The 141,325-nt window shown below is 38.4% G+C and overlaps 12 protein-coding genes, 3 long non-coding RNA genes and 5 pseudogenes across 23 annotated transcripts in view; 8 read left to right on the top strand and 12 right to left on the bottom strand.

Moving 5' to 3' along the window:
* The window catches only part of LOC149036535 (uncharacterized), a 57,078-nt gene extending 39,131 nt beyond the window's left edge, over positions 1 to 17,947 (top strand). Inside the window, exons 1-4 of one of the 3 annotated variants that reach the window (XR_016181677.1) lie at positions 1 to 1,866; positions 4,358 to 5,982; positions 16,324 to 16,424; positions 16,957 to 17,947. The exon at positions 1 to 1,866 is cut by the window's left edge and continues 2,351 nt beyond it. This is a non-coding gene — a long non-coding RNA (uncharacterized LOC149036535). Of the gene's footprint in view, positions 1,867 to 4,357; positions 6,588 to 10,193; positions 11,892 to 16,323; positions 16,425 to 16,956 lie in introns of those variants that run through there. The other 2 variants (XR_016181678.1, XR_016181679.1) reach the window with 2 other exon arrangements.
* A 5,460-nt stretch (positions 17,948 to 23,407) lies between these two features.
* LOC149036534 (uncharacterized) lies at positions 23,408 to 39,113 on the bottom strand. 2 transcript variants are annotated; one of them, XM_089189269.1, is made up of 4 exons: positions 38,468 to 39,113; positions 37,180 to 37,292; positions 25,058 to 31,152; positions 23,408 to 24,910 (listed from the first exon to the last, which is right to left on the bottom strand). In XM_089189269.1, the coding sequence occupies exons 3-4, from the start codon at positions 31,144 to 31,146 to the stop codon at positions 24,844 to 24,846; spliced, it is 6,156 nt and encodes a 2,051-aa protein (XP_089045395.1). In that variant the 5' UTR covers positions 31,147 to 31,152; positions 37,180 to 37,292; positions 38,468 to 39,113; the 3' UTR covers positions 23,408 to 24,843. The 2 variants fall into 2 exon arrangements, with proteins under 2 accessions (XP_089045395.1, XP_089045394.1); XM_089189268.1 differs by having other exon boundaries at positions 25,058 to 33,231; positions 38,468 to 39,112.
* Positions 39,114 to 40,655: 1,542 nt separating this feature from the next.
* LOC149036533 (uncharacterized) lies at positions 40,656 to 41,378 on the bottom strand. The gene is made up of 2 exons (XM_089188596.1): positions 41,060 to 41,378; positions 40,656 to 40,966 (listed from the first exon to the last, which is right to left on the bottom strand). Exons 1-2 carry the CDS (start codon positions 41,376 to 41,378, stop codon positions 40,656 to 40,658), a joined length of 630 nt encoding a protein of 209 aa, XP_089044722.1.
* A 656-nt stretch (positions 41,379 to 42,034) lies between these two features.
* Positions 42,035 to 42,433, bottom strand: LOC149036532 (uncharacterized). Its single transcript, XM_089188595.1, has one exon. It carries the CDS (start codon positions 42,431 to 42,433, stop codon positions 42,035 to 42,037), a length of 399 nt encoding a protein of 132 aa, XP_089044721.1.
* On the bottom strand, positions 42,180 to 43,400 carry LOC149036531 (uncharacterized; annotated as a pseudogene).
* A 6,674-nt stretch (positions 43,401 to 50,074) lies between these two features.
* On the bottom strand, positions 50,075 to 54,345 carry LOC149036530 (uncharacterized; annotated as a pseudogene).
* A 4,561-nt stretch (positions 54,346 to 58,906) lies between these two features.
* LOC149036529 (uncharacterized) lies at positions 58,907 to 61,918 on the top strand (annotated as a pseudogene). Its single transcript, XR_016181641.1, has one exon. The product of XR_016181641.1 is annotated as an uncharacterized LOC149036529 (transcript).
* A 1-nt stretch (position 61,919) lies between these two features.
* On the top strand, positions 61,920 to 70,253 carry LOC149036527 (uncharacterized; annotated as a pseudogene).
* LOC149036528 (uncharacterized) lies at positions 64,006 to 65,523 on the bottom strand (annotated as a pseudogene).
* A 22-nt stretch (positions 70,254 to 70,275) lies between the features above and the next one.
* LOC149036526 (uncharacterized) lies at positions 70,276 to 72,280 on the bottom strand. Its single transcript, XR_016181680.1, has 2 exons — positions 71,701 to 72,280; positions 70,276 to 70,774 (listed from the first exon to the last, which is right to left on the bottom strand). It is a non-coding gene; the product is annotated as an uncharacterized LOC149036526 (long non-coding RNA).
* Positions 72,281 to 73,804: 1,524 nt separating this feature from the next.
* LOC149036525 (uncharacterized) lies at positions 73,805 to 88,931 on the bottom strand. The gene is made up of 3 exons (XM_089189301.1): positions 88,803 to 88,931; positions 78,383 to 82,104; positions 73,805 to 78,082 (listed from the first exon to the last, which is right to left on the bottom strand). The coding sequence occupies exons 2-3, from the start codon at positions 82,096 to 82,098 to the stop codon at positions 78,052 to 78,054; spliced, it is 3,747 nt and encodes a 1,248-aa protein (XP_089045427.1). The 5' UTR covers positions 82,099 to 82,104; positions 88,803 to 88,931; the 3' UTR covers positions 73,805 to 78,051.
* Positions 88,932 to 96,238: 7,307 nt separating this feature from the next.
* On the bottom strand, positions 96,239 to 97,516 carry LOC149036524 (uncharacterized). Its single transcript, XM_089189400.1, has one exon. The coding sequence runs from the start codon at positions 97,437 to 97,439 to the stop codon at positions 96,603 to 96,605; it is 837 nt and encodes a 278-aa protein (XP_089045526.1). The 5' UTR covers positions 97,440 to 97,516; the 3' UTR covers positions 96,239 to 96,602.
* Positions 97,517 to 100,220: 2,704 nt separating this feature from the next.
* LOC113686433 (uncharacterized) lies at positions 100,221 to 114,498 on the bottom strand. 2 transcript variants are annotated; one of them, XR_016181619.1, is made up of 10 exons: positions 114,341 to 114,498; positions 110,891 to 111,508; positions 110,391 to 110,469; positions 108,470 to 109,697; positions 105,168 to 105,433; positions 103,508 to 103,637; positions 103,065 to 103,149; positions 102,618 to 102,769; positions 101,392 to 101,606; positions 100,221 to 101,273 (listed from the first exon to the last, which is right to left on the bottom strand). XR_016181619.1 is itself a non-coding variant. In XM_027204050.2 (9 exons), exons 1-9 carry the CDS (start codon positions 114,371 to 114,373, stop codon positions 101,468 to 101,470), a joined length of 2,730 nt encoding a protein of 909 aa, XP_027059851.2. In that variant the 5' UTR covers positions 114,374 to 114,498; the 3' UTR covers positions 100,221 to 101,467. The 2 variants fall into 2 exon arrangements, 1 of the variants encoding a protein (XP_027059851.2); XM_027204050.2 differs by having other exon boundaries at positions 100,221 to 101,606.
* A 3,597-nt stretch (positions 114,499 to 118,095) lies between these two features.
* Positions 118,096 to 121,196, bottom strand: LOC113686437 (UPF0390 protein zgc136864-like). The gene is made up of 3 exons (XM_027204055.2): positions 121,056 to 121,196; positions 120,664 to 120,719; positions 118,096 to 118,504 (listed from the first exon to the last, which is right to left on the bottom strand). Exons 1-3 carry the CDS (start codon positions 121,135 to 121,137, stop codon positions 118,358 to 118,360), a joined length of 285 nt encoding a protein of 94 aa, XP_027059856.1. The 5' UTR covers positions 121,138 to 121,196; the 3' UTR covers positions 118,096 to 118,357.
* LOC113686436 (DNA repair protein RAD51 homolog 3) lies at positions 121,136 to 130,655 on the top strand. 3 transcript variants are annotated; one of them, XR_016181624.1, is made up of 11 exons: positions 121,136 to 121,490; positions 125,237 to 125,519; positions 126,127 to 126,197; positions 126,287 to 126,388; positions 127,148 to 127,290; positions 127,980 to 128,111; positions 128,719 to 128,794; positions 128,885 to 128,945; positions 129,143 to 129,203; positions 129,299 to 129,423; positions 130,441 to 130,655. XR_016181624.1 is itself a non-coding variant. In XM_027204053.2 (10 exons), the coding sequence occupies exons 1-10, from the start codon at positions 121,136 to 121,138 to the stop codon at positions 130,591 to 130,593; spliced, it is 1,437 nt and encodes a 478-aa protein (XP_027059854.2). In that variant the 3' UTR covers positions 130,594 to 130,655. The 3 variants fall into 3 exon arrangements, 2 of the variants coding, with proteins under 2 accessions (XP_027059854.2, XP_027059855.2); XM_027204053.2 differs by lacking the exon at positions 129,299 to 129,423; XM_027204054.2 differs by lacking the exons at positions 129,143 to 129,203; positions 129,299 to 129,423.
* On the top strand, positions 122,652 to 124,208 carry LOC149036523 (52 kDa repressor of the inhibitor of the protein kinase-like). 2 transcript variants are annotated; one of them, XM_089189396.1, is made up of 2 exons: positions 122,652 to 122,874; positions 122,986 to 124,208. In XM_089189396.1, exon 2 carries the CDS (start codon positions 123,091 to 123,093, stop codon positions 123,934 to 123,936), a length of 846 nt encoding a protein of 281 aa, XP_089045522.1. In that variant the 5' UTR covers positions 122,652 to 122,874; positions 122,986 to 123,090; the 3' UTR covers positions 123,937 to 124,208. The 2 variants fall into 2 exon arrangements, with proteins under 2 accessions (XP_089045522.1, XP_089045521.1); XM_089189395.1 differs by having other exon boundaries at positions 122,660 to 122,874; positions 123,122 to 124,070.
* LOC149036512 (uncharacterized) overlaps positions 124,215 to 141,325 on the bottom strand; it is a 116,142-nt gene continuing 99,031 nt past the window's right edge. Inside the window, exon 2 of the long non-coding RNA XR_016181688.1 lies at positions 124,215 to 124,801. This is a non-coding gene — a long non-coding RNA (uncharacterized LOC149036512). The remainder of the gene's footprint in view (positions 124,802 to 141,325) is intronic.
* The window catches only part of LOC149036522 (uncharacterized), a 23,116-nt gene continuing 6,583 nt past the window's right edge, over positions 124,793 to 141,325 (top strand). Inside the window, exon 1 of the mRNA XM_089189401.1 lies at positions 124,793 to 124,924. The gene's annotated coding sequence lies outside the window, so the exon portion shown is untranslated. The remainder of the gene's footprint in view (positions 124,925 to 141,325) is intronic.
* On the top strand, positions 131,781 to 135,378 carry LOC113686438 (lysosome membrane protein 2). Its single transcript, XM_027204057.2, has one exon. The coding sequence runs from the start codon at positions 132,168 to 132,170 to the stop codon at positions 133,722 to 133,724; it is 1,557 nt and encodes a 518-aa protein (XP_027059858.2). The 5' UTR covers positions 131,781 to 132,167; the 3' UTR covers positions 133,725 to 135,378.
* The window catches only part of LOC113686435 (protein phosphatase PTC7 homolog), a 7,001-nt gene continuing 1,462 nt past the window's right edge, over positions 135,787 to 141,325 (top strand). The window contains exons 1-5 of the mRNA XM_027204052.2: positions 135,787 to 136,121; positions 138,266 to 138,445; positions 139,267 to 139,465; positions 140,079 to 140,202; positions 140,545 to 141,325. The exon at positions 140,545 to 141,325 is cut by the window's right edge and continues 1,462 nt beyond it. Of these exons, the coding sequence (XP_027059853.2) occupies positions 135,908 to 136,121; positions 138,266 to 138,445; positions 139,267 to 139,465; positions 140,079 to 140,202; positions 140,545 to 140,745 (918 nt within the window). The 5' untranslated portion in view covers positions 135,787 to 135,907 and the 3' untranslated portion in view covers positions 140,746 to 141,325. The remainder of the gene's footprint in view (positions 136,122 to 138,265; positions 138,446 to 139,266; positions 139,466 to 140,078; positions 140,203 to 140,544) is intronic.

Here is a 141,325-nt window from a genome sequence, read left to right as displayed (position 1 = left end):
AGATAATTTTAAATTAAACGTCGGAAATCTTTGCTACCGACTGTACGAAGAAGCTAGTAAATCTGAACTCCTTGAATTCGGGATCAGATTTCAACTTTCTATAAAATTGCTTGAAAAACATCAAGAGTCTTAATCTGAGACAAAAATCCTCTATACAGCGCCGTTATTAGGGATAGAATTGTTCATAAAATAGGTGGAAAATCGCAGAACAACGGCCTTATTATATCCTCTCAAGTTATATGGACTGTTGCGCCATTTAGCTAATTTGGAATAAATTGGGGTTTATTATCGCTAACTATGTTGTGCAATAGTTTAACAGGACTTAGTTTATACAGATCACAAATCGAGTTCCATTGAGTGAGTTTCATAATTGCTTCTGATGGTGTGTCCGGTGGCAAATTAAAAATTTTCCTTCCAGCGACCGTGTAGCTTGCAGGGATTTAATGTAATCTAGGTTGTCACAGTTTCCCCAGACAATGATGTCATCTGTCACAGAGGTGAGAATCACCTCAAAAGATGGATCAAGGAAAGATATCCTCTTTAGGAAAAAGCGATTTTGTAATAATTTCAATTTAGTGAGAAAGTTGTTCTTTAATTCCGTAAGATGTGTCGTTTAAGTAAGTTTTCGGTCTATAGTAATACCCAGCAGCCTTGTGTGACATACTCACGCAACGTCAACGTTACCAATGGTAATCAAAGAATATAGACCAAGGAAGGTTCTCCGGTGTAACAACATTACTTCGCATTTTGAAGAGTGTGGTGTTAACGAGTTAGTCATGCACCATTTTTTAAGCTCGTCAAGTGCCTTGTTTAATTGGTTGCATGCTTAATCAACAGTTGATGCGATGCAGCGAACTGTAGTATCGTCAGCATACAGGTAGAGATTGCCTGATGTCACAGCCTCTGGCATGACACTAGTGTACAAACTAAACAAACATAGGCCTAGCACTGTTCCTTGTGGGATGCCGCAAGTTACATTTAGCTCCTCTGACTGAGTAGCGTTCTTTACCGTAACCTGTGAGCCAAGAAAGAAGATTAGCCCCGATTCTAAATTTGATCTTCAACCTATGTAACTGTGTACTCTAGGAGGCGCAATAAAAGGCCTTACAACAATCAATAACAGCGGTAGCGGGTGAGATATTGAGTCAAATTTTAATTTAAAAATATCTTCAAACACAGTAGGCCTTAACTGTCAGGAAAGGTAGAATTTATTAATGAATCAAACAAAACAAAAAATCTACAATCCGAGAAAGGAAAGTCGTGAAGAGCGTGGGCGAAAGCACTCAAAATGAGAAACAGGCATACTACGCATGCAGTATAACAGAGTTATTTTTGAAAACAGTAGAACTCAGTTCCATTTGAATTTTTTTCAGGATTTTTTTTTTTTGTATTATGCGGGTAGAATACGTGATAAAATGCAGGTTGTTGACAAGGATATGACACGAGATAGAGCGCAGTGTCGAAGTGGAATTTGATTGGTGATCTGATCGGTGCGAACAACATACCACTATACACGCTAGCAAATGGGCTAGGTCGATTACATCTGGAAACTTTCTGTACCGAGCTCAGCCATGAGGCTCCCAGTTCCAATAAGTGAAGCCAGTACTTTCAGCGAAAAATGTCAAAATGCTTTTATTGCATTAGTGTGGAAATATAGACGGACATTTCTCAAGTTTCAACCTTTCAACAGTTCGACAGCTTTCGAATTTTTGAAAAAGGTCAACTTTCCCACTTGTTCAAAAACATTTTCATGGTAGCGATCAGAGCCGCTTGCAGACACGTTAAACGTTCATTGATATTTTTGCACTCATTTTCAGGAGAGGCTTCCGGTAGATTACATTGAGCGTTGGTTGGAAGTGATTCAAGGTGATGTTTTTGCTGTAGTATTCAAATCTTTGTGCATGTGTTGTGCAATACTGTTTGATCTCAAGAGGAGTGATGAAAATCCCGCTTTCACAAGTCATCAAATACTTTACTTTTTAATGTGGACTCAACAAAAGCTTGCGTTATGTTCACAATTCCACATCTTGCTTGAATATTAAGTCTTTCCGTTCTTAGTAAAAGTAATAAATAACGTTCAGATCTATTCAGTCTTTCGCTGACGAAAGGAAGTGATTCGTATTCAATGAGTTGCTGCTAATCGAATACTCGTGATTGTGCAAATTAAAGGTGTTAGAATTCTCTCTCATTCGACTGTTAGGTGAGTATCTCGCGCACTTATAAGATTCTCTTTCATTGGATTATTACGTTAGTATTCGCAGACTTTTAGGTTTATCTTTCATTGGATAGGATTGTCTTACATTGGACTCCTGCGTTAGTATCTTCCACACTTATAAGATTCTCTTTTTTCGGATTTTTACGTTAGTACCTCGCGCGCTTTTAGAATTCCCCTTTTGGATTGTTACGTTAGTACGTCTTTGGATCAGTTGTTACTTTAGTATCTTGCGCACTTTTAGGATTCTCTTTCATTGGATTTAAACCGTTGTATCTTGCGCACTATTAGGACTATTTTCCAATTGATTGTTATGTTATCTCGTGCTGTTCTATTTCTAGACTTAAGCGCACTCTAAGGATTTTTAAGCATAGATCATAGATAAGATCGTCGTTGATTCCGATGTTCAAAATGTCACCTTTGTTGGCTTAAATCAGTAAAAATGACGATAAACTAAGCATCTTTGGAAACCAAGAGACTAGTTTTCCTTTCTGCAGAGACCTCCAGATCTAAAAATGTTGATTAAGTGGGGAGATTCGACGGCTAATATTAAGTTGCAATTTTGACGAATGACGGTTAATATGTATGTTCGGGCTAAATTTTAACTTAGCTCAGGCACTCAGTTGGGGATCTCCGTTTAGAACCTTAGTCCAGGTTCTTGTTTTGTGCTCTCAGTCATTCTTCTTAGTTCATGCCCGCAGTTTCAACTCACAGTTCAGGCTCGCAGTTCAGGCTCTCAGTTCATGTTCGCAGTTCAGGCACGCAGTTCAGGCTCGCTTAGGCTCGCAGTTCAGGCTCGCAGTTCAGGCTCGCAGTTCAGGCTCGCAGTTAAAGCTCGCACTTCAGGCTCGCAGTTTATGTTCTCAGTTCAGGCTCGCAGTTCATGCTTCTATTTCAGGCTCGCAGTTCAGGCTCGCAGTTCGTGTTCCAAGATCATGCGCTGAGTTCATGCTCTGAGTTCATATTCTGAATTCATTTCTGAGTTCATGTTCTGAGTTCATGTTCCGAGTTCATGCTCTCAGTTCATGTTCTGAATTCATGTTCTGAGTTCATGTTCCGAGTTTATGCTCTGCGTTCATGTTATGAGGTTATGTTCTGCGTTCATGTTCTGCGTTTATTTTATGCGTTCATGTTCTGCGTTCATGTTCTGCGTTAAAATTCCATAAAAGGGAAAAACGGAGAGCAGATAGAAAAGTCACCCTTCCTTTATAACCACTGATAGTACTGCGACATGCCGATGCAATGTGTTACAACAAACTTTGGAGGGTTGGCAACAAAGCACTTGATACTCTGCACTATTAAAATACTAGTCAACCATTGAAAACACAGATGTAAATAGGAACTTTGTTGTTGGTCCAAACCAAGGCCACGAGCACGAACAGGAACTATGTTGTTCCCGTTGCTCATCGCAAATATACTAAATATTTTTAATGAATCTGGTGTAAAGGTATGTAAGTTCAAAGCTAGACAGCTGAGCATAACAGCTACCCAGGAAACACAACTTGAGGGACTAGGTTTAGCTCCTGGACATCTAACTTTACAGCAGTAGTAAAGCAAGCTGTGAAATGGGTATACACTCTCGCTTTTCTTTAATTTTTGGTAGCACATGAACGATGTCGACTTTGTAAATAACTGGGTAATTCAGTGTTATCAACTGAATTGTTAATGCAAACTGGCTACCATAAAGAGTTTCAGTGCAATACGGTGGCCAATTTACGTAATCAACTCAGTTGATAAGACGAAATTACCCTGTTACATTCTCCCACCGACGCAGCACCACAGTTTCTTTAGAAACTTACCCCCTTTATTCATTTGTAAATAGCTGGTTGCTCAGGATAGGTGCGATGAGAAAAAAAACCATATATATATATATATTTTTAATGTGGCACTCTCTGCGGTGCTTTTTCTCCTAAAGTAAGTTATTGGCTCTCGTGCTCCACGGACTCCAGCCGATGAACTTCGTCATTGAAAGCTTATGTGGTAGCCAAATTGAATTCCACGAGCTGAATTCCAACATAATTCTAAGAAGATAAATTCATGAAGGAAAACCTAAGAAAAACACTGTTTGGGGAAAACAATCAAAGCATGATATTCAAGTAACTCTAATGACCAGTGATATTTCTTTTCTTTTTTTTCCAATCATAGTTTAACAGTGATGATCAAACCACTTCGCCGGGCATGTGGCTATGGTCATTCTAGGATGACAGAAGTCTGTCATCCTGCCGGCAAATAATACCTCTGCAACAACAGCTCCTTTTTCTGTTTGTTTCTAACCTTGATTGTCAGTCTGGACATGCTTGCCGAGTATTTAGGAATGTACTGTTCTAACAAAGGCTGTCAATGGAAGGGTAGGCGGAACAGTGCAATTGCGTGTTGAAAAATGCCCTAATGTCGGATGCGACCCCTTAGCGATACGTTAGCAAATGCAAGCGCATCATCAAAAAATTGCGAGAAGCAATTAAGAAGTTACAAGATGACGTCTGATCCGCCAGAAGAGGGCACAGTACTTTTCTTTACACGTCAACTGTCCGTCGGGGCGCAACACAAAACTACCAAAAGTAAATTCTCACCGTTGTCAAATAACTGAGACAAATCTTTGATGGGGTTGTATGCTCCCGAAACCATAAAATCATACATTAATTTTGCCAAACCTAAAATCGGATCTCTAGTTGGTTAATTTTTTTCAGTCTTTCACTACTGAAATGAAAAATGAATTAAGAAACGACCATTTCAACTGGGGGAGGGGGGGGAGGGGAGATGAATTCCTTATTGTTTACTTTTTGGAATGCATTAAATTTCAAGAGAAAAGTAGCAATTACCAATTAGCTATTTTCCTAATGATATGCACTTGTGTGTATGTTCTAAATTTTAACTGCCATAATTGCAGAAACAAGAGGCTGTTTTAAACACAACAGTGGTCAAGATAAAACATTTCCTTTAAAAAGATATACCACCGATTCTATTTTTTGATTATTTTAGATTTATGATGTATGTGTTAAATGATTGATTCTTCCATTTCACATTCCCTGCAAGGGGGGCGACTTAAATGTATCACACCGCCCCTTTAACATTGGAAATTATGTCTGCGATAATCGAACGGAAGGAGAAATCTTGATATGGAGGAGTTGTTTGATCAATCAGGATGAATTCTCGTTGTTTCTGTTTGTTTTTTTACTATCTTCCATGCTTAAAAGGATGACAAAGGGTTTATACGAGACGTATGATTAAGGCCAAAATTAATATGTGACACGTGAATTTTACAGAAAGGCGAGCTTGATTCGTGAATTTATGAACCAGCTTGAGGTGTGATTTGCCTCCTAAAGTATACGTGACCCATGATTGTCTTTTCTAAACTCGTGAAAACCTCATGATTTCCCCGAAAACTTTCATACAAGAAGAAAGATTTGAACTTCCCCTTTCATTTACGTGACGCGTGAATTTTTCCAATTATCGTACTTGAAACGAAATCGGCATCCGCCCCTCCCCTCCCTCCCACCTCCCACTTTCCTTCCCTCTTAACATGGCTCATCAAAGCCTCGACATTTGGTAATGGACCTCAAAGGTAGGGATAAAAATCCCGCTTTCACAAGTCAACGAATACTTTTTTAATTTGGACCCAAAAAAACCTTGCATAATATTCACAATTCTATATCTATTTTTACTTGCATGGTTTCCATAGGTTTCTGAATTTGTTTCATTTTCATCTAATTTTCAACCGTGACCAGGGCTTCTTCGTGGTATACTTGTAACATTGGCTAATCAGTATGCAGGTATGTCAAATGTCATGAGTACATTTTATCCTGAAAATCTAAATTAGTAACGAGTGAACAGACCAGGATTAGCTGTAAACAAATGCTATGTAAGATCACTTCTTCATTGAGATTGTGTTTTTACGTAACCCCACATGTCAGTGTTTTGAATTTTTCACACTTTTATTTCGCGCCATATGCAAATCCGGCTTCTCAGGTCTGTTTTTTTGCCTTGTTGCTTTGCGAGTCTCGTTTTCTGCGTCGTTGAAGTGACGAGTTTCGTTCCCCGCGTCACTGCAGTGGTAAGTTCGTTTCCCGTCTTCGCGTACATATCGTTCAGTATTTTCGCTTTTCCTATGAGTGCTTGTATGAAGTAGTTTCCTATTTCTTCGTAAGTTAAGTACAATGCTTCAAAGACCTTACTTGAAGACCTTAGTTCCGTGCTTTGTTTGTCGATGAAACATGCTAACACAACAAATTATTGTTAAATTCCTAGCTCAATGATGATGAAGATAATTTCATGTTCTGAGATTATGCTCGCAATTCATGTTCCCAGTTTAGGCTCGCAGTTCAGGTTCAAAGTTTAGGACCTCTGTTCATTTTCAACGTCTAGGACCTCAGTTCAGGCTCGGCTTATACTATTTTGCGAAACGAAACGAAACGAAACGAAACGAAATCGGGTCAGATGAAATAAAACAAAAGGAATAATGCAGATATATTTTCTAATAAGGTTAAGATAACTTTCACAATGATTTTGGAGTAATCGTTCATTAACAAGAAGGTTTTTATTCATTTCGCAAAATAGTAATTTTAGGAGAGTTACTATTTTGCGAAATGGACTATTTTCACCCTGCGGTGACAACGTGACCTCTTTCATGTCGCGAAAATACATTTAAACATTACAAATTAGTATATCAACGAAGATTTTGGCCTCCTCTTATTTCTTAAACCGTATTAAAATATATTTCGCAAAATAGTAATTTTAGGAGAGTTACTATTTTGCGAAATGGACCATTTTCACCCCTGCGGTGACAACGTGACCTCTTTCATGTCACGAGAATACATCTAAACATTACAAATTAGTATATCAACGAAGATTTTGGCCTCCTCTTATTTCTTAAACCGTATTAAAATGTATTTCGCAAAATAGTAATTTTAGGAGAGTTACTATTTTGCGAAATGGACTATTTTCACCCAGCGGTGACAACGTGACCTCTTTCATGTCACGAGAATACATCTAAACATTACAAATTAGTATATCAACGAAGATTTTGGCCTCCTCTTATTTCTTAAACCGTATTAAAATGTATTTCGCAAAATAGTAATTTTAGGAGAGTTACTATTTTGCGAAATGGACTATTTTCACCCCGCGGTGACAACGTGACCTCTTTCACGTCACAAAATACATTTAATCATTACAAATTAGTATATCAACGAACATTTTGGCCTCCTCTTATTTCTTAAACCGTATTAAAATGTATTTCGCAACATAGTAATTTTAGGAGAGTTACTATTTTGCGAAATGGACTATTTTCACCCTGCGGTGACAAGGTGACCTCTTTTATGTCACAAAAATACATTTAAACATTACAAATTAGTATATCACCGAACATTTTGGCCTGCTGTTATTTCTTAAACCGTATCAAAATATATTTCGCAAAATAGTAATTTTAGGAGAGTTGCTATTTTGCGAAATGGACTATTTTTACCCCTGCGGTGACAACGTGACCTCTTTCATGTCACAAAAATACATTTAAACATTGCAAATTAGTATATCACCGAACATCTTGGCCGCCTCTTATTTCTTAAACCGTTTCAAAATTAATTTCGCAAAATAGTAATTTTAGGAGAGTTACTATTTTGCGAAATGGACTATTTTTACCCCTCAATAACTTTCTTTTCGGGTCACAAAAATACGCTTAAACATTTCATTATAGTATATTCTCGAAGGGTTCGGTCACCTCCTCTTTCTCTATCCAGATATAATTAATTTCTCAAAGTAGTAATGTCAGAAAAATTACTGTTTTACGGAATAGCTAAGCTAAGCTATTTTCACTCAGCGGTAACGATGTTGTTATTCTCGTGTCATACAATAGGTTTTCGGTAAGTTTCAATTTAACGCACTATCAAATCTCAAAAGGTCTAAGCTATCTTCACCTATATAAACGTCTTCTAAGTTTATTTCGTGAGGCAGTAATTTTGGAAGAATTACTGTTTTGCAAAATGGACCATAGATGATTTAAATGCCGCCTGAGAAAACTGACTCGTGACAGATGGGGTTTACAAGTCTCACCTTTCCTTGTACGTAAGTGTTTTAATTAGCTGTGGTCTGTACTTCTTCACTGCCAAGTAACAAGGCGGTGTTTTCCTTTCCTCAGCTTCAAATGATTAAGTAAGAGCCAATTAATAACGTCATCTCAATAAACATGCAACAAGAGGTTTGGGCTAACAGGTTCATTTAATCAAAATCGACAACTGTGTAGTACCGTATTGCGTGACGCCGAAACCAAGTCAAGAGAGCCCCGCTGAAGGCCCAAACCGAGGTTGTGTCCAATTAATGACATGGGAGGGAGCGGAAAGTAAGAGGTAAAAGCTGTTTTTACTAGCGACGGAGCTATTCTAGGGGGAAGTTGGCATGTTCTCCTGAGAGATTTGAAAGACTCAATTTCGTGCGTTTTGAAGGGTGTGCACTGTTTCGGTGCAAAACCAACATGACAGTTTTCCAGTGGCGGCTAAACACGTTTAGACTCTGTCTCGTATAGAGAACAGAAGCATATCCATGCCGAAATAGTCGTCCAGCAGTTTTATAATCACAAGTAATACAGTTACTTTGCTTCAAAATTTTTAATAAAAATAATATACATGGAAAAGTTACGCGCTTCTGATTACACCCCCGTCGCACACCTCTTCCTTACGAGCAAGAGATCGTGTTTCGCATTTGCGCAAGTTCCACGTGCTGCAAGAAGTTTGCTTTGTGCTCGCTTTGTGTGCTGCTAAATCAGGCAAGATTATGGCTTTTAAATTTCCTGTTCTTAAGCCCAAAACCATCGACTGTTCAGGTCTTCCAGTTCATGATTTCAAGTGTTTGACAAACAAGGAAATCATTGGTAAGGGCGCTTATGGTGCTGTGTTCACTGCTAACTGGCAGACTGTTCCTGATGCGGGTGGGAAATCGGCCGCTACGGAGAAAGTCGTCGTTAAGAAATTGCTCGGCGAGGACATATTGGATAAGAAAACGTTTGTAAAGGAAGCAAGAATCATTCAAGAGTTGAAACATCCAAACATTGTGAAGTTCAAGGGAATCTGCAACAATCCCTTCGCCCTTATTCTCGAGTTCCCGCCCGCCGAGTGTAAATAATCCATTTCGCAAAATAAACATTTTTCGGAATTACAACATTCAATTAGTTTAGAAATTACTACATTAAAGAGGAGGTGACCAAGATCTTTGAGAATATACTATAATGTAATGTTTAAATGTATTTTCGTGACATGAAAGAGGTCACGCAAAATAGCAACTCTCCTAAAATTACTATTTTGCGAAATATATTTTAGTACGGTTTAAGAAATGAGAGGAGGCCAAAATGTTCGGTGATATACTTATTTGTAATGTTTAAATGTATTTTCGTGACGTGAAAGAGGTCACGTTGTCACCGCAGGGTGAAAATAGTCCATTTCGCAAAATAGTAACTCTCCTAAAATTACTATTTTGCGAAATACATTTTAATACGGTTTAAGAAATAAGAAGAGGCCAAAATCTTCGTTGATATACTAATTTTTAATGTTTAAATGTACTTTTTTATGACATAAAAGAGGTTACGTTAGTCACCGCTGGGTAAAAATTGTCCATTTCGCAAAATAGTAACTCTCCTAAAATTACTATTTTGCGAAATACATTTTAATACGGTTTAAGAAATAAGAGGAGGCCAAAATCTTCGTTGATATATTAATTTGTAATGTTTAAATGTATTTTCGCGACATGAAAGAGATCACGTTGTCACCGCAGGGTGAAAACTTCCATTTCGCAAAATAGTAACGCTCCTAAAATTACTATTTTGCGAAATGAATAAAAATCCTTCTTGTTAATGAACGATTACTCCAAATTCCTTGTGAAAGTTTTCTTTACCTTGTTAGAATTATATCTGCATTTTTCTTTTAGTTTTGTTCTATCTCACCTGATTTCGTTTCGTTTCGTTTCTTTTCGTTTCGTTTCGCAAAATAGTATAAGCCTTCAGGCTCTCAATTTCGGGGGTTTTGACGGCTGACGATTATAAGGAAGATATATTTCTATGAGTTAAAATCAATATAAAGTTTTTCTATTCTCAATATGAAAACATGAATTGATTGTTAGGTTTGTGTTTTACACACTTTCAGGATACTCCCTCATTCAAATGTTACGTAAGTATCTTGTGCACTTTTAGGATTCTGTTTTATTGGATTATTACGTTAGATCTCACCACTTTTAGGATTATCTTTCATTGGATTGTTACGTTAGTATCTTGCGCAACTTCAGGCTTCTTTTTCAATCGATATTTACGTTGGTATCTTGGGAATCTTAAGGATTTCTTAGTGAGATAGTCACGGTAGAATCTCGCGCATTTTCTGCTTCTCCTTCATTTCAAAGTTACGCAATTGTATTGCGCAGTTTTAGAGTGTTTTTAGATTGGATTGCTATACTTCGGTATCTCGCACACTTTAAGATAAAACATATAATTTTTATTCTTTTTGGGCGTGTCTGCGATCCGATCGGATTTCTCATTATAGTTCCTAGGTTCCTTTCGATTTCATATCAGCATCGTTGTTATTTACCTTTTTCTCAAACATTTAATTAAAGAAGATCACGTTTTTCATTTTTGATAATAAGGATATGATTAGTCATTTCATTAAATAATATCAGACACGGAAAATAGCAGACAATGAAGAATTCAGAAATGGGCTAACAATAACGGACCTTGTTAACTGATTTCCGACATGAAAATTGATTTTTCGATAAGGAAAATGCCCTAATTAAGTTTTGAACCGTATGTTACGCCATGTATCACTATCAAACCATTTGAAGATTTCTGAAGATGGGTGCGGTCACACATCTGACATTCTTTTTTGCTTCAACTTAACGACTTCTACTTTCTTTTAGGCGAGAGCACTAATAAATGAATTAACAATGCTGAATTATTTCAGTTCGTGAACTTTGATGGTTTATAAACTTTAATGGTTTGACATTTTGACAACTCTAGTTTTAATTTACATTATCAACTGAGTTGATTAACCAAATTTTCTCAGTCTTATGCAACCAATCAAAACATTTGAAACATTTCAACCATTCTCACAAGAATTATGAATGGCTTATGCTTTATAATCGCACAGATGCACACTCAGGCCACCCCTGTTCATTTGGAAAATAAAGTTTGTTTTGAAAATTACGAAAGCGTGAGAAAATTATTACTTTCTTTATTGACTCCCCAATTGAACCACGAATTTTTTTGCAACCGGGGACTCTTATCAGAGCTTAGTGACCCCAGAATCGGCCAACAACCTGCTTGCAATCGGGAGTTCTTACCAGAGTTCATTGACTCCCTGCTCGACCAAAAAATGGTCTCAGGATGAGAAGGTCTTATCAGAAATAAAGTACACCCCGTTCAACGAACAAACTTCTTGCATGCGTTCTGGAGCTCTTACCAAAGCTCTTGCCAAGAGCTCTTTGACTCCGTAATCGATCAGCAAACGTCTGGCGATCAGAGCTCAGTGACTCACAGATTGACCAACAAACCTTTTGCGATCAGAGCTGTTATCCGAACTCATAGTCTACAACTCGATCTACCAACAAACGTCTTGTTATTGCACTAGACGAAAAATGGATTTGCGTGGGTAGCAAATGTTGAGTAACTTCTTTCACTTTGGCCTAATTTTGCTCAGTTTCATCTTTGCATTATATTTAACGCGTTCGTTTCACCCACGAGTCGTTTTGACACACCTTGCTAAATAGACGTTAGGTTTCGTGGTTGTCAAAGCCACTTAGCTATTTAGAGGACCTTGCTCAATTATATAACAAACAAAATCACCTGCTGTTGAAAGAAAACCGTCTAATAGTGAGATTGTTTATATCTGCAAAAATAAAGCTAACATCGAACATATATAATTTATGAAACGTTTTCGCTTCCGCACTGTCCTCAGTAAGTGTTTTATTTGTTGTTGAAACTCCAGCTACTTTGGCGAGTGACTTTATTGTGATCAGCTTACCGGTGGACCGAAGTCATGCGACTTTAGAATCATGTGAGTCTTTCGTCCTCCTCCTAATTTCTCGAAGAAGGTCACTCTACGACCGCCCTGTGAGTGTGGTGTTATGTAAACAAGCTGTAGAAATATAGAGAGATACTTCAAGGTAAATAGGAATCTGGATCAGTCACCAGATTATTAGAAATCTCACTAAAGTTACAGCAGCTGCTGATCGAGATAATTCTTCTCCCGATTTGGTAAGAGATTCGATCATCCAGTATCATCTTACTTCGGAAATCAATTTTGGTTAAAAATTTTGGCAGTTATCTAATTTACAAAAGTTTGTAAGATAACGTGACGAAAGTAAAAGATTATAATCCTCTTTTCTCACTTTCATGCAGGGATAAACTATGAGTTCGTTAGATAGCACCACGACAATCTCTAGATTTTTAACCAGAGTTGTTTAGGTTTATTGTATAGCCTAACAAAGCAACCGGAACAAATTAATGGTAGAGGTTCGAAGCCTACATCCATCTGAAAAGTAAGCTTACAGTATGACAAGATTGTATTAGATCAGTCACGCAACGTTCTGTACCTCACAGAAAATATCAAATCTTTCTTCGTGAGCTTTCAGCGTCATAGGCTGACTTATCTTCTTACGTAAGACTTTGGCCCTGGCGACACGACCTACCATACAAACTCAACAAAAGGAGAGGCAGAGCGAAGTGCTCTGTTTTTGAAGAGGTGTCTCATGAAGGATGAAGAATTGTTGAGGAAATATCGGACGACAATGAACGACTCCATAGAAAGAAGACATGCAGAAAGAGTGTCTGTAGAAGAGTTGAACACAACGAATAGACCAGTGTGGTACCTCCCTCACCATCCAGTAACGCATCCCTTGAAGCCCGGCAAGGTGAGGGTGGTGATCGTGCAAAAAAGTTTGGACAAACACCATTAGTAGTTGCTGACATAGAAGCAATGTTTTACCAATTCCTGGTGGACCCAAAAGATTGTGACACTTTTTAAATATGAAAGTATTTTTATGGTGGCCGAATGGTGACCTAACAAAGGAAATGGAAGAGTATCGATTAGTGAAACATCTATTTGGTGCTACATCTTGACCAAGCGTTGCTAATTTCTGTCTTAGGAAGACAGCACAGTTGAATCAGGAGAGGTTTGATGCAAAAGTAGAAGCGACAGTGAAGTGTAACATATATGTTGATATCATGATGAAGCAGGCAAGTGCCAGTGAGAAAGTAGTAAGTTTAGCAAGTCAACTGCGCAGGCTGCTCGAGAAGGGCGTTTTTCGCATGGAAAAGTGGTAAAGTAATGATACAGAAGTGCTGGCTGCAATCCCAGAGTCTGAAAGAGCCAAATCTGTAATTAATCTAGAGCTTGAATGACTTCCTACAGAGAGTACTCCTGGCCTCAAGTGGAATACAGAGGAAGACAATTTTGCATGGGAGGTCTTAGAGAAGATATTGCACCTAGCGAACCATAGACCAATGACACGAAGAGGGATTGTGTCAGCTGTTTATTCCACCTTCGATCTTTTGGAATTCATCGCACTACATTTCATGAAGGCTAAGTTGCTTTTGCAAACTCAGTAGAAAGAGCTTAGGTACGGATGACCCATTAGAGGTAGATGTCAAAAACCTTTCGTCATCCTTCTCTAATTGCCGTAATAGAAACGCTGGTTAGACGATCTCCCGAAGCTGCAAGGAATGCAAGTAGACCACTGTCTCAAGCCCGAGGATTTTGGTGAAGTTAGAGAAGTAAAATTACACCTCTTCTCAGACGCTTCTCATCAATGATATACAGCCGTCGCTCTCCTCCGTTTAACAGATGTGACCTACCAAGTTCACTGTGCGTTTGTCATGGGTAAGGCAAGATTAGCGTAAAAAATTTCAATTCCAGATTGGAACTGTCAGCCAGCGTTATCTTTAGCCCTCCGAGATAATGGGAGAAGAATTGAACATGATAGTAGACCATGTTTACTACTGGACGGACCCAACATACGTGTTGAAGTGCATCAACCTTGTTAACTTGCAGCTAAGCGAAGCGTAGAAAGTGGTCTTAGTTGGGAATATAAAATGTAAATGTTAACTCACTTACTCACTAAGTCACTCAATGTAGACACTGTCTTAAATAAGTTACTTTGATCTAGTTTTTTTGGTTCGTCCATCTCGTCACGTGATGTAAAAGAAACGTTTTATTCTTAGGCTGAATCATATTCTCATTGATTACAATCTTTCATCTTTTTGAGAGTGAACATTAAAAGCGAAAATTATTTATGTACATCTTCTATGTTGGAGCGGTCTGAAAATTAGCGACAAGTCTTACAAACTCTAAAGCGAACATGAAGATTATCTGCAAATGGGCTAAAAGAAATGACTATGGAATTAATTGTAGTTTTAAAACAGTTACGATTGGAATATAAAATAAATTTTAAGAAAGCTTAGAAAGGTTATAAACAAATAAATACCAAATGGCAATGACGTAAAAGAAACCTCTTTTTAAAATTTCTAACAGTTTTGGTTTAAAAATTCAATTTTCCCCTTTTTCACATTTACTTAAGTGATAAACAGTTGTACCTGACCTAGACTACATTCATACTTGAAATCCATTTGATATCGAGCTCAGAAGTCGTTTCAAAGAGTGCAATTGCTATGAAGAATTTGTGTTAGGACTTTTTGATCGATCTAGAACTTCAGGTCTTTCTAATCGCGTGAGGAAACTCAGAAAGTTTCTCTCCCAAGTCTCTTAACTTTCTTAAGGCAGTTAGTTAAGCCGTAAACAGCAAAGAAATGGGAAAAGAGAGCCCCCTCTTAATTGATAATGAAGCTCATTGATTTTTAGAGAAGAAGCCTGGTTATATCATGTATGTGATGATTTGTTTTTGGGGTATAATTCGCTTCGATTAAAAAAAAAAAAAGACGAGAAAAAATGCAAATTTAGCCACTGAAAAATCCACAAAAATCAAAAGAAATCAAAAAGAAGTAGTCTGCAGTATAAGTTCTGATTTCACCATTCTTAGTTTTTTTAATTATTTTTACCGGCTGTCAAAATGTATTTGCAATGAAGACCCTTAGGATCACACATTTTATTTCTTATTTATGAATAATACAAGAATAATTCACGAGAAATTCACTTTAGTTCTCTTGAGAACTATTAGACAGTTTAAATAATCTACCGTCCACAGTACTAGTGTGGGTCAGGACAAATACGCACTCTATCTCTTTTTTTTTCTACTGGAAGTTCCTTTGCTTGGTTTTTATCGAATCATCGTTCTTTTGGTTCGTTACCGTTTTGTTAAAGCGCAAAAGATGATCACAGATTGAAAACTGCTTAGAAGTGTTATTGTTTCAGTTTACGATTGATTGATTGTGAGATTGATCGTGATTTTGCTCGTTGATTGTGGTTCGTGGTCGATTGCTTTCAAGAATAAAGATATCTTGTAAACAGTCAACTTTGGTTTGTTATTCTTCAATCTCGATCCGTAAAATAGTTCCCAAATACCTCGTAAACCGTGTCTTGAAGCGACACCCCTTGGAGTCTTAGGAATTAGATTTGCCTTGGTCGCCGCAAGCGCTACACTCTCAACCAATCAGATGAAGGCAAAAACCAGTCGTGACTCGGTCAATAGTGTTGCTCACACCGTAGCTTTTACTTTTCGTTCTCATCGGGTTTTGGTTATATTTTCCAGCGTTCTCAATGGACATTTGCCGGTGACTATTATGTTTTTGGTATTGCGGCACATAATCGAAATGATCTTTAAGACATGACTCAAACAAAATCAAGTCCTTCTCCCATCTAAATATGAGTTTCTTTCACTGATGCAATAAACTTTGGGAGAGGCAGCAAATTTAAATTTAGATTCTCTAGAGTTTTTCCGATGTAATGTGTCGACTATTTTCGACTACGTAGTGGAATCCCTATTTTTTGGCATCCTCATTTAAAGGTTTTCTCTATTTGAGTGACACAAACTTTAATTCAAATGAGAAAAGTGCCTCTAAAACCCTCGTATTCGTTGCAATCATTTAGGGGATACCCCTAGTTCAGAGATATTTTTTTCGTGATCGTTATTATTCATATTATTATCATCATAAAGCAGATTTCATTAATCCTTTCATCTTTTATTTTTTTCTGCAGAATTTAGAACAGCGATTCAGCAAGGCGGGCCTGGAATATGTAATTAAGCTCATGTCTGAAATATTTCCGGCTAAACTTGGATTGTTCGAGGACGTGGGAGTGTAAGTTACTTTTCTTGTTAAAATGTTAAATTGCTTTCCGCCGATAAGAACCGTCGTCACGTAAACTCCGTTTTCTCAAGTTTATCCTTAACAAAAAAAATCTCATGTGAGAGTCTTCTTCAATGTGCCCCCCACCCCCTCCTCCCAGAAAGAGATACGCTCCATAGGGGCTTATCAGAGCGTTCATCGCATCAAGTACGTCTGCCTGAAAGCGAAACCGGGCGAAGAAAGAGCTCACTTTTTTAATTTTGCGCGACTTCTTGTTTGCACGCATCGCTTCAAATCACGCGCCAGCGCAAGTGTGTTTTTCGGTGGTAAGATAACTATAATTGCAAACATTTACAACCTCAGGGACCGTAAGTTAGGCTCGGCGACAATGAAATCAATTGAAAAACAGTGCTTCTTCAATTTTCGTAAATTTAGAAGTTTCGTTGAGGAATGAGCCAACTTCCTTCTCCCGTCGATGACGTTGTAAAATTCCGCCGTATGGTAAACTTTGCCAGCATGCAACTAACATTCGTTAAAATTGTAGATTTCATAGCTGTGTTCAGTCTTGGATATGAGTGTGACTCCCACCCATCTGCACAAGCCTCGTACGAGTCCTGGAAAACCTGAAAAGTCCTGGAATTTTATTTTGCCTTTTTCCAGGAATGGAAGAAGTAGTCAATGTTTACAAGTGACGTAATTAACTTAACCTCAGCATGAATTCATTTTAAGTGATTTAAAATACGGCATTTTCGTAAATTTTGATTTTGTTTTGATCGTTTCATCACTAAAATTAGATTTTATTATTTCTCGTAATTTATTTGAAAATTTTTTGTGGTGTAGCCAATAGCACAACTCCTTTTTTTGCAATATTTTGTCATCCTAGCACTATTTTTTTAAGTTTTTTTTATTTTATGCTTATTTTGTTAAGCTGTTTTAAATGCAAGAATATTGATGATTATGATCAGATTGTTCAAACTTTTGTACTCTAAGTCTTTGGAGGACATGACCCAAAACACTATCATCACCGAGCACAAAGCAATTTCGTTTGCAAGTGTTCGTTTTAGATCTGACTATCGAGTTACGGCATCGACGCGGCAAAATATTTCCTTGAAATTACACGTCCTCAAGACAAAGACAGGTTTGGCATCGATGGACAAGGCGTTAACGCAAGCATTACAATTTTCGACATTCAAGAGCTAAAGACTATGAGCAATCTATTTTAGACATTCCCTTAGATTTAAACCTCAGATATGCGTCCGCAGATTTTGGAACAGATTTTTACAGCGAGTAATTTATTGATGTAATATCTAGATGCGCCCTCGCAGCGTTCACCGCCATGAGGTCTTTCCAAGGAATAAGACGTAGGAATTATGATGCAATGACTCGATAAATAGATAGATAGTTATTGATAACCGCTTTGCAACCAAAAATTGATTGATACGATTATTAATAATTACATTAAAAAGGACTAACAGTAGTTTTGAAACAATTTTCTTTTTAAAATGTATGTAAATATATTATGTTAGTAAATGAAATATGTCGAAGAAATATTAGGGTCCAGAAAAATCGTTCAGGCCTTAAGGGCATTAACAGTGATAAAACTGTTACGAAATCTGGCGTTGTTTCACTCGTTTCTTCCTTTTATGAATCGCCTCATGTGACTTCTAAGTGTGACCATAAGGCGATTGCAAACATCTTTGCCGGCTTGGAGAGAGTACGCTCTGGAAGGCTTGGACTTGTTTAGAAAACGCGAAAAGAGATGCTGTTTTTTCCAATCTAATGGTGAGCATAATTTTTTTCCGATTAGCGGAGTTCCTTCACAGCTTTTACTACGGTTTTCTATGAGATTTCGCACGCAAGGCGGTACGGTCATATGGTAGAGGTACTTCAGCCACCTTGCCAGCCATTTAAGGATTTTGGAAGGTTTCATGTGGCAGTATCTCTGCCCCAAGTCGCCATAACTGGTTAGCAAGTGACGTTAAACAACCAACGCACTCTTTGTAAATAAGGCCGATCGTGACCTATGGAATTATTGGCTTCAGTGGCGTTTGACGTTTATGCTGTTCAAAGGGACTAATAATGAAAAATGGACCAATTAAGACCCTTCATTTTTAAAAACAACACTTTAAGAAAGCTCTTCTTGCCTTATTCTACGGAAACCAGAATCTTGATAGATCTTTTACATCTTAGAAACCAGCCTCACTCGTTAGAGCTTAGTTCTTTTTCTTTTTTTCTGTAAACGTAGAAGTGATTTAGAAAAACATTTAACTATAAAAAGAATTGCGATAAAACATTTCTTAAAAACATTTTAAGATTGCTAAAAAACGACGACGTTTCGACGTTGGCTGAACGGCAAGTATGGAGTCCGTCTGGATATTTAAATTAGGCTTCAGATTCTTGATGAACAGCATTTCAAAGACTAAACAATCAAATTTTTCTTGGTACTTTCTTAAAACTCCAAATTGGTTTTCTTTCAGGAGGTGGTTTCTACCGTGAGCTTCCACGAAATGTCGACCGATTGCCGAATATTTATGCTCAGCAATGTGTTGATGAAGGTGTCGGGCTGTGTATCCGACATAATCTGCATCGCACAGATTACACGAGAAACGATAAACAACGCAATGCCGATTTCTTTGGGTTTAAGAATTTGCCCCGATTTCTTGCTCACAAAAACAAGCTGCAATGTAGGGAGAATCTCATGGCTAAGATCGCGCAACTGCTTCCGAGCCGCATGCTTTAGCAGCCACTTGATCTTTGAATGGAAGGTTAATTCTTACTTTGCTACTATCATCGGTGTTTCTTTCCGTTGTGCCTACCGGAGCATTTCAAGGCGACTGAAAATAGATCGCAATTTGACACATTCTGCATTAAAAGCTTCTGTGGTAGACGATAGGGCATAGGCTCGGTGTAAAGAGTCTTTACAGCGTTTATCGGTGTGACTGTGGAAGCGTAAAAAAAAGCGTGTTTGTTGGTTTTCGGTAAAATTGAGTTTCAAGTTTAGTTCCGTTCTTGACGATTTCAATGCCGACAAAAGAGATCTAATTACCAACGGGAAGCTCCATCGTAAAAGTTAGACTGGAGTGTAGGTTATTCAGAGTAGTAAGAAACACAACAGCAGTAGCAGCGCTAGGCATTCTGGTCATGGTATCGTCGACATACCTCGTGTACAGATGGGGTATCAAGCCATCGTGCGTAAGGGCCAGGAGGGGAGCCCATAGCCACACCATTTGTTTGTTCGTAAAGTTCACCATTAAAACTAAAAAGCTGATTGGTTGTAGCAGTTTTGAGTAGTTCAGCGAGCTGATCCTCTTGCAGAGTAAAGCCATCGGTTTTGGTAAACCAATCATCTGTGAAGGCTTTGTTGACCAAGATGTTGATAGTCTCATCTAAAGGCACGTTGGTGAAGAGAGTTGTGACGTCGTACAAGACCAATATGGCTTCATCATATGCATAGAATGGGTACGATTCTCATCAGCAACGGCAAAGGCGATCTGTGGCGAATTTGATCGCCACAGATCGCTGCGGACACATTTGGCGATTTTTTTTCGTCGATGGCGACAATGTGGCACTTAAGCCTTGATCCCAGGTTCCATCGGGTGACGTTTAAAAATTGCGCGAACCAATGTAGACACACAGAATGGCGACAGCGAAGCGAAAAAAAGTGTTGGCTGCTGCCATAATTTTGCAACGAAAACGCTGCAAAAAGCTTTTTGAAAGGCGGGACAATAGAAAATTATGGTGGAAGATATGGATTTATTAAAACAAAGTTCTTCTTGAGACGATGACTGTAGTCGCTCAACGTTACATCAAATAAGCATGGCTTTTCTGACCATAGTGTGATCAAATTGATTTCTTTTCTTCGGTTCAGAAACAATTTTCGGTGTCTTCCACCACTTTGAAAGTCATGTGATGATATATCTTCCCATTTGGTTGGTTAATTTTACTGGCGACTCGCAGTGGAAGGGGAGAAAATCGCAGGGACGAACAGACTTGGCGAATTCCGGCGGATTTGATCGCCGATATCTGACATGCCAGATATCGGCGATTTTATACGCCGACCGTGGCGATCGGTGTATAAAATCACCAGGTGTGTCGCCGGCTTTAGGTAGGCCATGAAGATGAGCGAGCCTAGAACTCTTTGGAGAAAGTGAATTGGCAATTCCTTCAGGCAAAATTCGATGTAAAGTTTCTTGCAACTCTTTCTCTTTCTGAAGGAGAGGATGAAAATGCTTAGGTGGTCGTTCACACATTTTTGCCGATCGCTTGTTATCAACGTGTGTATATTTAGAGGTGTTGTTTCATTTTTTTTTTCTGATCATGAATTCAAGTTGGGTTAAATGTAACAGGAACAACTGTCCCATAATGTACCCAAAAGAATCTTCTCCAAAGTTTCCTATAGAAAAAAAAAACTTACGGCGCATTGAATAAAATTATAATAGGTATGTAAAGTGTTTCATTTGTGTAAATTAAATTTGACAAACGTCGCTGTCAAGTGCCGTTGTCCATTATTCAATTCGGTAATGTTTAATGTATAATATATACATACATTTACGAATCATTTTTTCCAAAAGATTGTGTTCGCGTCACAGAATTTCAATGATAAGGGACCCCTTAGCTCGGCAGCTATACATCTGCTGTTTTTAGACATTAGTACCACAAAATCTAGCCTCGGCGATACCATTCTCAAATTAAAATTGAGTGAATAAACATCAGTTTATGACCAAAACTTGCATAAATTTACGTTGGAGGTCACTTATTTCAGAGGGACGTGATCACAAATCTGTTACAAAGGCCCACGTTTGCCTAAAAACTATTGTTAAGATAAGTCTGTGCTGTGACGGTATGTTTGTCGACATACATTGTTGTCCATTGGAGATATTTACAATTACAATTCTTTTTTGGAATAGATGCGTGACATAGTTAATGATTAACTGCTCTAAATTGGTAGAGGTTATTTCAAATTATCTCAGCTACGAGGAATTGTTACATTGAGATTCAAACAACCATTGGACATCACAAGATTAAAATCCATCCCGTTCTGTTTTTTTGCGAGAGAGATTCGTTGAAAGTGCATTTTTCAAGCTAATTTTAGCCTTTCACCCCAGGGATTTGATATGGGAGCTCTAATACCCCAGGGTTTAGCCACGAGTCCGAACTACTCTGGATTATTGAAAAACTTAAAGACCAGACATGGTTTGATGCTAATCTGGTTTAAAGATTTAATGAATGTAACGAAAAAGTTACAATTCATAGACCCAACGTTTCGACACTCTTGTCTTCATCAGGGGTGATCAAGAGCTCCTTATTTATATGCTTACTAATTAGCTGCACTTTTTTATGACGAGTTGTAAATAGGCGTCAGGTAAGAAGCCGCCATCATCATGATTTAAAAGAGCGTGGGCGCAGTTGATATACCAGGCTTCCAAACAAAGGCGCTTGTGGTAACGTTGATTAGTATCCCACCCAATTGTATGGTTAGTTAGGAATGTGCCCTCCGACAAAGCTGAAATTTTTTTGTTTTGGCAAAAGAAGACCGCTTTTTGATGCTATTTCAAACGTGTACCAAACTAACGTTTGGTCGGTCCGATACGCTCTTGATCGCAGTCATTGTATGGAATAGGATAAATAGCGCCGACTCCTTGTTCTTTCGGAACAGGATCCTTAGGTTTGGCAAAAATATGCCCTACAGTCTCAAAAAGTTTTTGAGCAACTTTGACGTTGTGGCTATTCAAAATTTACACCGCGTCAGAAAAAGGTGCAGTTAATTAATGAGCATATGTAAGGTCCTCTTGTTGTAGCGATTAGATTACCCTTGATGAAGGCACTAGTCTGAATGTCTGAATGTCCACCTGGTTGCCTTATGAACTTCAATATAACCTAGTGACCCTCACAAACTGTTAAAGTTTGAGAGAAATCTGCGAGATAGCATGTGTCACGCCGTCACGGTCATCTCGTGAACAGACTCATAAATACACTGGATAATAGAACGAGAATTTGAAACTAGATTTTTTCATCCCACACCTTTGTCGTCACGATTTTGTGATTGAGGTGATTCTTCAGTTTTGCACTGCGCATCCTGTACTGTGCATAAAAATCACATAGTCGGAGAAATGAGCGCCCGAGCATTCCGAGAACATGGTATTTTTTTCAATCCATGGACCGGGTAGAGGTACCATACTCTTTAGTTCTTGAACGAGCACAGTGACCCATATATACATATCTATTTTTTTTGCATAATTTTGGTGTACAGTTGATTCCCTTTAAATTGGGTAAATTCTTCGAAGCAAAAAAAAGATGAAGCTAAAAGCGTACACGAAGCCCGTTACTCGAGGATGCAAATCATGACCTTGAGAGGAACGACTCGTGGAACGATTTGAGTCAATATCGTTTCGGTTTGCGTGATTTTCCCACAAATTATATATCCAATTGTTCCTCAGCTCGAGACTTTCTACTTATCAAGTTGTCTCAAGTGTTACTTTCAAAAACCCTTGCATCCAGCCGCAGCAAAATGGACCGTGACCAATGGAATGACGCGCGTGATTAGTACAGGCATAAATTGGGTAAGTTTGGCCCATTAAATCTCGCAAACAAGCACGGTGACTATCTTTCTTATTGTATTTCTCGAAACAGACATTGGTAAGGAACATCAAAGGAAAGTTTGAAAACAATGGTTCGATAACCTATTTTTCTAGGGAATCACCTTAAAAGATGATATACATGAGCCGAGGTAAACAAACCGGAGAAATGCACGGCACAACTTCGGTTTCCCTTGGCAACGACTTCAGATACGGCCGTATCGTCAACGTACTTCCATACATTAGTTAAATTATAAACATCTGAATCATTTAAAAGTACAAGAAATAGCTATGGGCCTAATTTTGTTCCCTGTGGGACCCTGGGAGGCACTGAATCCCACTTGGAGTAACAGCCCTCAGATAGTTTGATTCTTTGGTTTAACAATGCAACCTCTTTAAGAGAAACACAGGAGACTTTCAAGGGTTTTCTCGAGATAAATTTTATTTTTGCTTGTTTGGAATGGCTACATAGCTGATAATCAGTTGCAAACATTCTTTCCCTTAAGAAAGACTTAACGTTGAGTGTATGAAAAGAAAAAAGACATTGCGTCTGTTTTTTCGATACAATAGTCCTTGAATGCAATTGTCCCAGTCCAAACTATTTTCGATCTCTCAAGTAACTGACCATAGATAGGGTTTCTGTTAAGGGTCCTAGTCAACCACAGGACATTGCGCGCTTAATCCGCCATTTTCTATGCCATTTAAATTCGAGGAATTTTCAAAACAAAAAACCATCGATGGTATCTCGCGTTCCTTCACATAGAAGGCCTAGAGCCTCGGAGCAGACTAAAAATTTCAACCTGTGGAATGACAGGAAAGATATTCCTAGCATCAGAGATCTAACTAATGGCCAATTTGCAGATATTTTTCTGTATCAAAGCGTGGACAAGCTTCGCGCAGGATGCATATCATAAGAAGCAAGTGACCAATTAAAAAATTAAAGTATTGACGAGCCTGTGTGACACTCCTGGCATCTGCAAGCGATTTTAAACTTCTATCGTCATAGATTAGTTTAGATCAGGATACATTTTGATGATCTTTTCCCAATGTAATTTTTAAATGAAGCGCCATCTCCCCATCAATATTTTCTTGAGGTTAGGTAAAGCCGGGTGATATTGAAATGCAAAAGACAACACTTCCTTCTGTGTGCTGTTTTCTTTGTTTTAAGTGACCCTTCTCTACTGTAGCAGACAACTCCAGACATGTATTTCTCCAGAACTTCGTCAGGTATCCTCTTTCCCTTCTTTAGTCGTATTTTTAAGCAATGTGCGTTATTTATTAAATGTGGAGCGCGTCGGATTTGTTTTTAGGATGCGTAACGCTTCTACTTCTGCGAATCCTTTCTTTACGCCACGTAAAAACTGTTTACGGGCCGGCACGACTTCTGCCAGGCGTTGAGTTAATATAAACGAATTTCTACGCAGTTGCACGTATGTTAACAAAAACAGAAGTGTGGTTGACAAGGATCCTTTAAGATACTACATCAAAATCTTTCCACAAATATTGAAGGTTGTGATAACTAAACCTTACAAAAGGCTTAGAAAAAAAATCAAACCAAATTTTAATGGTTCGTTTTATACCTAAACTACTGCTTTAACTTCACTGATTTCGCTTTACTTAAAAGCCTTACGTACGTTAACATTGTTTCTTGCCTATTATACCAGAAATATATATTTTGCGTTAAAAAAAACCACTCTGAGTACTTAACCAATTTATCCTTCTAAGAATATTGGAACAGAAAGCACGAAAAAAGTGAAATAGCTCTCGATCCCTTAATTTGGGATAGCTCTTTTTTTAGTTTCATTGAAATACCGGATAGAGTATTTTCTCTACTTGTTTCTATTCAATTTATGCATCTAAAAGTCTTTTTGCTCTGTTTCCTTGGAGCAATCCTCACTATTTACTCTGTCGAGGTCCTTTTTCCTGTAAAATAGTGAAAAACATTAGACTAGCCTTGATGTTGAAGGTAACAAAGGATCCCCGCCGACAGTCAGCGACCAGTAAGTCGTAGCCACCTTCACACGTAATTTAACTTTAATTTATGAAATACATGTTCTTACCGAGTCTTACCTCTGCTCGTCAAACTCGAGCCTCACATCATCTCCAATCAGCGTAAACGAAGCCCACTCAGGCACTTTGGTAAAGCTTTTTTTTCTCATCCACTTCATGGCCTGATGAAGGGATTCACTGGCACTTTCTCCTTCAACAAGGTGTTCGTAGAACCGACTCATCAGCTGCCCTGTTGCTGAGTCTGGAATGGCCCGCAGTGCAACCAACACCGAGCGAGCACCGGATCCTAAGAACGCACGGGCAATTCCTATAACTCCCTCGGCTCTTATCTCTCCACCTCCACTGTGACAGCAGCTAAGTACCACCAGTTTGGCTCTGACTTTCACTCGTGAGACATCAGCCATCGTCAACATGTAGGCTTCCCGTGGTGTGAGAGCGCTTCGACTGTTAAGAGTAGGAATGGGGGAAAGGGCAATTTCTCCCCTTTCGGCGCTACCGTGGGCAGCAAAATGTATCAGGCTCACTGAACTTATCCGCTCAAGTACCGCCTGCTTCGTTGCTTTCTCTTCTACCAGAGGCGGAACGCCCACCAGTCGTCCGACCATCTCCGCTTCCTTTCTTGCACCTGGCAATGGCTGCAGCCAATCAACCTTGGGATTTCCTATTATCAAGGCACCAGTGTTGCTGTGATAGTCCTCTGGACTATCTTGAATAATCCTGAGTGTCGTCAAAGAAGGAATGATACGGATCCTATGAGTCTCCGACAGGTATTCGGCTCCCACCTTTTCACTGAGGGCAGCGAAGGGAACTTTGTACAAATTGCGGTCAGGAACAATAATGACTTCAGGCTCCACAAGCAAATCATAAACGGGGGCGATAAACATTTTGTAGCACAAAGATAGACTTGAAATGACTCCGTCGTACTTGTCCTCGTACTTGTCCTCGTCCTCGTCCTCGTCCCCCTCTAAAGATCGCAATCCTGCTGAGTCATATTCACAATCTCCAATGGGCAAAGTACCAAGACTCCGGAAATCATCAGCCAAAAATTTACTCAAAGGCGAATCTTTGGGCAACCCAGCCCGAACTAGATTCTCTTCTACTGATATTCTTCTATAGTGAGGGACTCCACTTCTTTTCAAGACCCACAAATGCAGATGACTTTGAAAATAAGAAATGTACAGACAAGTACAGTTACTTTTCTTTCTAAAAATGTTTTCAATGCCAAACCAAGATTTTGGATCAGCAGAGATGTGCGTTTCAACAGAGTACTTCTCTACCATCAAGTCTGATAGGCCTCTAGCTCGACCCAACTCCTCAACATAAAGAGCATCCCGAACATTTCCGGTGTCACAAAGCGAACTACTTAGCAGCTTGTAGGGAAATATTCCTGAGTCCTCCAGAAATGATGTTTTGAACTCATCATTGGCGCCCAAGAAGTGTCTCAGCTCCTCATACTTTTCAATGCACAGATGAAGACACGAAACGGAGTCTTTGATTTTCTTCTGAAATAAATACAAAATGGCGTACTCTAGAAGAATTTGGAACGCTCTTCTTCTATGTCCAATATCTCTGGATATGAATAAAGCTTTCTCCAGGCATACTTCCGAAGATTCATAATCTCCAATAGTTCTAGACACAATTCCAAGGTTTTTAAGGTCTGCTGCTTCCCCTTCCTTATCGCCAATGTCAGTTCTGATAACCAGCGCTTTTTGAAGATACTCCTTAGCCTTGTCGTATTGCCCGAGCGAATGAAACACAGTACCTAGGTTTCCGTAGCTAGCCGCCTCTCCTCCTCTGTCGCCAATTTCAGTTCTTATAATAAGCGCTTTTGTGAGATACTCCTCAGCCTTGTCGTATTGCCCGAGCGAATGAAACACAGTACCTAGGTCTCCGTAGCTAGCCGCCTCTCCTCCTCTGTCGCCAATTTCAGTTCTTATGATAAGCGCTTTAGTGAGATACTCCTCAGCCTTGTCGTATTGCCCGAGCGAATGAAACACAGTACCTAGGTTTCCGTAGCTAGCCGCCTCTCCTCCTCTGTCGCCAATTTCAGTTCTTATGATAAGCGCTTCTTTGAGATAATCCTCAGCCTTGACGTATTGCCCGAGCGAACGAAACACAGTACCTAGGTTTCCGTGGCTAGCCGCCTCTCCTCCTCTGTCCCCAATTTTAGTGCTGATGTCAAGCGCTTTTTGGAGATACTCCTCAGCCCTTGTGTATCGCCCGAACGAATGAAACACATTACCTAGGTCTCTGTAGCTAGCCGCCTCTCCTCCTTTGTCGCCAATTTCAGTTCTGATGTCAAGTGCTTTTTGGAGATACTCCTCAGCCCTGGCGTATCGCCCGAGCGAATGAAACACAGTACCTAGGTCTCCGTAGCTAGCCGCCTCTCCTCCTTTGTCGCCAATTTCAGTTCTAATATAAAGCGCTTTTTGGAGATACTCCACAGCCTTGTCGTATTGCCCGAACGAATGAAACACAGTACCTAGGTTTCCGTAGCTAGCCGCCTTTCCTCTTCTGTCGCCAATTTCAGTTCTTATGATAAGCGCTTTTTGAAGATACTCCTTAGCCTTGTCGTATTGCCCGAGCGAATGAAACACAGTACCTAGGTTTCCGTAGCTAGCCGCCTCTCCTCCTCTGTCGCCAATTTCAGTTCTTATAATAAGCGCTTTTCTGAGGTACTCCTCAGCCTTGTCGTATTGCCCGAGCGAATGAAACACAGTACCTAGGTCTCCGTAGCTAGCCGCCTCTCCTCCTCTGTCGCCAATTTCAGTTCTTATAATAAGCGCTTTAGTGAGATACTCCTCAGCCTTGTCGTATTGCCCGAGCGAATGAAACACAGTACCTAGGTTTCCGTAGCTAGCCGCCTCTCCTCCTTTGTCGCCAATTTCAGTTCTAATAACAAGCGCTTTTTGGAGATACTCCTCAGCCTTGTAGTATTGCCCGAGCGAACGAAACACAGTACCTAGGTCTCCGTAGCTAGCCGCCTCTCCTCCTCTTTCGCCAATTTCAGTTCTAATAACAAGCGCTTTTTGGAGATACTCCTCAGCCTTGTCGTATTGCCCGAGCGAACGAAACACAGTACCTAGGTCTCCGTAGCTAGCCGCCTCTCCTCCTCTGTCGCCAATTTCAGTTCTAATAACAAGCGCTTTTTGGAGATACTCCTTAGCCTTGTCGTATTGCCCGAGGGAACGAAACACAGTACCTAGGTCTCCGTAGCTAGCCGCCTCTCCTCCTCTGTCGCCAATTTCAGTTCTAATAACAAGCGCTTTTTGGAGATACTCCTTAGCCTTGTCGTATTGCCCGAGCGAACGAAACACAGTACCTAGGTCTCCGTAGCTAGTTGCCTCTCCTCCTTTCTCGCCAATTTCAGTTCTGATGTCAAGCGCTTTTTGGAGATACTTCTCAGCCTTGTGGTATTGCCCGAGCGAATGAAACACAGTACCTAGGTCTCCGTAGCTAGCCGCCTCTCCTCCTCTGTCCCCAATTTCAGTTCTTATGATAAGCGCTTCTTTGAGATAATCCTCAGCCTTGACGTATTGCCCGAGCGAACGAAACACAGTACCTAGGTTTCCGCGGCTAGCCGCCTCTCCTCCTCTGTCGCCAATTTTAGTGCTGATGTCAAGCGCTTTTTGGAGATGCTCCTCAGCCCTTGTGTATCGCCCGAACGAATGAAACACATTACCTAGGTCTCTGTAGCTAGCCGCCTCTCCTCCTTTGTCGCCAATTTCAGTTCTGATGTCAAGTGCTTTTTGGAGATACTCCTCAGCCCTGGCGTATCGCCCGAGCGAATGAAACACAGTACCTAGGTCTCCGTAGCTAGCCGCCTCTCCTCCTTTGTCGCCAATTTCAGTTCTGATGTCAAGCGCTTTTTGGAGATACTCCTCAGCCTTTTCGTATTGCCCGAGCGAATGAAACACAGTACCTAAGTCTCCGTAGTTAGCCGCCTCTCCTCCTTTGTCGCCAATTTCAGTTCTGATGTCAAGTGCTTTTTGGAGATACTCCTCAGCCTTGTCGTATTGCCCGAGCGAATGAAACACAGTACCTAGGTCTCCGTAGCTAGCCGCCTCTCCTCCTTTGTCGCCAATTTCAGTTGTTATGTCGAGCGCTTTTTGGAGATACTCCTTAGCCCTGGCGTATTGCCCGAGCGAATGAAACACAGTACCTAGGTTTCTGTGGCTAGCTGCCTCTCCACCTCTGTCGCCAATTTTAATTCTAATGGAAAACGCTTTTTGGAGATACTCCTTGGTCTTGTCGTATTGCCCGAGCGAATGAAACACAGTACCTAGGTCTCCGTAGCTAGCCGCCTCTCCTCCTTTGTCGCCAATTTCAGTTGTTATGTCGAGCGCTTTTTGGAGATACTCCTTAGCCCTGGCGTATTGCCCGAGCGAATGAAACACAGTACCAAGGTTTCCATAGCTAGCTGCCTCTCCTCTTCTGTCGCCAATTTCAATTCTAATGTCAAGCGCTTTTTGGAGATACTCCTTAGCCTTGTCGTATTGCCCGAGTGAATGAAACACAGTACCTAGGTTTCCGTAACATGATGCTTCTCCTTTTTTGTCACCAATTTTTGATTTGATGAAAAGTGCTTTTTCAAGATACCTGTTAGCTGTGTAATACTTTCCGAGCAACTGATGAACAGTACCTAGGTTTCTTTGGTCAGATGCCTCTCCTTTTCTGTCACCAATTTCAATTCTGATGAGAAACCCTTTTTGGAGGTAGTTTTTAGCCTCCTTGTAGTGCCCGAGATACTTAGACACATTACCTAGGTTTCCATAACTTGATGCTTCTCCCTTTCTGTCGCCAATTTCAGTGCTGATTACTAACGCTTTTTGGAGATACTCTTTAGCTTTGTGGTATTGTCCGAGGGACATAAACACAGTACCTAGGTTTCTGTAGTTAGCCGCCTCTCCTCCTCTGTCGCCAATAACAGTTCTAATGTCAAGCGCTTTTTGGAGATACTCCTCAGCCTTGTCGTATTGCCCGAGCGAATGAAACACAGTACCTAAGCTTCCGTAGTCATTTGCCTCTCCTTCTCTGTCGCCAATTTCAGTTCTAATGTCAAGCGCTTTTTGGAGATACTCCTTAGCCTTGTCGTATTGCCCGAGCGAATGAAACACAGTACCTAGGTTTCCGTAGCTAGCCGCCTCTCCTCCTCTGTCGCCAATTTTAGTGCTGATGTCAAGCGCTTTTTGGAGATCCTTTTTAGCCTTGTCGTATTGCCCGAGCGAATGAAACACAGTACCTAGGTCTCCGTAGCTAGCCGCCTCTCCTCCTCTGTCGTCAATTTTAGTGCTGATGTCAAGCGCTTTTTGGAGATCCTTTTTAGCCTTGTCGTATTGCCCGAGAGATCTAAACACCCTACCTAGGTTTTTATAGCACGATGCTTCTCTTCTTTGGTCGCCAATTTCTGATATCATGACAAGCGCTTTCTGGAGATATTGTTTAGCCTGACCGTATTGCCCAAGAGACAGAAACACATCACCTAGGCTTTCATAACATGATGCTTCTTCTCTTCTGTCGCCAATTTTTGACTTGACGACAAGCGCTTTTTCGAGAAACTCTTTAGCTTTCTCGTATTGCCTGAGAGACCGAAACACATTACCTAGGTCCTCATAACATGATGCCTCTCCTCTTCTGTCGTTAATTTCTTTTCTTATGGCAAGGGCTCTCTCAACATACTCCTTCGCTTTTAGGTTTTCGCCAAGTTTATGATACATAGTTCCGAATCTTGCGCAGGTACTTGCTTCTCCAATTTTTTCACCAGTTTTTCTCCTTATATTAACTGCTTTTTCGTAAAGTTCTTTGGCATCTGTAAACCTGTTTTGACTCTCAAAAATCTCTGCAAGAGCCATGCTTACATCTCCCTCTTTTACTAAGTCACTAGACTCGCTGTATAAGACAAGTAGTTTCCTTCCGTATCTTTCCGCATTGAGGTAGTCAGAGCTACGTCGATAAGCGCTGAAAAGAACGGAATAGGTCTTTTCTGTTTGGTCTTTGCTGTTTTGATTAGTGTTGTTTAGCAAAATCAAACATTCGTTGCATATCTCAATGGCTTTCTGAATACGATCTGAGTTGAGCAGGAAAAGGGCAACTTGTTTGGCGATGTTCATGAAAGCTATCATGTCTTCTGCTCTAAGGTTCATTGGCATCCTCTCCTGTTTTTAGGCAAACATTTCTTTTTAGTGACACAAATTAACCAAATGATTCGATAGTCTGGATTTGTAATGATTCACTACAAAAGGGAACCCATATGCGAAGTTACAAAAACGGGCTGAGTTGATTACCCCTAGAAACCTTTGTAACGAGCTAAAAGTGTTAGAAGTCAAAATATAGACTTAAAACAAAAAAATAAGGGACGAAGAGGCATGGATAAGTACAACTGGAGGACATTCACGGGTCACATTCGGTGAAATTCTAAATTTAATTTGACCTGCACAGTTTTTTTTTTTAAACAGACTCTTCGACTGTCATGCTGTCAAAGTCAACTGTTATTCAAGTGATTTTTGATCTAGCTGTTTTGTTTTGTTAATCCTATCAAGTAAAAAAAAAAATGAATCTCCGTTGAGTTTGACCGATGGTCGTGTGTCGGAGGGTCGTGTCATCAATTAGGGGGTTTTTGAAAGGTCGCGGGTTTCTTAAAAAAAAAAACAGGAAGGATCGATAAACCTTTTACTACAACGTTCCGGGAACATTTAAAAATGTTGTACTAGCAGTTTATCACCAAGTAATGAGTTTATTTATCTGTAGTATACGGGTGAAAACGAATCTATTCGTAACTGATAAGGATGATTGCCAAGATTTGAGGTGCCAATGGTTTGACAAACTCGATTTGTCACCTTTTATTTTACTTATGTTGTGATTTTTGCACAACATGACATGATTTAAAATTCACATGAAAAAGATAAAAAAAACAGCAATTATCTCAACTTTTTCTATGAGAACTTCAAAGTTCTTCATGCATAGTTTCTATGAACAACATCAATTAAAATAAAATGGCTTTATCAACTAATTCGAGAATGTAATTTGGCCACTGTAATAAGTTTCTGAAGCTGATGTCTCGAGCGTTAGCCCTTCGTTGGACCGTTTGATAATCTTGAGGAATCAATGATGTTGTATTGCCAGTATTCCGCCAACAAACAAGCAAAGAGTGGTCTACAGTATCACTATAATCCATCTGCATTTCTGCCAGCCGTAAAGAACGTGTTTACAATGAAGTCTCTTGGTATCAAGCGACATGCATACGAGTTTTAAGTGTTTCAATTTTCAGGCTAACAAGAAAGATAACTTTCTGCCACAACCGTCTGGAAGATTTCCTGACCTTCTGCAATATGGCATGCAACATTTAAAATATTGTTGTAGCAGACAATAACCTAACGAGCTTACTTGTCAGATGAATGTCACTGAAAACAAGTCTATCCTTAGCAGGTTAGAATGATGAACAAGATGTGAGGCCGCAGAGGTTTGACGAAGTCCCGCTTTGTGATGAATACTTGCCTTCTGGTGGCGATTTTTGCACAACGTAACATGACTTAATAGCCACAGGACAGGAAAGGACTATAGTTAAAGCTAAAGTTGCCATCAAGTTACTCTAAAAAACAATAGACTTATAATATTTTTGACCTCGTAGCTGATACTTTTGAAAGGGAAACGACAAGAAAAAAGTGAAAATCAGTCGGCACTTCTTCCTACATTCCTAATCTTCCCTCAGTAATGAGGCAAACCCATGCCATGATTTTTACGTGTTTTGTTACACGGAAGACATCAAAAACTTTCAAAACATTTTGACTAATGTTAGAACCACACAATACGATTTTGCACGTTTTTGATCTTTTAAAATATCGACGAATGTTTTGGTTAAAAATTTTGGCAGTTATCTAATTTACAAAAGTTTGTCTGATAACGTGACGGAAGTAAACAGATTGTAATCCTCTTTTTCTCACTTTTATGAAGGGATAAACCATGAGTTACTTAAATAGCACCAGGAAAATCTCCATATTTTTAACCAAAGTTGTTTGGGTTTATTGTATAGCCTAACAAAGGAATCGAAACAAATTAATGGTAGAGGTTCGAAGCCTACATCCATCTGAAAAGTAAGCTTACTGATCAATGACACTATGACAAGATTATATTAGATAATTCAAGTAACGTTCTGTTCCTCACAGAAAATACCTCATCTTTCTCCGTGAGCTTTCAGCGTCATAGGCTGACTTATCTTCTTACGCAAGATTTTGGCTCTTTAACAAAAAGTAAACGAGGTGAAGTTAATTACTTATGTGAGTTACGACCACTAGAGAACAACGCACTCTTACACCGCGATTATTCTATGATATCAGCAGTGGATTAAATAGATTTCCTTTTTCAAAAAAATTAATCGTGGAATTGTCAAAACCCTTAGTTTCTGCAGTTTCGATTCTTCACAATGTGACACGCAAACATAAAAATCGGAAAAGCATTGATTAGGCTTTCCCATGAGAGCCTCACTTCTTTAGAGTGACTAAATAATTATAAGTGATAAAACCCGAGTACCTAAAAACGATATTTAATCGTAGTTTCTAACGTGTTGACTATATAGCTGATCCTTTGAAACAACAAAAAATTTGACTTTTCCAACATTCCGAAACTTGGGCTGTCACTGTGTTTTGGGAATCCCCATGTCTTCCGTATCCACATCACTTCTGTTGTGGGTATCCCCTCTTGAGTATTACTTTGAAAGTGAAACGGCAAAAAATAATGACAGTCGGGAATTTTCCCAACGTTCCAAACTGTTCGGTGAGCCGGCCAACCCTTACAGTGACCTTTTTTAATTAATGGACTAAGACAAAACCTTTTTAAACATCGTGAGGGCATGCTAAGATATTAAAACCATTTAATATGATTCTCTTCGTTTATCATCTTTTTAAAAAAACCTAACCTTTTTTGTTAGCACTCAGTCTATATTAAAATAACACTTGAACAGTTTGTCCGATGACGTGAAGGAACTAATAAAAATTGCAATTCTTCTCTTATCTAATTTATGGTGGCATTTAACCGTGAGTTTGTCAGAAATAGAACGAAAAGCGCGGAGAAAATCTTCAGATATTTAATGTGGGTTTATTGTATGGCGTAATAGCGCATTGTGACCAATTTAATGGCAAGAATACATTTTGGGTTTCTTTAAACTAAAAAGTAAGTGTGGTGATCCACGACACGACTGATTATATTATTAATCATAACCATTATAATTTCCTCAAATGTGACTGGTGCATTAGCTGCTTTATTTTCACTAATCATTCTGTACAGTTGTAATCGGACGGTGTAATCGGACAGTTGGTTGCAATTAGACACCTGTACTCGGGCAGTTGAAGCAGCCAATCAACCGAACTCCACTCAGCTAAATCCACCAATCAACAACCATAATCAACCATAACTATAGCAAACAATCACTCACCCCAAAAAAAAGGTGAGGGAATTTCCAAAAACGGGGTATTTTTTCCATTTTACACATTGTCTCTGCCGGAGGTGTTTGTCCTAGAGGTTTTTTTTTTCGGAAGTTGTAATGGTTATGATTTATTGGTAACAGGACTTCGTATCCTCCAATTTTTTCTGTAATCATATTACATATTTTTCTGTAATAATATGATTGCATATCAAATTGGATTCCACTTGGCCCTATTACCATTATCAATGGTAAAAATTACAATTTTCTCGATTATGATTAGCTTAAAATCTTCCATTTTCCACTTATTCACTTGCCCAATTGTTATCGGACAAATTGGTTATCCAAAAAGTTTGTTAACGAACAGTTCAATAAGTCAAACGCATTCAAAGTTGTAGTTTAAATCAACCAGCCAAACAATTAAACAATTTACGCTTCCTTTTTCAGTGTTTTAATGCAAATTTTTTTCTTTTCCTTCGTAAGCTGGCTATTCTTCTTTTCTCAGAAATTGTAATTTGTATGATTAATCGTTAATAAGACTTTGTTTCGTCCAATTCAGTCTGTAATCATACTCGTGATAAAAAATCAGTCATCTGACCAGAAAGAGTTTCTGAATAAGAGTTAAACACAAAGAATAAACCAGTGTGGTACCTCCCTCACCACACAGTAACGCATCCCTTGAAGCCCGGCAAGGTGAGGGTGGTTCGTCATTGTGCAACAAAGTTGGGACAAACATCGTTAGTAGTCGCTGACATAAAAGCAATGTTTCACCAATTCCTGGTATATCGAATGTTGTAGTATAGGTAGTATCGAATGGTGAAACATCTATTTGGTGCTATATCTTCACCAAGCGTTCCTAATTGCTGTCTTAGGAAGACAGCGCAGTTGAATCAGGAGGGGTTTGATGCAAAAGTAGAAGCGACAATGAAGCGCAACATATATGTGGATGTCATGATGAAGTTGGCAAGTGCCAGAGAGAGAGAGCAGTAAGTTGGGTAAGTCAACTGCACAGGTTGTTTGAGAAAGACGGTTTTCGCATAAAAAAGTGGTAAAGTAATGATACAGAAGTGCTGGCTGCAATCCCAGAGTCTGAAAGAGCCAAATCTGTAGCTAATCTAGAGCTTGAATGACTTCCTACAGAGAGTGCTTGTGGCCTCAAGTGGAATACAGAGGAAGACAAGTTTGCATGGGAGGTCTTAGAGAATATATTGCAGCTAGCGAACCAGAAACCAATGACACGAAGAGGGATTGTGTCAGCTGTTTTTTGATTATTTTTACCGACTGTCAAAATGTATTTGCAATGAAGACCCTTAGGATCACTCTATTTTATTTCTTATTCATGAATAATACAAGAATGATTAATGAGAAATTTGCTCTAGTTTTCTTGAGAACTATTAGACAGTTTAAATAATCTACCGTCCACAGTGTGGGCCAGGACAAATATGGACTTTGTTTCTCTTTTATATACTGGAAGTTCCTTCGCTCGATTTTATCGAATCATCGTTCTTTTGGTTCATGACCGTTTTGTCAAAGCGCAAATGATGATCACAGATTGAATACTGCTTCGAAGTTAGCATTCAACGATTTTTAAGCATTTAATTTTTAGCCTAATAAGAAAGATAAACCTTTCACTACAGTGTACTTGGAACTTTCCTGACATTCCACAATATGGCAACATTTGCAAAGATTTTTCATTTTACAAGTAATGAGCGCATTTATCAGACAAACGTCCCTGAAAACGAATATTTTCGTAGAAAGTGAGGATCCTTAATGAGATGTAAGACCACAAAGTTTTGACATGGTCGCTTTGTAACGTCACTTCGGTGACGAATTTGTTACAACGTTGCAATTCTTATTAGTCACAGAACAAATATTAACCGAGAAAACAGGACTGATTCATTTCAGGCTTTGCCATTAATTAAAACGTCACTCATGCAAAATTACTCTACTTAACAATATACGATTTCTATTTATTGGGTACATGACAGAACGCTAGATTTCCTTCTAAGCTCTTCTACCAGCACTTACCAAGTTTTTTTTTATGATATTACATCTAGTTTCCCTTTTTTCAGTTTTTCTGTTTTTTTCTTTACTCCGGCCGTCAAAACGTATAAGTAATGAAACTCCTTAGGTTCAAGCATCCTTGTTATATACCGAGACTTTCACTTAACAAAACGAGCACTGTGATTGGTTGATTCTTGGTCAAGTGCGCCTGATCAAATTAAAATATATCCCGAACGGGATACAATATTGTGCAGTTGTTGCCCGCGGTAAATTAGTTAGTTTTGTTTACCCGAGAGTCCTTGTGTTTCCCGAGACGAAGCCGAGGGGAAACATCAGGACTCGAGTGACCATACATTAATTTCTTTGTTATATATTTAGACTTTCCCCTAAACAATCATAAACGGGACCATACATTAACAGACACTTAATGTATGGCCCTGCGGGAAACAGTTAGTTTTGTTTTCCCGAGAGTCTTTATGTTTCCCGAGACGAAGTCAAGGGGAAACATTAAGACTCCAGGAAAAACAAAACTAACTAGTTTCCCGAGGGACCTTATGTATGGTCCCGTTTCGGATATAACAAGTGTCTATATCAAGTATTATTATTTCTTGTTCACGAATAATACAAGACATTTAATTGCTGGGGAATTTTTTTAGTTATCCATGGGAACTATTACTCAAAGTAACAATCGACTATTATTAATTACTTTATAGAAGATAGAAATCTGTATACCCCTGTATTAAACATTTCTACTTGTACTTACCAAGTTGTTGACTCCGTAGAAGATGCTTTTGAAAGTGAAAAGACAAAAACAATGAAAGACAGTCGGGACTTTCTTAACCAATTAAACGGCTGGGCTTCGTAAACTACTTATGTCTGAAAAGTAAGCGCAGTGATCAGTTACACTTCTTTCAGTTCCTCACAGGGAATAAACATCTTTCTTAGAGAGCACGCGAAGAAAGATGACCTTTCTTCTTAAGCGAGACCTTGGTAATTTTTCAAAAAGCGATCAAGGTCAAATGAACTACTGATGGAAATTATGGACACTGGAGAACCACGAACTGTAACACCGTGAATATCCTCTGACATCAGTAAAGTACAGTATGCATTATAATCATTTCTTAATAAAGGATTGATTTCAGCTTTTTAATTACGTGATTGTGGATACCATCAGTTTCTCAAATTAAACAATGCTAAAAAATCTTAGCTAATGAGGTTGAAATATCTTGTATAAACCCATAAAGGTTTGAAGAAAGCAATTTAATGGTGGAGATATGAAGCATTCGTTCAACGGAAAAGTACGTTTTATACTATGTATGCAATTACTGACAGTGAATTTAACTAAGTTTCAATTTTATCTAAGAAAATTAAAACATCTCTCTTCGTGAACGCGCAGTGTCATGACTTATCATCTTATATGAGACTCTGACGCTTTAACAGACAAAAGAACGGATTACGGCCTTAGGAAAAATTTATGCCGTAGAACCTGCCGCTAGTATCCAATGATTTATGTGAAGGGTATCTCGACCATGAAACGCTTGTGTACAAGTGAAAACGGAAATTAATAATTCGAATCTACCGCGATCTCTAAATTGTTCGTTGAACTCTCCTGAAACAAAGTCAAGTCAATCGCTAACGCACATCATAGCCATTGGAAAACCACGTAATGAACCACGTAATGAACCACGGACTTCCTTCGGCGAAGGAAAGTCCACAGCGTAAATACATAGAGGTCTGATTTTATCTTTATAATCATCAATTTCTCAAATTGAACAATACTTAGTAGTTAATGAGGATAGGTTATACAGTACAAATCCACAGAGATTTGATAAAGTCGCCGTAGAACCAATTTATATCACTGTGGTGGCGATTCAATCGCGCCGTCAACCGCTTTCATGAAAGGCTAACGCTCGAAACGAGACATAACTACATATTGCAAAAACAAAGATTGAAAAAGCAGCTACTGAGCTTTGCCTTAAGAGCCTTACTTCACTACAGTTACTAAATAACTAAAGCTGATAAAAACCAAGAACATTTTCAAAGGCACTTACCAAGGTGTTGACAATGTGGCTAACGCGTTGAAAATGAAGCAACAAATGAATGATTATAACATAGCGCGCGTGTTTGCCTTATATAAGTCCTATTGAGCCGCTATGAACAAAATCTATATTTACGAACCCCCGTGTGTAAATGAGATGACGTGAGCATTTTTTTTTACCTGGCTTCAGAGTTTCCGTCCTGTTAAGCTGCAGTGCACTTTTCCTTCTCTTTGAAATATGGAAGAAACCAGCGAAGAACCAGCGAAGAAAACTCTTCAACAAGATCGATCACAGTACAACCTAAGCAAGTTTTTTCTTCAAACGATGAGCTACATGTGTGCGATAATCGACCCATTGTCTTCGTGAACTTTTCATTCTCTAGCAGGTGAGATTTGCATGATCGAAGCCAAAAAAGCTAAAAAAAACTGAGTGACTGTATTTCGGTTTGGCACGTCACACTTATATTATTAATGATGGATTTGAGCATCCAAAAATGAACATCTTGCTCTGTTTACCATGAAACGTCAGGCTTCAATGTTCATCTCTTTTAGACCGGATAGATTTACATCACGAGATCGATCAGATCGAGACTACAACTAGAGCTTCTGTCTTTAAGCAGTAAGCTATCTGTGCCTGAAAATTGACCCATTGTACTCATGAACTTTTCATTTTCTTAGGGTGTGATTTGCATGATCTAAGACAAAAATAGAAACTGTTATAATGTATTAAAAAAAACCGATGGAATAGATCGGTAATTTTCTCGAAAATAACCACATTACTGGTTTTACCTTTGAAGCCTTAACCCAGTAACTGAAATATGGCAACAAATAAATGACAACAGAGAGAGTAGCTTGACTTTCAGTAATAATCAATAGTTGACATTTCTTTTGGGAAGGGGAGGGGAGAGAGGTGGGGTAAATGGACTGGACCATAGTTACATTGTAGGATCTCTTGAAAACTCCGAACAGCAATTCTAGCTGCTTTAACCTTTTTGTTTCCTCTTTTCTTCGGATAATTGCAAGAAACTCGCAGCTAGAGGGGACTAACACCGAGCGATCATTTGAATGATACAAATTATATATCGCTTAGGTTCTTCCATGTCTTCGAAAACTAAGAAACAATTGCAAGTTTGACAAGCTTGCTTTCCGTTTAATTTAATACTGATGTCAACGTTACCTGATTTCTCCAAATTGGAGGAAATTTCATTTTCAAAGGTTACACGGTCAAAGCCAAACAAGTTGCATTTGAGAATCATGGGCTCACTGTAGTAGAAGGAGGGTCTCATTGGGGTGATGGCTTTTACGGCAAACGGTTAAAATTTTGGCCATGTTACGGCTGACGATTAATATCATTGCATGAGATTTTCCCAGGAATTTTTCTTTGAGGTTAAATTTTTTTACGATTAACGGTTGAAATTTGACAATTTTTTACGCTTAACGGTTAAATTTTTGGCCGTTTTATGGCTATCTGTTAACCCCATTGAGACCCTCTGGAAGTACACGACGTCTTAATTCAGTGGTAAATAACTGACATTAATAGCGGAGCTCGCAGCTCGCACAGCGTAGCCCCATAATTATACAAAATAGTAGTAATCCATCAAGCCGAATTGTAATGGGCTTCTTTTTATGTAACATATATCCATTCCTTTATTTCCTCTTTAACCTGCCCGCGAACAAGTAAATTTTCTGTTTTAATTCAAGTGCGAGAAGATAAAACAGAAGTGTTGCAGAGTTCTCTTTACAGACTGAATTCAGGTGAGAATATCAGTAAACTAGTTGATGTCATATGCTCCTCTTGAGTCTTTAATTTTATTGCCCTGGGCCCAGTTGTTCGATTAAATTTTAATCTGGGTTTCTTTATTCCTTTATTAAAAAGCCTTTTTTGGATAATTTCCTGCCTTCTCTTTAGAGCATCAAATAATCATATTGTGTTTCTAAATAAGTGATTAACAAATAATTCCAAGCGGAATCAGTTTATTAATTGGTCTCACGACAGTTTTGACGCCACACGCAACTTTAGCAACACGGATGTGGCCATCACGTTCAGGATACACTTTTGCGATTCGTCCTAACGGCCAACGTCCTCTTGGAGTATCGGGCTGAATCACAAGAACTACGTCTCTAACTTTTAGATCACGGAATTCTGAAGTCCACTTTGGTCGGCTGTTAAGGGCAGGAATATATTCCTTGAGCCATCTCCTTCACACTCGTGAAATAATGTCCTGGACCTTTCGCCATCTTTGACGCGGATGCAAAGAAGTGGTTTCAAAGGACTCAGGCGCGAGCTGTCCCCCCATTTGGCCGTGCAAGAAATGGTTAGGGGTCAATGGAACATCGTCTCGTGGATCTGAACTCTGATAAGTCAACAGACGGGAATTAAGAAGGGATTCCACTTCAGCGAACACAGTGATCAGCCCCTCGTCGTTTACATCTCGTTCTCCTACAACGGCATAAATGGCTTTCTTGGCAGCTTTCACCATTCCTTCATGGGCTTCTCCAAAATGTGGGGCACCTGGTGGATTGAATCTCCATGTCAGTCCAAGTTCCGCTGTCTTTCTCTGAAGATGTCGTCGGTCTAACTAGCTGGCTAGTTTCTTTAACTCGCCCACTGCACCAACGAAATTTGTGCCTCTGTCGCTTATCACTTCTTTAGGAACTCCACGGCGACTGGTGAAACGGGCGAAGGTGTTTAAGAACGTGTCTATATCAAGTCCCCAGGCCATCTCTAAATACCCTGCTCGAGTTTCCAAGCAAGTAAGAAGGCACAGCCACCTCTTCTGTCGTGGTTTTCGGCGTCCTTCAACAGTGTACAAAAGACCAGCAAAATCTACGGCTGTTTGGGCGAAAGGTCTGAAGCTGAAACGGAGACTCGAATGGCGCCATAATCTGACAAGCTGGCTTGCTTCATCCTCTCTTACATTCATTACATTCGTGATCCCACTCGCGAATTTCTTCGCGTGCGGCGATGATCCAAAATCCCTCACTCAACTGGCAAAAAATGAAGTTTACTCCAGCGGCATGGTTTCCTCTCTCGTGATAGTTCTTCACGATAAGTTTCGTCACCCAGTGTCCACGAGGCAGAATGATTGGAAATCTAGTATCATATGGGAGAAAATTTGCGAACTTTAATCGGCCATCACTCCGAATAACTCCATCATCGTCGATGCAGGGTTAAGCTTTATCAACTGGCTTTTCTTTGGTATCGGTTTCCCTGAGCTCAAAGCGGCGTACCCATCACGGAAAGCTTGGCGCTGTGCTAAGCGTACTATTTCCTCTTCAGCACCCTTTATTTCTTCGGGCTGCAGTTCGATACTTGCATTCCTGTTGTCTCTGTCGCGTATGTTGTGTAGTACTCTTCTCACTCTCGCGTGTACTCGAACCAAACGCGTCCAACTGGAATACCGTTTCGGATCAAGTCTCCACACTCATGGTGTTGTTCTGTTTCGATGCAGTTTCTTTCTGAAGGTTACACGTCATAAGGGTTGCACAGGCATTCGACTCCTCTTTCCTCTTCGAGTTCCTTATCTCTGGCATTTTACTAGGTCTATCCGGGACTTTCATCTTTGACCACTCACTGATATCATTTGTAAGCCAATTCCAGGAGGCCATTCCACCACAAGGAACATTCGGCTAACTCTGAAGGCGAGGCCCCTCCTGTGCATAGATCGGCTGCATTCGCTATGGTAGAGACATGCTGCCACTGCGACAGTTCAGTGAACATCTGTATTTCACCAATTCTGTTGGCTACGAACGGTCGGAAGTCTTTTCCGCGCCCTCGAATCCACCATAGGACATATGTATTGTCAGAGTAGAACGTCACGCTCTGCATTGGTGCTTCTAAGACCGTCAGCAAGGCCTGTTTTAAACGCAGGCCTAAAATCGCACTCATGAGTTCAAGTCTGGGTACTGTCATCGGGGTCAACGACGCCAATTTACTCTTAGCTGCAATCAGGCGACTGGTTACGGTATCGTAGCGCATATAGACAGCTGCACCATAAGCTTGCTAAGAGGCATCAACAAATGTCACAATGCGCTTCGACTTGACAGGCTCTGGACGCCGTAGACACTGGGGAATCTTCACCTCTTGCAGACTTTTAAATTGCTCCAACCAGTCCCCGATTTTTTCTGCTATTTCATCTTGAACTTCGTCGTCCCAGTCGTAGCCTCGCATTCACAGCTCCTGGAGTAGGATCTTAGCCATAATAACAGATGGGCATACACATCCCAGCGGGTCAAAAATCGTTGCTACTTTACGCAGGACGTTTCGCTTCGTTGTCTGAAATTCCGGGGAAACTGCGGAAGCAGTGATGATAAACACATCTTCAGTACTGTTCCACGAAATTCCAAGAGTTTTCGTTATCGGATCTTGACCGCTGTTAATCACGATCTCTGTGGCGCCCTCTTCTGTCGGAATCGCTTCGATAACTTTCGGTGAATTAGAGATTCACTTCCTGGCTTGCATGCCAGCAACTCCTCATAGTGCTTTCAATTGACAGTACAGCTCCACTCCTTCATCATCGTTTTCGTTTAACGCTGTCAATAGAATCGTCCATATAGGTTGACTTAAGGACGGTCTCAGTGGCAAGGGGATAGCGGTCTTGGTTTCTTCGAGCGTTCTGCTGCGCAACAAACTGCGACTCCATAGGAGCGGAATACTTTCCGAAAACTACACGGCTAAACTCGAATAAGTCTGGTTCTCGGTTAGAGTCAAGGTCTCTCCAAAAAAGTCGGAAGTGGGATCGGTCCTGTTCCTCAATCTCTATCTGGAGATACATTTCTTTCATGTCGTGAGTGACACCAACGGGATTTCGACGGAAACGGACAAGGACGTTGAAAAGATGTTGCTGTAATTTCGGCCCAGCATGGATCATGTCATTAAAGGAAATACCATCACATTTAGCGGCACAGTCAAATACGATTCGAACGCTCGTTGTCGATTTATCCATTCTCACGACCGGAAAATAGGGCAAATACCATACGTTAGCTGGCGGCTGTTCTTCTGAGGGTATCTTTCATAAATATCCCGTTTCAACATAGGCCTGAATAGTTGCTTGATACTCTTTGGCGACGTGGCTGTTTTTCTTCAGATTTCTTTCGGTGCTTCGGAGGCTAGAGAGTGCCATGGGTTTAGTGTCTGGGAGATCGGGTTTGTTTTCTTTCCAAAGAACGGCTACACAATATCTTACATTTTCGTACTTGAGGGAATCTTTCACTTTGCCTAAGGCTAGTCTTTCTTCTTCGGTGAGTACGAGTCTACCACCGCGGTCTGTGCCATACTTCTCGATTTCCCAGAATCTCTTTAAACTGTTTTCGACGTCACAACAGGATTCTTTTCCCTCGCTTCATTTAGGTTCTCTAGTGAACAAGGAACGGATAACGTGAGATCGTGTTCTCGCGGTCTTGTTTTCGTCAGGCGCACCAATACAGCTCCCACAAGTAGTCAGAGTCGAGCGATAGGTCCACCATTTTTTCCACAGAGATCAATTTTCGAAAAATGGAGTTCAGCGTTATCAACGCCAATCAAAAGATCAAGAAGTCCATCATTTGCCGGCTTGGGAAAATTGTACTGAGTCAGACGCAGCCATTTACTCTGATGGTCCTTGCAGTTCACAACTCTAGATCTGTAATTACCAGTGACTTTCTGCGGACACGTTTTTGCGCTTATTTCCTTTGAAAACTTGCCATCTACACTTTCGATTTCAATTTTTATTGGCATGGACTGAAATGTTTCAACGGTGTCATTGAGCACATAAACTTGATCTTTTTCGAATGGCTCTTGCAGTCCCAGTATCCCAGCGACCACTTCCTTTAAGAAAGTTTCGTTCGATGCATCGTCTAGGATGGCGTTTATTTTTACTTTTCTTCCATTAGCCTTCATCCACACAGGGACAATTCGTAACGAATAAGCCGGAATCAGGCGGTGTTTTTGCATTACAGCTGGTCAGGGTCACAGCGGGCGCCCCCTCCCGTGGGACATCTGGGCGTCTCCCATTGTCAGCATGAGGCGACATTGCCATCGGTCGAGTTTCTGACAAAACTTCACTTCCATGAAGAAGACGGTGGTGATTTCGAGAACAACCATCTATTCCACACGTGCGGGCCTTTGGGCAATCTTTCCCCCTACGATCAGAGGCTAAGCAAGCAAGTCATAAAACTCCTTGCAAAACCACACCCCGTGATCGAAACTCTGGCAGAGAGAACATGGACGCTTTGTACTGTTTGGCTCTTTCCCTATTGCAGCAGTATGAAAATTTCGCATCCTGCTCTGTTCCTGGTAACTCGGTACTCTCGGTACTCTCGGAGGTCTAACGTGCTGGACAGGTTTCGGCTCAATTTCGTTCGCCATTTCCGCTACTTCTATTCGGAATCGGACTTCGTCTTTCAACCAGTCTCTGAAAGCTATGACTGATTTTTGTTTGTCGCGTTCGTTCAACCAACGACTGTAATTCTCCAGCCGGCGATCAGGCAACTTTTTACCAGCATGCTGTGAAGAGTTCCATCTTCTAACTCTCCGTCTCTTCTTTCTGCCTGTAACTTTACCACTGTAATTCTAACGAGGTCAACAAACTTCTCCAATGCGTGAATGTCGTTACTTCTTATTGGTAACGCCTGTTCTAGTTGATCCAAGTAGGCTCGCAGAAGCCGGCGCGTACCTCCATACTTTGTTTTTAATATCTCTTTGGCCTCTTCGTACTCGTGGACGGGGACTCCGAGACCACGGATGGCTTCCAAGGCGTTCCCTGTGAGGCATTGTCGCAGCCTTGCCATCTTCAAATTTACTGGCTCAGTCGACTCGTCTACTAGACTTGTAAAGAGGGCCCAAAAATCTTCAAACTTTCTTTTGTCACCATCGAACGTCGGAACTTTTAACGGCTTCAAGTATCGGTTTCGGTCGTTGTGGCTGTGGTCACTCTCGTTTAGCTGATCTTCGTGGCGATCTGTTGTGTTCTCGCTTAATGGCGTGTTCAAATTCACGACTTTGCATGCGCGGACCTTGGTCGCATTTTGTCCCGCTTCAATCGCTCTCTGTACGTCTTTTTCGATGGTTTCTGACTCTTTGAAAGCTTCGTTTTTTCCTGTGTCTTCTCCGACTTCAACATAGAAGGCGGACAGTTCCTCTAAAATTTCTTGTGCGTACTCAAGGGCTGCCCACAACTGCTCAATCATACTTTCTATGTCCGTTACTTCGGAATCCTTCACGCATAGTCTTTCTAACTCATGAGTTTTGTCACATTTGTCTTTGCGGAGCGTTTTCTTCTTCTAATTTGAATTAACAGAACGTCGTTTTGCTTCTGTTTGTCGACTCCATTCGCAATTTCGTCATTTTTCTCGGTAAATTCGGTAACATCGCTGTCCTCGGATTCGGCAGCCATAGTGCACAACTCAAAACTCAAAAACTCAAATCGTAAACGAAATCTTTAACAGACACCAGTTCATACCTTCCGGAAACGATAACGAAAATCTCCTTTAAAAGCAGGCATGTTTAATCGGTAAAAAGACGGTAAAACGGTAACGGCTTAAAATACAAACTCAATAACATATATAAACCTCCAAAACGCGACTACAACTGAAAAAAAGCCACGCGAGAAATCGAACGCGTAACTTGCTTACGAACTGGTCAACTTTAAACGTCTCAGTGTGCGCGCGCTAATCGCACGACACTTTCTCCTTAACACCATATTTTAGCAGTCTTTTTAAATTCCATTTTTAAGCTTTTTGCATTTACTATTTTAAAATCCATAAATGGCATTCTCTTTTCATCCAAGTAAAGAGATATCACACATTTCTTAAATTGAAGTCTGAATCATGAAGTCAACTTAACTTCAATGAGTTTGAACTTCATTGTACATAAGAACACTTTACTGGAGTATGTTGCATTTAATTGCTGTCTTTCTGGTACATGTGATTACATAACCCTTTTAACTTTCAAGATTTCATTAGTAATTCTCTTTACTGTCTGCCATACAATTTATGTGATGTTATGTTGGAGAATTTGGAATTGGATCAACCAATTATCCCCTAATTAATATTTTTCTTTATTCTCATTACTTGTCTGCTTGATATTGTTCTGATAGTGTAAGGAGAAATTCTGTCTATGTCACTAGTGGGACTAACACAGTCAAAATGGGGGATTTCATTATAATGTTATGATTACAATTTTCTTATGCTTTCAAATGTAACAAAAAAAATGTGATGAGAATCTGATGTTATGAATCAATGGAAAAGCCTGTTGCAAGTAGCTTATGGCTTTAACGTTTAAATGTTCATGGGAAATGCTTTTCTTCGAAAGCTGGGATATAGAAGTTTTCAGAGCTGATAGAAATAAGCTGGTTGCAAGTGATGAAAAGCAGACTGACAATCATACCTCAATGCATTGAGAATTCCCAGTAAGTCTTAAATATTCCTAGAAATTCCTGAAAATTCCTAAGAATTTCTGGCAAGGTTTTAGATTTAATGCCTTTTAGGGAAAGTTGTTGGTGCTCTGAGTTGGAATTCCTGGGAAGTCCTAGGAATTTAAAGTCCTGTTGGCTATAAAGTTCGAATTTCTAGGTTTTTAGAACCAGTGCTACTACGGTTGGGAATTGAAAATTCACACCTCTTATTCCTAGGAATTACATTTTTTCCTAGGAATTGCATATACATGAGGCTCTACTTTAAACCTATTTTAAGTGTATTTATATCCTATTTTTTCAAGTTTTTTTCTTATTTTATCCCTGTTTTATGTCTATTTTATGTCTCTTAGACCTATTTTATAGGTATTTGATTCCTATCTTCTTCAACTTTTTTCCTCCTTTATTCCATTTTAAACCTATTTTAAAAGTATTTATATCCTATTTTCCCTATTTTTTCTGTATTTTTTCTCTATTTTATCCCTGTTTTATGTCTATTTTCTTTTATAACTAATGTTTCATTAATGCTATTTTAATCCTATTTTATCATCAAATCGCATACACATTTTCTCTATTTTAAAGCTATCTATACAGTAGATGACTTGCTAACCAGACTATTTGTTTACTATTTTTTGTTTCAAAATAATAGGTTTAAAATAGTTTAAAAAAATAGCTTTAAAATAGTCTGGAAAAATAGAGAAAAAATACACAAAAAATAGGGAAAAAATAGCTAAAAAAATAGATATAAAATAGACACTATTTTTGTTAGGGGATTGAGAGAAGCAGGAAAACCACTTTGAGCTTTTTCCTATTCACTAGTAAGTTTATTATATTTCAGATTTTACATTCAAACTGGGTGAGATTAAATTTATCCATATCATGCTTCATTATGGTTTGTTTACATGGAAAGGTAATTGTTATTGTAGCTTCACGGATGTTTTCATTGCTGTTGCAAGTAACATTCATAATAAAGTTTCATTTAACATAGAATGTTTTAAGAACTTTCTTTCTTTCTCTCCAATACTATTTACTATTTTTGGAGCACTATTAACCCTTTACACCCTGACAGCAGTATGCAAATTCTCCATACTGTTCTTAATACGTTTCCTTATATGTTAGCAGGGAGAATTTGTTTAACAATCAAGAGGTTCTTCAGTTTACCATTATTCCTATATTCTCATAACCTTAATGTAGGACTCAGGGGTGATATTGAAAGGGGAAATTAGATGCTAGTCACTATCAGGGATTAAAGGGTTAAAGGAAGCAGGTTATTAAAAAAATTCAAACTTTGATTCAAGCAAGTATTTGAATATGTGAGTAACATTTGATGTTTTCACATGTAACAAGATGATCAAGCTGAAGATGGCCTCAAAAAGGAGTGAACTTGACTGTAACAATTAGGTCACTACTTTTAAAACTTGAGCACTTGGTAAATACACCTTGGCTTGCAATTCTGATAATTACAGTTTGCTGAGGTAATTGAAATGTCAGTCCCCAAGCAGAAAAAATCCCCATGACCTGTACAGTCAGAAGCTATGAGATAACTTCAGAAAAATGCATATGTTTCAGTGGAACTATTGTAATTACAGGACCACCTAGTGACAAAAATTACTGATTTCCTGTAAGTATGAATGTTTGGGAGAAGTTATAGTGGTAACTGACCCTTTTTTGCTAAAATGCATAGGATTTAATGATTGTAATGTATATCTCTTAGCTTTTAAACTTTCAACTTTGTATTTACTGTAACTGTTTACCATATTTATTTCTTTCTACCTCAAGCCCTCAAAAGTTGACGCAGGTTAGTCAATTACCTGACTTTCTTTGTTTGAAATTGTGTGAATGTGCATGATTATATAATTTTGCTGTGTAAGTTGCCACTTTGTAACATGTAATATTAGTATTTGAATTGCATTAAATACTCTTGCTCATTCATTAATGCATGGTGTTTCTTACCAATACTCATACCCAAACTAAACATTGATACAAGAAATTGGTCACAAGATATGTGAGTTTTAAAGGGCGGGAAACTGGAAAAGCGAAGATCCCCCATTAATTAGGATTGAAATTAAAGTGGGCTCTGCTATTTTAATTCATGTCTTTACTTTGACCTGCATGAAAATTAAATTAATTGGCATCCGCATGATACACAAAGCAAGAATATAAATGACTTAGCTTAATAGGTTATAAAATTAAAATAAGAAAGTTGTGCAGACCATATCTTGCCTTTTATCCTTCTCTATGTGTTTACTCAATAACATAGTTGCTATCAATCTTTTTCACTTTCACTTTCCACTGGGCTTTTGGAAATATCAGATAACCTCAGCATTTTTTTAAATGAAGAAAGGAAAGCCTGCCCTCTTACCAAAGATAGTTCTTTTGTGCATCATCAGTACATACCTAGTCTTATTTGTGCACAAAGTTGATTGTTCTAGGTAACCCTTGCGAACTGAATTCCCAGTTTTCTGGGAATTCCTAAGAATTCTCAAAAATTCCCAATTATGCAAATGACCCTTGCAAACTGAATACCCAGTTTTCTGGGAATTCCCGGGAATTCCTAGGAATTCTCAAAAATTCCCAACTATGCAAATTAACTCTGATTTAAAAAGCTTGGAATTACTGGGAATTTCTGGGAAAGGAAGACTCTAGTTTTGTGAGGACTTGGAATCCCTAGGAATTCCTAGGAATTCTCAGCTTTACAAACTACCTATAATTTAAGAAGTGTGGAACTCTTGGGAATTTCTGGCAATTGAATTTGAGGCAATTTTAATACCCTGAGATCCACATAAATTCAGAGGCTTAAAACTTTGGCTCAATAAAAGGTATGCTATACAAAACTTACCAAGAGATATACATACATGTATATGTTTATAACTTAAAGATCATGAAATTTATTATTCAAACTAAGTTTTAGTAAATCTTTACATTAATATGGATTTTCTCATGAACCAGCTGTCAGTTATGTTAAATGGAAATTGCCAATTAATCCAATGTACTCATATCACAGATTTGCTTTCTAACCTCAAAGGACTCTTGCATTCCATTGTCGGAAATGAGACTAAAGAATCTGCTATGTTCCGAAACTTCACGTTTTTATTTTATAAAATCAACTTAATCTCCCGCTCTCTCTCACCGTTCTCTTTCCCACGCTCTGGTCTCTCTTAATTTAAATATATAATATGACCCTATTGTTCAATCATCTGTCACTTATCGCAAAAAATCAACCGGAAATCAATTAACGCTGAATAATCTCTCACACACTCCCCTGTTTTTCTCAACGGAGAAAAACACTAGAATGGCGCGCTCGATAAAATTTGAAATTCAATGAACGAAACAGAAAGTTAGTCCAGTATATCAGTTCAGTGTTCCTAAATATCTCTAATCGGCATCAATGTTCGCATCTTGAATACGATAACGAGCGGCTACCGCTGCATCCCTCCTGGGCCTGAATGTCGGGGCTAAGGGGTTGAGCTGCAGAGGAGCCTGTACATTCTCCCGATCGCAGGACAGCTCCAGTGGGTAAAGGTGTTGTACCGTCCGTTCAAGTGTTCCTTTCCCCGCTCGAAGTTTGGCAGCTCGAACGATTCCGTCTCGTCCCGGAATCAGATCTTCCACGATTCCAATTTTCCATTTATTGCGATTTCGTTCCTCGTCCTTGATGATGACTACCTCTGCTTTGGCCAAGGGCGAGGTTTGACCCTTGTGTTTCATCCGGTGTCGTTCTCTCAACCCTCGTAAATATTCGGTGGTCCACCTGGTCCACAAAGCCTGCTTGCACCTTCGCAAATATTTAGCTCTTCTACGCAGATCAAATTCTCTTAGATGGTGTGGTTCCAGTTCTGGTAGCTGGTTTGATCGAAGAAATAGCAGTGAGTTAGGGGTAAGCACGGGTAACTGTATGTCGTCTTCGACGTAACATAAAGGGCGATTATTCAAAGCAATCTCCACATCCAGTACCACTTCACACAGTTCTGTCCAGGTCAACATTCCACATCCGATAGTCTTGTTTAAAGCTGTTTTTACCAGTGCGATGAGGCGCTCGAACTGTCCTCCCCACCAAGCGGCGCGGCTGAGGTTGAATTGCCACTTGATGTTCTCATGTGCTAAGTAATCTTGTGTCTTCTCGTCACGCATAACTTGTTTGAGCCACTTCTCGGCGCCAACAAAGGTTTTGCCATTGTCGGAATATATCTTCTTCGGACGCCCACGGCGCGCGATGAGCCGTCTTAGACTTCTTAGGAATTCACTGGTTTCCAGGCTTGGTAGTACTTCCAGGAATAATCCTCGGGTAAGACTGCAAGCATACAATGCAAGATAGGCCTTTCCTTCTGTTTTGGCTTGTAAGTCACTTGGTAAGGGCCTATCCCATGCGATCTTCGTGTCGCAGGCATCTCTGTAGAGCATTTTTCCAGAGAGGGTCACGGGTGAAGCCAGACCGAGTGGATCGTAGATTTTTGCGACTTTTCCAAGAATACCTCTTTTTGTCGGCTCAGCGGTTGAAATCGGGAAGCTGACTTGAATTTCGTCCTTTCCTTTGTCCCAGGGGACTCCTAGCAGTTTTGATTCGCCCTTTCTGGTTCCCAGTTGTTGTTTGGCGTAACTCTGACTTTCTTCATCTACAGTCGCAGTTTCAACTTCTAGTTCCCGATCGTTGGAATGCCACTTGTGCAGCTTGAAAGTCGCCTCACCAAAGATGGTCGTGGCTGTCATCTTGATTTCTAACGCTTGTTCTGTTGTCTCCCCACCACTGATTAAATCATCCACCTACATACTGCGCTCTATCTCCTCTACTAATTCCGGGTTCACCATTTTGTATCGCTGTAGATGTTCTTTGATAACTGCGGCCAAGAGGAATGGAGACGGTGCCAAACCAAAGAGTACTCGAGTGAATCGCAAGGTTTCTACTTGTTTGCTTGCCAGATCCTTTATCCAATGAAAGCGTAAGGCATCTCGGTCTTCTCTTCGGACGCGAATTTGCAAAAATGCTTGTTTTAAGTCGCCAGCTATTGCCACGGGATAGAACCTATTTCGTACCAGCACGTTCCAAAGCTGGTTCTGTAGTGGAGGGCCGATTTCGAGGCACTCGTTGAGTGAGGGGACACTTGCATTAGCTCTTGCAGAAGCATCATAAACAATGCGTATCTTTGTAGATTCTGCATTCTCGCGCACGACCGCTTTATGAGGAATGTAGAACTCTTTTCCGTCCTTGACCACCTCGTCAGCGTGTTCTACGATCCCTTGGCTCAGTTGAGTCTGGATAATGTCGTTGTACCTCTCCAGCTCGCCTTGTATCTCTAACTTCCGCACGAGATTTTTGAGACGTTTTAAACTTCCAGTGTGATTGTTCGGTAGGGGGGGGTGATTTCCTTTCCAGGGCAAGTTCGTCTCGTACCAGCCTTCTGAACTCCTAGTTAGTTGCTCTTTGAATTCTTCGTAAACGGTTTCCTGGTCTCCACTTGGATTGTCCTTCAACCCCAAGACGTCTAACTTGCACAATTCTTCGTAATCAATTGCGGAGGTCTGCGTTAACAACATGTTGCTGAGATCCAACTCTGTTCCAGGTGACAAGATCGTCCAGCCGAACTTCGTTTATTCTGCTACTGGTTCTCCCGAGCGCCCAACTCTTGGTCTTGCCCCTGTTTTGATCTTAGCGTACTCGTTTGTTCCAAGGATCAGATGAACAGGCAACATCGCTTTCTCGTCGTTATCATTTGTGGTTACGCCCTTCAAGTGAGAAAACTGAGCTACGATTTCTGCGCATTTTGGGTTTTCCAATGTCAACAACTCATTGCGGTCGACTTTGTTTACTTCGGCTTCTAAGGTGAATTTACCATCGACGCTTCGAATTTGTAGGCCATAGATGTCTATCGCTTTGTTTGAAGTACCAAACATCATTTCAATGCGCTTGAATTGTTGACGGATAGGGCGCAAATGTAAACAGTTCAGAAGCGTTGATGAAGCGTAGGAACTTCCGGCTCCTGTATCCAACAATGCTCGGCATTTAACACCGTTCACGTCAACTGTTACCATAGGATACACCACTCCTTTCCTTTCTGCGCTTGTTGTGGTCATCAGCTGGTCTCGGGATGTATGTTTGTCACAGATCGACGTATGATGTCTTCGACTGCAGATCTGGCAGCCAGAACGGCTTTTGCACGCAGAAGCACGGTGTCGACTTCCGGTGTAGTTAAAACAAAGCTGTTTCTGTCCTAATTGTTTCCTGCGGTCTCCAACTGTCACAAACTTGTCGCAATTCACAGCTCTGTGGTCAGTTGCGTCACAATAGACGCACCCTCTTTGTGTTGGCGTAGTTTCGTTTGCGTGAAATGTTTTCTCGTGATCGCGGAATTTAGCACCTTGCTTTCCCGCATTATCCGCGCCGCTCCCAATGGGGTTGATTTCCTTCCAACTTTTCAAAGCTTTTATCAACTGTGGGAAGTCCCAGTCCTGCCAGTCCACTTGTCCTCTCACTAGATCTGCTTTTACACCCTTTAGTTTGTCGAGCACACTCCTTACATTTCCAGTGACGTCTTTCAATTTGCCCAGTGTCTCCAAAGATTGCACATTGTACACGAGCTTCTTGTAAAATTCGTGGATAGGCGCAGGTTGTGTTCCTGTAATGACAGGCAAATTAGCGATGTTCTGGACGTACGCATTCACGATCTCGCTCGTTTTCCCATATTCGCCGACGAGAATATTCTTTGCCCTTTCGTAGCCCTCTGTTGTGAAAGGCAGTCCGTCTATCTGCGCTCGAACCTTTGGATCTACCAGCTCTTTTAGGTATGCAAACTTGGTCACAGATGCAAGGTTTGCTTTATCAATTTCAGCTTGAAATTTGTTCCAGAACGGCAGCCATGCTTCATACGTCCCATTAAACTTTGTGATCTGTAGTTTCGGTAGCTTTGTTGTCCTTTGTTCAGTCTGATTAACCTTCTCAACAGGTTGCTGTTTTGCCTTGGTCTCTTCCAGTTGGCGTTCGAATTCTAGCTTCATCTCCATTTGCTCTCTTTCGAATTTAAGCTCCTCTTCACGAGCACGGGCTTTCCTTTCTTCTTCGTCCTTGTGCTTTCGATGTTCGATCTCTCCATTCGTCTCCACGAGCCATTTTTCTAGTCGCGAAACTTCTTCGTCAGCTTCGGCGATCGGTTCTTCAATGCTGCTGCTCCAACTTCCAACGTCTTCTGCACTTTTCCCGGCCTTGAACATGGTCTGTTCAACCTTTAGTTTAAGCGCGTCTACTTCTTTTACTAATGCTTGTAGGTTGTCGCGATGTCGCGCGACCGCTCCTAGGTTTCCCTTTTCCACAATGCCACGTGTTTTTCCATTAGTGTACAGCAACATCTGCAATTTAGCCTCTGCTTCTTTGGTTAGTTCCTCCATGCTTCGCGCGTCCCGTCGGAGGTGCCACTGTGTCGGAAATGAGACTAAAGAATCTGCTATGTTCCGAAACTTCACGTTTTTATTTTATAAAATCAACTTAATCTCCCGCTCTCTCTCACCGTTCTCTTTCTCACGCTCTGGTCTCTCTTAATTTAAATATATAATATGACCCTATTGTTCAATCATCTGTCACTTATCGCAAAAAATCAACCGGAAATCAATTAACGCTGAATAATCTCTCACACCATGATCAAAAAATATTTTTAATGTGATGCAAATTAATGTCTCATGTTCACTGATGTGCCAAAATCATCAAACATTCATTGACGTTTCCTTGGTACACAACTTCCACAATAATTAACAATAATTACGTTGTTATCTACACTTAAAGAACTTTGTTACCGTAATTTCCGGTCGTTTACCCGCACGGCCGATTACCCGCACCGGCCGATTATTGCATACGGCGAAAAAAAAAGTCAACAGATTACCCGCACTGGTGGATAACCCGCACGTTGTTATTCAACTTTTTGGTGGCGAAAACGTGACATTAAGGTGATACATTTCAGTCTTTTAAAAGTTGTCTGATCCAACTTTCGAAAACTTGAATGCGTCTTTGTCGAGTTTAAAGGTCAAAGAAATTCAGACGCGTGCACAATTCTGTGTCAATATTAGCATGTACTTTATTGATAAGATTATACAGTAAAAACACTAGCGGCCCATGCCCAAATCTCAACGTTTCATACTTGACAGAATGCGAATTTGTGGCCACATTTTGTGCGAGCGATCGTTCAGCGCCATGTTGATTTGTTGAAAAAAAGCTGGGTGAGTATTAAAACTTGAATTATAAAGTACTGTCGGCGATTTCTGAAAAAGTCGATATCTCCGGTTCTATTGGGCCTAACAAGTCCCTTAAAACGGGAAAATTCTCTTTAGCTCAAGCTAGTTTGTTACTGATGCGCCGGATATCTATGGATAATTTTTGTCACCATCAAGGTTTTGTTTCCACGCGTGCCGATAATAATTTGTTCGTCGCGCAACTAATTATGCGTGAAATAAACTCGAGTCGGCATCATGTTTTCGTGCCGCTTTGCGGCACTATTAACACAATAAAATTTACTTGAGAGGTGGAAACGCATGTTGGTGATATTTTTTTTCAATTCAACTACCACTGGATTTTAAAATTGTCACATAACCCGCACCTCCCTATTACCCGCAGTGGCGCGCGTTTAATGCAAAATCAGCAGATTACCCGCGGGTAAACGACCGGAAATTACGGTAGTTATAAACATAAGTTACTTCCCTAACCTACATTACTGGTTGCCTTTGTTAGAAAACCTTGGAACAGTCAAGCTCAGTTGCCTCAAACACTGTCAGAGACTTTTTGTTGACAATATTTTTAGTAGAAATTTCATGCCTTAGACAAACAAATTCAACACCTAATTAATCTTTCTTTTTTCATGATTGTTGTTCCTGTTTTTTTTTTTCAGTTTTTTGCTCTGTTTTCGTGACTAGTTACTGTAATTTGTTTTGCTGTTTTTATTCTTACAAAACCTTTTTGTAAGAGTTCCAATACCACACGCTTTGCAAACATTTGGCATGCAGACAAGACAGAGGCAGTCAATGTGCCCTTTGAGAAAAAACACCTTTTAAATGACATCTTCAATTTACTTTATTTGAAACTCTGATCTGAAAATATTTGTCCACAAGACTTGTTAGTAGTGAGAAGTACCAACCAAGTTTCCTTTCATAACTTAATTTCTTAAATGTCCCAATCACTGGATCTCCCAAAAAATATTACATCTTTTTTTTTGTTGTTGCAAAATACAAGTCTTTCTTTATATAAAAATTAAAATTGCAAGTCACACTTCAATAATAACAGCTCTAAAGTTTACTTGTTGTTCTTCTCTGTCTGTCAGCTATCAACAAAATTGTTTTATACTTCGGACAGTGCATAACTATTTGTGGACCAGAGTTCCAACGCACCTATGTAATCGCATATAGTTACTTCTGTCTCTTGTACAAATGTGTTTCTCCTTTGTAAGACGCACTCTACTCTGTTGTCACTACTGCTTTAAGTTCAGTGGAAACGACTGACTGAGGAATCGAGATGGCGGTGTTGGAACGTGTGCTGAACGCTTGCTACGGTCAAGCTTTGTGGATTTTGGTACTGGTACACTGGGATCATCTATGTATCTCTTATACTTCCTAATGTGCTATCCTTCTTTTATAAATATGAGGGTAAAAGACGATTTGTAGTCGCATTCAAAACTGTGATTGGCTTGTATTATTTCTCACCTTTGCCATGAACACAACTCAAGTGAGTTTCGAGTCTTTGTTTCCTCGACAACTTTCGGCCACAAATCGTGCATTTGTAATACGATCGATTCTTGTCGATTATTTCGACATAGAGTGAGCTCACATCATTATTTATATCACCAAGGTGTCCATCGTCTGGAAGCAGAGAACCGGTCGGAGAAGTCAACCTAAAGTTGTGCGCTTCTCTTAACACTACAATCGGCAAGCCAGCGGATTCACTTTGCTAGCCAATGACAAGTCCTAAAAGATCCACGTGATCATGCCCGTGATCGGAAACAAAGAAGACTCCATTTGGCGCTCATCTTTGAATATACTTTTCATCGGTTGATCGTTTTTCTCAACTGTTTTGCTTACTATAACATTTCTAAAGATAGCTTTTATTGTGGTTCAATGGGAAAACGAGAACAGCGTGAGTGTTGTAAAAGAAAAGAAAGTCGTTGGCGCCGTGGAGTTAAAAGAAGGGACAACAGTTGACATATTGACTGGTACAAACAAGGGTCGAGTGGCCATCTGTAAAGCTACGATTTCGAAAGTTTGTGGTGAGTAAAAATTGCGATATTCGTTACGTGATCAAAATCTTATAAAAGAATAGATGTAGAGAATCGAATTGGTCACTTGCATGCCGCAGTTTATGCTTTTTTAAAGCTTATGCTTTACTTAACAAATAGAGAAGCCTTGACTGTGCTCTGTTCTGTTATAAAGCACGCAGGAAGCGGCTAGAGCACGAGAGAAGTGTAGGGAGAAACACGAGACGTAGTCGAGTGTTTCTACCCACTTCTTGAGTATAAGAACAGAGAACAGAACAGAACAGAACACAGTCAAGGCTTCTCTATTTGTTTTATAATAAAGAATCCGTTAAATTACCTAAGCATTACTTTCAATTTTCAAAACAAACTTTATTTCCAAAACGAACAACAATGTCGTCAGCATGCTCTATACTCTCATAAAGCACGCTACAATAAGCCAATCAGCTACAATAATCCTTGTTAGAATGGTTGAAATAATCTGATTGGCTGTACAAGACTAAAGCTGTCAAAAGTGTCAAACCATCAAAGTTCACAAACCATCAAAGCTCAAAAACCATCAAAGTTCACATCCTTTATATACTATACGAGTGTTAGCTGTGCTGGATTTTTATTACCGTTCGTAAGCTTGCAATCTAACTGAGCGTGAAAGTCTTTAAAACTCGGAATGTTTATTTTGTTTTTCCTTTGAGGATTTTCATATCTGCTCACGTTTTAATAACGTAAATTACGGCGCCTGGTATGTTTACAAACCTTTGTTTGATTCTTCTGTTGCTACTTGCCGGCTCGCTTCAGTTCTGAAATTTCACTTTCAATTATTGGAAAAAAGCTAAAAAGAAGTCCCGGAAAAGGTCGAACATAGTACGATTGGCAGATGGCGTGACAGCTTTAGCTCAGCTCTATGCTTTATACTCTCATAGAGCACGCTCTTTCAACCAATGACAGCGTGCGTTATATCCGAACTTTATTATAAAATGAAATAAACCTATCAGTAAGGTTTCAAGATTCCTCTAGTCACGTTTGGGAACATTCAAGATTCATAATAGGAACTGTTATTAAACAAACCTTATTACATAAAGAGGCCCTCCTTGGTAAAAACAAAATAATGTATTCAGCCCTTTTTTAGTAAAATCTATGAGAGGGATGTACTAACTCCAATATAAAAGTCACTCAATATAACAGAGATTTCTCAATTTGAGAATCCAATGAATGCCCTTTTCCTCATAGCCATCTTAAAGGCCTGGTCTGAGCTTTAAATATAATATTTAAATATATTATTTTTGTTCAAATTCAGATGTCATGGAATCCAGATACAAAATGGTCAAGCTTCTTGTAGACAACCTCATTTAAGGCCAACTCATTGTGAGCCCAGGAAAAAAAAATACAAACAGCAGCTAAGTTTGCAGTTTAGGATAACTTCATTCTAATTTATTGTTATATTTACAACAAGATTTTAATCAAAAAATCAATTTTATTTGTCTGTAATTAACCCCTTCACTCCCAAGAGTGCTTGGTTTTCAAATATAATTTAAGATATTGTATTTTATGGAAAAGAATCAACAGATTTTATTCACAATTTGTGTCAAACCAAATTTAATGATTGATTAGGACTATTTTATATGAATAGCTGTTATTGAGGATTAATCCGTATGAAGTTCTCAAGAAAAGAAAAATAAATCAAATTCCATCCTAATATTACCACTCATTGATGTTAATAATAAATCAAAAATATTTTACATGTAAGCCTGAATTAAGCTTCTTAATAAATTTCATTGAATACTTGAATTTTAGCTGAGTTTTTTTAATTTAAAGTATTTATTTTTATATCATTAGCCTCAAATTTTTGCTCAAAATTCCCAGTAATTCTTAAACATTCCTAAAATTTCCCAAAAATTCCTGGAAATTCCTAGGATTTTTTTAGATTTACAGCTTTTCAGGGAAAGTCATTGGTTCTCTGAGTTGGAATTCCTAGGAATTCCAAGTCCTGTTGGCTATAAACTTGGAATTTCTAGGAATTTCTAGGTTTTTAGAGCCAGAGTTGTTATGGTTGGGAATTCCTAGGAATTCCAAAAGCCATTTCGCAAGGGTTGTGAAATGAAGCATACAAAACTAATCTAGGCCTAAGCTTACAATAAGGATAAGGGTTTGTTTATACCACAAACGTGGTGGAGGAATACGTAGGGGCTGTTGTTTTGTTGTGTTGTTTTTTGTTTGTTTTCTTTCAAATTGATCGACAACTGCATGTAGTACAAACATTTTATTACCAGTACAATGTTTGAGTTTTGGGTCCTGAATTTTCATATTTGTACCCTGCACAACTCCTGGAAAGCTCTCATAGTGTTTGGATGCAAACCCTAGTTGCAAAATTAATAACAATTTTTGAAACCTTAAATTAGCAGTGTAGTAGAATCAATATATTATATTGATTCTACTGCATTGCTGTCTGTGTTTCAGTGGTATCAAGGGTGTGGAACATCATGACCTACTCCTCCAAAAATTACAAAATGGTTCATGTGAACAGTGAAATGACCACAAGTGATTTTATTTCCAAAGTTGCCAGCGTTTTTAATGTTTGCAAAGAACTTATATGTGTGACATATGAGTTTCCACTCAATGTCAGCGATTAAGTGGTTAAGGTGGAAGTTGAGGAAAGAGACCACAGTAGTCTCCACCATGCAATTTATGTGCTTAGGGATTATTCTAAACTAACTGTTGAGGTCAAGCTAGAGCCAAGTGCTGCAGAACTTCCCATTATTGAAGGTAAACAAGAGGTGCATACCAAGGAAGTTATTACAGAACAACTGAAACGAGAAATGGGGCTGCTTGATGATAGAGGGAAGCGCTCACATGGGTTTTTAGATGCAAAATGGACTGCCCAGTGCGATTCATTAATGGCTGAAGATTCTCAGTTTCTGTTACAGTTTGACAAGCTAAAGGCTGGAGTGAAGTTGTTGTTTGGAAATGAAGGCTATCTCCTTAATCCATTCCAGATAATCTGTCCAATTTGCCTGGAAATTAGAGTGTTAAGCTCAATGAACCAGCTACGAGCTATCACAACATCTTAGAGAGAAACACCTGGAAGACTCTAAAGACATTGACATCAGAAAGCGTTTGGCTGTCTGGCTGGAAAACAACTTTGTCACCCAAGAGGAGTTGGACAAAGTTGCTGGTCTTCTCAGAAGAAATGGTAGCAACTCTACAGGTCAGGGCAATGGTCCTGGCCTGTGACATTTCTTAAGGGCATTTACATGAAACATATTATTTTTGAGTGCATTAATGAAAATTGATCTGTTCCCTGTCAGGAATCTTTCTCAGGAGTTCATATACTCCTGTAAAATTTGGTAATTCATGAGGCATTTGCCAGCATGAAGAACCATTCTTATTTCACTGCCTGTGCTTATAAAGACTCAAGAATGCTTATTTTATTTTTATTTATCAAATTGATTTTTTTGGCATAAGAATGATGTGACGTGATTTGGTATTTAATTTGTATGATTTTAGAGCATACTTTCTTTTTTTTTTTTTTCATTTTTGTTATCACAGTATAGTGTGGAACCCCAAAATGCTGAAACTATTTTTGTGAAAGTGAAGAAATATTGGTAACTTGGTGTAATTTTATCTTACAGTCAATCTGAGATTTTTGTGTGAAACTTTACAATATTGCAGTGCATTGATCCAGTATTTATTGACAGTTTGTATAAAGCAACTTGCAACTTTCATTTTAAATTTGCTAAAGCAAGTTGGTAAATGCTGTTTTGATGAGTCCTGGTGTTGATAAATAGTCCATCATAGGCCAGTATTGTTATTTTCTCTTTCTTTAACACAGAAGTGGAATCGTCTGATTGTATACAGGAAAAAAAATGAAACTCCTCAGGAAAGGTCAATCAATGTCTGAGCATTCTGCAGCAATATTGCAAAATTCTTTCTAAACAATATCAAGGTTGATTGTAACACTTTGTACCTGGTACCGTAATTTCCGGTCGTTTACCCGCACGGCCGATTACCCGCACCGGCCGATTATTGCATACGGCGAAAAAAAAAGTCACCAGATTACCCGCACTGGTGGATAACCCGCACGTTGTTATTCAACTTTTTGGTGGCGAAAACGTGACATTAAGGTGATACATTTCAGTCTTTTAAAAGTTGTCTGATCCAACTTTCGAAAACTTGAATGCGTCTTTGTCGAGTTTAAAGGTCAAAGAAATTCAGACGCGTGCACAATTCTGTGTCAATATTAGCATGTACTTTATTGATAAGATTATAAAGTAAAAACACTAGCGGCCCATGCCCAAATCTCAACGTTTCATACTTGACAGAATGAGAATTTGTGGCCACATTTTGTGCGAGCGATCGTTCAGCGCCATGTTGATTTGTTGAAAAAAAGCTGGGTGAGTATTAAAACTTTAATTATAAAGTACTGTCGGCGATTTCTGAAAAAATCGATATCTCCGGTTCTATTGGGCCTAACAAGTCCCTTAAAACGGGAAAATTCTCTTTAGCTCAAGCTGGTGTTAAATGGAAATTTGTTACTGATGCGCCGGATATCTATGGATAATTTTTGTCACCATCAAGGTTTTGTTTTCACGCGTGCCGATAATAATTTGTTCGTCGCGCAACTAATTATGCGTGAAATAAACTCGAGTCGGCATCATGTTTTCGTGCAGCTTTGCGGCACTACTAACACAATAAAATTTACTTGAGAGGTGGAAACGCATGTTGGTGATATTTTTTTCAATTCAACTACCACTGGATTTTAAAATTGTCACATAACCCGCACCTCCCTATTACCCGCAGTGGCGCACGTTTAATGCAAAATCAACAGATTACCCGCGGGTAAACGACCGGAAATTACGGTACTAGCTTGGTCTTTACCTGCCACTTGTAAGAACATTGTCACATTTACAGTATACATCCTAGAACTTGTTACAGAATTACTTTTTTTTTTCCTTTCTTGCAAGTATTTTTGCTGAATTTCAATTAAATGTACAGTCATGCAAAAAATCATTTGGAATTGAAATTTGTCAATGAAATATAATTCATGTGAGTGCTCTTGAGAAATGTGTTTGACAGAAGTTGAAGGAGATTACTTAGCCTACTGGCTAAATAAATTCATCAGTTCTGGTATATTACCAGACAACATCTGATCTATCAGAACATGGATGCCTTTTTGACAGAACAATTCACTCATCCCAATCCAGTCACAAACTGGGAACATTGGACAACTAATTGTTCAGCAACTAAGATAAGAGATAAGATGACTTTATTTATACACGGTATTTCCATTAGTTGTTAATTATCTATAAAGGTATATCTATCTTCCTAACTATAATAACATCTAATAATAACAATTCAAATAAAAGAAACAAATAAAAATCTGCTTTTCATGGAGGCCGTGTCTAAAATTTACTTAAAATTAAGATATTACTTTAAACTGTGGCGACTTAATTTAGATTTGAAATCGGTCAATGAAGACGCTTGTCTTAGGTCTAAGGGTAAGTCGTTCCACAAGTGAGCTCCGCTGTACAAAAAACTTCTCTTAAGATAATCAGTTCGAGGTTGTGGAAGAACTAATTTGTTTTCCGTATTCCTTAAACGATAAGCACTTATATTGTCACGATATACAAATCTTGATCTCAGATAATCTGGTGTCATACCATGTAAAGTTTTATACATTAAGATAGATTTTTGTTCCAATCTTTGATAGTAGAGTCTTCGCCACCCTAGTGCCCGGAACAAATCATCTAAATTACTATCATAGCTCGCAGACATTAGGATGCGAGCTGCCCGATTTTGAAGCCTTTGCAGTTTTTCAGAAAGGCGCTTGTTACAGTTTCCCCACACTACATTACAATAATCAAAATGTGGTTGAACAAGGCTATTATAAACTTTAATTAGAACATTAAATGGAGTGAGGTGCCGAATTCGTTTAATTGCACCAATGGCACAAGCTATCTTCTTAGAGATGTTTTCAATATGACACTCCCAGTTGATATTTTGATCGACATAAACTCCAAGGGACTTAGCGGAGGTTACTTGTTCTATTGCGATTTCGTTTATAGTAAGAGAAGGACTTTCCGTAAATTGTGATAACTTCTGCCTTGATGCAATAAGCATAAACTCAGTTTTTGTCATATTTAGGGTAAGCTTGTTAGCACTCAGCCATTCGTACATATTACTCAGGTCGTAATTAAGGCAATAATTTATATGATCAAAGTCAGTACTGGCAAGCGTCAGGCTGGTATCACCTGCGTACATTCTGGGTTCCGAATATGTCAGACAATGTGGTAAGTCATTAATATATATTAAAAACAGAAGGGGTCCCAAAATTGTTCCCTGGGGAACACCACATCTTAGATATTTCGGAGTTGACTTACAAGAATTTACATGGCAAATCTGTGTTCGATTATCTAAATAAGAAGCAAACCATTGATGACTGGTCCAACAAATCCCATAATATTGCAATTTTCATAGCAAAATATCGTGATCTACTGTATCAAATGCCTTTTTGAGGTCTAAAAACACTACGGCATTAACAAGACCACGGTCTATATCCATTGCCCAACTATCTGTAGCTTCGATAAGTGCTGTGAGCGTGGAATGCAAAGACCGAAAACCAGATTGATGGCACGAGAGAAAGTTGTTGTTAGTTAAATAACGATAAAGCTGATCGTAAATTATCCGTTCAAAGATTTTGGCCACAACTGGAATTATTGATATTGGTCGATAATTAGTCGGATCAGAGCACTTCCCAGAATTTTTATACAATGGAGTGACTCTGGCAGATTTCCACTCATCGGGAAAGATGCCAGTCATTATGGATTGATTGAATAGATGAGTAAGAGATTCCGCTAGAACATCAGGACATTCCCTCAGAAGTTTTGCTGAGATATTATCTAATCCAGTTGCCTTTGACTTGCAAAGCTTTGATAGTAGTGCAAAGACATGTGTTGGTGTTGTTTTTTCAAAAACAAAATTTTTATCAGTTTCAATAAGAAATTCTTGGAAGGATTTATCAACTTCTGACACGTCTCTACTAAGGCCTGGCCCAATTTCTGTGAAAAAGGAGTTTAGCATTTCTGCTATATCCGTTTGATCTCCAGAATTTACCCCATTATATTCCATCTCATTAATAACAGTTTTAGTGGACTTTCGTGGTCAGTTCATTGATTGTTTTCCATGTTTTCCTTTGATCTCCACAACAATTGTTGAAGGCATTTTCATAATAAGCTTTTTTCGCACTATTAATTTCCCCGTTAACTTGATTTTTAACTATTCGAAATTGGTCCCAAATAACTGGATCCTTTGTCTTAATAGCCTTTCTTTTGAGGCGGTCTCTGAAATTCATCCGCTTTTTCAGAATAGCGGTTATCCATGGGGATTTAGAATCTCGTGTCCGTTTGGTCTTTGTCGGTGCGTGCTTTTCACATACAATCAGGAATAATTCTTTCCACCTCCTCCACATATCATTAGGATCATATAATTGATTTATTTCATCCCAAGGTTGAGCTAGAATGTCCGCGTAAAAATTTGCGCTATTAAAATGTTTAAACTGTCTATATGTTATCAAGTTAACTCCTTTGGAGAAAGTCGGAATTGAAATTTTTCGATATGCATAAACTAAACTGTGGTCACTTATGGCGACATGAGACACCCCCGAACGATACACATTCTCTGGCCGATTTGTGAAAATCAGATCAATTAAAGTACTTGTAGAAGGTGTAATTCGAGTAGGTTCGTTAATGAGTTGTTCCAATCCATAAATGTCTGTTATGTTCAGAAGAGCTCTTACATTTCCATTGTCTTTGGATTGCAAGTCACAATTTAGATCCCCCATGAGAAAATGTTCTACGTTTTCAGAATCTAATTTGCCTAATAATGTGTTGATGTGCGTGAAAAGTTCATGGAGTGAATTTGGGGGTCTGTACCATGAAGTAATAACAAACGGTTTTGAGTTGTGTTTACGAATTTCAATTGATATTATTTCCAGGAGCTCACTGTCCAAATCTGTGCGTACAGAATAGCTTATGTTTGAACGAATGTAAAAGCATACGCCACCACCAAACCTGCCATTCTGCCATTTGTTGACCTGTCACGGCGTATTATATCATAACCCTGGACTTTTACCTCCTGGTCAAAAATACTTTCATTTAGCCTGGTCTCATTTATGGCTAGAACGTCGATGTTTTGATCATTTAGAAAAACGCGGAGTTCGTCAATATGTTTCAAAAGACTGGTGATATTCAAACTAGCCATTTTAAATCCACAACACTTCGGCATTAGAGTTGACTTGATCCGGGCGCTAGAGGTGGCAGTGAGGTTAGCTGTCGCCACAGTAGTCAAGTAAGAATCATATCAATGAACTATATTATTTACAAAATTACTCGCTAAAATAGCAATACCTTTCTTGTTAAGGTGGAGTTTGTAATTGTTCAGACATGTTTCGTCGATGTTCAAGTGTTCGACAAAGCCCCAACCATTCTGACAAAATGTTCTTAGAACTTTATTGCAGTCCTTTACTTTGATCTTGAGCGATTCTTCATCTGATCTTTGTGTGATTGCAGAAATGGTTACACTAGTGTTAGGAGAGTTTGTAGCAATTATATTCCCCAGGTCGACAATTTTCTCCGCCACATTCCGAGCAGAGGATGAAGTTTTCAGATCATTTGTTCCCACGTGGAGGATTATTGCCTTCGGTTTTTTAGCCAAGCTTGGTTGTAGATAATGTTCCATGTCTGCGGTTGTAGCACCAGGGAAACTTCTCACAGTTACGCGCTGTTTAGCTGCCCGACTTAATAAGTCCCTGCGTAATCCTTTGACAATCGAATCTCCAACAATGATTGTGCTTTCATTAGGTCTTTGCTCCCCTTGGCCGTTCTCACTAGTATCATTGTTTTCCATTTGTAGTTACTGGTTCTGAGAACTGGCTTTGCCTTTCTTTTTCTTCTTCCTTCGTTTAGGATTATTAGACTTGTTTGACCTAACGGTTTGCCAGTCATCAGAAGCAGGTTGTGGGTCGTGTGAACTTACCGAAAGATCTGAAGAAAGAATTTTAATAAATTCCATCAAACTTGCTTTTTCTTGTTGAAGTTCTTGGATCTTAACTTCGTACTTAAATTTGTATTCATCAATTTCACGTTGCAACGCATCCACTTGGGACAGATTCGCGGGAAATTCAAATTTTCGTTTAATGGCGTCAATAGCTTTCCAAAGCTTGTCAATTTTGTTTTTAACGGTTTGAGAGTCATTCTTGTCAGTTATCAAAGTGTTGTTCACTGAAGAAGTGTGTTCTTCGTTGATCATACCGGAGGCGATGCTGTGCTCGGCAGTATCTTCGGTCAAATCCGCAACAAGCAAATTATTTTGAATCAGTTCATTAAGAATGTCTCTTACATCTTCAGCCGCTTTCCCTTGCACTTGGAGCGTCCTCGTGTTTCGGTAGAAATTAAGTGTTACATTCGGTAGCTTTAGGATAGCACCAGAGCTGTTTTATGACTTCTTTGTCTTTAAACCGTTGTCGCCATCATCGATCAACCGCGAAAGTTTTGTGTCGACAAAACTTTCAAGCTCTTCGAGGGTTCCATTCCAGCTAAACCTTTTCTTATCAGCGTTGTATGATAAATATTGTTCGAAATCAAAAGAATTACCTTCGTAGTGAAAATTAGAGGACGAGTCAGAAACGTTTGAAGCGGAGCTCGTGTCAGTGTGTCCAGTGTGTCTACTGTGAATCTCTTGCAGAAGTAGCAACGAGAAAAGGATACATGTTCTACCTTGGTGGTAAACTCTTTGGTTTCAAAGAGCACAGAGACACAATTGCTCCAACACATTCGTACTGTAACCCTGGACCATCATTATCCACCTTGGATTCACGAATTCTTGTGCCAGTGTACAATTCTGGTCAACATTTGAGAAATTTGATGTTACTGTTAACACTGTTCAATACACTTGATGATGTGCCATGTATTACAGCTCAAGGATTAAAGAAGTATTTGCTTGTGATTCATTATGATGGGGTGCCTTTGAATATTGGGACCTTTCCAAGGCAAGAAAATAGTGGAGCTCTCTTTGATGGCACTGTTCCCTCAATTAAGCTGGAGAAAATAAGAGAACTTTACCAAGGTGGTAATACTGTTGTACATAAGTTCATTGCAGAGAACTGTTCTTGGATAAGTGAAGTGAAAGAGTTTGATGTCATGATGCCTTCTTCTTCTGGTGGTGATAATGACAGTGTAAAAAGGGAACTGACCAAAGTTCTTGACTGTGTGAAGGCATGCACGAATTGTATTTTGGCTGGGAATGCAAAGAACTGCAAGTTTTCCTCTTTGATGGAGGTTTGTTCAAGATGTGAGACACTTTCCTTGGAAGAAGAGCCATGCATTGGTGCAAAATGCATGCATGTATCTTCAGATCAGGCCCCTTCCCAACGCAAAGCCCACATCCAATTGAATCAAGTTGGTTCCAATGACATTAAGGATCCGAGCTACAGATTGTATGGTTTTGGACTACTCCATTTCTGTAAAAATTGAATTTCTTCTTTGCATCATTACAGACTTACAGATATGCATGATACCTTCTTTGTAGCCCTTTTATCATCCATCTGGGCATCAAACACAAGTGAGGCAAGGAAAATGAAATCTGTTGCTCCAGCTAGTGTCTTTGCATTCAGAGATGCTCACAGTGATGAAGTATGCTACCAAACTGTCTCCAAGCCACTGGAAGATATCATCAAGGAATGTGGAGCAATTGTCACAACACTGATTCCTGAGCAATACAAGCCCACTGCTACTGAAGCAGAGTCACAGCATCCTTGGCCAGCCCCTCTACATTGCCAGGAATGCAAATGGAGACTTCCTTTGGACTAGTAAAGGTTTTTTTTATTATTTTCCTGTTTTTGTTTATTTGTTATGTTATTTTCTCCTTTCAGTTTTGCGCAATGCTTCTGAAAATGGCCAGTAAATTAAAACAGAAGCTGGCCTTGTTGCCTTTTTGAGCTTAGACTCCCTCCTATCTGGACCAGTTTCAAGTTCTTGCTTTAAGTTGATATTTAACCCTTTAACCACTAAGATCTGATTGTTAATTTTCCCTCTTCATGCTACCCATTTTCTTGTAAATTTAGTTGTGAGAATTTTGAGTTAGAACAAGTTAACAACTACCTGATAAGTTTGTATATTCTCATTACCTGTTTGCTGAACAATGTAAGGATACTATAGGGAGAAGTTTCATGTTGATCACCTCTGGGAGTTAAAGGATTAAAGTGTTTTTTAAATAGAATTTTGTTTTCAGATGCTGAATATGAATTTTTTAGCATGGGTAACAGACATATTTCAACCAAATGCATTGCATTGGGAACATGGGATCAGCCAGGTAATCATTATATTTTCATCTTCCTACATGTTGTGTATGCTGTACAGTACAGCTAAAAACTTCACTCATATTATTCTTTTTATGATGTCTGATGTTGAGAGTCACAAGTAAATTCACATACTTCATACATTGTGTTTACACATTATTTTTCTGCAATAGGTATAATATGATAAGCCCATCTGTATGTGTATTAATAATGGCCAAGTCATTGTGAATACCCATACAGAGTGGGTGCAAATATGGTTGTGGACTTGTGAAATGAATATGTAATTCTTTTATGCCTCAAAACAGTAAAGTGATATAATCTTGAAATCAGTCCTATTCTGTGTCAGAATTATAGAATGCCCATTCTGTATTTAAATGACATTTCAAGCCTATTCTTTACTGGGATTTACATGTACAGTGCATTCAGGTGACCAGAATAGTGTCTTTCTTTAGGTCCATTACTTTTTTAATTGCTAATGAATTATTTATACAAGGGTGCAGTTTACAGCACTAAAGGTATATGAATTTTTGAGATTGGGAAACAAACAGTCAAAATTTGGGCTGATATCATAATAAACCCCAAGTATTACATATGGTACAAAAAGTATTAACTTAATTTTTCATTTTGCTTTTTAGGTCCAGCACATCAGTGTCCTGTATTAGCCTCTAGAGCATCATTTAGACACCCTGTTATTAAGGGTGGCCACTCTTTTCAAAGAGATAAATTTGTTGGCACTTTAAAATTAAATCCTGCTTCTACCATTATTGGAAACCTGAGGGTTTAGCAGTTGTTGGTACTGACACAATTGCAATCACAGAGGGAACCACCCTTAACTTGATACGCATGGAATCAACCTTCAATGCTGGTCAACTTGTCAAAGTAATTTATCACTTGCAGTCTCCACATGGCCTTTGCCTTTCTCAGACTGAAGGAATTAACTGTCTTTGTTGCTGATAGCCATACCATTAGACAAATTGAATTGGAAACCAAATCTGTTGGAGTCATTTGTCATCAAATGGGGATCTTGGTGTAACAGATGTCCAAGCACACAAAATCATGTTTCTTCAACAGGAGCCAAATGGAACCTACAAGGTTAAGCTCATGGTTGGAACTTGCACTATGGGTTGCTGTGATGGTCCCGCTACCAAAGTACAACTTTCAGAGCCCACAGGGCTGTGCTTTGACTTTGGTACTGCCATTTTTTCTTGCTTTGGTGGCAGCAAAAATGGCTACATTAAGATTTGCACGGCCATTAACTTTGCATAATAATAATTTTATGGCCAAGTTAAGAGAAATTTACCATGCAATAGGGTTTCCCCACAAAAGGGAACAAAACCATTTAGCTCAGCTTGGAAAGAATCCCTCATCTACATTTGTGGAAGGCACCAACAAGCTCATTAATTTGTTAGCTTACTTGGAGAGCCTGCTAGCCCAGCAGAAAGAGCATCTCGAAATGGCAACAGTTCCCTTGCGAAATGGCTTTTGGAATTCCTAGGAATTCCTTGGAATAAAAGTGTGAATTTTCACGGTAAATTCGGACTGAGAATTCCTAGGAATTCCTAGGAATTCCCAACCATAACAACTCTGGGTCTAAAAACCTAGAAATTCCTAGAAATTCCCAGAAATTCCCAGAAATTCCCAGAAATTCCCAGAAATTCCAAGTTTATAGCCAACAGGACTTGGAATTCCTAGGAATTCCTAGGAATTCCAACTCAGAGAACCAATGACTTTCCCTGAAAAGCTGTAAATCTAAAAAATTCCCAGGAATTTTTTTTAGGAATGCTTAAGAATTACTGGTAATTTTAAGCAAAAATTTGAGGCTAATGATATAAAATAAATACTTAAAATTAAAAAAACCCAGCTAAAATTCAAGTATTCAATGAAATTTATTTAGAAGCTTAATTAAGGCTTACATGTAAAATATTTTTGATTAATTATTAACATCAATGTGTGGTAATATTAGGATGGAATTTGATTTATTTTTCTTTTCTTGAGAACTTCATACGGATTAATCCTCAATAACAGCTATTCATATAAAATAGTCCTAATCAATCATTAAATTTGGTTTGACACAAATTGTGAATAAAATCTGTTGATTCTTTTCCATAAAATACAATATCTGAAATTATATTTGAAAACCAAGCACTCTTGGGAGTGAAGGGGCTAATTACAGACAAATAAAATTGATTTTTTGATTAAAATCTTGTTGTAACTGTAACAATAAATTAGAATGAAGTTATCCTAAACTGCAAACTTAGCTGCTGTTTGTACTGTTTGTATTTTTTTTCCTGGGCTCACAATGAGTTGGCCTTGAATGAGGTTGTCAACAAGAACCTTGACCATTTTGCATCTGGATTCCTTGACATCTGAATTTGAAAAAAAAATATATTAAAATATGTATGTTTAAAGCTCAGAGCAGGCTTTTAAGATGGCTATGAGGAAAAGGGCATTCATTGGATTCTCAAATTGAGAAATCTCTGTTATGGAGTTAGTACATCTCTCTCATGGATTTTACTAAACTAGTTATAGTTCTCACTAGAGCTGCCCCCGCCCTACAGTACCGTTTTCTTTTTTTTTTTTTTTGAGTTGGGCTTGTTGTTTACAGTTGTGTAGTTATGACCATTTGCGGGAAAAACGTTGATACCTTGCGGCCGTGCAAGCGATCAAATCGAGATTTTTTGGGGTTACGATCAACCGAAAACACCTACATTCTCTCTTCTCCAGTCTTCCTCTATACTAGGACAAATCTCGTGTCAAAGACGCCGATCCTAAAAGTCCTCGCGCGCGTGTCTTTTTACTGGCAGCCCATGACCATTTGCGGGAAAAACGTTGATACCTTGCGGCCGTGCAAGCGATCAAATCGAGATTTTTTCTGGTTATGATCTACCGAAAATACCCACATTCCCTCTTCTCCAGTCTTCCTCTATATTACGCGGGGAGTCCTAAGGTGCCTCCTCGGGTTTTTGGCCCTCTGGGGCCAAAAACCCTGCGGGGGCAAAAAGGGCTGAATACATTATTTTGTTTTTACCAAGGAGGGCTTCTTTATGTACTAAGGTTTGTTATGAATCTTGAATGTTCCCAAACGTAACTAGAGGAATCTTGAAACCTTACTGATAGGTTTATTTCATTGTAAAGCATAAGCTTAAGAAACTGCGGCATGCAAGTGACCGATTCGATTCTCAGAATTATTCTAGTTTCAGTTGCGCCGAGTGTTATGTAAGCTTAATTCAACCCGCTACATCTATTCTTTTATAAGATTTTGATCACAACGAATATCGCAATTTTTACTCACCACAAATTTTCAAAATCGTAGCTTTACAGATGGCCACTCGACCCTTGTTTGTACCGGTCCATATGTCAACTGTTGTCCCTTCTTTTAACTCCACGGCGCCAACGACTTTCTTCTCTTTTACAACACTCACGCTATTCTCGTTTTCCCATTGAACCACAATAAAAGCTATCTTTAGAAATGTTATATTAAGCAAAACAGTAGAGAAAAGCGATCAACCGATGAAAAGTACATTCAAAGATGAGCGCCAAATGGAGTCTTCTTTGTTTCCGATCACGGGCATGATCACGTGGATCTTTTAGGACTTGTCATTGGCTAGCAAAGTGAATCCGCTGGCTTGCCGATTGCAGTGTTAAGAGAAGCGCCCAACTTTATTCTGACTTCTCCGACCGGTTCTCTGCTTCTAGAAGGTGGATAGCTTGGTGATATAAATAAAGATGTGAGCTCACTCTATGTAGAAATAATCGACAAGAATCGATCGTATTACAAATGCATGATTTGTGGTCGAAAGTTGTCGAGGAAACAAAGACTCGAAACTCACTTGAGTTGTGTTAATGGCAAAGGTGAGAAATAACACAAGCCAATCACAGTTTTGAATGCGACTACAAATCGTCTTTTACCCTCATATTTATAAGAGAAGGATACCACATTCGGAAGTGTAAGAGATACATAGATGATCCCAGTGTACCAGTACCAAAATCTACAAAGCTTGACCGTAGCAAGCGTTCAGCAACACGTTCCAACACCGCCATCTCGATTCCTCAGTCAGTCGTTTCCACTGAACTTAAAGCAGTATTGACAACAGAGTAAAGTGCGTCTTACAAAGGAGAAACATTTGTACAAGAGACAGGAGTAGCTATATGCGATTACAGAGGTGCGTTGGAACTCTGGCCCACAAATAGTTATGCACTGCCCGAAGTATAAAACAATTTTGTTGATAGCTGACAGACAGAGAAGAACAACAAGTAAACTTAAGAGCTGTTATTATTGAAGTATGACTAGCACTTTTCATTTTTATATAAAGAAGGACTTGTAATTTGCACCAAAAATAAAAAGATGTAATATTTTTTTGGGAGATTCAGTGATTGGGACATTTAAGAAATTAAGTTATGAAAGGAAACTTGTTTGGTACTTCTCACTACTAACAAGTCTTGTTGACAAATATTTTCAGATCAGAGTTTCAAATAAAGTAAATTGAAGACGTCATATAAAAGGTGTTTTTCCTCAAAGGGTACATTGACTACCTCTGTCTTGTCTGCATGCCAAATGTTTGCAAAGTGTGTGGATGATCCACAAGTATTGCAACTCTTACAAAAATGTTTTGTAGGAATAAAAACAGCAAAACAAATTACAGCAATTAGTCATGAAAATAGAGCAAAAAACTGAAAAAAAGTAGCAACAACAATCATGAAAAAAGAAAGATTAATTAGGTGTTGAATTTGTTTGTCTAAGGCATGAAATTTCTACTAAAAGTATTGTCAACAAAAAGTCTCTGACAGCGTTTGAGGCAACTGAGCTTGACTGTTCCAAGGTTTTCTAACAAAGGCAACCAGTAATGTAGGTTAGGGAAGTAAGATAACAATGTAATTATTGTTAATTATTGTGGAAGTTGGCAATTTCCATTTAACATAACTGACAGCTGGTTCATGAGAAAATCCATATTAATGTAAGGATTTACTAAAACTTAGTTTGAGTATTAAATTTCTTGATGTTTAAGTTATAAACATGTACATGTATGTATATCTCTTGGTAAGTTTTGTATAGCATACCTTTTATTAAGCCAAAGTTTTAAGCCTCTGAAATTACTCTTTTTCTTAAAACCTTCACATTCAAGGTATTGAGAATTTCTTAGAATTTAAAAAATTGCCATCAAATTCAATTCCCAGAAATTCCCAAGAGTTCCACACTTCTTAAATTATAGGTAGTTTGTAAAGCTGAGAATTCCTAGGGATTCCAAGTCCTCACAAAACTGGAGTCTTCCTTTCCCAGAAATTCCCAGTAATTCCAAGCTTTATAAATCAGAGTTAATTTGCATAGTTGGGAATTTTTTTAGAATTCCTAGGAATTCCTAGGAATTCCCAGAAATTCCCAGAAAACTGGGAATTCAGTTTGCAAGGGTCATTTGCATAATTGGGAATTTTTGAGAATTCCTAGGAATTCCCAGAAAACTGGGAATTCAGTTCGCAAGGGAAGTGGGTGGCAAGAATTGAGCCTTTCTCCAGAATACCTGTCTATCGTTTTATCTTGATGATCTGGTACTCTGTAGGTTTGATTTGATTCAATATCTATTATATCCTGATGATTATACAGTGTCAACCTTTTTGTCAACTTTTTCATCATGAAATACACGACAGAAATCTTGTTGAAACAGATAGCTGTTTGAGTAAGAAAATGGAAGAGTATGCATTGTCATATTTCCTATATCAGTATTGTTTACATTTAGGAATTACCCATGCCAGCACAGGGTCTAGACAAGTGCATGACTATTTTCACATGGGGTTTCCATTTATATGGAAGCCATTGCCCACCTCACAATAACAATAATTAAACTCGTAGTCCATTGCAGGGTTACCCCTGCCAAACAGTACACATATACACCTGGAAGAGGTGAGGCACTTTGAGCTTACTGTATCTTGCCCAAGAACACAATGTAATGCTCCAACACTAGAGACCAAAACTGGACTAATAACAAGTTCAGTTCACCAACCATTCAGCCACCATGCCTATTCCTCTGATCCTTATGATTGGAGTGGAGTGAATTGGGCCAATTGGGAAGGGTGGAACCCTTATAACATTGCATAACCAATGGCAACTTAAGGCAACTTAAGGCGATTTAAGGTCCCAGAGTAGGCTTAGATATCACATGGTTTCAAGGCAATGATGTATGCTGACGACAACCAGCTCTACATTTTTATGCGTAAAGGGAACCGTGCTGTTGCTTTACAAAAAACTCAGTTTGTGTTTAGATGATATCATGATCAGAAATGTGTATTAATGAAAAAGCCAAGCAAACTTTTTTACTACCTGTACCTGTACCTGTACAGCACGTAGTAAAGTCATTCAAGGTCTCATAATCCCGGTTTTATACGTCAACTTGAAAACTCACACACATACAGATTTCCTATAAACCTGTGGTTCAAGCCTGCGATGACTTCAAAATTTTGATGCACACCTCAAAAGGATAAGAAATAAATTTCAAGTTCCTATTTATTCAGTTTTGGTTAGTGAGATAAAATTGAGTCAAACATTCATAAGATGACAGGTTCAATAAATTTTTGCTTCTAATTTATAAGGTTAACCTACCTGGAACAATCACCTTCATGCACAAATTAGACCAGGTTTGTATTTATAATGCACAAAAGAACTCTCTGTGTTGAGAGCGTAGGCTTTCCTTTCTTCATTGATTTTAAAGAAATACTGAGGTTGTCATCTTTCCACAAGCTTATTGGAAAGTAAGATTGAATGAGACTGATATTGACTATGTTATTTGAATAAATATCCAGAGGAGGATAAAAACTAAAATATGGCACAACTCTCTTATTTTAATTTTTTAACCTGTAAAGCTAAGGCATTTATATTATTGCTGTGTGCATCATGTGGATGCCAATTAATTTAACTTTCTTGCATCAAAATATAAAAAACTTTTCTCTTCCTCTATGTGCCTTAAACATTACAGGGGAGGAGGCAGGGCAAAGTAAAAACATGAATTAAAATAGAAGGGCCTCCATTAATTTCAGTCCTAATTAAAGGAGGATCCTTGCTTTCCAGATCCCGACCCTTCAACCCTTTAACTCCCAAGATCTCTTTAGTAATTCTCCTTACTGTCTGCCATACAGTTCTTGTGATTTTAGTGTGGAGAATTTTGTATTGGATCAACTTATAATCTCCTATCTGGTATTTTTCTTCATTCTCATCACTTGTCTGCTTGATATTGTATTAATATTGTAAGGAGAAATTCTGTCTTGGTCACACGTGGGAGTTAAAGGGTTAAAACTCACATATTTTGTGACCAATTCCTTACATCAATGTTTAGATTGGGTATGAGCATTGGCAAGAAGCATCATGCATTAATGAAAGCTTGAGCAAGAGTATTTAATACAATCTAAATAATAATATTACATGTTACAAAGTGATAACTTTCACACTCCACTTTGATGGTTGGTTGTTTATTATCAAATTTTGGCCTCCGGATATTTCATTTCTAGTGCTCTGATTGTTTCACTCATCTTGGGTAATCAAACGCAAACGCCTCTTCCATGCATGTAAAGTAAAGTAAAATACCCCAAAATCTGCATTTAACATTAACGTTTTATGGTCTAGAAAAAGTGTAACTCTACCAAAACAGAAAGAAAAGACTATCTACAAATTTCAGAATGACTTCTAAATTTTGCGCGGAAAATTTTCATCGAAAGCTTTTGAAACAACTGTGAAAACTGCTGCGGGATAATTAGACGAGAGCAAAAAGAAACAAAAATTTATTCAGCAAACTGATTACTACTGTGGGGGAGGGAGGGGGTTAGGGCGTGTAGGCTGGGGTAAATATTATTGATCTTCTCGATTCATAAGAGTACAAATGCAACGCTGACATAATAATGATGATGGTAATAATGAAATAATGAAAGTTTCTTAAGCGCCATAACTGATAAAACCATAAGCGATAAAATCCAGAGGCTTTTCTTAATTTTTTCCCTACAGGGTCAACGCACCTCCTACGGGTCTTTTATGTTGTGTTTTACTTTTATGTAAAGATTAATCTCGTCAGCACCGAAATGACTCATAACGTTGTGAAGTTGTTCAATCAAGACTCTGAGAATTGCCTTCCGTGTTGACCGCAGATGATACAAAGGGGTCAGTGGTTTGAAAAATAACTCACAGAAAGTTATCGAAACAAACGCGGCAAGAATTATTTCTTTAATTTCCTTTTTAAAGCACAGTTAGGTGGGGAGGGAAGGGGGGGTTAGAACGTGTAGGTTGGGGTAAAAACGAGAATTTCCCAATGCACCGATACTCATAGTTCAGGTATTATCTTACGGAGTTCAACACCCTCAGAAACAGTTACAGGAGGAAAAGTGCAGGACACCTTTACAGGAACACGTGACATGGTCAAACCTTTTTTCGCGCAGGTAATCACTTATTTATACCTCACGTTTTTATTTTGAAATTGACGTAATTTACTTCAAATAAAGGGATGAAAAGCTCGTTTTGCTCCCATAATAAGGTATGATCATTTGTCGCTATAACTGTTGATACAAAGATTATTATTTGATACTGGAAGTAATATCTGACGCTAGCATACTAATCACCAGAACTTCATCGCCAGATTTTTTTCAACTATAAGATGAGTATTAAGGAACATGGGTCGAGGTGAAACGGTTAAAGAAATGCACTGAAAAGCAATGAGAAACAAAACAACCTTCTTGCGATCATGGTGTTTATTGATGTTTTCTGCGCAAGAAAGCGTCAGTGGACCGCATGCAGACACCCCTACCGGTTGCATCCTTCATCCCACCACCTTGCCGCCTTAACAATGAACAACAGTGCTATCCATTTTACTCTGTAACCTGGTTAAAACAAACGTTGACGATATTTTCTAAAATTTCTATCCAGCTGTCTTTTATTTTAGCCTCTTTGGAATCACTACGTAATCCCTTGAGAAAAATTTCCCAAAAAGAGAAAAGTGTATAAAATGTGGTAAAAACAAGAATATTTTGATTCCCAAAACAACATTTTGACAACTACCTGACTTGAAAACGATTTAATTACCATGCAAATATACATCATCTCAAAAATTAATGTGTGTAAGTGACTTGTTGAACCAGTTTCAAAATATAGCTGCCGTAATTTTTCTTCTTTATAGTAATAAAATTCTTGACCTTGATAGCTTCTCCATGGTCCTATTTAGAAATCCATGTATTTTTCAGTCTTTTAAGCACTCAGAAGTAGTACTGGAACTGACCAAAAGAAATGGTTTCTGTTGAGATTTTATATCAAAAATGTAGAATTCTGTTCATAAAACCTGACAAAAGGATTTGAGAGAAAATCCTGTAAGACTCAACTGGCTCGTTTTTGATGCTTAAACTACTGTTTTAACTTTCCTGATTTCACTTCGCTTAAGAGCCTTGCGTCAACAATGTTTCGTGCTGATTGTCTCAGCCGGAAAAGATAATTTTTGTGCTGAAAAAAAAATTTTCTTAAACGTAACCAATACTTTCTTCTGAGAAGATCGGAAAAGAGAACGCAAAAAATTGAAATTAATATGCTTAATTTGAGATTACCCTCTCTTTAATTACACAATGAAATAACGGATAGAGTATTTTCTCTACTTATTTTATTTGTTTATCCATCTAAAAGTCTCTAAAGTCTGTTTCCTTCGAGATCTTCTTTCCTGTAACAAACGTAAAAAAAAATTATAGATAACTTAATCAACATATCTTAAATAAAGCAAATACAGTTATACCAGGTGTAATAGGAAGATTGACAGAGAGGCGCTTTCGAGATTCTATATTTTACACCTAACTGGGAGGATAAATTGTTACTCTTTGAAAGAAGCGAAAAAAAGGTATAAAACTAGCCTTGGTATTCAAGGTAACAAAGGATCCCCGCTGACAGTCAGTGGCCGATAAATCATAGCCACCTTCACATCTTATATTAGCTTTGATTTGTAAAAGTAAAATAACAGTCTTACCTCTGCGCCCCAAACTCAAAACTCACGTCATCTCCAATCAGCGTAAATGAAGCCCACTCAGACACTTGGGTCAAGCCGTTTTTTCTCATCCACTTCATCGCCTGATGAAGGGATTCACTGGCACTTTCTCCTTCAACAAGGTGTTCGTAGAACCGACTCATCAGCTTCTCTGTTGCTGGGTCGGGAATGGCCCACAGCGCAACCAACACCGAGCGAGCACCGGATCCTAAGAACGCACGGGCAATTCCTATAACTCCCTCGGCTCTTATCTTTCCATTTCCACTGTGACAGCAGCTAAGTACCACCAGTTTAGCTCTGACTTTCACTCTTGAGACATCAGCCATCGTCAATAAGTAATCTTCCCGTGGTAGGATAGCGTCTGGACTGTTGGTAGTAGGAATGGGGGAGAGGGCAATTTCTCCCCTTTCGGGGTCACCATGGGCAGCAAAATGAATCAGGCTCACCGAACCTATCCGCTCAAGTACCGCCTGCTTTGTTGCTTCCTCTTGTACCAGAGCCGTAACGCCCACTAGTTGTCCGACCATCTTCGCTTCCTTTTCTGCACCTGGCAATGGCCGCAGCCCATTAACCTTAGGATTGCCTATGATCAAGGCACCAGTGTTGCTGTGATAGTCATCTGGACTATCTTGAATGATCTTGAGTGTCGTCAAAGAAGGAATGACACGGATCCTATGAGTCTCCGACAGGTATTTGGCTCCCTCCTTTTCACTCAGGGCTGCAAAGGGAACTTTGTACAAACTGCGGTCAGGAACGATAATGACTTCAGCCTCCTCAAGCAGATCATAAACGGGGGCAATAAACATTTTGTAACACATACATAGACTTGAAATGAATTCCTTGTCCTCCTCCTCCAAGAGTCGCAATCTTGGTGAGCCCTTTTGTTCGGGTGAGAGAGGTTGCAATTCAACCACATTTAAAGACCTATCTTCACAATCTTCAGTGGGCAAAATGCCAAGCCTGCTGAAATTATCACCCAAAATTTTACTCAAAGGCAAATCTTTGGGCAACCCAGCCTGAACTAGATTCTCTTCTACTGATATTCTTTTATAGTGAGGGATTCCACTTGTTTTGAAGATCCACAAATGCACATGATTCTGAAAATAAGAAATGTACAGACAAGTACAGTTATTTTTCTTTCTAAAAATGTTTTCAACGCCAAACCAAGATTGTGGATTAGCAGAGATGTGCGTTTTAACCGAGTACTTCTCTGCCATCAAGTCTGATAGGCCTCTAGCTCGACCCAACTCCTCAACATAAAGAGCATCTCGAACATTTCCGGTGTAACAAAGCAAAGTACTTAGCAGCTTGTAGAGATATATTCCTGAGTCCTCCAGAAATGATGTTTTGAACTCATCATTGGCACCCAGGGAATATCTCAGGTCGTCATACGTTCCAATGCACTGACGAAGACACGAAAGGGAGTCTTTGATTTTGTTTTGAGATAAATACAAAATGGCGTACTCTTGAAGAATTTGGAGCGTTCTTCTTCTATCTCCAATATCTTTTGATATGGATAAAGCTTTCTTCAAGCATACTTCCGAAGATTCATAATCTCCATCAGTTCTACACACAATTCCAAGGTTTGCAAGATCTGCTGCTTCCCCTTCCTTATCGCCAATTTCAGTTCTGATAACGAGCGCTTTTTGCAGATACTCCTTAGCCGTGTCACATTGCCCGCGCGACTGAAACACAATACCTAGGTTTCCGTAGTCAGCTGCTTCTCCTTTTCTGTCATCAATCTCAGTTCTGATGACAAGCGCCCTTTGAAGATACTCTATAGCCTTGCCGTATTGCGCAAGCGAGTGACACACAGTACCTAGGTTTCCATAGTCAGCTGCCTCTCCTCTTCTGTCGCCAATCTTAATTCTGATGTCAAGCGCCTTTTTGATATACTCTCTAGCCTTGTCATATTGCCCGAGAGACCTAAACACAGTACCTAGGTTTCCGTAGTCAGCCGCCTCCCCTTCTCTGTCGCCAATTTCAGTTCTGATGTCGAGTGCTTTTTTAAGATGCTTTATAGCCTGTTCGTATTGCCCGAGAGACCTAAACACAGTACCTAGGTTTCCGTTGTCAGCTGCCTCTCCTTTTCTGTCGCCAATTTCAGATCTGATGACAAGCGCTTTTTGGATATACTCCTTAGCCTTTTCATATTTCCCGAGAGACTCAAACACACTACCTAGGTTTCCATAACACGATGCTTCTCCTTCTCTGTCACCAATTTCTGATTTGATGAGAACTGCTTTTTTGTGATACCTTTTAGCTTTGTAATACTGCCCGAGCGACTGAGAAACAGTACCAAGGTTTCCATAATCAGCTGCCTCTCCTTTTTTGTCGCCAATTTCAGTTCTGATGATAAGCGCTTTTTGGAGATACTCTTTAGCCTTGTCGTATCGGCCGAGACACTCAAACACAGCACCTAGGTTTCCATAACATGATGCTTCTCCTTTTCTGTCGCCAATGTCAGTGCAGATGACAAGCGCTTTTTGGAGACTCTCTGTAGCCTTGTCGTATTGCCCGAGGGACTTAAACACAGTACCTAGGTTTCTGTGGTCAGCTGCCTCCCCTTCTCTGTCGCCAATTTCAATTCTGATGTCGAGCGCTTCTTTGAGGTTCTCTTCAGCCTTGTTGTATTGCCCGAGCGACTGAAACACAGTACCTAGGTTTCCATAGTCAGCCGCCTTTCCTCTTTTGTCCCCAATGTCAGTGCTGATAGCTAGCGCATTTTGGAGATACTCGTTAGCCTTGTCGTACTGCCCGAGACACTCAAACACACTACCTAAGTTTCTATAACATGATGCTTCACCTTTTCTGTCGCCAATTTCAGTTTTGATGGCAAGCGCTTTTTGGAGATACTCTTTAGCCTTGTCGTATTGTCCGAGCGACTGAAACACAGAAGCAAGGTTTCTGTAATCAACTGCCACTCCTTTTCTGTCGCAAATCTCAGTTCTAATGCGAAGCCCCTTTAGGAGATACTCTTTGGCCTCGTCGTATTGCCCGAAAGACTCAAACACACTACCTAGGTTGCTATTACATGATGCTTCCCCTCTTCTGTCGCCAATTTTAGTGCTTATGACTAGCGCTTTTTGGAGATACTCTTTAGCCTTGTGGTATTGCCCGAGAGACCGAAACAAACTACCTAGGCTTTCATAACATGATGCTTCTCCTCTTTTGTCGCCAATTTCGTTTCTAATGGCAAGGGCTCTCTCAACATACTCCTTCGCTTTTAGGTTTTCGCCAAGTTCATACAACATATTTCCGAATCTTGCGCAGGCACTTGCTTCTTCAATTCTTTCACCAGTTTTTCTCCTTATATTAACTGCTTTTTCGTAAAGCTCTTTAGCATCTGTAAACCTGTTTTGACTGTCAAAAATATCTGCTAGAGCTATGCTTACATCTCCCTCTTTTACTAAGTCACCAGACTCGCTGTGTAAGACAAGCAGTTTCCTGCCGTATCTTTCCGCACTTACGTAGTCAGACACATGACAATAAGCGCTGAAAAGAAGGAAATAGAAGGTCTTTTCTATTTCGCCTTTGCTGTTTTGATCGGTTTCATTTAGCAAAATCAAACATTCGCTGCATATCTCAATGGCTTTCTGAATGCGATCTGAGTTGAGCAGGAACAGGGCAACCTGTTTGGCGATGTTCATGAAAGCTATCATGTCTTCTTCTTCATGTCGTAAGATTTCTATTGCCATCCTCTCCTGTTATTAGGGAAACATTATTATTAATAACACAAGCTAAGCAAATGATTCGATAATCTGCATTCATAATGAGACACTACAACAGGAATCTATATGTGAAGTTACAAAAACGGGCTGGGTCGATTACACCTGGAAACTTTTGTAACGAGCTGAAAGTGTTAGAATTCACAATATCGACTTAAAGCAAAAATTAAGTGGGGAAGAGGAGTGGATAAGTGCAACTGGAGCACATCAACAGATCACCTTCGGTGAAACTTTGAAAACGGACTGTCTAACTGTAATGCTGTGAAAGTCAGTTGTTAACCAAGTGATTTTTGATCTAGCTGTTTCGTTTGTTTACCTTATTAAATAACAAAAATGACGCGCGCTTGCGTAATGGTCGTGTATCGGGGGGTCTCGTTATCAATTAGGGGTTTTTGAAGGGTCGCGAGTTTCTTAAAAAACAACGAGGATGTTTTCTAGCCGTGGATCACTAAGTAATGAGCTTACTTATCTGAAGTATATGGCTGAAAACGAATCTATTCGTAACTGATGAGGATGATTGCCAAGATTTGAGGTGCCAATGGTTTGACAAACTCGATTTGTCACCTTTCATTTTACTTAAGTTGTGATTTCTGCAAAATTAATTTCGTAATTACTACGATGTTGACTATATAGCTGTTGGTTTTGAAAGTCAGACAACAAAAAAACAAATTTTTCCCAATATTCCGAAACTTGCACTGTCACAGTTTTTCCGGGTATCCCCATTTTTTGGGTATCCAGATCACTTCTGGGTATCCCCTCCTGGCTATTACTTTTAAAGTGAAACGGCAAAAATAACGGCAGTCGGGACTTTTCCCAACATTCCAAACTATTCGATGAGTCGGCCAACCCTTACCGTGACTTTTTTTTAAAATAATGGATTAACACAAACTTTTAATTCATATATTTAATTATTCATAACCTCAAATGTGATTGTGCATTAGCTGCTTCATTTTTCACTAATCATTCTGTACAGTTGTAATCGTACGGTTGAAGCAGCCATCATACTAAGTCCACTCAGTTAAATCCACCAATCACGAAATTGATCACAATAACCATAGCAACAACCACTTATCCTGGAAAAAAAACTGGGGGAATTTTCAAAAAGGAGTAATTAATTTCTTTACATATTTTCTCTACCAGATGTAACTGATTTCTCGGAAATTTTCAATCACTCGTACTATTACAAACCGAATTGGAATCCACTCGGCCCTATTACCATTATCAATCATAAAAATTACAATTTCCTCGATCGTGATTGGTTAAAAAAACTCCCATTATCCACTTATTCACTTGCCAAGTTGTTATCAGGTAGTTTGTCATCCAAAAATTTGTTATCGGACAGTTCAATAAGTCAATCACATCCTTATTTGTAGTTTAGATCAACCAATCAAATGATCAAACAATTTTTCAGCGTAGAAATGGGTTTTTGTGGAAAGTCTGATATGCAATTGTTCACTCGCTACTAACCGTAACTCAGGTGTAGACACTATTGGGAATAAGTAACTTTGATATGGTTTTTTATGATCCAAACAGAACTTAGGATTTTACTTATCACGTCAGGAAACTCGAAAAATATTTGCCCTCAGTCTTTTATTTCTCTATAGGCGACTTCTTTACATTTTCAGCGATTAAGGAGTGCCTTTATTGCGTAGCTTGACAACTAGACAACGATAATATTATTGGAAAAAAAAGCACCCTCATAACTCAGTATTCCACTTCCAGTTTTAAGCGCTTACGGTCTTAGCCCAACATGAAAGATACATCTCAGCGAACCTTTCCATAGTCGATGAGGATGATTGGTAAGATGTGAAGCCACAAAGATTTAACGAAGTCGCTTTGTAACAAATTCATTTTACTTCGGTAGAAATTTAGATTGATAGGCTCAAGAGAAATATTCACAAAACAGCATTCTTTTCAGGCTTTGCCATTAAAACGTTCCTCATGCAAAGCTACTCAAAATAACAATCGATTGTTGCTTATTACTTTGTAGAAAGAAAGCTGTAAACCCCTGTAATAATCACTTCTACTTGTACTTAACCGGTTGCTGACTTCGTAACGGATGCTTTTGAAAGTGAAAAGACAAAAACAGCCGGGACTTTCCCTACATTAAAAAAAAAAACCGCAGTCGTGCAACAATTACCGTGATTGTTTTGTTATTCAGATAAGAACCCAAAAATTTTCAAAACATCCTGAGGGTATATTTTTAAACGACTTTGAATATATGAAGGTTATATATCTGAACTGCAGATAAAGACGTGAATGCAATCTTTGTAGTCATAAACACTACTTGAGCAGTAGTGAAAATAAGGCCTGAAAAAAATTCAGGCCTGTACGGGATTTGAACCCATGACCTCTGCGATACAGGAGCAGTGATCTACCAATGGTTTTAGATAATAAAACCATTCTTTACGATTATTTATTTCTAACATATTAAATCGTTTGTTTGTAATCCTTAAGCTGACATTTTTATATAAATCTAATCCACAAAAGTTTGCCTGATGGCCAGCATGTTGACTTTGATCATGATCTAATTATCAACTTCCTTTAGTTCCCCACAGAGAATTATAACATCTTTCAGGGTAAGCACGTGGTGTCCTAGACTGACCTCTCTTCTATCAGTTTCTCCAATTAAACAATGCTTAACAATCTTAGCTAATGAGGTTGAAATATATCGTATAAAACCGTAAAAGTTTGAAGAAAACAATTTAACGGTGGAGATATAAAGCATTCGTTCGAAAAGTACGTAAGTTCTATGTATGCAATTACAGTAAATTTAAGTAAGTTTCAGTTTCTCTGAGAAAATGAAAACATCTCTCTTCGCGAGCGCGCAGCGTCATAACTTATCATGTTATGCGAGGCTGGCGCTTCAACAGACAAAGAAACAAATTATGGCCTTAAGAAAAATATATGCTGTAGAACCCGCCGCTAGTATCCAAAGATTTAAGTGAAGGTATCTCGACCACGAAACGCTTGTGTTAAAGAAGAAAAAGGAAATTTAATTCGAATCCACCGCGATCTCTGAATCGTTCGTTGAACCCTCCTAAAACAAAATCAAGTTAATAGCTAATGCAGCTCATAGCCACTGGAAAACCACGTAATGAAGCACCCCGGATTTCCTATGATATCAGCGAGGGACAGTCCTCAACAAAAATAAAGGTCTGAAATTAGTTTTATGATCATCAATTTCTCGAAACGTGACATAACTACATATTGCAAACACAAAGATCGAAAAATTAGCTCTAAAATGACAAAAGTTATATCAAATTACCCCAACTTTAAAAAATTGTTTCTTTGAGCTTCCGAACAACCATTGGACATAACAAGATTAAAATCCATCGCATTCTCTTAGTGTGAGAGAGATTCGTTGGAAGTGCAGTTTTCGAGCTAATTTTAGCCTTTTACCCTAGGGATTTGATGTGGGGGCTCCAATACCCCAGGGATTAGCCGGGAGCCCGAGCTACTTTGGATTCTTGAACATGTTACCGACCCTAGTAAACCGTGAAAGTTCGAAAGAAATCGGTGAGGTGAAATGTGTCACGCCTGCCCGGTCCTCTCGTGGACAGACTTTTAATAGTTCCTGGACAGGATAGGACAAATTAGCTATCATTTTAGCCTTTGCGCTTGAAAAGTTACATATGCCACAAGTAACTGTACCGGTTTTGCAACTCACCCTTTTATCACGAATGATGTAATTAAATATGGAAAATGAAAAGTGTTATTTCTGTTGTCAATAGGGAACGTAAGGCTTTAGTGTTTACCCCTTTGAAGGGTGTGATTTTCATCACAAGATCAATCACACTACAACCCTAGTTTCTTTCTTTAAACGCTAAGCTATCTTTGCGTGAAAATCGACTCCTTGTCTTCGTGAACTTTTCACTTTCAAGCAGGAGTGATTTGCATGATTGAAGCCAAAAATGCTAAAAAAAATTAAGTGACTGTATTTTGGTTTGGCACGTCACACTTTTCTGAAATGAAACATCTTACTCTGTTTAACGGGAAACGACAGGTTTCGGTGTTCATCCCTTTGGAACAGTTGCATTTGCATCACTAGATCGATCAGATCGAGAGCACAACTAAAGCTTCTGTCTTTAAACAGTAAGCTATCTTTGCATGAAAACTGACTATTGTACTCATGAACTTTTCATTTTCTTGTGGGTGTGATTTGCACTGATCGAAGACAAAAATAGTAACTGTTATAATAGATTGAAATAAAAACGGATGGATTGGATCGATAATTTGCTCGAAAATAACCACATCACTGGTCTTACCTTTGAAGGCGTTAATCCAGTGACCGAAATATGGCAACGAGCAAATGACATTAGAGAGAGAGGTAGCTTGACTCTCAGTAATAATCAATACTTATACTAAATAGTTATACTTATTTCTTTTGACGAGGGGAGAGAGGTAGGGGAAATGGACTGGACTACAGTTACTGCGTAGGATCCGCGCTGAATTCTCCCAACGGCATTTTTGGCTGCTTTAACCTTTTTGTTTCCTCTTTTCCTAAGACAATTGTAAGAAACTTGCAACTAGAGGGAACTAACACCGAGCGATAATTTGAACGATAAAAATTATGTGCGACTGGGCTTCTTCCTTTTCTTCGAAATATAACAAATAACTGCAGGCCTGACAAGCTTGCTTCCCATTTAATTTAGTATTGATGTCAACATTACGTGATTTCTCCAAATTCGGGGAAATTTCATTTTCCAAGGCTTAAAGATCAAAGTCAAACAACTCGCATTTGCGAATTATGGGCTCGCTGTGGTAGAAGGAGGGTCTCAATGGGGTGATGGCTTTTACGGCTAACGGTTAACACTTTGGCCACTTTACGACTAACGATTAACATCATTCCATGAGTTGTGGCAAAATATTTTTGTCGCAAGCTATTACCAGGTAACGAGCTCACTTATCAGATGAGTGTCACTGGAAACGAATCTATTCATAGCTGATGAGAATGATAAATAATTTGTGAGGTCACAAAGCTTTGCGACGAATTCATTTCACTCCGGTGGCAATTTTTGTACATGACATGACTTAATAGTATCAGGACAGGACATGACAGGGCAAATTAACAATCATTTTTAGCCTTTGCGATTAAAAAGTTACTCATATCACAAGTAACCGTAAGGTTAAGGCTTAAGTTACGGTAAATCTACTAAAAAAAAAATACAAAATTATCGATGTCGCAGCTGATACTTACGAAAGTGAAACGACAAAAACAATGAAAAACATCTGGACTAATGTTAAAAACACGTAATACTGTTCTGCACGTTTTTGACCGTTTAAAAGATAGAGAAACGTATGATTGTCATTTTACCAGTAACCTGATGACGTGATAGAGGTAAAAGATTGCGATCTCCCTTCTTCCACATTTATACAGGCATTTAATTATGAGTTTGTCACATAGCAATGACAAAAAACTTAGATTTCAGAGTGAACGTTGTTTTAGTTCATTTGAAAGCCTATAACAAAGCCTCCCAACCAATTTAACGGCTGGGCTTAGTAGACCACTTGCATCTGAAGAGTAAGCGCAGTGATCACTTACACTTCCTCCAGTTCCTCACGGAGAATTATAACATCTCCCTTCGTGAGCCCGCGGTGTCAAAGACTGACCTCTCTTCCTATACGAGACCTTAGTACTTTCAAAAAAAGCGAACAAGATCACGTGAATTACCAATGAAAATTATGGACACTGGAAAACCACGAACTGTAACACTGCGAATATCTTCTGACATCAGTAAAGGACAGTCTGCATTATAAATATGTCGTAATTTAGGATTGATTTAGTTTTTGATCACGTGATTGTGGAGACCATCAGTTTCTCAAATTAAACAATGCTTAACAATCTTAGCGAATGAAGTTGAAATATGTTGTATAAAACCATAAAGGTTTGAAGAAAGCCATTTAACAGTGAAGATATGAAACATCCATTCAAAGGAAAAGTACGTTTTTACTATGTATGCAATTACAGTGAATTGAAGTAAGTTTCAGTTTCTCTAAGAAAATTAAAATATATCTCTTCGTGAGCGCGGAGCGTCATAACTTATCTTCTTATGCGAGACTGGCGCTTTGATAGAAAAAAAAAACAGATTACGGCCTTTAGAAAAATATGTACCGTAGAACCTGCCGCTAGTATCCAAAGATTTAAGTGAAGGCTATCTCGATCATGAAACGCTTGTGTACAAGTAGGAAATTCAGTTCGAATCTACCGCGATCTCAGAATCTTTCGTTAAACCTTCCTAAAACAAAGTCAAGTTCATAACTAACGCAGGTCATAGCCGCTGAAAAACCACATAATGAAGCACCGCGGATTTCCTTCAGCGAGCGACAGTCCATACCATAAATAGAAGTCTGATTTTAGTTTTATGGTCATCGATTTTTCAAATTGAACAATATTCAGTAGCCTTAGTTAATGAAGATAGATTATACGGTATAGAGCCACACAGATTTGAAAAAGTCGCCGTAGAACCTATTTATTGCACCGTGCTGGCGATTCAATCGCGCCATCTAACTCTAACTAACTCTCCAAACGAGGCATAACTATATATTGTAAACACAAAGATCAAAAAAGCAGTTACTGGGCTTTGCCGTAAGATCCTTATCTCTCTACAGTTACTTAATAACTAAAGCTGATAAAAACCGAGTGACTAGAAAAGATTTTCAATCGCACTTACCAAGATGCTGACAATGCGGCTGATGCTTTGAAAATCAAATAACAAAAATAACAGTGTGGACTTTTCCTAATCTTCAGAACTTCCTCTGTCACAGTGTTTTGGGTATCCTGATCACTCGTGTTTTAGTTTATTCTCTACCCCCTCAGGGGCTAATGGAAATAAAAAGAGAAAGTTTTAATTGCATATTTTTTGTGTGTGTGCTTGTATGCTCGTTCATCATGTCCTATTTAGGTCTACATTTTCAACAGTGAGTGGTCATATGATGAAGTGCTTATTAAGTGAGTTTGGTTGGGCCGGACGGGAAAATATATGGCTCTCGGTCATGAAGCAAGGACCTCGCTGCGCTGGGTCCGTAGATCATGTTTTTACGTTACAGTTTTATCATCAACGATGTAATTGAACATGAAAAATGAAAAGTGTTATTCATTTTTTTTAATAAGGAACGTCAGGCTTTAGTGTTAACCCCTTTGAAAAGTTTGATTTTTATCACAAGATCGATCACAGTACAACCTTAGTAAGTTTCTTTCTTTAAACGGTAGGCTATCTAAGCGTGACAATCAACTCCTTGTCTCCGTGAACTTTTCACTTTCTAGCGGGTGTGATTTGCATGATCGAAGCCAAAAATGCTAAAAAAAAACTGACTGTATTTCAAGTTGGCACGTCACACTTTTATAACTAATGATGGGTTTGAGCATCCAAAAATGAAACATTTTACCCTGGTTGACGGGAAACGTCAGCCTCAGTGCTCATACCTTTGGTATCGATTGGAGTTGTATCAAAATTCATGATGGGTTAGGTTCTTCCCTGTCTTCGAAAAATAACAAACAATTGCAAGCTTGACAAGCTTGATTCCCGTTTAATTTAGTATTGATGCCAACATTACCTGATTTTTGGAAATTCGGGGAAATTTTATTTTTCAAGGCTGCGCTGTCAAAGCCAAATAAGTCGCATTTGAGAATTATGGGCTCACTGTAGTAGGAGGGCCTCGATGGGGTGATGGCTTTTACGGCTAACGGTTAAAATTTTGGCCATTTTACGAGTAACTTTATACATCATTTTATGAGTTGTTACCAGAAATTTTGGGGGGGATATTATTTTTTTTTTTACGACTAACTGTTAAAATTTGTCAATTTTCACGTCTAACAGCTAATTTTGCGGCCGTTTTACGGCTCATGGTTAACCTTATTAAGACCCTCTATAAAACACTGTTTCTGCCAATTTGTGATTAGGAAAAATGAAAACTGTGATCAAAAGTATTTAACAAAATCACTGAGAATAGAAACTGATCAATTATCAAATACGATCGTGAAAAAGATTAAAATGGTATTTTTTTCTTAAAGTGATTCATTATGTACGAGACGTGAACTAATGATTCCCATTTTACAAAACGTTAATGCAAATTAGAAATATATCTCTAATCTTGCAGAAGATCGTGTAGTGAGATGTACTCTCCAGATTTCATGCGACTTTAGAAAATTCAAAACAAAAATTGAATACTAAGGGAGAATTAGCGTGTGGGAGATATGGAGAGCGAATCAGCATTTACTCAGAAGATTTAAGTGTTCCAACTAAAGCGAATGAATTTTGGTTTTGTACGTCACACTTTTAGAACCAATGATGGAATTGAACATGTAAAAATAACTTATTTCATTATTTTTTAACGGGGAACGTCAGGCTTCACTGTCTATCCCTGGAAAGTTGGCTTTTCATCACAAGATCAATACCAGCAGAACTGAAGCTTCTTTTTTTAAACAGTAAGCTATCTGTGCGCGATAATCAACTTTTCATGAACTGATATGGAAAACCAATCGGCAGTTTACCCCGCAGTGAATCTACTTCGGTTTTGCACGTCACACTTTTATAAATTCAAATCAACCATATTTCGTTACCCCTTTCGATTCTTTATAACATGTTCAAATCTCGTCACTTGACACTGAGTCACACAACGCTGAACGCCTTCATAAATTTTTCGTTTGCTTTTTCTTGAGACGTGAGCTCGGGCCACCTCTGCTGACATCAGTAAAGGACAGTCTGCATCGTAAATATGTTTTAATATGGGATTGATTTTGATTTTTGAACACGTGATTGTGGGAACCATCAATTTTTCAAATTAAACAATGTCTAACAATCTTAGCTATAATGAGGTTGAAATATACTGTATAAAACCATTACGGTTTGAACGGTGGAGATCTGAAGCATCCGTACAACGGAAAATTTAAAGTACTTTTATAAAACATCTCTCTTCATGAGCGCGCAGCGAGACTCTGGCGCTTAAACAGACAAAGAAACAGATTACGGCCTTTAGAAAAATATGTACCGTAGAATCCGCCGCCAGTAACCAAAGATTTAAGCGAAGGGTATTTCGACCATGAAACGCTTGTGTACAAGTAGAAAACGGAAATTCAACTCGAATCTACCGCGATCTCTGAATCTTTCGTTGAACCCTCCTAAAACAAAGTCAAGTTAATAGCTAATGTAGATCGTAGCCACTGGAAAACCACGTAATGAAGCACCACGAATTTCGAACTCAATCGAACAAATCGAAACCAATCGAACTCAATCCATTAGATAAAGATCCATTTCGCGTTTGCAGGCTTCCTCGAGCTTGATTCCCCGTTCTTTGTTGTTTTCACCTTAACAAAACAGTTCCCAATTCTGCCTCGCGCGTTCTTTTACATCTACTGCTTAGGCTTTGCTGGTTGTAAACTTCACGATAAACCTCCTCTTCGCCAGCGATTTGGGATCATCAAATGGTGGCCCACAGACTTTGCTAAAGGTGAAAATTATGCGTTAGTTTTGCTTTCCCTGAGTTTTCCACGGGTTTATAGCCAATGATTACTTTACGCAAATTTATATACTCGCGGTATATATTTCGGTTGCCCATATTGAATCCCTCTTCAAACGTATTCACTTACCAAGTAATCGAAGCATTTACAGGCCACAGGGAAGCAACTAGTTCACGTTGAAGGGGACATTATTGTCCACTCTTGTTTACAATTCGAAAAGCACGGCCTTTCTCGCTTATTTTCCTTACAACTTGGAAATCTTCGCCCTCCTTCACGTCAAAGTGACAATCCTGGTAGCCTTTAACAACGCATTTAAAGCTTACAATTCAGAGCGCATCTGAAGCCATTTCTCCGCAATTTCTGCGTTTACGAAAAGCACGTGCTACACTCCCGGGTGTGCCGAAGTAACTCGAGCCTTCAAGAACTTGTTATTGATTTTCAACACCAGTTACAAAAATCATGAGTTCGAAAATCGAACTTTCGATTGAATAGCCCTTTTCACAGTTCCCAGCGCCATATTGGACATGTCACCGCGCACACGTGAAAAGGAGGCTGGGGTTGACCCGTGTTATATCTCTGTGAGCGATTTTGGTGAAATTCGCACGTAGATAGTAAAATTTTTCGATTTTTATGGAAATGGATGTCCTAACCGAAATCTCGATAAAGCTGATTTTTCTTTTAAAAAGAAAGGAAAGCCGTGTGCTTTTGGTTGTCCAAATACATTTTATGGCCCTAATGGTTTGCCAGTAAGCATGTATTTTTGCTAAGTATTTATCGTTCTATACTTATTTTATTCTCTGATTATTTTTCTCAAATTTTCTTTATTGAATTTTAACTTACATGCAATAGAGCATTACTGACATAATACTTACGTGAATTTGACAATTGTCAAGACTATATGGATAAAGCACTCGTTATCAGAATAGAAATTGGCGATAGAGATGGAGATGGAGAAGCAATAAGCTACGGAAGCCTAGGAACGTTGTACCAATCACTACGTCAATATGATAAGGCAAGGAAGTATTAGGAGAAAGTACTTCCTATCAGAACAGAAATTAAGAACAGAAATGGATGAGCAACAAGCTACGGAAACCTAGGATCATTGTTCCTATGGCTTGGTCAATATGACAAGGCCTGAGACTATAAAGAGAAAGAACTCGCTATCAAGATACAAATGGGCGACAGAAATGGAGAAGCTTCATGAAACGGATACCTACGAACATTGTTCCATTTGATTGTTCAATACGACAAGGCATAGAGTAGCTGGAGAAAACACTTGCCATCAGAATAGGAGTGAGCAACAAAGATGGAGAAGCAACAAGCAAGGAAACTTAACAGCGGTTTTCTTGTCGCTTGTTCAATTTGGCAAGGCCCGAGACTGTAAGGAGAAAGAGCTTGCTCTCAAGATAGAAATTGGCGACAGAAGTGGAGAAGCTTCGTGCTACGGATACATAGGATCATTTTTCCAAAGGCTTGTTTAATATGACAAGGCTCGAGAGTATCAGGAGAAAGAACCCTCGATCAAGATCGAAATTGGCGACAGAAGTGGAGAAGCAACAAGCTACGGAAACTTAGGAACATTTCTTTCACTCGCCTGGACAATATGACAAGGCCCTTGTGTAGTAGGAGAAAGTACTCGCCATCAGCATAGAAATTGGCGACAGAGATAGAGAAGCTTCATGCTTCGGATACTTAAGAACGTTGTTCCGATTCGTTGGTCAACATGACGAGGCCCGCGAGTATTTGAAGAAAGCACTCGCTATCGAAATTGAAATTAGCGACAGAGATGGAGAAGCAACAAGTTACGGAAACCTAGGAGTGTTGCTCCTACCACTTGGTCAATATGACAAAACCCGAGAGGGAGGGGTAGTCAAAACATTGACTTATCCAAGATCATGGTATTGCACAGAAAAAAATAATTAATGGTAATTTGTTTCACTGATGGAAAGCCCCTTTGAAAACCATCTAATACTGTCTAACGCACTCTCTCACTAAAGGTGAATCCCACAAGGACGGATGGACACTTCCCAAACACGCGCTTTACAACTTCCCACTTTTTATCGTGTGCCCAGTTTCATTTTGTGTCTCGGGGTGAAGACTGGTGTTTCTGATTTGACAGAACGTAAAAGGTAAAAGTGTGTAAGTTATGTACAATATGTCGTCATTTGAAGAGCCTAAACTTTTTCAAATTCTTGATTTTGCTGAGTTTGCTGTTCTCCTAACATTACGTTCGTAAGATATCAGTTTGATTGATTTGATTTGCGATTTTCTCGCCTATGAACACAGTCATATTAATGTTAAATGGGCTGTTGACATTCACTCGGCGTCACTGGTTGTGCTTCAATTCGCTCGGTGATTGGTCCAGAAAAATCGCGTCATCGTTTTAACAATCACGGTTTAGTCATTCGTGTTTTACCGCGCTTAACGCGTTTACACTGCTCATTGGCTTCTCGTGGTATTTACCTTTTTTCAGACTCGCCGACGTGATTTTGGTTTTGCGATGATAGATTGCAAACTTCTCTGTTCCATTCAAGTGAAAGAAAGTTGAGGCCTTCTGTTTCCCGTAGTTCTTTTGTTCCAAGGCGATTGTTCTCGCTCTTGCTCGAAGCACTCTTTGTGTTACTGTAGACTAGTTCTATGATCATGTAACTTACGTAGCTTTTCTTGGTGGCATTTCCTACAACATTCCTCTGTTTGTTCATCACATCCTTTTTTGCTCTCCACGTTTGATGAAACATTTTCCGGCTGCAGGTAGCTTTTCTGTGTGTAAGTTCTTTTTTCTTCTGCTAACCGGTATTTGTCTGTTCCGCTCATTATTCACAGTCCAGGGTCCCAAACTAGCGTTTGCATAAAAATCCATTGAGTAATTTTCGTGCCATTCGATTCGTTAAATCACAACTTAAGCACAACGTAAATTCAACGAAAAAAATCCAATGAGAACAGTTTTCAACTGCCTGACAAAAGCAAACCACTATACCACTGGTTTTCAGGTTTTTCACACTATGATGAGTCTAGATACCTACGCCACTCTCTCACCCAATCTTCAAAATCACTTGTTCTTAGATTTCCCTGAAATCCTGAGGTCAAGAAACCAAGGGCTGATACCCACCCGAAATACCTTCGCGGTTGTCACGTTCGTTTTTTCCGCTGTGTACAATATCAAAAAGTCACCGACAGGTTGTTGTACATTTCACGAAATAATTGGTAAGGATATTGCATTGTATAATGAGTGGAGTGCAGTGTGACCATTTCCATGTCTGGGCCAATATAGTACAAAGAAGAATAAAATGTTCCTTAGAAAAAAAATAGAATTACATGAAGCCAATGAGATGTTTTATGAATTTATTTTGAGCATAAATATTTCCTACTTAATTTTAACGACAATGAAAATAATTCCTTGTATTGTAAATAATCACAACAACACTTTCACAAAACAGAAAAAATTTTGTTTTAAGTTAGAAAACAAAGAGAGGAATATGAGAACGACTTGTCTCGTTCACGCTGTGTCGCAAGGAGAAACTGTGGCGTCAAAATATAACTTCGTTCTGTTCCTCGGATCTAAGCCGTACGTTTTTCTTTCGTGAGAGGATAAACGCTCCAGTGTCCTTTTCTAGAGGAAGTAGTCAATGTTTACAAGTGACGTAATTAACTTAACCCCAGAACGAATTCATTTTAAGCGATTTAAAATATAGCATTCTTGTGGATTTTGATTTGATTTTGATTTTTTCATCAATAAATTCAAACTTAGATTTTACATTTCTTAGAATTTTTTTGAAAATTTTTGTCGGAAAAACTTCAATCTATTAATGACGATAGTCTGAAAGAGTTGTGCAAGTGGCTTAGCCACTTGCACAACTCTTTTTTTCGGCAATATTTTGTGACCCAAGTTTTTCCATTTTATGCGTATTTTGTCGAGCCATTTTAAATGCAAGAATATTGATGATTATGGTTAGATTTTTGGAACTTTTGCAATTTATATAATTCTCCAAGTACAATGCAATTTCGTTTGCAGTGTAAATTCCGCCACAAGTGTTCGCTTTAGATCTGAGTATCGAGTTAAAGCCTCGACGCAAACCATGTCCTCCACTGTTAGTAACACGTCCCCGCCACAAAGAATGGCTTTGATTGCACCGATGGACATGGTTTTAACGCGACTATTATAATTTTCGACATTCAGGAGCTACAATAAACAAACTTAAGAATTGACTAACATAATCTGCATTACGTGCTTCAGTAAGCTTCCTTTCAGTAAGATAAACAATCTCGGCACAATTGTCTACTTAATTACCTAAACGTTTCATTTTCTCACAGCACCATTCCTAGCCATGAGACGAAAATTATTCTTACAGTGAGAAAACAAGAAACCTTCACGCTTTAAACCCCATAATGGCCATACATGTTGATGTTCTAGTATAATATTATGATAAATAAATGCGCGAAGTTATAAGAAGCGGTGTCTGAACAATTGTTTCATATGCGTACTTTAGACATTCTCTTAGATATAAACCTCAAATATGCGTCTGAAGATTTTGGAACAGATTTTCAAAGCGAGTAATTTGTCGGCGCAATAACTGGATGCTCCCTCGCAGCGCACAATGCCATGAGTTCTTTCCAAGGAATAACGCATAGGAATTATGATGTAATGACTCGTTAGATAGATAGATAGTTTATTGATAACCGCTTTGCAACCAAAAATTGATTTGTACGATCATTACAAAAAGATAATTTTAATAATTAAATTAGAAGGACTACCAGTAGTTTTTAAACAAGTTTGCATTAAAATATGTTTGTAAACATGTTGTCTTAGTATATAAAATATATGTCGAAGAAATATTTAAGCCTAAAAAAACCCACAGCAAGAACAGTCTTCGCAAGGCTATTTGTGCCAGATATCGCGCCTATGATAGGAAGTAAACAAGTTATGTTCAGTCGCTTAAGTATTGTTTCCTTAACTAGTTCAGGTAGTTACTAGGAGTATTTCAAGTCTCTGCTCAAGTGGTGTCTATACAGATGCCTAAGCAGGGTTGTCCATGACAGTATCTTGCTGGTTTTCTCTCTGGGTTTTCAAGTCAATGAGCTCCCGCCAAGGAATAAAGCATAGGAAGACAGCTGCAATGGTTGCTGTTGTTATCATCTGAGCAATAGCACCCAAGTGATTCAAAAAAAAGATGGCTACCGAAGGGATTACTGTTTCAACAACTACAAGCGATATGACAGTACCGAGAACTAGTAATACAACAGAAACTCGCACCCATCGTAGAATCTTTGTTTTCTTGATCAGCAAGATTGCACTTGTGCTCACCTTAACGGCGAACATAGACAGCTTGAATGAGCCGTAACTTGCACCTGTGGCCAATCCAAAATTGAAGACGATTTTGTTGCAGATGACCTGTATGGTTCCATTTCGAATCAAATTTTGAACGGCAGCACTGCTACAGTTTAGGGGGTCTTGCGGCTTCAAACTCCATTTGCGTTCGAAGCAGTCTTTCGAGAGGTCATCTTCATCGCAGTCGTAACTTACATCCCGCACAAGCAGCTGCCAAAAAATTGTCAGCACTAAGCCAAACATCACATAAAACAGCATCAAAAATCTGGTTCGGACCTTGGATAATAATTCCTCATCATCTGTCATATCAATGTCTTTAAACAGCCACTTTGTTTCTCTAGGACAACAAGTCTTCCTCTTCTTCTCCTTGAATATATCGGAAAATGCATTTGTGGCAACCCAGCGGCTGACACGATCCAGTGGAATTCTGCAACACAGCATCGCCATCAAAAGGAAAAGGATGGGAGCGTAAGTAACGAAAAGAGGTGGCCAAAGGAAAATTTTACCGTACGCGTCTGATTTCATTATTCTATCTTGAGCTGCAAAACTGATGAATTTACATTCAGAGAATTTAAAAACTGTGATGAAATGTTTATACTTCTCGTTCCGAAAACGAGTTACCTAGGAGATGACCTACTTACTCCGTGGGGAGACTGGTTTGAGGTGACAGTCATCTATTTTTTTTTCCTACCCCTCAGAGATACGCAGTTGGTTTTTACTGCGTTAGTCAAGAAGACTCTGTTACCTTTGCATGAATCTCAGGGGAGGTGATGTCTTCCCAAATGTCTTCCTCTACATGCATTCTCATCTTCATCAGTAACCATAAACCATTTCACATCCTCAACAATCTCGGCCTTAACCTCTTGCCCATCATTGCTCTCTTCCTCAAACTTGCTGTTGTTAGTTTCATCTGCAAAATAATACAAATGCAATTTTGACCCTAAATTTTCTTATGGTTTGCCGTCAAAATGATCTCACTGAGCCTGATAAGTTGTTACTGTAATGACTCATCCTCGAGGAAAATTTGTCTCTCAAGCAGAAATGATATTTACGTACCTTTAATACTTGTTTTCGTCTTCTCGGTCTCTTTTATTTCACCGCTGAAAGAGAAAAATTGTGAATTGTTTTTCATTCACTTCCGCTCCTTTACATTCCCCCCTCTCCTCTCAACTATCCCACGCGCTACCCATTCCATTTCATCCTCCCATTTTTTCTTCCTCCGCCCCCCACTTCACCTCTTGCGGAGTTAAAAACATCAACACTGGAACATTTTATACTTCTTCCGCTTTTTATATTTAAACCTCTACAAGGAAAAGAAGTTAACTGCTTTTCGTTTGCCTTAGTTTGTTTACCAGTCCCTCCCCCCCTCTCTCTCTCTCTCCTTCTTTACCCCTCACTTCCCTTTCCCTCCTTTCCCTTTCCTCTTCTTCCCTTTCCTTCCCTTCCCTTCCCTTTCCCTCCTTTCCCTTTCCTTCCCTTCCCTTTCCCTCCTTTCCCTTTCCTCTTCTTCCCTTCCCTTCCCTTCCCTTTCCCTCCTTTCCCTTTCCTTCCCTTCCCTTTCCTTCCCTTCCCTTTCCCTCCTTTCCCTTTCTTTCCCTTCCCTTTCCTTTCCTCTAAATCTTCAAAACCCGCATGAATAATTTTACGGAGTGAAGTTTTCCATTTTGTTTCATTCTTACTTCAAGTAACGCTAGTGAACGCATTTCTTTTTTTGAAACACTCAGAAAAGTAAACTAGCTGCAAGGAAATCTTTCTTTGTTTCTGCCATACTGAGCGGAAATAAAAAAGAAGGAATATCTAATGAGCCGAATTGCACTTTTCCCGTTTGTTTCTGTTTAAAAAGAACTAGATTTGTTTCCAAGTTGGATTCTGTTTCATATGCATCTTTTTGTTGGTAAAATATTAAGCATTGTAACTGATGTGGAATTTCAAATCACTTTTGCGAGACACGTTTCGGCGCGCGATCAGCCCGTTGAACAAGAGAAAATGTTTTGAGCTTTTTCCCTGTCGTGACAATTAACAACGTGACAATTTCCACAAGTTTTGAGCCTTACCCTTCTTCGTTATCGCAAAATCCAAAATATGCTAAAGCCTGTAAAGCTTCTATGAAGGCGCGCCAAAATGTTACAAGAGGCATTTTGAGTTCTACTCTCCTTGCGGAAAAATAGATCTCCTCTGGAGAAACGTCACAATCAGACTTTTTTTATAAGCGCGCGATCGAACGATTATGCGCCAGTGATGGCCATAAGTCGGAAATTACGGAAATTTTAGACTTGCGTGACTATGATTACATACTTTAAGTCAAAAATATTTTTTCTTCAGTGTTTTTTTCACATAGGGTCAACAACCTGAGTCCAAAGTTTGTAGATCCACTCTTTTTGAAGCTTCTTGCTTTCTTTTCCAGGCCCCCAGCTAGTGCGCAACTATTTTCTTTGGAAACTACCAGATTAAGTGAAATCCATGGTAACAGATAAAAACAAAAGGAAAAATACGAGCTGAAAAAAGCTCCAAATATTCTTATGATCATGATTTGATGAAATTTGATGAAACATTTATTCCGTTCGCGCTTGTTGGATACAAGATTGGTTATTGCCAACTCAGCACTATGCGCTTCGTTGGCTATTTACCATCTCACATCAAACGCGCGCTCAAGGAAAAATTGTTAAATATACCTTGTAAAGATTGAAATAAATGGAAGTAAAGTTCAGGTTTACTTATTAAAAGACAAAACCGCGGTTATAGAGATACAACACTTGTTTTAGGAATGAACTAAAAGAAGTCAATAAGGTTTTCCTCATAACGGCGATTTTCTGTTGATGGCTCGCAGAAAGACTCAATGAAAGAGAGAGAGAAAAAAAAAGACGAGGAATTGGTACTTTCTTCTCTGATGACCGCGTAATTTTTATGCGGATGCAGAGAGTAGTGAGTCAGTAGAATACAGTAGTTATGTCCTCTCCAAAACCTTCCTCCTTCATTGTTCTGCAATAACTGACTGCATGAAAAATCGCTTGAAACAGGCGTGCACTGCTGGCACAGCTGGCTTCTTCATTGCAAGAAGAAAAAAAAATGAAAAAGGGGAAAACTCTTTCCAGGTTAACTGTCCTTAGCAAACTGAAAACATCATTTTGAAGCGATGTCAGCTCTGTCATTGACCAATCTAAGGTCTGATATCGCGCTTGGTTTTTCCAACTGAAAGCATGGATCAGGCCACTCTTCTTGAAACACAATGGGCATGGCACGCGCTCTGTTCCTCGTTTTCCTATTTGACGGCCAAGAAAGTAAAACTAATAAGATGAAATGCTCAAATTCAATCGGTTTTGTTGTAATTTTAATGAAAACCATTCTCAAAACTCGATATAATTATAGACAGTAGCACAGAATATCAGCTACAGATGCATACTATATATTTCGTGATTGACATCTCATGCCCCACCTTTGAAGATTATAAAATATCATAAAATCTTACTTTAAATTACCTACAGTGGAAATGATTTCATTCACTCGATTGCAAACATTGTGATTACATCAAGTTAGACAAGTCATTCTATATATTACTGAGCACGTTTTAACTTGTCACCCAATCACCTGTATTTCTCTGTAAACGATATTTAAAGGTTCCCACTTCGAACAAGATTATCCAACTAACATTAGCGGATTGTTTTAACCCTTTAACTTTCAGGAGTGATTAAAATAGTACTTCTCCCTACAATATCCATACAATATCCGGCAAAACGCGTTATGAGAATACTGAAACTTTACGGATATAAGTTGTTACTTTGAACTAACATAAAATTTCTCGTAACTTAATTACCAGGAAATGTGTAGCAACTGGTGGGGAGAGTTAACAATCAGATCTTGGGAGTTAAAGGATTAAATCTTACACACAACATCTTTACCTACACTACATACAACTTCAACCATAGAAATTTTGTGTGGCATAACTAATAAAGAGAAATCAACCTTATAATGTACCTCAAAAGACTTTAGTGCAAGATACTCTGTCTGAAATTTCTTACCCTGTAACAATTGATTTATTGAAAAATTTGAAGGAGAAACCATCCAGAACAATTCAATTATTAGCAACTTGTATTGTATAAATGATACAAAAGTCCTTATATAACTGTATTACACTGTTTAATATTGTTACCTCATTGATCCATTACTATCAAATGCAGAATCAAATTCAATTACTCCATCTTGCTAAAATTTTGGTAAATAAAAAACCAAAAATCGTTGACTGGACAACTGATTAAAAATAACTTGCATGATCTTATACGATCATATCTAAAACTATTTTATTAAAATACATTTACATAATATTATATCATTTCAACTACTATGAAATTAAGCAAGAGCTGCATCACAACTCTAACTGAAAGGATGAAATAAGAACATTCCAGGACACTGAAAACAGAAAGAGAACTCAGAACTGGATCTCCCTCTTTCTCCTGTAAGTCTAAAAATGAATTAATTTATCCTGATTTAAAATATATTATTATGCTCAAGAAAGATTAAAGCACAGTATCAAGAACCTTAACCTCAATAGAACTTGTCTATGCTTGCTGTTGCTGTTGTTTTTTCTCTGAAAAGTGTTGGTAGACAAAATGGACATAAGTGATCAGACTTTTGGGTTCAGGGACATCAACAGCCATAACGTCTTCCAACTCCAACAAAGGTTCAATGCCCTCCTCACTGATAAGAGCAAACAAAAAATTTTTCAGTCTCACTAGCCATGTAGCTTGATCATAATAGCTGGAGCTATCACAGAGAGAATGTAATATGAATACTTCATTTCATCTAGTTTCCCTTGCACTGAAGAAGTACCCCATATAATGTTTACCCTGATATATGACACGTTTTTATAAAGGAGAAATCAAAATAAGAACTTAAAATACTGGATTAGTGATAACAAACAATCAAATTACCAGCCCTCCAGGGTAATGAACCAATAGAAAAACAAGATTTCTACATTCCCCTGAGGAGAATTGTTACCCCATATGGAGTAAGATTCAAAGCTTTACCAACTGACAAAATTTACAAACTTGCCCAGAGGGGCACTGTCAGAGCAAAGTGTTTTAGTTGCCCAATATTAAAGCAACCTGGCTCGAGGTCTTGAAATTTGAAAGCCTTACCCTGAATAGGCAACATCTACACACTTGCACAGAAGGGCACAGTCAGAACAAAGTGTTTTAGTTGTCCAATATCAAAACAACCTGGCACCAGGTGTTCAAATTTGACCTCTATATCCCAAGTCTGGTGGACTAGATGTTAATTATTTCCCATCATAACAATCATGTTTAAAAGTTACTGTACAATTATTTTATCACCCTGTACAAGCTTTAACCCCTAAGAGTGACTAGCATCTAATTTCTCCTTACAATATCAACCCTGAATCACACACTAAGGTCATGAGAATAAAGGAAATGATCACCAACTAAAGAGGCTCTTGATTGTTAGGCAAATTCTTCTTGATAGCACCTTAAGAAATGTATAGAGAACAGTATGGAGACAATGCATACTAATGATAGGGTGTACAGGGTTAAGATAAATGACCAAAATGTGAAAGTAACACCCTATCTCACTTTGCTTCACATTGTGGGCCTCTGGGTTATCACAACAGCAGTTGAATACGACCCTATGAATCCTAAGCTGGTAAAGTACACAGAGACAGACTATTCATTTTGTCTTTAAAACTTTACTCACTTGGCAACTTTAAAGGCCAGGGTCCAATTTCCCTTTTTGTCTTCAGGATTCAGAGTTTCATATGGAATCTTCTCGGGTAGGAAGTAATTTAGCAGAGCACACATAGCCAACCCATTGGCCCAGCTGGTAGTAAAGTTCTGAATGTCCACTCCCTATAACGGCACACAAAAGTGACAATTTCGGGAACTGTTGCCATGAAATATTCCTCAGTCTCTACCAGTGCTGCCTCAAAGCGTACAAATTCATTTGTAAACATGAATGAGTACAATGCATGAGCCTTTGAAGTTATAGTGCTCAGCTGCACAGTATTAATTATAAAGCATCAAAAAAAAGATTATTTTAACTGATTCTTGGGTGAGAGAAAAATTTTGCAATCCAACAGCTCAGTTCAAATTACTTTCTGAAACCAAAATTTCAACTGATTCTTGGGTGAAAGCATCAACTAACCTCATGAAACTTAGTTCTTCGACGACACCATTCCTGGAGCTGGTTTACAGCAGTGTTGCCACTAGTGAACTTCCTACCACCTTCACTGCAATAGCAATATTGATATTAAAGGTGACATCATCTAACAAGCCAAACAATTATTGTGCTCTAGCTTATCACAGAAAAAACATGTAACATTTCAAAACCTGACTTTAAAGGAAGCTTTGGCAATAAGCTGTTGGTGTTTTAGTCATGATTATATGCAGCAATACTGAATTTTGGTTCATTAAAAATTTGTAATCCTACAGTTCAGTCCAAATTAATTTCTCTGGTATCAAAGGCAATTGTAGATAGGTTTTCATTTTACCCATAAATCATTTTCCAGAATTTTTCTTTTCACACTAGATCTATATTTATCTGTATTAACTATATTACTTTACATTAAAAATAATTTTTTTACATACACTTTTGGTGCTTGAGCTTCTAGCTGCTGTTTAAATGCATTCCTTCTGTCCTTTGTGTTTGCATCTGCTTTCTTTTTGGCCATCATTCTCTCTTTCTTCCTTTGTGCAAACAGTGCATCAATTGAAGCCCCTAATAACAAGTGAAGAAATTGTGACAAGTACTGCAGAGTTAAAGGTTAAAAAAATAATCTGTGATTCACTTGAAGAGCTGAGAATAGTTCATACTTGAAAAGATTAATTTTTTCGTCGACCCCATAAAATTTGCTGAAAACATTTACAGTGTATGCTCACAGTTATCTGAAATTAAGTTCAATTGTCTAGTGCTAAACTTTGAGCAGCAATTAAGTACTTTAAAAATTTTCTCATTTGCTCCTGTGAAATTCCCTGTACTCCAATATTTCTGAGAATTTGTTATCCATTCATGACTAAGGGTAATAACCTGCTGTAGCTAGGCCCTCAAGCAAGAGACAAACAAGTATTAAGTGTCAAATAAAGACATAAATTTGTGAAATTCAAGGCTTTTCATCTGCTTACCAAGGTATAGATGATCAGGTGCACAAATTTCAAAGAACCAAGTTACTTAGATTGTCAGAATTTTTCCAAGTAGAACACTGATACCTTTCTTTCCACAAATATCCGCTTCTTAGATCAAAACATAAACTATACCTTGTATTGTCTACAGTGAATAAATTTGGCATGCATTAAATATTAATGACTGCTAGTCAAACAGTATAATTGAACATGGGTGAAAAAGTTTTCACATTTCCCTCTCAGGGTTCTCTCTAAACAAAAGAGAGTTAAATAATTCATGTCCGATAATAAAAGAATACAAGAAAAGTAAATGAAGGTGATAATGACTTGACAGTTACATATTAAACAGTAGCACCTGTCCCATTGAAAATGTGGTGAAAATATTGTAAGGAACAAAACCTGAAAATTTAGCATTAATTTTGTAAACAAGGAAAATAGAGAGACCTAGAGACCTAGTTCTCCCTTTCAATAACCATAAAAATTTGTTTCTTTGCGGTGAAAATTTTCCTTAAATACATGCAAGACTTTCTCATAACAAAAATGTTACGAAGAAATTCTTTAACCTCCAACATATTGAATCATCCACTATATTTAACACAACAATATTTTGAGGTGACTCATTGTGCTTTCAGAATAAAATATTAAATCATTCTGAACATCTTTAGACTCAAATACAAACTACAAATAGTAGGTTTTTGGTGGAGAGGAATCAGATGCATTCACAGGAAAAACCCTCCCTACAATGGATAAGACCCTGATCAATAAACTGAAGTTTAAGTTGTGTAGCTCATGAAGTTGTAAACAGTAGGTTTTCATTTTTTAACTCTCTAGAGATGTCTGTTTTATTTCATTTCACAACTGAAGAAGCTCTAAGTGATGCACAAATTCTCCTTGTCAGCACCTTAGGAAATGTATAGAGCATAGTATGGAGAAAATGGATACTGATGTTGGGGTGTAAAGGGTTCAATTGTTGAACTGGCAAAGTACAAAGCACTGCTGTGTATCTTCTTTAGACCTTTGAGATCAACTGAGATCTTTTTCCTATTAATATCAATTTACTCTTGAATCAGATGTAGAACTCAAAAGAAATTATCAGCAAGATCAGGAAGTGATTAAAAGAGACACCAACCTTTACTACCTCCTGTAGTTGTTTTTGTTGTTTTAGTCACTGTCATGGTACCTTCCCCTGTCTTGTGCACCTCAGTTGTCTTTTTAATCTCTGTTGTTCTTGTTCCCTGTCCCCCATCAGTCTCCTTAACTGTCTTCTCTGTGACAGTTGTGACAGTTTTTGTTTCTGAAGGTTCCTTGTCCTGTATTTCTTTTTGACGTAAAAGATCTGCTCGTAACTTTGCAAGTTCATTCTTGTCTTGGATGTCTATTGAAAATCTTTCATTCCTAGGAAGGAAACACAAAGATTTCATGTAATTACGACTAAGACTGAATCAACAAAGAATAAAAACACAGAAGTACAAAAGCAAAATCACCCTCAAATTAATTTAGTTGCAGCGGTAATGAAGCTGCCTCACTAGTGAGCCAAGCATTGATTTTCACTTTCACAATTAAAATTTATTTCATGCATCAAACAGAAATGATGATTCCTTATTTTGAACTTTCATTGTTATTCCTTTAGAAAACGTGAAGGAATTTCTTATCTAATGGAAAAAAAGGTCACCAGTCCCTTCACCTTCTCCCTCACATAAAATTCTACTCAAAAACAAATTTATTTCCATCTGCTGTGTAGATATGAACCTTTTTTCGAACAAAATATATATCTGGTATAACAGAGTAGAGCTAAGTATGTATTAAAACTACAGATCAAGAGTACATGTTTAAAGTATTGCAGAGTTCAATAAATTTGGGTAGGTGTCAATATTTGGCCAACTTTGGCCTGCAATAAGAGAGAGTGGGGTAAGACATTTGAAAACTTGGGCACTAAAAGTGACTGAGAGGGGAAAAAACATCTCATTGTTACGCACTCAAATAAACATCTTGGTAAAATTAAACAGAGAAAAAGGTTTGCAACTATAGGGAAGTGTCTCCTCTTAAGTTTAGGATTATTTTCTCACTAATTTGATGCAAGACCTTTAGACACCCCTCCCATAATTGCTTTCCCCAAAGAAGGGTCAACAAAGTTCTTTCCAATCCAAAAAAGCAGTAAAACCTAGAAAATGGAAATTTTAACTCCCAGGAAAGACCAAGATATAGGGAGCCCTCAGGTTTCTGTGGTAAATGAAACAGTATCATCACACCCCCCCCCCCCCCCCTCAGAGGGTTTAACTATAATTATAAGACTTTATCCTCTAAACACTGATTAACCTTTTCATCTACTAAAGGTGTGCACACTTTTACAAAGTTTGATACAACTTAATTATTCCCCAAATTATTCACCTGGAGAGAGCAATTTGAAATGTTTGAACTTAAGGTTTCTCATAAAAGACTGTCATGACAACTCTATATTTGACTGTAAGAACAATAACATTTTTAAGCAGTAAGACCACACAAATTAACATTAAGTTATAGCTGTAATAACTGTTTTTCTAATAAACACAACTCATAAAAAAAAACACATTAAGTTTGACATAATTATGGGAAGGTTTTATTTTAAACAAATACCAATAATGCCAAGTAAAACACTGTAATCAAGATGTAAATGCACATCTTCTGTTCATCAAAATTCCATGTTCAATTTCACAAAAACAACATAAAACACAAAATTAGTGTAGTTAAGCCATCAGCACAGCAAAGGTTTAAGAACTAAGAAAAAAGGATAAGCAGTTGTAAAGAGAAAAAGAACAGACAATCTGTTAAACTGTGTCACAGTCTGGTTACCATCAGTACAAACTAAAAGATCTAGGCAGTTTATCTTATCATTGAGCATCTTGAATAAATAAGAGGACAACAGTCAGAGTGACTAGGTCATTAGAAATCACCAGAAATACAGAAGATACTTAAAAAAAAACATGTCTTCAGCAGAGGGTTTTTAACACAAAGTTAGGACACAAGAATGTTCACATGCCATATTGGAGTTATTTCATGAAGTTGACTCAAGCATTATGAACACAGTAGGTGTCTAATTCTAGTACAGCTGGTTTCCGGTGAAAGTATGTTATTGCTCTTTTATACTATTTTTACTTTGATTGGCTGTTAATGAGAAATTTTTGGAATAGTTTGCATCATGTTTTACATAGGAACCACATCCTTTTTATAAATATCAATTTGATTGGTTATCATGGACAAGATTGTTATCTTGCAGTAAAAAAAACTGATTGTCTATAATTCATTTTGATTGGTCAGTAACCATGACATTTTTGAAATTGTTAGAATTATTTAATTTTTTGGTTGTATCAGCTTTTACCTTTCAGTTAATTAGAGAATGACACAAGACATCTGTTTTGAGTTTTGTTCTCTTTATTCACACTAATTGTCAGATAACAACAGATCACAAATCAATACTGACAGTTATAATCTTCAAGTTCATTTCATGATCAATCGCAGATTGGCAGGTGGTCTTCAAACAGAAGTATTTTAATTACAAATTTGTTTAATTGTCTTAAACTGAAAGGTTTGAATGACTGCATGGGCCGATTGGCAATTCAGGTTCATGTAACACTAGTTCTAGCAAAATTGTCATCCAATTTGCTTTTTGAAAAAGGAAATAAAAACAAGACCTGGTTCACAAAGTTGCCAATTTTAAAAACAAAGTCAACATCATTGAATTTTCTGAGAGGTAAATGGTCCAAATTTTGTGCTTACAGACAGTTATGGAAAAATAAAAGAAAAAATTTGAACACCACTAGAATGTTAATTCAACTTGGAAGTGAAACTTGAATGTTGAACTAGAAGGGAAAATTTCAGGTGTACAAAGCAGTTATTAAGGACGTTTAAAGTTCATAATTGCTGCAGGATCTTAAGAGAGAGATTTGGAATTGTTGAAAAAAAGGTATACTCGATGTGGTTTCAACAGAAAGCTTTTGCATTCAATCATTCCTAGAATTGTCAAAATATTTTTACTCAGAATATGATTTTGTCAATGAAACAGATGTACAAACTATTACTGCAGCAGTTTTTGCCAACTTTACAATGTCACTCTCACTAGAAAGTTCTCTAATTAATTATTCCAACTTCCCTGTTTCTTCCAAAGAGCAGATTCTGGCTTTCTTATACAGAAAGTTTCCTAGCCAAATTTGTAAGAACAGCTCAGTTACAATAATTTACTGAAACTTATAAAAAGACCTGCATGCCAGAGACAGCCTTGAAGACAGGTTCTGTAGAGGTTAGGTAAAGAAAGAAAATAGAAAGTCAATAGGAGAGAATTTGCAAGAAAGATCAGTTTATTATTAGCAAGCAGAATCACAGAATCACAGACTCACACCACAGAACAAGACTTACAAAACACCATCACAAAAATAGCTTCATTTGAAACCCTCTTACCTTTTGTCTTCACCTGCTGAAGTTTCCTGCTCCCCTTCACGTTCAATTCCTTTAGGCAATACTCTTGATTTTTGAGTAGCAGCTTTCTTTAACACTGTACGAAAATCTTTCATTTCCTCATCTTTGGAAGCTCTTCTTTGTTCTCGAGGATCTTTGACTGGAGGAATAAGTTTCTCTGACCTTTCCTTTCTCACTGCCATGCGAGCTTGAAGTGCCTCATCCGTTGTACTAGTTGATGGTGCTACAAACTTCTGAGTCACCGATTTTGAGGCCTCTGCCTTCTTGATACCTCGCTGTACAAGATAACTTTCCTTGGAAGTCTCAACAGGCTTATGCAACATGTTCAGCAGGTCTGAACTTGAGATCTTTCGACCAGCTTTACTTTCTGAGTCCTTTGCCCCTTCCTTGCCATCAGTTGACAGACTTCCAGCAGAGGTTCGGGAAGCTGAAGCCCCAGAGTCTGCTATCTTTGATAAGTAAGTTGGGGGAGGACGTGGAGGTGTTTTTTTATCAACAGGACTCTCAGAACCCTTTGCTTTGTTAAGAAGTCCTCTGAAATCAACCTGAGCAGACCCTTCCTTTTTTTTACCTGCATTTCTTTGTGCTGATAAATTTCTTGATGCATCAATACCTGTTGACTTCAGTTGTCCACGGAAATCTCCCTGTTGTTGTCTTTTCCCCTGTGCTGTCAAATCTCTATCAGCTCTCAAACCAGTTTTCTTAAGTTGGTTTCGGAAATCCACTTGCTCAGGACCTGAAGATTTAGGCTTTTTTGACAGATCTCTTATTGGTGTAGTTGAGCTTCCTAGTACTCGAGTTTTAAAATCTCCTGAAAGCTCTCCATTAGATCTTCTCTCCATAGGAGTGCTTGACATAGGTCTAGATGGTTTAGGAGGTCTTGGAGGTGAAGTTTTGACAACCTCTGGCTCGGAAGCACTCCCAGAGGTTAAGCTAGATACTGTGGAGGAAGCATCATCTGCATCAGAGTCACTAGCCACTGCTTGGGGCTTCACACTGTCAATATCAAGCTGAACATTATCCTCATCAATGGATACTGAAGCCATTGTTTCAGTACCGGAACTCAATCCACTATCATCAGATATCTGTGACCTGGAACACTCAGAAGGTTGGTTTCTCACCGATGTGTTATTTCCTGGTAAGTCATCTTCTTGGTTGACTCTATCTCTCTTTCTAAACCCTAGCCCAATTTCACTATCTTTGTTCATCTCTGTCAATATAAAAGTGAGCACAAACGGGCAACAGATTACTTTTGTGTCTCAAAGCAGCTGCTATACTAACCTCATTCCCTTAGGTGCTGGAGCCTCTGACTTGAATTTAGATGCCACTCGAGTATTCTTTTGCATTGCTGTAGTTTGATCATATCTCAAGTTATATATCTACACTTCAAAATTGCTAATTTACCAGAGAACTAAAAGAACTTGCAAAATACTTAATTCAGTTGAGATTATATCAATTTCATGTCCTAAGGGACATTAAAAGGAACAGATAACCCTTTAACTGCTAAGAGTGAATAGCATTGAGTTTCTCCTCACAGTTTTACCAATGAATTAGACATTAAGGCTGCAAGAATACAGGATGTCATCACTAGCTGAAGGAGCCCTTGATCTGAATGCACAAAAACTCCTGTCAGTACTATGGGAATTTTATAGAGATCAGTATAGAGAATACACATACTGATGTATGGGTGTAAAGGGTTATAAAAATGAAGTATGGGATGCTGCTGTTACCATTGTTTGAAACGCAAAAAATGCTATCTGAAAGTTATGCAAAAAAGTGAATCGCTGCTCCATGATAACTTCATTTCACAAGTTTGCAAAGAAAAGGTTATAAAGATATTAAGTTCTGGTGAAATCTCAGTCATTTAAAGCTTAGAGCATAGTGAGAACAGAAAAACACAAACCTTTCTTGACTCTCAGTTGTCTTATTTGTAGCCTTATTGCCTTTCTCAGAGCATACTCATTTAAAGGAACATCTTTAAGCTGAAAAAAAAAAAGGAAAAAGTAAGAAAAAATAAAAGGGGGAAGAAATGAAGGTAATGAATCACAGAATCATTAATTTTTCAAGTGTTCTCTAAATTGCTTTCAAAAAAAGGTTTTTTCAACTTTTAACCCTTTGACCCATTGGAGTGACTAGCATCTAATTTCTCCTTACAATACCAACTCTGAAACACACATTTAAGGTCATGAGAATGGAGGAAACAATCACCAACTAAAAAACCTATTGATTGTAAAACAAATTCTCCTTGTCAGCACCAAAGCAAATGAGTTAAGAACAGTATGGAGAATATGGATACTGATGTTAAAACTTAAATGGTTTAAAGGCCTTGGATGAATGCACAGTTTAAGAAATGGTCAGAGTAAACTGAACCACACAGAAAAAATTGTTTTGACTCATCCTCACCAGTTTCTCTAATTGATCTAAGTCCTCCATCTTTTCAATCACTTCTGGTGTTAATTCGACTTCTTCCACTTCTTCTTCTTCCTCATTGTCCTGTGCTGGTTCATCCTCACTGACTTTTTCAGAGGATTTTTCTACGGTTTCAGTGTCTGTGGAAAGTTCAGACTGTGGGGTTGGCACCACTTCTTCTTCATCTTTATCTTGGGAACTTTTTTCCCCATTTATTTCTATACTAAACTGAGCTGCACTTTCACCTTCCACTGGCTGTTCCTCAACAACATTTTCCTCTTTAGCAGAAACTGTTTCCTCTTTAACAACATTTTCACTTTCAACATGTCCATTTTCAAGACCATTTTCAGAGGGTTCATCAGTTGCCACTGTGTGACTATAACTAACCTCCACCTTAGTTTGTACTGTTGATGGCTCCAAAGAATCACCAGTGGTTGTTTTTGTCTCTGTTATAATAGTAGTTTGCTCTTCTCTTTTCATTCTATCCCTCCTTCTTGGTCTTTCATTTGCTGTAGTTGTAGCTGACTCTAAAGCATCAAGTTTCTTTTTGCGTAGCTCTCTAAGCTTTTGTCTAATCTCACGTCTTTCTTCAAAATTGGTTGTCTCTTCCAACTTAAAAATAAACAGTAACATTAAAACAGTGTAGTGTATAAAGCGCTTCTGAATTCCCTTTTGCAATACCCAAACTAAACTTATCACAATGGCTGATCAGAACACAGGAAAATATCACAACATTCTACACTTAACATAAAAAGAAAGTTGTAAGAAGTACAGGAAAAACAAGTGTTCAAGCCATGATTTGTTGAAAGGATGGCATAGGCTTTTTAGTCGACCAGTCAGAGCTAAATTAAAGCAAAAACAAAAGCAATCCAGGATTACTTTGACCCTCAATTGAAAATTGCTCTTGACCACCATAATCTCCTTAAAAGCAAGTGCCCTTTAAAGACCAATTTTTTTCAACCACTTGTAATGGGGTCTTCCCATTCAGACTCCTTGAATCAGAATGGAAATCTTTCTCTTAACCCTTTCACTCCTGGTAGAAATCCAGACATATGTACAATTTCAAGTAGCCAAGTGATGAGAATAGCCACAAATATTAACCAGAGGATTATCATTTGATCTGCACACTAAATTCTAAAAACAAACTTTACAAGGAATGTATGGCAGACAGTTAAAGGAGAATTTTCATCCAGATATTGGGAAAGAGAGGGTCAAAAGCTGTACCCTTTTTTGCATGTAGATCAAGAGAATGTGGGTTTATATCAAGATAAACCCTAAAGCTTAAGGTTTATAAACATACAACAATAAGGCTACATCATGTTGTACTAAAAGTTTATGAAGAATTTACAGGAAATTACTTCTGGGATTCAAAATAATCAATTTAAAGAGAAGGGTTTTACTGTGAACAGGACCAGAAGGCCACCCTCAAGTATATGTTACAGTCACTATCAATTCTGATGTATAAAATATTATCACCTAATGACTAGCAACAATCTTAGCCACTTTTGTCACACAGTGAAAATAAGAGAAGTCATAAGGAACTTTTAGGGGAGGAATAATCTAATGGTCGTAAATAGCAAAGATAATTCAGCCTTTTTAAGCAACATGTTGGAACCAAGGGGGCTAAGTGTGCTTTGTGAGGTATTAACAGATTCACTTCTTCCATTATTTCATCTGATAGTTCTCTTGAAATATTTATTTTGTTAAGATAAATATTCAATATAAACATTTCACTTGATTTATCAAACCCAGCCTTAATCACTGCCTCCTTTTGAAGCAGAATCAATTGTATAGGTGGCTACTGATGGTTTGTCAAGGATATAAAGCTATGCCAAATGCAAATACTGAATTTTGTGGTGACCTCTTCACTAACAATAAACACCAAAATTGTTCTCTCTGAAGAAGCCTCAATGGACTATGGAGTTCTCATAAAATTGAACTTTTATGTCACCTGACCCTGTCCTTCAGTTTCACCTTCTGTAGCTTTGTTTACACAGAGTGACACAACTAAGGACTTCAGGGAATCACCCATAGACAATTGAACAATTTCACTCACAGAGAAGTACAATAACTGTTTACATTTGTTATGTTCCCAAACCTTAACGAATTTAACGAAGTGTTGATACTTAATTTAGGGCTAAATGAGGCAGAACGGAAATCAAATAGGCAAATCAATCAAGTATCTCGATTTTTTCAGAGATAAATTAATTCCTGAGAATTAAAATGGCCGAAAGAATCTGTTGATGACAAAACAACTTTGGCCGTCTTGAGAAAGGTCAGAAAAAGATTAAGCTACAAACAGATACAAGAAGACCAAAATTGGTCGGCAGATTATCTTAAAATGAAAAGAATTCTTGATCACCTCGACAACATGCAAAGCCTATATCACATTCCTTGTAAACATTCCGTGAAAATATTTACAAACCCATCCTTTTAGCAGTAAAATGTTGATTTGTGACGGGGAAATCGACACTTGATAATTATTTAACATTTTGCAATGCTGCCACAATTAAAAAGTAGTCTCGAAATTCAAGCGAGATAAGATGAACGGAGACAGTTAGGACCAAAAGTTTAACGTACGTAATAAGGCTGCTAAAGTGATCCATTGTTACTATTCAAATTTCGAAGAATACACAATCCTCTTGGAGGTATCTCGGTAATTTGACTACCTAGAAGATTACCTGAAGATTCAAGAACCGTTTCCTTGAGAAATACGTGCGGCTTACTGTTTCAAAGCTTGGCAAATCTACAAAATTTTCAACAATCCATACAGCTTCATACGTGACAAATCCATTTCTAGGATAACATTGCGACTACAGTATACACGCACTTTCATAATATTGCTAATACAGCAGGATTTGATCGCAACTCTATCCAAAAATAAAAAGATATTTTTATTCCACATTATCAACGAGGACTAAATTTCGAAACTACATCAGGCCGACCGTGATCTTTCTTGATATCGTGGTCTTGCAAAAATATTACAAATAGCAGAAAAAAACGTAAGTCGTTCTCAGATTTACATAATTGTTGTTTAGAATCAATTCTACAGGCACGGAAGGGCTAAAAATAGTTATAAAACGATTTAGAGGTAAAAAGTTTATCGACAAGGCTGCAAAGGTTCACGCTTCACTCTCATGAAGGAAATCCTGAAGAAAAGAATACCTTTAGTGTCAACTCAGTAGGAAGTGGAAACAAACCGCTTTTGAAAATCGTTGGTCCATGCGAGCTTTTAAAAAATTATCCTGCTTAAGTGAAAGCGAAGAGTTCAAAAGCGAGTAAACAATCACACAGTAAAGGTGGAAGGCTGAGAGCTCCTCACCAAACAAGGCTACAGTTCACTAGTTGTTTACTGTACGAATTACTTGCATAATCGGAAGTGGAGGGTGAATGACTGTTAACACCTCATAACGCTTGAAATTCATTCATTGGACTCTTCCCTACCTTTTTCTTGAGCACAGCCTCTTCGTCTTCCATCTTCTTTGAGCAGAGAAAGAAAAGTTAAGCGTATAATTCCCGTCACAAATCCTACTTTCTTTGCGCTTTGACTTTAATGCTCGTTCACGTGACAGAAATATTTAGAATTTCACATTTTCCCGCTAAGCCAATCACAACGCGTTATCCACAATACGCGCGGGAATCGCATACTTCCGAGCCACTTCCGCTTGACTAAACACAAGACATATCGGAAAATCTCGAAATATTTCTCTGCGTAAATTACCTGATGATCTCACGGTGGGCTAGAAGTAGAAAGTATGCGTGTTGGTGTCAAATGATTTTTAATCATGGTCAAATATGGCAGAGTTATCTCATGAATGATGTGGAGTCAAGCGTTACTGAAACCTATCTCAGAAAGGAGACTGTAGTTGACTGTAGTTGACAGAAACATCTTCGTTAATTGTGGCAGATCTTACGATAGAGAAATCTAGAGGAAAAAAAAACACTAACCTGTAAACTGATAGGTCAATCAATGTACATGCCGTTAGTTTGGATCTAGGACAATTAAACAACAAATATGAAGACAGCAGTCAATTTGTTGACTAGTTGTTAGTGAATCGACGGCTATCAAAGCGCGGATGACAAGTCGACGAAATTGGCAAATTATTTAAATATATTTTATGATTTAAGAAATGGGTTTACCTCTTAGAGTCTCCCAACACTTACAACAGCTTAAAGCAGATGCTTTGCATTAGACATCAAGGAATATCAAGTATGTTGGCGTCTGATCTTTGTGACCCCGCTAAGGGTTATCTTGTCTGTTATCCACAGGTGATCATGAACTTATGATGTTGGTCATTTATGGAAGCCTTAAATAAATTAGCTTCTTAGTCTATGATTTTCGCCTTTCATCGGCTTATTTTTGGTCTCGACCTAAGAGACCCCAGTTTGGTTTATTAATACAAATGGCAAATGGCCTGAGCGTGGGAAAGGGAGACTGGAGGAGACGCCCATCTACACTGATGTACAATAATGGGCTCCTGCCCACCCCTCCTAGAAACTACTTTTTACACCCCGTGAACTTGGTCGTACTGAGTAAAATGAGGTACTTCGTTGTGTTTTTTTAAATACTTGGGCGGGTTTAGAAAGATTGAGAGGCCGAAATCGCGGAATCGCCTTCTCGCTCCATTCAACAATAGTTAATTATAACCCTCTAGTAACTCCCAAGATCCAATTATCAATTCTCCCCTCTTGCTGCTGGACATTTCGTTGTAAGTTAGTTATGGAGATTTGATGTTAGATCAAAATAACAACTTCTACCTGATAAGTTTGGGTATTCTCATTACCCGTTTGCTAGGTGATGTATGGATATTGTGGCAAGAAGTTACACTTTAATCACTAGTGGGACCGGTTAAAGGATTAACATTCATTTTAAACCCTACTGGAAAATATTTAGAGTATATTAGAAACAGATTGGAAATAAAAAGGGGAGCACGACCCCGCGAAATCCGCTCGTGAAATTCTCTGAAAGGAATTTTTGCAACTTGTCGAATATTGCGTTATTAAAATCATGATGCACCAAATTGAGCGCCGCAGATATGAAACATTTTCGAAACTAACGCTTCTTGACACTGACGTAGATGACAGTGATCGATCCTTTCTTACGAAAAAGGCAAAGAAAAGGCTTCCGCTTTCCTTTTCGTTCCATCTTCGAGCACCGGCTCAGTTACACATGATTGGTCATGACTACACTACCGTACCTAAATTATTACAATACATGCAGACGGCCGGGAACTTGGATTGCGTTATAGCATGTTGCAACCTACTTCATCTTGCAATTCTATGCTAGTGAGAAGAGTAACACTGAGGGCAGACTAAGCGCCAGTTTACAGAAATAGTTACAGGCAGAAAGGAAGTCAGGAAAAGCCTTGCCTGCAAAAACCCCGAAAGGAAAAAATAAGGAAGGAAATCTGGGTAGGAGCCATGGCTCAAGATCTGAATAGTCCATCCTTCGAAGGCCACGCTGCTAAATCAGAAATGAAAGCATTCACAACTAAGTGCACTATGGTGAAAAAAAATTTAGTGAATAAAGAAAAAAAATCTCTTGACAAAAATCTGAACAAAGCACTTAAAGAAATTGGTGCCGGCCCAGAGTCTTAACCCGCGTGACAAACCTCTCTTGGTTCTCATCATGCCCCATGATACACTGAACAGGCCTAGTCCTCTTTGCTCTCGTCCCGCAGAAATGTTTCATTTCCCACTGATCCATATTCACTCAATCGCCGGAAATTACATTAGGAATCAATTACTTAATCCTGTGCCATGCCGCTTCCAACATCACCAACCTCCTTCACTCTGCTCTTATTCGGAACGGCCGCAGTAAGAAAGCTGGTACCTAAAGCAAACTCGAGCTACCCTTGGTAGCACTGGTCTGCACTTCGTTTTAAGAAAGCTTCCGCCACCTTCTCAATCAACCAGATGCAACACTAAGGCCCCACCCACGCTTACGGTTTTTTTGTTCGAGAACACAACACTTAACGCGTTTTTCTCATCATGCACATTGAAACGCCTGAAAAAAATTTTGGAAACGGAGTCTTTCGAAAATGATTTGAAAAGTTGAGTGCTTTGAAACTGCGGCATATTTTTCATAAGACAATTAAGTGAGAAAATTTCAGTTTACGAAAAATACGCTACGTACTGTTGGTTCCACCTGTGTTCTCTGCAGTTTTGGTTTGGACAATCGCCGAAAATTGAAATGAACGGGTTTTCAAATGAGAAGGCAGTGGTATGGACAGTTAAGAGCAATATGAAAACGCTATCTAAGGTGAAAACATTTTTGCTTCAATTTGCTTGAGACGAAAACAGATACTTATGAAAACGTAAGCCCTAATACTAATTGCAACGGGAGGGGGGGGGGTGTGGAGGACTTTTGGGGGAATCACGTGGTTGTAAAGGAGGGGGGAAGGGGGAAACAGTCGTCGCCAACAGATCGAATACAAAGTGGGGACTATAGAAAATCAACTGCCAACGAGGAGGGGATCAAAAAAGATGTAACACAACCAAAATGCTCCAACCCAACCCCCTCCCTCCCCCCGATCAGTCCCTTCGCCACCAGCGTTTTCCTGGGCCTTAGGTCATTTCCTTATCAGTTACTTTGAGTTCTGGTTTCATCCTTAGTCAAATTTACTTTGGTTATGACTGGTGGTTTATGCTCTTTTGCTTTGATTTTCATGTTGGTAAATAGAAGAGTGCTGCTGTGTTAACTGAAGCAAGAGAAAATATCCAATCATATTTAAAACCTTTACTTTTCCCTTATAATCCTTTAGACTGAAACCCCTTGCATTCTTCTGGTTGGATTCGGCCTTTAGTTGATGTAGAGAGGGCAGCGTATCCAATGGTAATTTCCTTCCATACGGGGCACATAATCAAGGGAGGAGTTTACACAGTCAGGTAAATATGGTATCAATTAACCAAAATTACCCTGACGGATGTGAAGATACAAATAAAAATGAACCTATTGAACTCAACTTTAGTGATAACTTATACAAGAATAATATCAGCTATGTTGAATTGAATAAAGTCCCACCTAGAAAGTCATCAAGGGCTTTCCCACTAGTTTTCGAAGCAAGTGGACAAAGATTTCTTGAAGAGTAATGACATGGTTTGCTAGCAAATTCTGGATGGCGGAGTGCTACCAACTTCATAAGTTTGTTTGATAAAAGATACAATAAATTAGACAAATAGCTGGAATACTCATAATGTTATGATTACTATAATATGTTTAATTAACTAAAAAAATGAAAACATCTGAACACAACATAAGGAGATTCACCCCTACAATGTCTGATTTGGCTAATTACAGTAAGATTAATACAATAAGCTATCCTATATAAAGGTGTAGTCTGATGCAAAATTCGACTTATTGATATAAAATAAGGCATGAAAAAGAGAGCAGTACTTTATAATGAATTCCAATAGTATAGATAGTATGTAGGTACAGCAGCAAATCTTTAAACAGTGAGTTTATTTCTGTTTTTTTCCTCCACCCTTCTTCTTGGCTGGTTTTTTTCCTGCTGCAGGTTTCACCATCTTCAATGGCTTGGACTGCTTGCTGACTGCCACTTGGGTGAGCTCTTGCTCAATATTTGCTTTGATGGTTACCTCAAGAGCCTGGTAATTTAAATGTGAGATAAAACCTTTCTTAGAGACTCATTACAGATCGTCTATGTGAATGAAAACTGACCTTCTCTTGAGTTCTGAATTTTTAGGAGGATGGCCATTTTGGAAACAACCACACATAGGAGGTCTGGGATGAACTGCTAAAGGGTCTGGTATTAGCAGCCAATACAAAAGTAAAGTAGACTGCAATCACTTGCCGACAATAGCAAAAGTCCTCTTCCTTTTCTATCATCTAAGCAAGGTTCTGAAAAACTCTTATCTCCAGACCCTCTTTGAAACTTGTTGCAAACCTCGTACTGGAGTGGTTTTCAAAATGGCTAACACAAAACAACCACAGAACTGAAGGTTGATAAGTTCACCTGGTGAGACCTCCCTGTGGTTTAACCTTTCCTTCTCCATAACTCAAAGAAAATCCTCATAACTACCTCTCATACTTTTCTTACTAAGTTTGTTCAGAGAATCTGGTTTTTGGATTCAATAGTATTCTCCTAGTGAATATCTTTTACTACTCTCATCACTTGGCTGCTTGATATTGTATTCTTATTGTAAGGAGAAATTCTGTCTTGGTCACTCCTGGGAGTGAAAGGGTTCAGAATCATTTAACCCTTTCCACCATAACAACAGTATGCACATTCTCCTTACTGTTCTTTATACAATCTCTAAGGTGCTGACAAGGAGAATTTGTTTCATAATCCTAAGCTTCTCTAGTTTTACGCTGTCAGCATTCTAGATAGACCCTCCAAAATTAAGTTAGGGAAAAAATCTTTAACATGTTACAAAGTTGACACTATGATGGATGATATGCAACATTCAAGCTCACCTAAATCTTATTTTCAGGATTTGGTTGCCAAAGTGAAAAATTTAGTCACATTAGCGCCTGTGTTAGGTGCAATTCCATGCCCTGATTAGGTCAAGCCAAGTCTCCACAGCCCCCAAATTTTTTCCAAACACTGACCACATTGTTAATGAAAATGGGCCTTAACACCTAGATGAACCATTTTTGGAATTAAGGTTCCTGGCTACTTCTACATACACTTCAAACCAACTCTTTCCCTACAAGTGATTACAGACCATGAAATTTTTCAGTGAAAAATAAATTTCTCACTGTACAACATGATTAAAGCATAGGCCATGGGAATTAAGGGGGTAAGTTTTTACAGAAACAATGATGCTGCATCAGTGGGGGAGTACAACAAGATAATTTGGTTTTATCAACTGAATCGAGAATGTAAATTGGCCTCTGTAAAGATTTTCTAAGCTGATGTTTCAAGTGTTAGCCCTGTTTCAGTGCCATGTGGACTGTTTATTGAAGCCACAATGCAGCCCTTGATATGGTATGCATTTGAAAAGAAAAACATATTCATATCAGAAACCCCTATAAGCAGACATCCTTGCCACCAGAGGAAAATATGCTCAAGTGAACTGTTTACTTAAAGGAAGTTTGTTTAAAATAAAAGGGTTCTTAAGTGGTTTAGGATCTGGATCACTTTTTTCTTACTTCCAATACAATAATTTAAAATTTCACAGCAGTTCATTACAACTACCACTCTACATCTGACATTAACAACAATGCTATTGCACGGGTAGCCATGCCGCATCCAATCCAATCAACAACTCCACAAATTCAAGCATTGGTTAAGGTTTTTCACAGTATTTTAAATTAACAAAAGTTTGATGGTTTTAGGTTCCACAGATATTTATCGTTTGTGATTATAATTGCGTAGATTTTTCGTTGCCAAAAAGCGTGCAAATAAGAAATTTTGTCGCTAAACATACCTAAATTTTGCTTTTGAATTGAAGTTTCTTAACGGGCTGTAATTATTAAATTTTTATAAGCAAGAAAAACGCGTTTTCTTCGTTTCAAAAAAAATCTTCATTATATTTATATCAGGCAAAGTAAATGTAATTTTAACATCACAAAACATCGTGGATTCGATTTTGTGACAAATACGCCAGTTCTTACACGGATAAAATAACGAATTTATCAGAAGAAAAATCAACAAGCTCTCAATCCGATAAACTCGGCAATGAGCGTCATATAAAGCTGGGTGTGTGCTAAATAGTAATTACACTACAGCAAAAGAAAGAGTTGAATGTATAAAATGTCGGTGAATAATATAACCTACACAAGAACCAGTTTACAAAATTACCTTCTTTACTTTCTCCGCTTTGACAGTCGTCTTCTTCTTGGGAGCAATAGTTCTTGCTGACAAATCAAAAGAAAAACAGAATAACGTATCTGAGATTTTGTTCGAATTCTATTCTGCATGCGACGCAAAAACCTGAAATGTGTTCTCAAAAAGATATATGTTAAGGGTGCGATCAAAAGACATGAAAGTTCCTCTAAGAACAGCCTTTGATATCATTCTAAATATTTTCTTTTAATAAAGTACACAAATAAATCAACTTTATTTTTTCTTGATTTGAAAAGCGCGCACAACAACAGCGTAGCAGTTACAGACGTTCGATAGTGTTACTTCCGTCACAACACTTTCAAATTAGTACTCTATCTTCGTCCATGCCACAAATATCTTAAACTTACCTCCCTTCTTCGGACCAAGAGCCTTTTTCTGGTGTTTTTTCGTCGCTGTGGCCTTCTTAATTTTCCCCTTTCCTTGCGCCATGATTCTAATGTTTCAACCGTCGAACCGCCTCGAAGAACCGCCGATTACTAACGCTCCTTGTTTACTATTGAGCCTGCGAGTTACGCGTCTATGGTCAGTGGCTCCAGACTCGGCCCAGTCTGTTACTACTTTTGTTGGTCAACTTCGCGCGAATTTAATTGAGAGGCGGTCAGTAGATCTTCTCAGAGTTTCTCTACCAAATGCATGGAAAAGGGTTGTGGATAACTTTCTATTAATGCAGCGAGAGCTTTGTACGTTCCCTCTGGCTTCAAATTACCTGCATAAATTGTCAAATGCAGGCTATATCACCGTTGATGACCTGAAAGATGTGACGCCAACTGAATTAAGTGAAGGCAAGTCCTCAGTTAGATTGTTCACTTTATTTCCACTTGTGCTTTTTGACCAACCAGCCTATGCTTCTTTGTTGTCTTGTGACTGTTCAGCAAACTTCTCGCTTTCAAACATGCAAATCAAACAGATGTTGTCAAGGGTGTCAAGAGGTGACAAAGATGACAAAGAGCTCGAGTGGATGGGGTGTGGGTTGTTTTGAGAACAAAAAGTTGGAGATCTTAAAAGGGAGCAGGGTAACAAGACGGGGAATTGTATGTGTGAACTGCATGATAAATTGTAATCAAATATTTGTGAATTGATTCAATCTTGACCCTTTGACTCCCAAGATCTGATTGTTAATTCTCAACTCAAGCTGTTACACCTGCATATCTGGTAAAATTAGTTACGGAGTTAAGAAAACAGGAAATGAGAATATTCAAACTTATCCAGAAGAATTTTTTTATCTTGCTCTAATACCAAATTCTTGTACCTGATTTACAAAGAAGAAGGGAGAATAAACCATTAAATTTTTGGAGTCAACGGTTGAAAGTACTGAAGAGAGTAAGGTGTTATACCAAATTGACACTCTTAAGCTGTTTTTTTTTTGTTTTGCCTGTTTTCTGAGTTTGTTTTGAGGATAGGTAGCAGGGGTGGATCCAGGGTAGTTTACCTGATTTCCGGAACTCACTCAAATTTTTTCCGACCTAGTTAAATGTTGATAAAAGTACTTTTGGAAAACACTCTAATTTCCCTTTGGAAACTACTGATACTTTTGTGGAAATCACTAAACGTCTTCCAGAAATAAACCATCTTCCTGTTTTACAGTTATTTATTAAAGAAAATACGTTTAGAATGACTAATTTCGTTATAATTGCGGTCATGAGGCGTTCGGGAGCGCTCCGGATCACGCGCTGGCCTTTCGAGCTTCGATTACACCTCGGAAACCGTCGGAAGCCGTCGGAAAATGTTCGTGGAGCCAATCTTTACGCAACCGGTGGGTGTAAGTCCTTGTTATTTGGTGACAATAACAGGCGGAACACAGTCAAAACCCCTCACGATTGGCTAGCAAAGATTTCGTCATCGGAACTCACTCAAAACACTCTTCTGATTGGCTAGTTGTGTTTGGAAACTACCTTGGAAACTACTGACAAAGTATAAAAAGGGCAGTTCCTCCCCCAGCGGCTCTCTTTCGTTGCTCCTACAGTACAAATACTTTTGAACTTGCTCAGGGGTTAACGACGGAATTTACTGTTAAACGTTTAAAAAATACTAGTGTTATGACTCGCGGAGATCCTGTTTGTCGGAGGGAGGATTGTTCTCCCTTCGACATTGGCCTAGTTTTCGACGAGATCCACAACTACTCGCCGCATCAGAAGCTGGAGTTCGTCGAAAACGTGTGGAAACCAGGTGAGCTTTTTGATTTCCCCGTGTCAGTGGAAAATGGAAAATCTGCCAATTGTCAGGAACATGATGGATATTGTGCGCAAGATTTCTAATTTTTCTAACAACTCTCCCAAGCGTCAACAACATTTAATAGCCAAGATCAGAGAACTATTACCTCGGGCAAACCATACTGTTTTAATTGATGTGTGCCGCACACGATGGATTGAACGGATTGATGGAATGGACCGCATAGTTGAACTTCTCTACCCAGTCACAGCTACACTTGAAGACATCTCACTTAACAGAAACAGCCCTGGAGACTCAACCTGGAATCCAACAAGCAGACATGATGCTCAGTCCTTAATTAATGCAATCAACTTTTCCTTTATTGTTTCTCTTGTTATTGTCAGACATATTTTGGGATTAACTAGACCACTCACAGTGAAGCTGCAACAAAAAGCAATGGATCTTCTAAAAGCTAAAGATGAACTTGCTCTTTTGAAATCAGTCCTTGAAGACTTGAGCACTGACATTGATAACAGACATCATAATCTCTACCAGGAAGTAGTGACCATTGCAAGACAAGTAGCAGTCCAGCCAGAAATGCCAAGGATAGCCCAGAGACAAATGCATAGAAATAATGCTCCTGCTACAACTCCTGAGGGATATTTCAAGATCAATCTCACTAGAGTTTTTCTTGACCATGTACTCCAGCAGCTCAACACCAGATTCCAGGATGATGTATTTGTTTGCAATAAAGGTATTTCGATTATTCCCTCTGTTTTACTAGCTACTGACCCTGCCTGGAAGGCCAATGTTTTGGAATTTTGTAACCATTACAGACAGGACATACCAAATTATGCAGGATTACAGGCAGAGCTTTTGTTATGGGAGAGATTGTGGAAGGGGAGGGATAACAGAGGAGATATTATTCCTGACAGTTTGGAGGCTACACTGAAGGATATTGACAAAGATGCATATGTCAACATCTATTCCATGCTGAAAGTCCTGATCACAATTCCAATTTCATCTGCATCTTGTAAGAGAGATCCATATCATCCCTTAGGAATCTTAAGAACTATTTGAGAAATACAATGACCCAGGACAGACTGAATGGATTGGCACTGATGCATGCCCACAGAGACATGGATTTTGACCTTGAACGTATAATAGATTTATTTGCTGAGTTACATCTTAGGAGAATGAGAATGGCAAACATTTTGTAATAATTTTTTGCACCAGCTGTTTCTAGAGTACTTGTGAGTTATGTTCTGTCTGGGTTATGGCCTTTAAGTCTCATAATCCTTAAACTGATGGAGAACAGTACAGAAGCTCAAACTGGTGCCTGTATAACTTTTTTCAACTCATTTCAAGGTTATTTTCTATTTTGTTTTACTTGTGATGATTTTCCATTGACATTGACATTGGGTTTTCATGTTAAGCTTAAATGGTTAACAAACATTTTCACTGAACTCAACCAGCTTCACAGCAATTCCCAAGGATGAAGAAAGGCTAGTATTATTTCAAATTATCATTTTACTTCAATTTGTATATCATTTTATGATTCTTATAATTTATATTTTTCTAATAATTGTTTTATTTTTTGAATTCCAGCTCCCAACACAGGCTAACCATCCATAAAGCCCTTCTCTCTCTCTCAAATTCTTTTCTGTGTTGTGCTCCTATAAATGAAATGAATAAAAGCCAGCTCAGGAAATGATGTTTTTAGTGTTGCTAAACATTTGGATTTATTGAGCCTGGCTTTCATTCATTTCATTCATTATAGGAGCACAACACAGAAGAAATTTGAGAGAGAGAAGGGCTTTATGGATGGTAAGCCTGTGGTCCCAAGGATGAAAAAGGCAAGTAGATTTTTATTATCAATCTTTAAACTATATCATCAATTGTGCTTGTTTTTCTTTTGTTATCAAAAACACTAACACTTGGTTCGCTTTTTTTTCTCCACATCTTGATTTTCCTGACTGGGAGGTGATGTTTTCCAGTGTGAAAAGTCTTGGTGATGACTTGGCCTTCCTGAAAATGCTATATACACTGGTTTGCACAGTAGCTAAAGGTGGAATATTTGTAGATCAGAGTGTTTCCTGTAGTACTTTCAAGAAAAATAAATGTTTTTTGCCTTTTTGATTACATGCTTTTTTAGTCTTTTGGGGGCAATTAAATTTTCTAAAAATGCATGAAATGGCCTTTAGAGAGCTCCAAATTTCAAATTTTCTCGGGGGGGGGGGGGCATGCCCCCGAACCCCCCTAGCAGGAGTGGGTCCTCGGGTGGAAACTACTCACTCAAAATCCTGGATCCACCCCTGGGTAGATGTGTTTCTTATCTGGCACTGTTTAGAAAAAAAGTATACTTCCCATTGATTATTAGATCTGGGAATTGATAAAGAAGAATCTCTAAAGATAGTTCAGACTGTGCGAAGCACTAAAGACTCCTCACAATCCTGGAACAAGAAGCCAACCATCAGTGGGAAATATTCATCAAGTTCCATCCCAGGAAGTACAAATGCCTTTGACCTTTTGCAACAAGAGCAGTCTGCTGGTAGTATTGTCACTTTCTGTGAAAAGTTTGATGACATGTTTGGTGGAGGAGTACCAGTTGGTAAAATCACAGAGTTCTGTGGAGCACCTGGCATTGGAAAAACTCAGATAGGGTATGAACCTAATATTACAGTAATGTTTAAGTTACAATTAAGTTCTTATGGACTAATAATGTTACAGTATAATTTAACAGACAGAAAGAACACTACAGTCCTACAGGCTTTGGATCAATACCTGTGGGATATCATAAAACCTGCACTGAGGACTGAAAAGCAACATCACCGTCAAAAAAACCATAACTCCTTGAATCACCACTTCCATTTCAATAAAAGCTCCTGTTAAATGTGTGACCCTTGTTATAATTTTTTTTTAATATAATAAGCATCAGTAAACTGCCGGAGGTAAGCATGCAATGGACTAGGATCCCTGACCCTGGAGAGGTAAAAACACTCCCAGTCACTTTGCGCCATGAAAACAAACCAGAATAAGCTCAGGCAGTGAGAGATGACTCACATTTAATTCATTTTATTCTGCTTTCTCTTACTTGTAAATACTTTAAATTTGTTGTGAGTACCTCTCTTCATTTCACCTTATTTGGAGCCAATTGATATGTTTGTATTTCTGGTGATTTCATGTTTTTTGTATGGACTATTGACCAACAGGATTTAGTTAAATCCTTTTTCCAAACTATCAAATGGTATTAACATTTTTTTTTTTCAGAATGCAGCTAGCTGTAGATGTTCAGATACCTGATGAGTTTGGTGGACTTGATGGAGAAGCCATTTATATTGGTACAGTCATATCACTTTTTATGTTTCAAAGGCATCATTTTTTCTAGTGTCCTCAACTTTTTTATTAATATTTTCTTGCAACATTTCAGACACTGAGGGAAGTTTTATTGTTGAGAGAGTGTTAGACATAGCAACTGCTGCCATAAGGCATATAACAAATGTAGTCCAGTCTTCTGATGCTGATGAAACAGGTACTGAGGCATTACATTTTCTGTGAAACTGTTTCCTTTTTGACTGACGTGGGATTATATTTAAGTCTTACAGGCCTTGATACCCAGTTCTTAGCAAAAGCTTATCTTAGATTTCTCACCAGTAACCCTTTGCATCCTAACATCAGTGTGCATATTCTCTATACTGTTCTCTATTCATTTCCTAATGTGCTGACAAGGAGAATTTGTTTAGGAATGAAGATTCGCTATAGTTGGTGAACATTTCCTTTACTCATGTGACCTTTACATGTAATTCAGGGGTAATGCTGTAAGGAGTGTTACACTGCTCTTGTTGGACAGGATGCTTCTCCAATTGCAGCTATCCCTGAGCTTTCTTACAAATGTTTGCCCAAGAACACAACAGAGAGAGTGACCCTGACAAAGGCTAGAACCCAAACTTCTATTTCTCATGTCTAGTGCAAAAACTAAGATAGAAGCAGCCACATCTCATTGTATATGATTATGAGAGTAGCTGAGCATGTAAGGGACCCAAAGTGAATCTCAAGGTCTTATTTTAAATTATTATTCAGCTAGTGTCTCTTCCTACAAAGAAAAAGAAACTTCCCTCTCTTCGATACCCATGTCTGGCAAAGTTGTGAAGCTGACAATCAAAGTTATTGGACAAAGAGACCTTTGCAACTTGCATAGTTCCTGAGAGGATCTTTATGCAGATTAAAATAAAACAGGAGTGCTTTGTTCATTGATTTTCATCTCTGTCTTTTCATTACTGTTGCTGACCAGAAAGGGGTCTGCTAAATGAAGCCTTAAAAAAGTTTCACATGGAAAGCATCTTGTCAAGGATCTATGTGTTCAGATGCCATGACTACATGCAACTAATAGCATTGTCCCATGTTTTACCAGACTTCCTGGAAGAACATCCCAAGGTAACTTTAACTCAAGGAAATTCAACCAAAGGGTGAATCAATAAGAAACCAAAATATGAATTGCATTAAAGGGTGAAACAACACAGGCAACTTTGGACTTGGGGTAAGGTTATTACCACAAAAAGGGGGGGGAGGTGTGTGCCAAGACCCTCGATAGAAGGCAAGAACTAAAGTGACCTATGCCAGACTTTCATGCTAAATGCTCACAAATGAATCAATGTCTCTCTCATAATTTGCACAAATTGTGTAGTAATTGTTGAAGTCTGATGGAGAGCAGTTTCTATGAGGGAATGACTTTTTTAGCACAGATTTCCCTATTCTATACTGATGGACATAATGAAGACAAAATAATGTTTCTAAAATTTCTGAATCTGAAGGTTGTAAATTTTTTTTGGAGAGAAATGTTTTTAATATTTTTGAATCTAAAAGTTGCAACACTACTCCTCCTCTCTGCTCCCCCCCCCCCTTCCCTCCACCTCCCAAGGGTGGTATACTCTTAAATGTGGCCAGAGTTAGCAGAGGGTACTGATGTGGCCTAAAAAAAGAACCTTTGAGGGTATACAATATTTGCCACAACTTATGGGAATTCATCAAAGTGGTGTAATTACCCCCCTCCTTGCACAATTTTTTTTTTTTTTTTTTACATTGTAAAGTTCTTTGTTGTTTGGTTTTTTTTTTTCTAATTTCAGGTGAAGCTCATTGTGGTGGATAGTATTGCATTTCACTTCCGTCATGACTTTGATGATCTTGCTTTGAGAGCAAGACTGCTGAATGGCTTGGCTCAGAGCTTTATAAAAATGGCGTGTGAACGGCAGCTAGCTGTAAGTAAAAAACTTGAAGCATGCGCCACTTTCTCTCAACCAATCAAATGCAAAACTTCCAACAACTTGCAACTTGGTTACGTGTATTTTCTTTCATTTTGGGCAGTTTGCTTGATTTTGATCTGGTTTTACAACAGTTGCTAGAACTGCACATTACACAGTCAAGTAACTAGTTTTCAACACGAGAGTATAACGTTTTCCCGAATAGTAGTTCAAGATCTCTTTTTTTTTTTTTTGTATTTGTTTGTTACTTGTTTAATTTGTATTTCAGCAGATGTAATTGTTTAGCCAAGCTTACAGAAAAGGTGTCATTTTTTGTGAGTGTGTTTTTCAGGGGAGCTGAGGCAGCATAAAGGGGTGTGATGCGCTTGCCTCGCTCTTGCCCATATCGCCTGATAAAAGCCAAAAAAAAACTTTTTTCGCAAGCTTGTTTCTCCGTAAATCAGCCGGCTTTGAATAGTAGATGATAACTGTCTAAGTTCCCGTTGGGTTTATAACTTATGTTAAGCAATTTATTACGCATGTATTAGGTGGACAGCCAGTATTATGACTCGTAAGTTATACCCCAAGGAGCCGATGTTTTTTATTTTTTTCGCGCCCCTTACAGGTAGTTTTCATGAATCAGATGACCACTCGTGTCAAAACCACCCAGCTGGGCCAGTCACATCTGATACCCGCATTAGGTGAGTTGCCTTTAAACGGTAGAACAGCCAGCTCCCTGTTCAGCATAAATCAAACTGGAGTTGGTAATTTGTTTTTTTTGTTGATTGCAGGTGAAAGCTGGGGTCATGCCAGCACGATTCGTGTGGTGTTGTACTGGGAAGATAACCAGAGGTACCGACTACTGTGTCACGAACTGTATAGTATTAAGTAGAAATAGTTTTTTACTAATTTTTTAAAGTCTCATAACTGCACACAGTAGAAGGGGCTGCAAAGTGAGTTACTGTGGATTGCTAACCACTTCTAGAATCTTGCATCTCAGATTTTGCTCGTGAAATTGAGGGTTTTGATTCGCTTTTTTCTTACTAAAGGTTTGCCAACTTGTACAAGTCGCCTTCACGACAGGAAATGATAATTCCTTTTCAAATAACGGTAAAATGAGATACTGTATACTCTTTTACTTGAATAACTGTCAAGTTAAGCTTTGCTTATCGTGTTTCTGCTGGCCTTTTAACTCCCACGATCAGATTCTGACATCTACACATTTCCTTGTGAATAAGTTATGATAGTTTGGTGTTACATCAAACGAGTAACTTCTACCTGATAAGTCTGAGTGTCATCACCTGTGTTGACGAATGTATGGACAATGAAGGTAAAAGTTGCACGTTAGTCACTTTTGAGAGTAATAGTGTACATGAAAAAATTAGGCGCTTCAGATTGGCTGAAAACGAGTACATTCTCATGTATCACAAGACCAAAGTTGTACTACGAGTGCAAATTACAAATAGCGCACGCGCGCTTTTTAAAATTTCGTCTGTCTTGACTTTCGGCGATTTTTGTCATGTACATTATTAACAAGTAATAACATGATTAAATTTGGTGGGATAAGCTCTTGTAAATGTTTCAAAGACTACGGACTCGTGCAATTTTATTGTCTTTGAAAAATTTACCCGTGCTTATTTACAACAAAGTGCACTCGAAATCATGTTGTTACCTATACTTGATGAGTAAATTATATCAGCGCAAAAGTCATTCTTGATTAATGCCCCTTTCCATGATTACCCTTTTTCGTGTTTTTCTACACTAAAAAAGAAAACGAGTCTAGCTCATTATGTGAGGGAGACACTTGCAGTTTTCAGAAGTTTTTTTTTTTTCACTCCGTTCTCTCTTTCTACCTTTTATCAACTCGTTTGGAAATATATACTAGTGCTGTTAATGCAACTGTGGGGAGATTCAATTCATATTTGGTTTGAGCGCTTTTCGATTGATTTTCATAAAACCAAACCCAAAGTAATCGCAATGGCCAATCAGGAGAAAGGAAAAAACTTTTAGGAGCCAATGAGAACTTTACTCAAAGTAAAAACAAACCAAACTCCCTAAAGCGCGGGAAAACGCAGGCGACCAAGCCGCGATTGGTTTTTAGTTTTGCATCTGATTGGTTGAGAGAGTGATGCGAGTTTTCTCCACCAAACGCAGAGCGAAGTAAAGCAATGCAATCTAGGACTACTTGTTCTTTATGCGGTAGTCTTTCGAAGAGTGTGCTGGAATGGGTGGAAACTGGAATCAACAGAAACCATCCCAATATATCTACTTTCCCTCAAGAATAGCTAGGCTAGGGTCCTGTTGAAAGAATTTCATGCACGTTATGCTCTCCTTCATTTGATTTTAGGCTGACGGAGTGCGTGACTGTTTCACCAATACGCTCCAACAGAGTCACAAGGACAGTAAAGAAGCCCAGTCAGACCAGCATAGTGTAACATATGAAGGAGAAGAAATTGCAAGTTCTGTTGCTAAGAAAAGACGCCTGAACGAAGTGACTTGAGAATAAAACGATATGGTTTTATGAAAAATTGATCCTCGTAAATAAAAAAGAAATACATCCTATTTTGCTATTTATTGATCTAAGACGTGCAACGGCTTCTGTCTTACTTTCTGCGATGAGTTGGCCAATAAACGTCCATGTTAACCAAGGCAGAATTTCTCCTCACAATATTGGTACAATATTACACAGATTACGAGGAATTGAATACTTGATCTAATGCCAAATTCTCCAAATTAACATTATAAGAATTTTATGAGAAAGAATGTGGAGAATTACTAAATAATAAGATTTTGGGAGTGAAAGGGTCAACGTTTTGTTTGCGCTCTCTTCTTTATTGTGGATGAAACAATCTGTAAAGTACGATTTACATTAGTTATTTTTCCAGTGGAAATTTGGGTGAGAGATGACCAGCATCTCTTAAAATGTTAGTAAAATACAACTCTCTGCTAGTATATTTAAAAGATAAGCAACGAATTTTTGGGAACACGAAAATAACCCTTCCAATATTAAAAAAAAAACGTGGTCTTCGTGGAGGGAACAAATAAAGTCATCTACCAGGGTAATCCAGCCTAAAATCCTTTAGGAATTCAACCCAAGGCAAATACCTACAATACCTTGCCAACTAAATTCGCGCTTCCCTAATGGCGCATATGCACCCCACTCATAGTTAAATATTTAGTAAATGAGTTGTTTTTTCTCTCTTTTGTACCTTGACCCTTTTCGGTCTAATGTCGGTGTTCAGATTCTCCACACGATTCTCAGAACATTTCCTATGGTGCTAACACGGAGAATTTGTTTGACAGTCCACAGCGCTGCCGATCATTTTCTTTATTCATTTAGCCTTTATTTTTGATACAGCGGCGAAACTGTAGAAGAAATCTGATGCGTGACACCCTTAGGGGCTAACGGAGGCTTTAGTTCAAAACGCAGTTGTCAAAGATGCGTTACAGTTTTAGTCTCCGCGTTTGCGTGACGACCGTTTCGTACACTTTAAGAAGTCTTTGCGTTGCCTTTCAAAGGCAATCAAGCTTACTTAAGAATTGTCACAGATCAGAGTATGTGAAGAGGTAAAGTTATCGCCGGAACCATATTATTTTCCATTGATGAAACTGGTTTTTCAAAAATCTCACAAATAAAGTAATACTATGCATATCGGTGGGATGACGTAATTAGCACATGACGAGGCAATTTGCGTAGCAATTCCAATCACACCGGCATTACGTAACTTCCATTTCGGCGGAAACTTCCCTTCGGACTTAGAAATGACTTTCTCGTGTTCACAACTAAAAACAAAAGCCTCTGCCTGTGCTCCTACTGAATCAGGAAACAAACTGACCTTTGGAGTGTCGGTAACGTTCATGCGCCCTTCGGAAATCACGGGACCGAAATTGACCTGAATAGTCCTTATCGGTACATATCAGTTTACCTTTGGTTGCAATGTTGCTTGAACTACCTGTCTTTTGCAGTACAAACTAAGGTAAAATACAGCAGTTTGCAAGCGGTTCTTCGTCCCTCGTACGATAACTTTCTCATTTGACGGCGGATATAGTACCATCGGTCACGTAATTAGAAACATGGCAAACGGGGAATTTGCTTCAAAGGGAGCTTGTTGTGTTGTTGGTTGTAAGAAAATTGCTTTCCTTCTAACTTTTGGAATTTTGCTCGTGATAGCAGGAGTAACTCTATATTTTGAGATGGATCGCTATATTCAGAATAAGATAAACGATAATTTAGTGCTCAAACCAGGTTCAAGTGTTACCAAGGAATGGATAAATCCTTCAGTGCCAATATACCTACAATTCTATATTTTTGACATATCGAATCCAATGGAGGCGAAGCAAGGAAAGCGACCGTACCTTGTTCAGAAAGGTCCGTACTCATACCGAGAGCACAGGCCGAAACAGAACGTAACATGGAATTCAAATACAGAAACAGTGACTTACAATGAGAAAATGTCGTTCGTCTTCGATGCAGAAACATCTTGTGATACTTGTGATCCCTTTACTGATATCGTAACTACAGTAAATATTCCATTAGTTACATTGGCGGAAGCAGCTGGTAAATTACCAAAGATTGCGCGAGACGCTATATCACTTATCTTTGATGGTTTTCAGGAGAAACTGTATACAAAAAGGCGCGTCCAAGATTTACTTTGGGGTTACCCTGATCCAATATTCAAGGAGTACAATGATTTAAGGGACGATCTTCCAAAGTTTTTGCAGGAATATCTTCCTGAGGTACCTTTCATAATAGCCCTTCAACAGAATAACACTTATGACGGTGTGACCAGTGTATTTACTGGCAAGACTGATATCAGCATGTTGGTGCACTGGATGGATTGGAAAGGTATGACAAAGCTCCAGGTTTGGAAAACCAGGTATGCAAACATGATAAATGGAACAGATGGCTCTCAATTTGCTCCAGGAATAAGCAAAGATGATACACTGTATGTGTTTGTTACACAACTGTGTCGTTCGCTGTACTTTACTCATGTAACAGAGAGTGATGTCCATGGTATTGAGGCCCTTCAATTTACTGTCCCTTCAAAGGCCTTTTTGAATGCCACTGCAAATCCAGACAATGAAGGGTTTTGCACAAAAAAATGTTACCCATCTGGTATTTTGGATATCGGTGTATGTCAGCCACCCTCCCCTATAGCGATACCCCTTTTTATTTCAGCACCACATTTCTACTTGGGGGACAAATCCCTTCTCAAGCCACTAGAAGGTCTTTCTCCAAATAAAGCGGATCATGGCACTTTTCTTAACATAGAACCTCACATAGGAATATCATTGAGGAGCAGCAAGAGACTTCAAATCAATGTGAAAGTTGAACCTGTGGATGGCATTTCTCAGACATCTGGAATCCTAAGCATGTTTTTTCCTGTCTTGTATATAAATGAAACAGCAACTATTGACAGTGCAACAGCTGAGAAGCTGAAGAGTCAGGTGCTATCCAAGTTCACTCTAGTTCATGCCATTGAGCTGGGTGTGGTTTCATTGGGAGGTCTGCTTATCATCATTGCTTTCATTTTGTTCATTGTTCGTACTTTACATTTACGAAAAATTAGGAGGCGAATGCTTATAGGTTTAATCAACCGTGGTTCTGAAACAAGTCCTCTTTTGTCGTAATTACTATTATTATGAGATGAAGGATTTGTGGCACTGCTTCAACAGCAGTAAGGATGACAAATGTTAAGCAGTAAAAATAACTTTGATGTTGCTAGTGACAAGTTGTAAACAGTTCTTGAGAAATTGTTGTGTTTCAACTAATCATTTGCAACTCTCTTTTTCATTAGTAAAGTAATTAAATTGTAAAGTCAGTTATCTTCCCTGATTTGGTTTTGGGAAAATTCTGTAGGTTTGTTAGGAGACTCTCCAAGGCATTCTTAATGTCCAGTTCTCTTTTAAAGGAGATGTGAATTAGGGAAGGAGGCAAAGTCCTGCAAAGCAGAGAATATTTTAGAAAGTGAATCTGAAGGATTGATAAAATTAATCAAAATTGTAATTCGTCAAAAGGTTTGGATAAATACTTATTAGTATAATAAGAACTGTCATCATGTTTCAGTGTTTGGTTAGGGAAACACTCATAGTTACCATTACATTCAGCTTTTTTAGAACTAATAAGCATTTTGTATGAAGAATGAAATGGAGATTATTTATATGAAGAGATATATTTTTATAATCTCAGTGATACATGGAAAAATTTAATTGAAAAATTAGTTAAGAGAATATGGTTTTTTATTATCTAACTACACAAAGAAGAGAACAAACAATGTGCAAATAGAGCACAGAAATCTTGTGATATTTTACAGAAAGTTATTTTGTACTGTAAAAAAAACCTGTTGAAGCGCTCAGCTGTGTGCCCTAGGCTTTTTATCTTCATTGTATTTCCCACCTTGTGAGAAATAGGCAGCAACACTTGGCAGGAAAATAGAGGTTGGATGATAAATAACTTATCAGACTTTTTGGTGTGAAGTATTGCTTAATATTTTTACTCAATGTTTGTATTTTGATTGGCCCCATGGGCTTGTCAAAATACGGCACAACTTGTAAAAATACTCAGCAATACTTCAAACCAAAACATCTTATAAGATACACATATCAAGGTAACACCCTCTTGCAGATAAGTTGTCAATAATTTCTCATTATTTCTTCAGCTGGATAAAGTATGAAATTGTGAGGAGAAGCTACCTGATGATCATTTATGGAACAGAAAGGGTGTAGGGAAACCTCCTCAGGTGGAACAAAATTGGCATTAAATATTGTCAAAAATAATATTTTAACTGTAAGTTAAATTTTTGGTCATAAATGGGAACAAAGTGTGAGAAAAATTTGTAACAGATATCAGCTGTTTTCTAACAAGAATTCTCTGTGTGTGCACCATGTTAAATTTTATAACATGTCACAGTAGCTGCTATTGTCGGCATGACCCCCTAGGAACTCATGCAGACAAAAAAAATTAAGCTATCTCGTGATGATAATAGTGGAAACTGTTTTAACGTCATACAAACCAGAATGGGGCTTCCCAACAAATTCAGGCTTTAATGTTGCTTGTATTAATATGTGTTTAGTTTTTATACATTCTCATTCTCGGTTCTCATTTCCAATTTTTCCAAACTAATCTTTTTAACACAAGACGTTTTTGTCATTTTAACAGCAATTTATTCAATTTTCTACCTTTGGAGGTTCCCATCAATACGTTTTAAAACTTTAAATGTTTGTTTGCTCATATCCATTAGTGAATCAGTTAGGAGAATTGAAATAAATACTTTTGCAAGTAAAACTTTGGAAGTCAGCAATCTCTCTTTGTTAATCTTTTTTTTTCTATGGGTTGTTGGTGACCTTGTTGTCAGTGTCAGTGTCAGTGTCAAATTCTTCAAACTAGCATCACAAGAACCAAGTGGCAGACAGTAAGAAGAACTACTTAGGAGATCTTGGGAGTTAAAGGGTGTTGGAGTAAGGTTGTAAAAGACAAATTACTTGCATCTGTATTGTCTGAAAGTTTTGTCCTCAGCATCATGTTTCTTTTTCATACTGACTAGATTTTTCCCAGCTCATTCACTTCTGTAATTTCGCTATCTGATTCTTCAAGTGTTGATTTTATGGTTATCAATAACTCGACAACGTATTCCGTGTCCCGAACACCCTAGGGACCTATGCAGGGAAGCTGTCTCAGAAGTAATGACGCAGTTAAAACGCAAATTGCATTGTGGGAAATCAACATGTCGGTTCACATCTCGTGAGTTGGTACTTATAAGTAATTTCCGCCGGTCGACAATGTGGAAGTAAGAAAGTTATCAAGTGTACAGGCAATGGCTATGCAAACTGCTGTTGTCTATGGCCGTTTGATTGCTTCACATGCCAGGCAATTTGTGGCACCGCTTCTGAAACGACAGAGCTCTTCGAAGCTTCAACTCATCACCGCGAGTTGTGGGTTTTCAAAAGATCTTGCCCCGGGAAAAAGCAAATTCTTATACGGAGAAGATGCCTTCTTTATCGCCAATAATAGTGCCTCTGACGTGCTAGGTAAGATCTGTTTCCAAACAAATCGCGATCGTTTTGTCTATGGATGGCAAAAATGTGTACATGTTGAACTAAATCTGGCTTATGTAACACACAAATTGTCTGTAAACAAAGGCACGAGAAATTATAAAAAAAATGGTATCAGACGAAAACTAAAGCACTTGAGACCTTTTAGCTGAAAAAAATTTCGGCTCTTATGCAAGTCGTTTGGAAGAATTTAGTGAAAATGCAATATTTTGTGGTATTTTACCAAAGTTGGTGTCTGTGGTAATTGGGTTCGTTTCGGAGTAAAAAACAAATACATGTGCTCATACTGTGAGCCTGATTTCCTGTCGGACCTGTTGTTGTAATAGAGATTTCTTTCGCTTACTTTGGCACAAATGATTGTAGTCTAACAAGCGAAATTAGGAGTTGCAATTTTCTAAAATGCTGACATTTTGTCCGACCAATACAGTACGACAGAGACTCCTTTATTAAGTACTTCTCTGGTCTGGTTTAGTATTTTTTGTATAATTCATTCTCTTTTCCGAAATTTAATTAAAGGTGCTTGCTATGCATTTCCTTTATTAAACAAAAGATGGGATTTTGATCGGCAGTGTTTAAGGTTTTTTCACTTAAAGCTGAGAAATTTCGGGCAAAAATGCGACTTTTCTGCCTTGAACCTCCACAGAAATTGTCCATTAGTACGAGCACAGTATTGTTCTTATTGTTAATTCAATACTGGTCCGCTTTCATGTTGACAATTTAATTCGTAATTGCTTCTTTCTGTTTCGTGCGAAGTTCTCTGTTTTCACAACAGTCATGATATTCTTTTGTCAATTCACAAATTTATCAATGTTTGTTTGAAATTCTTCATTATCAACTGAGGACAGCTTTTATTTCTGCCACAAAAACTGACTCTCCTTGGCTTAATATACGGACTTATGGTACTTCTTGATATTGACATAGTATGATTGACTGCGTACCTGAGGTTTTGTTTCAGCCCATTTGTGTTAATTACAGTTCACTCTTTTAATATTTTCCTTTATTTTGATTGGATTGAATTATTACTTGTTATGAAGAGCTGGCAGTGGTACTTAAGGCTATTTCTGTTCTGCAAATACTGTTTGATATCAATATTTCAGTTGGTCAAAGCATACTTTCAGTAGCACTTGACTAACAAATCAAATATTGGTGCATGTTTTTTTGATGAGTTAGTGGAACTAACTATTTTGGAAGAGCAAATATCCTTTTGTATATTGGCTCTCTACTGTTTAAGCATAGTTTCATTCTCTTTTGACTTAAAGTTCTTGCATGTGGCAATTCTGTTGGCTGCAAAGACTTAGAAGGGATCATTAGGCAACACTGTGATGCATTCAAGATTTATGTATAATTAGTCATAGTCCTATTGATGTGAGATATTGATGCTGTGCAGTAAATCAGGGCAGACAAAGCAAGAGACTCAAGTTTGTTTTTTTTCTCAAGGTCATTTTTCAGCATACTTTTTTTCAAATTCTCCACTTGAGGATGCAAAAATGTATATCAAATGTGACAATAAAGTGACTAATACTTCACAACTATATGGTACCTCTGATTATATGGTTATGCATGAGTTCACAACAAGAATACACAAGAACATTTTATGAGTGCAATATTCTCATCATATTTGTTTTAACTAGGTTATGGTGATATCATTTGTATGTACATATACTTTCAGGGCTTATAGAGTTTGTTCTAGAAACTAGCCAAAGAGGTTCCAATGAGCCTTTTTTTTTTTTTTATTTTTCCAGGTGGGAGAGTGGGGGGTTAAAAGGTGAATTAAAAAAGGTGTTTGAACATATTTGTATAGTGTAGTCAGTGAGGAAACAAAGAGGACTAAGGCACTAGAGTCAGTAATGGGTCATAAAGTTTAAAGTGAATGTTATATTGCAGCTTTCAAACTAGTCATGATTTCAGTGTGGATATTCTCCATATAGTTTTCTGTACTTTTCCTTTGTATCGACCAGGAGAATTTATTTAACAATCAAGAGTTTCTTGATTGGGTGATCCTGAGACTCTGAGACAAATTTTATGTCGTGTTTTTTTAAATTGTGTAAATCACATCAATCTGTGCTCTTGAATTAACATGGTTTAATGTCTAATCTATTCATTATTTCCCATACATGCAGGGGTTGCTGATGGAGTGGGTGGATGGCGTCAGTACGGAATTGACTCTTCTCTCTTTTCAAGTGCTCTAATGGAAAGCTGTAAAAGATTTGTGATAGAAGGAGGGCTTGAGACACCATCCCCAATAAATGTTATCAAAGCAGGATTTCAAGAGTTAACAGAGCATAAAGAGCCACTATTTGGTAAATGAAATTTTATGTAAAGTCTTAGGAAGCTTAATTTTTTTCTACCTGGATGAATATTTGTAACATTCTCCCAACCCCCCCCTCCCTTTGCTAAGTACTATATTGCATGTTAATATGATAGATGAACAATGGATAGCATCAAAGGCGTGCTCTGATTGGTTACACCAACTCCAAATATCTTTTGCCTTTCACCTCTGACCAACTCATACAAGATTTGCGCTGGGAATTATTGTAATCCTTGCAGGAATAAGCTAGTTAAAATCATTTTTTTTTTTTGTGCGCTATTATCTAGCTATTTTAGTTTGTATTAAAACACCTATATTCACCTCAATGTCAATGGTTAGCAGGGTATATTTACCTTGCTGCTTTGAAGCTTGAGAAACATCCACTTTGAGCTGGCCTAAATAGTTAATTATCAATCATGTAATAAACTCTAAATGGGTTTGCATTTAATTTTGTTTTATGCATTATTGAAAGCAATTTTGCTATTAATTTAAGAGGTCACAGCATAGTAATAACATTTCTCAATAGTTAAAAGAGGGGTTAAATATAGTTACTACAGGAGACTTGACCATTTACCCAAAAAGGGTAGAAAGTTAAAAGCAAGGAAAATAATGGAAGAAGTTACTTCCTTTCTGTCTCAACCAGACTGTCATTCTAGGATACTTTGGAAATAAAGTCTTTAAATGCCTGTTTCTGAAAGCAAATTTATTTCTACTAACTTCAGCCTTATCAGGTTATTGCAATGTAAGAGTTACATGCAAACATGAATGGTTATTCTTTTTTTAATCTCTTTCATTACTTCTTGCTAAAAATAGGTAGCAGTACTGCTTGTATAATGGTTCTGGACAAGAAAAGCCAGATGCTTCATTCAGCAAATCTTGGAGATTCTGGATTTTTGGTGATCCGCCAAGGTTCAGTTGTGCACCAGTCATCTGAGCAACAACATTACTTCAACACTCCTTATCAGCTGGCAATCCCACCCCCCGGACAAGCTGGAGCTGTCATAGAAGACAGGTTTGCATAAGGAAACTTGCCTGTGTGAATAGTGTTGTAATTACTTTGTATAATGGAGCAGTTATGGGTAAAAAGTATTTTTTATAAGAGTAATAATTGTACACTCATTCATTTTCATCATCAATTGAAGGTTTTTCCAAAAAACACAAGGAGCCATTTTACAAGGCAAAATCATGTTTTAAAAGTAAAAAAAAAGTAAAAATCAACATTTCGGTTTGGGTTTCATGTCTTTTTTTCATGTTTTTTTTCTATGTTTTGAACCAATTTGCCTCAAGAATATTTTAAACTTCAAATGAAGAAGCATGGTGGTAAGCAGAGTAGCTAAACATCCAGCCCACTGGACCTTTTAGATTAGGATATTTGCCAGCCTTGGGTGGGTCATGACACTGTATCCTTCTGCATAACACTTTATCCTTTTACTCTTAGACAAGTACATGTACATCTCTCTTTCCACCCAAGATTGTAAACAAATACAGGCAAACTGTCATGGAAACATGTCGAAATACCCAAGGGGGAAGGGGAGGTGGTGGAGACATTTTTTTGGACAAACACTCTACCCCTGAAAATATTTGCTTGATACCTTAAAAGCTAATATTTATATTTCTTATTGTAGCTTGGATGCAGCAGAGAGTACTTCCTTCAGTGTTGAACATGGAGATTTAATTGTGTTGGCTACAGATGGCTTGTTTGATAATGTATCAACAGAACAAATACTTGAGCAATTGTCACAACTTGAGGTGTGTTTAGTATGGTGTTCAAAGATAAGTGTACAGGAGATGAAGCTTAGAATAGAAAATAATTTTATGTTATGAGTTTACCATTTTTTTCACAAAGGTAATTTGGTTTTGTCAACTGAATTGGTAATTTAAATTGGCCTCTGTGAAGAGTTTTGTCAGAGTCAGCTCAAGAACTACTGTCCTTTGAGTGAAGTCTGTGTGCACTTCACATGCAGTAACACATACATATATAACTTTATAGCATGGTGGTGCTAATAACTGCAAAGAGAGAAAGTGAAATAAATATAAGTACACTAATATCTAACTGATGTTGATTTTATTTTTCCCTTAATTTTCCTTCAGGACCACAGCACAGAAAGTATACAACACATTACAGACTCACTGGCGAATTTAGCGAGAACCTGTTCATTTGATCCAAATTATTTATCTCCATTTGCCCAGCAAGCTAGAGGTGAAGGTATAAACATCACAGGGGGAAAACCAGATGACATCACAGTCCTTATTGCTGTAGTGTCAGAGATCAGAGAGGACATAGATACCTGATAATAATTCACCTCTCTTTAAAGAAGAAGTGATTGTACCTTCGCTACATCCACCTCTTGTGGTGCATTCTCTGGCTCACTCTTTGGTGAGCATTCAGTTATTTCACATACAAATACACCCTGTACACCTATACATCAGTTATTTCTTTAGTACCGCTAATTTCCATTATTGTATTTTCACAATCATGTAAGGGTAAATATTGAATAGCAATTCTATGAGGAGATGTATATAAACAATTGATTTTTTTTGTTACTCATGTAGTGCATAGTGTAACTTGTAAATCTAGTCTATTTGTGATCTCATTCCTCATGTCATCTGCATATCTCTAACCACCTCTTAGTTCACAGTCTTATCATGCCAGCTTTATAAAACAAGAACAGTTGCTTTTTCTGATCTTTTTCATTGTTCTATTTTGGTGGTGAAGGAGAGTTAATTTGGGTCAAATAATTTTACTTATGAAATATTCAAGGCTTACAAATATTCTAAGTAATCTAGCCACATGTAAGCAATCATTAAGCATCATGTACTCAGGGGTTTTGATAGGTTTTGAAGAAGACAGCTGAAACTGCAAGGCAAGTGG

The sequence above is a fragment of the Pocillopora damicornis genome, chromosome 12 (assembly GCF_964200805.1).
Source record: "Pocillopora damicornis chromosome 12, jaPocDami1.2, whole genome shotgun sequence".
Taxonomy (NCBI): domain Eukaryota; kingdom Metazoa; phylum Cnidaria; class Anthozoa; order Scleractinia; family Pocilloporidae; genus Pocillopora; species Pocillopora damicornis.
The sequence above is the reverse complement of the archived record's forward strand: the minus strand, read 5'-3'. Positions and strand labels throughout refer to the sequence as shown.

Excerpts from the sequence above, each read along its gene's own strand:
- LOC149036534 (XM_089189269.1), bottom strand. The coding sequence starts at position 31,146 with ATGCCAATGAACCTTAGAGCAGAAGACATGATAGCTTTCATGAACATC. Across the intron at positions 24,911-25,057 it reads CTCGAGTTTGACGAGCAGAG|GAAAAAGGACCTCGACAGAG; the intron begins GTAAGACTCGGT and ends ACTATTTTACAG.
- LOC149036533 (XM_089188596.1), bottom strand. The coding sequence starts at position 41,378 with ATGAATGTAAGAGAGGATGAAGCAAGCCAGCTTGTCAGATTATGGCGC. Across the intron at positions 40,967-41,059 it reads AAATTTCGTTGGTGCAGTGG|GTGCCCCACATTTTGGAGAA; the intron begins GCGAGTTAAAGA and ends TCAATCCACCAG.
- LOC149036532 (XM_089188595.1), bottom strand. The coding sequence starts at position 42,433 with ATGCGCTACGATACCGTAACCAGTCGCCTGATTGCAGCTAAGAGTAAA.
- LOC149036525 (XM_089189301.1), bottom strand. The coding sequence starts at position 82,098 with ATGGCAATAGAAATCTTACGACATGAAGAAGAAGACATGATAGCTTTC. Across the intron at positions 78,083-78,382 it reads TTTGAGTTTGGGGCGCAGAG|GAAAGAAGATCTCGAAGGAA; the intron begins GTAAGACTGTTA and ends CGTTTGTTACAG.
- LOC149036524 (XM_089189400.1), bottom strand. The coding sequence starts at position 97,439 with ATGAAATCAGACGCGTACGGTAAAATTTTCCTTTGGCCACCTCTTTTC.
- LOC113686433 (XM_027204050.2), bottom strand. The coding sequence starts at position 114,373 with ATGGAAGACGAAGAGGCTGTGCTCAAGAAAAAG. Across the intron at positions 103,638-105,167 it reads AACTACAGGAGGTAGTAAAG|GGGCTTCAATTGATGCACTG; the intron begins GTTGGTGTCTCT and ends ACTTGTTATTAG. Across the intron at positions 102,770-103,064 it reads GAAGAACTAAGTTTCATGAG|GGAGTGGACATTCAGAACTT; the intron begins GTTAGTTGATGC and ends GTGCCGTTATAG.
- LOC113686436 (XM_027204053.2), top strand. The coding sequence starts at position 121,136 with ATGATTCTAATGTTTCAACCGTCGAACCGCCTCGAAGAACCGCCGATT. Across the intron at positions 128,112-128,718 it reads CGTGTGAACGGCAGCTAGCT|GTAGTTTTCATGAATCAGAT; the intron begins GTAAGTAAAAAA and ends CGCCCCTTACAG. Across the intron at positions 129,204-130,440 it reads TAATTCCTTTTCAAATAACG|GCTGACGGAGTGCGTGACTG; the intron begins GTAAAATGAGAT and ends ATTTGATTTTAG.
- LOC113686437 (XM_027204055.2), bottom strand. The coding sequence starts at position 121,137 with ATGGCGCAAGGAAAGGGGAAAATTAAGAAGGCCACAGCGACGAAAAAA. Across the intron at positions 120,720-121,055 it reads TCTTGGTCCGAAGAAGGGAG|CAAGAACTATTGCTCCCAAG; the intron begins GTAAGTTTAAGA and ends TTGATTTGTCAG. Across the intron at positions 118,505-120,663 it reads AAGCGGAGAAAGTAAAGAAG|GCTCTTGAGGTAACCATCAA; the intron begins GTAATTTTGTAA and ends TTAAATTACCAG.
- LOC149036523 (XM_089189395.1), top strand. The coding sequence starts at position 122,745 with ATGACTCGCGGAGATCCTGTTTGTCGGAGGGAGGATTGTTCTCCCTTC. Across the intron at positions 122,875-123,121 it reads CGAAAACGTGTGGAAACCAG|TCACAGCTACACTTGAAGAC; the intron begins GTGAGCTTTTTG and ends TTCTCTACCCAG.
- LOC113686438 (XM_027204057.2), top strand. The coding sequence starts at position 132,168 with ATGGCAAACGGGGAATTTGCTTCAAAGGGAGCTTGTTGTGTTGTTGGT.